Raw genomic sequence first — 144,179 nt, 5'->3', positions numbered from 1 at the left:
GAATACTTTCTTATTTATGAAAAACACGATGCGATAGTCTAAACTTTCTACACTTGCCTCGCAAACGTAGGAGCTATCCGTTGCCTTCCAGTGATACCGCTTTACTTGGGCTTCCCATCTCTTCCTTCGCTCTGGGTCCCGGGGGAAGCGTAAACAACGAAGCCCTTTACGCGTCGATCCGGTGCACTTGGGAACACAACAGCACGTCATGTCGACTCGATGCACTTGACAAGCTGGTCATTCATGCGGCTGAACACTGTCCAGCAAGTAGAAGCGTCAGCGAAGCATCCGCGCACACTGTGTCTCGAACTAAGCACCGGCACCAAGCAATCGCAACCGCTCGCTGTGATTCAAGATGGCGTCGCAGCGAGAAAGCGGTGGCGCGGGGGTGGTCAAAGGATGGCACCACCCTGAATGGCGGCGCTGGCATCGAGGCACCCTATCAGTTCCTTGTAACCAGCGCCCACCGGTGGCGTGACAAGCTCCGTCCGCTATGTGGTACGATTATCGCGTTTGAATCGCTGAACACTGTAGATGTTGAAAAGGACATCCAGACAGTCTTGTTGAAATTCATGTTCATTTGCCAAACATCGCACCAAGTACAAACACGTTCAAAGAGCTATTAAAAAGAAGGTGATCATCATTACATATAATGGACCGATAAATGACACTCGTTTTTGTAAACTAAGAGCTTAGATGAAACATGGTCGGGTTAATTATTGAAGCACAGCAACAAAAGGGGCGAACCAATACCGAACTCTGCTGAACTCCAGAAGTAACATCAGCGATAGTCCATTTAGCTGAACTGAAACGCACATATTGTGACCTATGAGAAAGCAAGATATCGATTCAAAATGGTAGGGTTATTATATTACAGTCGAGCGTCTCTTCAGTGAGTGCCTCTACAACCAAACGAGCTGAATAAGGAAGGAAAAGTTTTGTCCTTGCTCTATGGTGAGCTGTGTGATTCACGACCTTAACAACGAAGTGACCAGTATAACGAATGCTTTCGAAAGCATCAAGCACTTCGTTATAAAGGCGTTCAAGTGTATTCAGTTTATGCAAAAGGTTCGAGTCAGCAATCATATCGCAAACCTTGAAAAACTTTATGAATATGGCGTCAATTTGAAAACCTAAATCGAGGGATTGGCAGGCATCATGTGCAAAATTAGATAATTGAGTGATACTACTTAGTCATCTACAAAAACCTTGTTGACGGGGAGATAACATGTTGTTAGCTTCAAGGAACTCAACCGTATGTTTATAGTTTCGGTGATTTAGAAGCTAGCTGCATTGCGAGGCTAACGAAATTGGTGTGTCGTTAGAAAGGTCGTGTTTACCGCCAGGCTTATATGAAACGGGATCGTTTTTTTTTTTTTTTTTGCTATTTACCAGGTGGAAGGAACAGAAGGATTTCTAAACATACGGCAAGGAACCTGCTAGACCAAATACCGAAGGAGAAAAGGATTGACAATTTTTGAGGACCACAGAACTCTTTAAAACTCAAGTTAAGAAGCAAACTTAAGACGCCTTCCGTATTAAAAATATATCAATAATTGAACAGTTATACTTACTGCTGAAAGGAGAAATGTCGACATTTTTCATTTTTGGCGGGAAAGGCTGAACGAGAGTGATTGTATCAGTTTGTATCAATTATATTGGGATCACCAGTGCATGTATCAATTATCGTAAAAGTATTAGATGAAATTTTGGCAGCGAAATTAGGCCTGAATATTTATTCAGATTTATTGTTAGTAATTCGCAGTCAGCAAACAGAAAAGCTGCTTTGCCGCTTTAAACACACACACACACACACACACACACACACACACACACACACATATATATATATATATATATATATATATATATATATATATATATATATATATATATAGGAAAATCAGAAGCACAACTTCGCGGTTATCTAGGGTTTATTATTTTCCCAACAGTTTCGGTCGGTGGACCGACCTTTTCAAGGTCGGTCCCTTGAAATCCCTTGAAAAAGGTCGGTCCACCGACCGAAACTGTTGGGAAAATAATAAACCCTAGAAAACCACGAAGTTGTGCTTCTGATTTTCCTAAATACGCTTGGCCCATTGAAAAATCCAGTTACTACTATATATATATATATATATATATATATATATATATATATATATATATATATATATATATATATATATATATATATACACGTGAATATCGAAGACGGAGTCTATGACAACGCTTGCCGTTGCTATCAGATGCATGTGCTTCTCAATGACAGCGCACAACAACGTCCACTTTTTTTTTGCGTGTGATTTTTTTTATGTGTCGTCCGTTTGTATCACTTCTTGCCGCATGCGTTATATCTTTCCCGGAAACCTGCTAATCACCGCTCGATCTCCCAACGTCCCGCACGGCGGCCATTCGCTTCTTTTCACGCTCCGTCAACCTTAACGGCCGCCCCAAAGACAAGCAAGGTGTTCTCTGTGCGCCTTCGATCGTCGTCACAAATGCGAGAATAGGAGTTTTGGCGCGCATGTACACGAGCGCATGACCAGGGCTTGTTTTGCGTCATAAAACCTCGCTCACGATTTACACGTACACGGGATTTAACGGCTTCTTCGGCGCTCGCGCACACGGGCTGGGCGATCCTCGCAAAGGTCGTATACATGCAGCGTGGCAAACGCGCATGTCTCTCACCCCGCATTATACGAGCCAACGCCGTAGCACGGACGCCCACAGTTGAGTGGAGCCGTCGATTGCGGCGCCTTTTTTCGCCAATCAGCCCGTCACCGAACTCCGAGGCGCGCCTGGAAACGCGAGCCGGCCATTAAAAGTCTGCATGAAGCAGCGAGCGCCGGCTGGAATCACGTCCGTATTCACACGCGCATGCGCTAATGTCTGCTCAGGCTTCGCGCCGGCCGGAGCTGTTCTGGAAGTATAAAAACACAGGTGTTACTGCTGCCTTGATAAGGACTGTAAACTGGTCGGCGCTCAAGTGTTATAAGCGCGATTGTGCGTCACGCGGAAACTCGAACCACGCTGGGTACAGTGACCTCAGCGTCGCTCGTTTAGGTTCAGCATGTGTTTGCTCCATTTTTATATCTGTTCTTGGCGAGAACATCTTGGCCTCATCTACAGTATTGTATGTCAGTAAAAGAAAGAAAAAGACAAGGTATAGAGATGTAGAGCGGTTCGGCTGTACTGCCCTTATATAGCCTATCATGCTACTCGGGGTTTTTAAATGCAGTCGCTTAAGAAATAATACACACAGAACGAACTGCATTCGCAAGACATCAACAATAACGCAGATCTAATGCGAATTAGAATGGCACGTCTGGGGCAAGTTGAAAATACCTTCGTAAAGCCGGGTACACAGACAGCCCTAGTCAATAGTTCATGCGTCTCACAGCTGGAGCCGTGATGTGTGCAGAAATTTAGTAGAAGGATCACAGTAATCTTTCAGATTGCAAATCAGGTGCCACAATTGATTAGGTTACTTATCGCCTCCACCTGATCGCACGCAGACTACATGTGGCGATCTTCATGGCTGAATAACTTAGAGTAAGCTGCAGTTTGTGCTTTCGGTATTAACGCAAATACGGTGCCTAAAATCACGGTCGCATCTGCCATGTCCACACGGTATGTCAAATTCAAATATGGGCACAAAGAAATTGGTACTCTCGCGCGAAGGGCGCAGCATTGACCCTAATAACGATGTTTAGCGCAGCGCTCGATCTCCCCGGACGGTGTTTTAACTATATGGGGGTATAACAACGTAGCGCGCAATACAACTACTTCTGGAAGGAAGGAATAGTGGCCTCGTAGCTACTAGGAGTTTTATAAAATGACATTTTGAGGAGTCTCACCTGTGGCTTTTCAGGCGTCGCCCCTCGGTGATTTGTGAGATCAGACCGGCGAGAAACCATCGCCCGCAAGAAAAACCGTCGCAAAATAAATTTATGCTATGATTAAAATGAATAAATCTGCGATGATTCCTTGCGGTTCATGGGCTAACTTACCACGACAGAAACTATAAATTGCAGTCTTACTATATTCTACATGGTGTTCTGCATATTTTGTAGAATGTTCCGAAATCTCACGATTTCATTACCTTTGGACCCTGATGGTGTCAGTTGATGACATTATAGAAAACGTGGCTCAAAGTTCATGAGACGAAGTAAGTGGGAAAAGTTAAGCTTTCGACGCGGAGACAGTGGTCTCTTGAGGCAATTGCCAGAAATTTAGGCTGAAAGGAACACTACAGGCATTGTTCTGCGTAAAAATCGAAGAAAATCAATAGTAGCGGCAACACCCTTCGTTTCCCTTTACGACGTTTTCAGTGCCAAACAACTTGGGCTAGCCGCTTGATAACTTTGTTGTACAATGAAAATATGTTGAAATATGTTGAAAAATATTAGCAATGTGCTTTTCGCGGTAAATATAACAGCTAATTTTGCGATGTACGAATTTGACGCCATCAAGGCTCAGTGGTTGTAAAAATGACACTGGTAGCAGTCACTTTTCTTTCAAATGTTTCCCGAAGTGTTTTCTCCAAGCATAGCGCACATTTTTGCTGTTTACTGGCGTAATTACTCGTTCGGGACGGTTCTTTAGCTGAAAATGTGATATAACAACAAAATACATTCGGGAGCATGTAGATTATTCATGAATAAAAATTCATACAGACGGCTTTAAATGCAAGCGATTTCGTTATATACCGGATGGCCCTCCGGTATATAAAGTATTTATTGCAGTAGTACTAAAAGTCATGTTCCAAATGCGAAATGGTGCATTGCTGCATTCATTATTTGGGTTTATTGCACATATTAAATAAATAGTTTGAAAAAAATGCGGATGTACCTTGTCCAACAAATGTGATTGTGAAAGACATTGCTTGTGGCGAAAGTACTGTCGTGCGGCTCCATCACGTTCGAGATATTCCGTTCAGAGCCTTCGTGTATTATACTGGGTGTCCTAGTTAACTTGGACCAAGATTAACAAAAACCGCAAGAGCTCTAGAGACTGCATGGTAGTTGTGTGTACTTACAGGCAGTATTTTTTTCATCACGAAGTATTAATTAATAATTGCTTTTAATTAGTGAACTTCTTCATTATCGCTTCAATCGCAAACATGTCAATTACAATGTTGTATGGCGCCTCAAATATCCTCCGAATCAGGCATTTATTTCGTGCTGAAATGTGCCTGGTTGTTTTTTTCCGAAAAAAAAGTTGGAGTTTCACGCGAAAGGCGAAGCATCGATTGCGATAGCAAATTAGGAAAGAGCTATACGAAGCAAGGATAACAGTTGAATGGGCCGTATAAAATTGTAAACATTCGCTTACTATCTAAATAGACAAGCGCGGTGTCACGCGCGCACAGGTAAGCATGAACTCATCTCGCTCGATTACCGCGGAAACTCAATTTGAAAATGTCGGAGTGAGAAAGCGCGCCAGCAGCAGCGGGCAAATTGACCTTTCGCGCTGTCCCTCGTCTCGCTTCAGCGCGAAGTGAACGTCGAAAGCAAAGCGCATACGAAGCTACCGGCACTCGGCGCATACACGTTGTCCCAAACGCAGATCGCTTTGAAGAAGAGGTCCGCGGACGCGCACTTCGCCCGCATCGCAGATTGCTTTCAAGATACGGCGCCCGAGCGGCCGCAGTGTGAGCATACGCCGACGGGGCAGAACGCACCCTCCCCCTCTTCCTCTTCCTCTTCGTCGCCTCGACCCCCTTCCTCGCGCGCGCGAGAAGGCCGTTTCACATGGCGCGATTTTCACACAGCGACACAGCGAATTCCGTCGCTAAGCGACCGCCGCGACGTCGCAGGCTCTCCGCGACGGGATTCTAACATGTTGGAATTTCCGTCGCTGAGTCGCAGCGATCGGCGCGATGTGGGTGGAGCAACGTGACGTAACAGCTAGCGCCGTCGAAATAGGCACTTTCCTGTTTTACCGCGTGTTGGAAGCTCGGCGGAGCAATGTCGCGCACCAGTTTCAATGATGTTTTAACAAAGCGTACCCACCAGCACCTGTGGCTCAGGAGCTTCATGAGCAATGTTTGTTTTCTCCAGCTCGCACAATTCAATTAAAAGTAGAAGCTCCATGCTATCCAGGTCGGGAGCTGACGCCGCCTTCAACATACGGCACGTACCCTCACGATCGTCGCCGTCGTCAACGTCTTTGCTAAAAACCGTGCCAGGCACTTGCGCACTTAATAGTAGCTACTTCTTTTGGAGAGGCAAATACTCCTCCAGGAGAAGAGTTGTGGCTTCCATCGCACCGCAACAACACAACTAGAGCGTACAAAACAAAACCACCCCACCACGCCGCACGCTTATGCGGTTTGTGCAGCATGTTCACTAGCCGCAACTACGGATTAAGCGATCGCAGTCTCAACGCGTTTAAAGGCTGAAAAATTGTGTAATATTCTATTTTCAAAAAAAATAACATGAAATGGTAATATTTGACTAGTTTCCATGTTATTTTTATTTAACGATGCAGGCATGGATACTTTGTGAGCAGGGAGCAACCTTGGGCATCGCTGCGACGGAAATCGCGCGGTCAAAGACTCATGTGAAAGCTGCCAGCGAAAATCGCTCTGCGACGTGCGCGACAGAACGATTTTTTTTCGCCCCAACCGCGCCATGTGAAACGGCCTAAAGACGACCGCGCGCTTGCGGCCTGCCTTCCTACCGCGCGTGCGCTACATTGAGCCGCGATTGCCGGCTCACCCTCGTACGCTTTCACTCGCACACACAGCGTACGGCGCGCGGCGACGATTTTATCGCCGTTCGACTTTATACGGAACCTCACGGCGACGACGGTGACGCTGACAGCAGAAATGCGCTTGGAGTGTCTATATAATTGCCATCGCAATAAAAAAAAAACACCGCATATCCACGGGGTGAATGATGATGAGTGGGCGAAGCTCCGGAGGGAATCATCGGTAAACCGTGAATCTTCCGTGTAATTCGCCCAGTCTCGCCGCACTAAATCGAACGATTGACTTCCACCAATGACACGCGCCATATGTGACGCCATTCCTATTTTGTAACAGCGCCCTTCATTATAATTGCACCATCTCCCGCTTACGGGAACGCTAGCACAAACGCGTTAGAAACGTGCAGTACTCTCTAGTAAGGGGGAGAGGCCACAGCGTCTTACGCAACCGTTTACACATGCCGGAACGTGCACCGCGTTTGCCGACGCCATCACATGACTGCTGAGAGAGTATAACCCCCGTATTCATAAACGCTCCTCGACTTGAACTTGACTATCCACCGCCTTCAACGCGTTTCGAACGCTCTGCCCAAGGCGGTGGCAAGTCAAGTTCAAGTCGATGAGCGTTTATGAATACGGGGGTAAGGCAGAGAGGCCACAGCGTCTTACACCAGCTTCTTACACGGGCCGTAACGCGCTAGCACAAACGCGTTAGAAACGCGCAGTCTTTCGTTAATGTTGGGTATTTATTTTCGTCGTGGTGAGTGTGTCCATGTGTGCTTCGTGGCGTAGTGGTTAACGCCGCGCGTTCGGAAGCGAGGGGTTCCTGGTTCGATTCCGCGGTACGGACACAACTTTCGGATTTTTTTTTTTCATAAAAGTAGACGTGGCTACCTACTACGACGACTACTACTACTACTACATACTACAGAGGAGGGACAGACCCACACCCTAAGGAGCTTCGCCCCTAAAACAGAGAGAGAGAGACATAACTTTATTAATGAGCCCGCAAAATACGCGCGCTCGCGCGTCGCTACTCAAGCGCGTCAAAGCAACCTTTGAAACATCTTTGCCAAATGTAGAGAGAGACGCAGCATACGGAGCGAGCGGACGTGCAGTGCATCGGCTCCGCCAACTTTGGCTGAAGCCACGAAATTTCGACTGGAACCCTACCAAAACAGCTGCAACTGCTTTCCTGAAATTGAGAGCTACCTGGGGACACCACTCGCACCCAGGTGGAACTATTTTTCGGCTTTTTAGGGCCGATTTTCATTTGCGTCTCGTGGCTGCGGCGCTGGGCCTAACGGCTGTGCCGACGCTCGGGCGCGAGTGAGTCGCCCTACCACGACAAGATGGCTTCCCAAGAGCTACAACGTGGCCCCGCCTCGGACACCATGGCCTGGTCCGAGATTCCTGCAACTTCAGTGCCTGATAGCCCGGATTCTACGCCCATCGAGAACGAGGGACTTTTCAAGTTAGTCGAACGCCGCTCCCGCAAGAGGAACGCCAACTCCAAGAGTCCAGCCGCCACGTCGGCAGACCACTCAACACTGCAAAACGCTAGTGCGTGCGTTTCAGCGCTTCACGGCGGGCTCCCACGTAAGCCCGGACCCGTTTGGAAACCAAAGCCGCTTCCGCGGCTTCACCGCGAAGACATTGTTCTCATCCTGAAGCCCCGGGTGACCGTCGCTCTTAAGGATGTATACCAACATGGCGAGCTAGGAGCAGCGTTCGCGGCCTACTTGGGCACCCAGGCCGCAGCGTCTCTCAGCTTGCTCCCCACATGGGAGCAAAATCTCATCGTCGCAGGCAACCGAGACCCGCACGTCGCGGATAAGCTTCTGCGTGACTTTCAACTTGACTCATCAAAAGGCCAGCTCCTCAGGCACGGCCACCTGAAACTCACCGGCGAGGTGTGCCGCGGCGTCATCACCGTAGCCAACCACGAGACCAGTGAGTCTCTCCAAAGCAAGATCCAGTGGCGTGCTGGAGAGCTTGCCGATATTCGCAAGCTTGGCAATTCCAACGTTGCGGCGCTCACTTTCGTGGGCAAAGTGGTGCCGCGATTTGTGCATTATAACTCAGAGGTGACCCTTGTGCGTGCGTACAAGAGAACCATCCCGGCCTGCGGGCGGTGCGGCACTGTGGGCCACCGGGCGGACACATGCCCCTGCCCAGACAACGACAAATGTGGCCTGTGTGGCCATACGGTGCCGACCGCCGACGGAGTGAAGGCACCTCATGAATGCACTCCGTCCTGTGCAGTCTGTGGGCAAGCCCATGCAACGAACTCCAGCGACTCCGAACAACCCGGCGACCTAAGAAGCCACCAAGTCATCCGACTCCAGAAGTCAATGGCGGAGCGCCGCGTGGTGCTCACGGCGCCAACCCCAAAACACTGTCACCTCCTCCCCTGTCGGTGACGTCAGCGCACGGGAAGAAGACGGCACCCCCACCGCCGCCGCCCTGCGGCAAGGACACCTGCCACTTCCCGGCCCTCAAGACAGATGGCGCTGCCGGCGCCCGGGCATCACGCTTAGAAGACAATATGTTTGTACTAACTCAGTGCATAGAGATTTCAGTAGCTCAGAAAAGACCTTTATGGATAGCATTTCTAGATATTAAAGGTGCTTATGACAACGTAGACAGGGAATTGTTGTGGGATATTCTTCAATACGAAGGCATAGATGACGATTTCGTGGAGCTGCTGAGGGAGATATATCGAGACAACCAAGTACAAGTGGCATGGGAAGGCCGAAAAGGAAATGAAATGGTGGGAATTCACCAAGGATTGAAGCAAGGATGCCCTCTGTCACCATTGTTGTTCACGCTTTACGTCAAGGGCATAGAAAGACGACTGGAAAACAGCGAATTAGGTTTTGATTTATCCTACATGCGTAATGGACAAATGGTGCAACAGAAGATCCCTGGACTGATGTACGCAGACGACGTTGTGCTACTAGCGGACAATAAAAAAGATTTACAGATACTTGCGAATATCTGTGGGAACGCAGCGACAAATCTAGGCCTTAAGTTTAGCACAGAGAAATCAGGGATTATGATCTTTAATGAGCACACGAGTAACTTCGTGGTGTCAATTCAACAGCAAGTAATACCCATAGTGAAGCAATATAAGTACCTCGGCGTACACATAAACGAAGGAAAGAATTACTCAAGCAACCACCAAGATAATCTGAAAATAAAGGGGAAGCGGAATGCAGCATTAATGAAACACAGAGCACTGTGGGGCCACAATAAGTATGAGGTGGTGCGTGGAATCTGGAAAGGAGTAATGGTGCCAGCGCTAACATTCGCAAATGCCATTATATGCTTAAAATCGGATATATTGGCGGGTTTGGAAGTTAACCAAAGATCAGTAGGCCGGTTGGCTTTGGGAGCACACGGTAATACGACAAATGAGGCAGTGCATGGAGACATGGGTTGGGCCTCTTTTGAAGTCAGAGAAGCACAAAGCAAAATTAGTTTTGAAGAAAGGCTCAGGAACATGGATGAAAATAAATGGGCGGCTAAAGTGCACAAGTATCTCTACATGAAAAGCGTGGACACAGAATGGAGGAAGAGGTCAAGGAAGTTGGCAACCAAGTACAGGATAATCGAAACTGTAAATAGACAACCAGGGGTCATCAGAAAGAAAGTGAGAGAAATAGAGACCGTGAATTGGATGCAAAGAATGGAAACGAAAAGGACAATGGAGATTTACAAGAATGAGAAGAAAGAAATTAGAAGGGAAAATCTGTACGATAACACAAAGGGCAGTGCCTTGCTATTTGAGGCTCGAGCCGGTTGCCTAAGGACGAAAACATATCGGAACAAATATTCGAAATTAGATGAGACATGTGTATGCTGCAGTAGAGATCCAGAGACCACTCAGCACATCCTAATGGAATGCGACGGGATCCACCCAGCGAGAACCGTAGGTAACGTGCAACTCCCAGAAGCGCTTGGGTTTAAAGTGGAGGGAAACATAAACAGATCAGCCGTAGAGATCAGCAAGAGACGATTGGAGTACTGGTGGAAAAAAAGTAGGGAAAAGATGGATGCGACCTGATCTCTTAAAATCATAGGCAGCGGTACAAGGTAAATTTTTGAAAAAGAAAAATAATGATAGGTATACAAAAATGCAAGATAAAGAACATGTATAGTATACCTGATTAAATCAAGCAGGCTAGGTGACTATTTGTCGCCGCCCCGTTTCAAAGGGGATGCCAATAAATCATCATCATCATCATCATCATCAACGCCTCAACACGGCAAACAGGTGAGCAGCTGGGCTAGGGTTGTCTCCTCCTCCCCCCGCCCTTCCTCCTCCCCTCCCACCGTCTCCCAGCTCGACGCGGAATACAAAAAACAGATCGACGTGCTCCGGGCACAAAATGTGCTTTTGCTCAACAAAATTCAAAATTTAGAATCAAAATTGGCGCCCGCCGCTCCGAGCCCGCAGAACTCGGACGCTATGGAGAGCGACGCGGAGCTCTCGCCTGCCCTCGTGGCAACCATCTCCGCGGTGGAGGAGCGCCTTACCTCCAAACTGGGATCTATGATCGAGACCGCCATGGACCAGATCTTGATCAAGGTCATGACTGCCGTTCCCGCGATGATCTCAAAACACATCATGGACAACCCCCGCCTCCTCCGCCGGTTGGGGCCCGTTAAGGACGTATCCCGTCCTTCAAAATTCAACTGTCTGATTAATGAGTCGGAGAATGAGGACAACTGCCCCGCTCATTCTGTCATCACCCCCTTGGTGGCGCAGAGAGCTGGCTCTGGGGCAGCCACTGCCTCCTCCTCCCTCTTACAAAATTCTAGCCATGGCGAGACACCTTAATCAAAGGCGTTCCCCCACCTCCAATTCGGCCATTTCAACATCAATAACACAATGGAATTGTAGAGGTTTTAAGAACCATACTAAGCGGGCCAATTTCCGCCTCTACCTTGAAACCTTCGAGTCTTTACCAGCCGTGATTGCCCTCCAGGAGCCAGGACTGGGCACCGCACTTCCAAACTACACGACGTTCCAACAGCATCCCGCGTCTTGTCTTCTCGTACACAAAGCATACACAGCCAACTTAGTGGATCTCGGCCTTCAGCTCGAGTATTCCTATGTAATAGTGACTATCCTACCACTCCGCCGTAGGGACCCTCCACTGCATGTGCTCAACGTGTATTGCTCTCCCAAACTCAAGCGAGTGACTTTTGCGGACCTCTTTTGCCGCGCGCTAAGAGTAACGGGTCGCGATCCCCTCTTGATTGTGGGCGATTTTAACGCTCCCAGTCAGCTGTGGGGGTATCGCAGAGAGGAGTTGCGCGGACGTAAGCTGGCGGAGCTTGCGTCTACGTTGGGCCTCACCCTCCACACAGACCCCGTCCACCCAACCCGGCTAGGAAACTCCGTGACACGAGATACGTGCCCGGACTTGACCTTCACTCGCAACATAAGACACGCAGACTGGCTCAACACCGAGGAAACCCTCGGTAGCGACCACTGCATCCCTAACACTACACTATACACACGCCCCCTCAAGCGTTCCAAAACACAAGCCCGTATCCCAGATTGGACCACATTTAGGCAAAACTTTGACACATTAGATAACACACCAATTTCCGACCAGGGTTACTCAGCATGGTCCCAACACCTGCTGAAACACCTTCGCTCATATGAAACTCAGATCCAGCTGTCAGAGGCAGTCACGGACGTGGATAACCACCTCCTACACCTCTGGGAAGCCCGTCGCAGCCTTGTCCGCCGCTGGCGACGCCAGAAACATAACACAAAGCTTAAAGCTCGAATTTCCGAGCTCACCCAAAGAGCGGCCGAGTACGCGGCCCAACTCGCCGACTCCAACTGGGTGGATAGATGCAACACGGCCGCGCGACAAATGTCCAGCCGCAACACATGGCGCCTCTTTCGAGCCCTCATCGACCCAACTCAAACACGAACCGAAACACAGAAACATTTGCAGAGAGCCGTGCACGCTTTCCCTGGCAACACAACTCAACTGGCACAAAAACTCCGGGACCAGTATTTGTGCACAGCCCAAGACTCCCGTGGGTCTGCGTACTCTTATGCAGGCAGAGAGAACACGGAACTGGATCAACCGTTCCAGCTCCATGATCTGCGGGCGGCCCTTGCTAAAATGAAACGAGGCACTGCCCCGGGAAGGGATAAGGTCACCGTGAAGCTTCTGGCGAACCTGCCCGACACGGCATACCAGTCCCTCCTCGACTACATCAATGCAATTTGGCGCGGGGGCGCCCCCCTGCCAATAGACTGGAAAACGGCTCTGGTAACCTTTATTCCTAAACCAGGCAAACCAATTGACACAGATAACCTCCGCCCCATCTCTCTCACCTCCAGTGTGGGCAAACTGATGGAGACAATGGTGCGGGACCGGCTATCTGCACATCTTAAACACAAAAATGTGTTTGCGGACACCATGTTCGGATTTCGCCCACACAGATCCGCACAGGATGTCCTCCTGCAACTCAATCGGGAAGTCAATGACCCCCTCGAATGCCCCCATAATGACCGAGCAGTACTCGCCTTGGATCTTAAGGGGGCATTTGACAACGTAACACACGAGATCATACTCACTCACCTAAATCAGACCGACTGTGGCCTCAACACATTCCGATACATACGCAAATTTCTCACGGATCGACATTCCTACATCCGCATCCGCACGGTCCTTACCTACTCGGCACGCGGGGAACCCCCCAGGGCGCGGTACTTTCCCCACTACTTTTCAATCTGGCCATGATGCACCTGCCGGCCCAGCTGGGTGGTGTCGCCGGCGTACAGCACGCCCTGTACGCCGATGACATCACCCTGTGGGCCGCGCAGGGCAGCATAGCGGACATTGAAACCAGCCTGCAAACAGCGGCGACGATTGTAGACCACTACGCTCGCCGCTGCGGTCTTCAATGTTCCCCCCAAAAATCAGAATTTGTGCACCTCCGACCCTCGCCGAAGTGCACAACTCAAATTTCTCTGTCTCTTGACAGTGGTCCCATACACGAAGCTGAAGAGATCCGGGTACTCGGACTCTACATCCACAAACACAGACGGCCAGATACTACATTGGCCAAACTCCGTAAGGCGGGGGACCAGGTGGGCCGCATGATCCGCCGGGTTTCCAACAAACGCGGGGGGTTACGAAGTAAGGATGCCTTGCGGCTGGCAAACGCCTTCGTGACCAGTCGAATTCTCTATTCGACTCCTTACCTTCACCTACGGAAACAAGAGGAGGAGGCCCTTGAGGTCATCCTCCGCAAAATTGTTAAGCGTGCCTTGGACCTCCCCGTCACCACGTCCAACAGCCGTCTTATGGCCCTTGGGGTGGTGAACACTTTCCGGGAGCTCCGGGAAGCGCACCTCACAAACCAGTACACACGCCTTTCGCAAACGGAGTCAGGTCGCCGCCTTCTTGCTCGACTCCATATCCAATATACCATTCCAATGGATGATAGGTTTCGCATCCCAGAACTGTGGAGACGCGCCCTCCAGGTGGCGTATTTCTATTTGCGCCCCCGTACAGCGCTCGACTGCTGGCGCCACGATGCGCCGCTCGCGCGCACCATGTTTCTAGCCGCCGCCGTTGGAACGGAGGCGTTGACGGAGAACACGCTTGGTTGGGGGTGACTAGCCTGCTGTTAGGGTATCGGTGGTATTCCTAAATAAACGCATCACTGTTTTGATGATCCAAATGTAATATCACTATCAGGGAGGGAGCAGTCTACCTGACTGGAGCCGTATTTTTTTATTTGGGGTGTTGCTACGCTGCCCTCCGCAACACCCCAACGACCGCCGCTTCGCGTCGGCGCCCAGCACCACGGCTTCCGCCGTGGCGCCGGGGTTCAAACGACCGCGCTGGCAAACAGAGGGGGAAACAAAAGGAAAAGCGTGATATAAAAAAGTCGAGCTAGGGCAGGATTCGAACCCGTGTACATAATTCCGAAGCGAGCGCCGTAACCACTCAGCCATACAGCAACACTTGGAAGGCCTGCAAGCATGCGAACCATACGATTGCGTTCGAGCGCGCTCAGCGAAAGCAACCACCTAGAAACGCGGTACGCGCAAGCGGCGCAGCGCGGCGCCAGCGGTCGAGCGCTGTACGGGGGCTGAAATAGAAATACGCCTCCAAGGAAGGTGCGACCTGTTCCAACTAACATGTCACATGAAGATCATAATGGCCGGCGCCTGGCGCGCGCGGAAGCTCTAGCCCGACATTATGGCAACAAAATAGGTGTCTACTACGTGGACGCCTCCGGTCCTCACCACGGGGGATGGTACACGGCGGCGGTAGTTCACAACAGCAACACAGTTAACGGCCTCACCTTTAGAGCCCGCAATGCAACACACGCTCAAGAAGTCGCCATTGCTCTCGCGGCCTCACATTCCGATTCGAAATACATAATCACCGACTCGCGAGAGGCCTGTCGGAACGTCGAACAAGGCTTGACCCCCTTTCTAGCCTATCATATCTACAGAAATTGCATACGGGATACGGACCCCGCACACCGTCACCTTATATGGTGCCCTGCTCATCAGGGGTTAGCAGGAAACGAGGCAGCAGACGCAGACGCCCGCGCGCTCTCTCACCGGGCTGTTTTCTCCTCCCCGCCCGATCAGGAACCCGATTTTAATCCGGCTTATACCTTTAAAGATATTACAGTATACTATCAAGATAGTCATCGCCTTTACCCCCGCCCATGTAAAGGCCTTAGGAAGGAGGATGAGCGGCTTTTTCTCCGCCTTCTAACCAATACTTTGCTGTGCCCGGCAGTTCTAAAACATTTTGACCCCTCCTTTAGTGGCAGCTGCCCACACTGTGGTGCGGTGTCTTCAGACACCTATCACATGGTGTGGGCCTGCCCCTCCAACCCGGCCATCCCTCCCATCCCCAACCCAACCCGGGAAGACTGGGAGGCGACCCTGCTCGGCTGCCACGACTTACAGGCCCAACAAGCCTTAGTCGGGCGCGCCCGGGCGGCGGCTACCGCCACTGGGGTCCCGAACTAGGGACCTCCACCCAGTATTTGTAAGCATCAGTCCCTTACGGGCTGGTCCAAGTATACTTCCTGTCCCTCCATAGTGAAATAAATGTTTTCACCACCACCTGCCAAATGTAAACAGCAGTTTCACCGAATATTTGCATCCTTTATTTCATCATCACCTTATGAGCCAATGAGGCGTGATAATATTTACAGACCAATTAGTGTAGGCGGTCTTGGCATACTTCACTTTTATGTTAGACAATTAGGGTCTCGTTTCATCTTTTTTCGAGACTGTTCTCATGCATTTCTGTGGGCGTTCTTACAGGGTAATCTCGTCAACGTTTTACCAAATTTAGTAATTTCAGCAAATTTTGCTTCACGTCCATATTTGCAGGCATTCATGCGTGAAGTGTGCCCATCAGTGCGCTTCCTGGCAGTGAGGTTCTCAAATGAGTACTTATTCTCTATCTCAAGGAAAAATCTGTATAAAGATCTAATTGATATGCTTTTCAAACCTCCGTTATACCGATCGCCATACATCAGTTTACATGGAGATGACGTGCTTGCACGAGTCTGTAAGATGGCTATTCCTCCACACTCCAAAACATTATTCTTCAAAGCGCACACTGAAACGTTACCTGTTAAAAGATGGTTAAATAGGAAAGGCATCTTTGTATCTTCGATTAATTGTCGTCTCTGTAATGTACCAGAAACTATATAACACTGCTTTATTGATTGCAAGGACGCCATATTGTTTTGGGACATTCTCCAAAGGACTTTAAAAAAGGATCTTGATATAAATCCTCATACAATGGTATATCTGATACTACCTAAATGTGAAGATGTGCCTTTTGACATGCTCCTGCTTATGGTGTTGGACAGTTTATGAAAAACTCGCATGTTAGACGAGAATGCAGAACCAATTGTATCTTCGAATTGTATTTCATTCGGATGATTTCACAGCTGAAAGACTTTTATGATCAGAGAGACTCCCAACCAGACTGGTATCCATTGTTTATGCAGTGTATCCTTTTGCCTCCCTTTTAGAGAAGTGTTTACTGTAATAATTGTACTGTGAAGTGTTTGTTTTGTGCTCGTAGACGTGGCTATGGCTGTTTTGGCCGCTATGAAAATACCTTACGCATGTACGTTTTATATTCGTAATAAACACAATGAAAAAGAGAGATCGTCGTCTAGTGGTTAGAGCAGTAGGCTGCTGTGCTCGATGGCAGAGGTTCAATTCCACCGTCGGTCACACATTATTTTCTTTTCGTTAAAGCAAGGCGGAACAACAACGTACCTACCGAAAACGGCGAAACATGAGACAAAGAATACTTTGCAATTAACATCCGATAAGAAAGAGGTCAGATAAGGAGTCACAATATCTCCGATGCCATTAACTGCGTGCTTAGAAAAATCATCCAGGCTATTAGACTGGGGAAGATAAGGAGTGAGAACACACGAGGAATATCTCAGCAACCTGTGGATTGCAGATGACATTGTCCATTCAGCACCGCAGGATATGACCTGCAACAAATGGACGATGACTTTAACCGATTAACTGTAAGAGTGGGGTTCAATATTAACATGCAGAAGTTAAGGTAATCTTCAAAGACCTGGCAAGAGAACGATGATTCATAATTGGCAGCAAGACTCTAGAATCTGCGCATCAGTCCGGTTATGTAGCACAATTACCCACAGAAGACACTCATCATGAGGACATCTTGCTAACACGAGAGGCGTTTTAGTCAACGAGCCAGAACACCATTAGAACAAAACATAAAACAGGTCCCTGTATTGCCCAGCACGCCACCTGCGAGGAACATGAAGCCTCGCTAAAAAATTATGGGGTTTTCCGTGCTAAAACCACGATCTGATTGATCTGATTATGAGGCACGCCGTAGTAGGGGACTCCGGAAATTTGGACCACCTGGGGGTTCTTTAACGTGCACCTAAATCTAAGTACACGGGTGCTTTCGCATTTCGCCCCCATTGAAATGCGGCCGCCGTGGCCGGGGTCGATCATGGGGGTGAATCTTCCTATACCTCCCATTGGTTCTCCTATAGCAGACGCTCAGTCGACGCTATTGCCAAGGCGCACTTCAGTTAGGCCCTAGCGGATGGATGAAGGTACTACGGTGGCGAAAAAAAGAAAATGAAAAGCGGTGCGATTTTTTTACCCTCCCCCTTTCGCTACAGCACTTTTTTAAAGACGATAGTCTTTCTTGGGGAACTTAAACGCTGAAAATTTGGTCTGTCTGTCACCCGATTCAGCCACCCGGCCAAAGTTGGACCACTTGCTTACCGCCCACACTACTTAAACTGTTACGGCTCTTCATACTTGTGAACGTTATCGATCACAAAGTAAATATTACGCATATCTGAGGCCCAACATCACTAGGTAAGTATTAGGAGGTGTGTTCCTTTAATAGAAAATACATAGATACGTAACTCTAAAGACCCTAGATTCTTAAGCTGCGCTGAAAATGCCATGCTATGCACGCCGACGAACGACGTTCCCCGACTGCGCGCCGACGAGCGCCCTCTGCCATGGAGGAAGGAAACCCTCTGCACAAGCTCTTGTTTCCCGATGTATTGCCAGATGGCGTCCATGTCTCACGCAGCGCCTCCTCAATTTTATCAATGCCAGCCAGATACGGCCGATTCAACATAAAGGAAGCGCTGTCTGAGGCAGGGCAAAACATAAATGGCCGCTTGATGAAATAATGCGGTAAAATGAAATCTGTTCAAACAAACCTTCATGCCAGGACGGAAATGGTACGAGAACAGCATCACGGGTGGCCGCGGATCAGACCAGCACTCATGTAGTACGGCCGGCAGAAGACTATCGTCTTTCGACGACATTTGCAGCGAAGCACGCAGATACGCGGCAAATTTTTTCTTCCTTTTTTATGATAGCGTTGTTCCACTCGTTTCTCCTTTCCCTCTTGACTTTCCTATCCCTCTCCAATGCCTCGCGCATCGCTCTTTTTTTTATCTTTAGCTGTCCGCGGCCCGCTCTTTTTTTTTTCTTTTTTTTTTTTTTGTCGTGGGCGTTATCAGACGCACCACCGGACCAAAGCGCGCGCTGCGCGCTCCTCTCCTAGGCCGCGATTTTGTAGTGATGCCTTATGACTTATTTTACACTAGCCTTATCATCCACCGCTCACGGCCAGCTGATCCCGTTCATAACGCGAGCGGACCGTCGCTCTGACCACTGACAAAGACAAAGCTCGATAAGCGCGAAAAGGCATTATTACTTTAAAGGCATCGCTACAAAATACCGGCCCTGTCCGGCAGTGCCATTCGTGCATTCGTGCTGCATGCTTGTGCGTTGTGGAATCTTTTTTTTTTTTTTCATGCACGCAGTCGCGTTCATTATTACAACCAAGCAAGCATGTGCCCAAATTGTATTTAAAAAGTAATTCCACTTACAACACAACAGTTCTTTGGACTCACCTTTATTGTGTTCGTTTGCGAAAACCAGAATTGGAGCAGACAGTGCAACACACTATAGAATGGAACAAAACGCGGATGGTGTTTCATGTATGCACATGTAAAAACATTTATTGTAATTGCTCTAATGGCCAATGCACAGAATAGCTTCTCACGGCCTGCTTCTCGCTCGTCATAAGATCCACCTCCGTGAAGTGCGCCGAACATAGTCTGCGGTTGTTGAGCTTGTCTCTGGGCAAAACCATTAGGTCCATTCTTCCAGCGTAGGTTAAATACGCTTCCATGCTTAAGAACAGTGAATATCATAAATTATACCATCGCAGCTGGAACATACAAAACTGAGCTCGTTTCGCGTCGCGGCAGAGTACTAGTTGTGATATGTCAACCTTAATTCTCAGAAACGCATTTTTAAACGATGGCGACCAATTAGCTAGAAATAAGTGCAAAGCGCACACCTACACACGTGTTCCTTGCGATACGCACAGGTGGTACTATATGTATGAGGAGCTTTATGTTCACTGCTTGTTGACATAACGATTTACTGCATCGTTGTGGCGTTTTCAAATCAGCTAGCTGCTGCCTCACCACGGGACAGCCATGTACGACTGCGCACAATTACTATAACAAATAAAAAATGTCACAGTTTCACCTGAAAGGCGAAGCCTTCATCAATTGCGATAGTAAATTTGTAGAGAGCTATACGGAGTAATGATAGTAGCTTTATCAGCTGTATGAACTTGGACATGCAGCAGCACCGGCAACACGCAGAACTGTTGTCGACGCCGTCGGCGTTTTGCCCGCGTTCGCACAAAATGCGTGCGGCGTTGGTGACTGTTGCCGGAGCCTCTGATATAAATAGGCACTTGGTGCCGCAGCTAAACGTCGCGTCGCCTCCCTTCCCCCCCCCCCCCCCCCCCCCCCCCGGTTTTTCGCGCTTCGGAAGAAGGCGCGTTTGCTCTGCATATATGGTGATTGTAAAGGAGGAAAGAGACGCCTACTTCTGCAGCGTTTGTTCTCCGCCGTGGGTTCACTCGCCTTGCAAGCGCGCGTCCCTCGCTCCCTTTCACTCGCACATGCAGCGTTCAGCGGCGCGCGGCGACGATTTCATCTTCATTGACGTCATATGGAACCTCACGGTGACGGCGACGACGATGGCAACTACGACGGCGACGCCGAAGGCAGAAATCTGCTTTGGAGTGTCCATATAATTGCTATCGCAATAAAAGCGGGAAGTAAACTGCCCAGTGCTCACCTGTTGTCTTTAGTGATGCGGTAGAATTTCACGTCGCATGGCTCACTTCGTCTTGATGTGTTCGCACACCATTGAACCACAAACGAACAGCGACAGCTGTGAGACATTGCGGAGAAAAGCCGAAAAACATGCAACGGTAGGGTACCACACGGACCACACTGCTAGCGCGGAAGGCGAAAACCGCAAAACTGACCACATAATGCCAGAAAAAAAATGCTGTCGTTTTGGCCGTTATCAGCACGGCCGACGACGAGAGCGGGCCGCGCCAGCCGCGCCGCCGATAGTTGAAGGCGAGAGCGAAACGACAAAGTTGAGAGAGGGTTGACAAGAAAAACTAAGGAAAAGCGATTGTGGTTTCGCATCCATCTCATGGATGGCGCTGCAATTCTCGTGGACAAAAAACCACCGGAGTTTCCGAGGCCTGATTCGATCCCGCGACCTCGTGCTCAGCAGCCCAACACCATAGCCACTGAGCAACCACGGCGGGTGCCAAGCCTCGCTACGCAAGGCGTGGGCGTAAAGGGAATACACCCAAGGGTCCTATCCTGTGAAATATTTGCTTACAGATATGTGAATGTTCTAATAAAGGCTTTAAAGGCACAAATAAGCAACGAAGCGTTGCGGCATTGCGGTCATTCCAGTAGATTTTTACTGATGACTATGGCGATGCGGTGGTGGCGTGGAGCAGAGGTAGAATACCCGGCTTCAAATCTGAAGGTCGTAAGTTCGAATCCTACGACAGTCCACCACATTTTCAGGCATGGAGTGGTGCCTGTCACCGGCAAGAAAAACAAAATATACTGCCGAGAGCTAGTGGGGCTATACGAGTTCAGGTGCAACCAAACTAGGAAGGCCCACTAAGCTTCATCAAAGTCACTCCCTCCCCAGAACAGGAATTGGCCTCCCTGGTGCAGTATTCGGCCACTACCTCCCTCATGACTCCGACAATTAACCCATGGCCCTCAGTCCCCAGTGGCTGCGGAGCACCTGACCAAGGCGGCGGTCAGACCTGCTACGCGGCAGAGGGTGCTGAGAATCTCTGGGTCCGGACAGGCCGCCAATGGAAACTGAACCTGGCAACGTTCAACACGCGCACCCTCTCGAGTGAGGCTAGCTTAGCAGGACTATTTGAAGAATTGTCAGGCATTGCCTGGGATATTATTGGCCTTAGTGAGGTTAGAAGAACTGGTGAGGCTTACACAGTGCTGACTAACGGCCACGTCCTCTGCTACAGAGGTCTTCCAAATAATCCGGAGTAGGATTTTTAGTCCATAACAACATAGCGGGCAGCATTCATGAATTCTCTAGCATTAATGAGAGGGTAGCAGTCGTCGTAATAAAGCTGAATAGGCGGTACAAAATGAAGGTAGTACAAGCCTACGCCCCAGCCTCTAGTCACGATGATGAAAAAATAGAACAATTTTATGAAGATGCTGAATTAGAAATGTGAAAGGTGCAAACTCAGTATACTGTGATCATGGGCGACTTCAATGCAAAAGTGGGGAAAAAGCAGATTGGTGAGCTAGCAATTGGCAACTACGGCATCGATTCTAGGAATGCAAGAGGAGAGATGTTAGTAGAATTCGCGGAAAGGAATAGGCTCCTTATAATGAATACCTTCTTCAGGAAGCGCAACAACCGGAAGTGGACCTGTAAAAGCCCTAATGGAGCAACGAGGAATGAAATAGATTTCATACTCTATGCCGATCCAAGCATAGTAGTGCAGGATGTAGAAGTGTTAGGTAAGGTAAAGTGCAGTGACCATAGGTTAGTGAGGCCTAGAGTTTCTCTCAATTTAAAGAAAGAAAGAGTGAAATTAGTCAAGAGGAAACACGCCAACCTAGACACAGTAAGGGTAAAAGCAGACCAATTCAGGCTGGTGCTCGCAAACAAATATGCAGCTTTAGAAAAGGAAGATAAAGACAACATAGAGGTAATGAATGAAACCGTAACTAGGTTGATCTCAGAAGCAGCAATTGAAGTAGAAGGTGAGCCACCAAGGCAACCAGTAGGTAAGCTCTCCCAAGAAACAAAGGACCTAATAAAGAAACGACAAACATGAAAATGTCCAACTCAAGAGATCAGATAGAATTCGCTGAACTGTCAAAACTGATCAACAAGAAGAAAGTAAGGGATATTCTAAATTATAACGTGGGAAAGATTGAGGAAGCCGTAAAATATGGACGCAGCATTAAAACAGTAAGAAGAAAGCTTGGCATAGGACAAGGCAAGATGTATGCACTGAAAGATAAGCATGATAATATCATCAGCAATTTCGATGGCATAGTAAAAGCAGCGGAAGAATTCTATACTGGCCTGTACAGTTCCCAGAGCAGCCAAGCTACTTTCATTCGAAGTAGTCATGAACAGGATACAACTAGCGATGAAGTTAGAAGGGCCTTCAAAGACATGACCAGGGGAAAAGCTGCTGGAGAAGATGGAATAACAGTAGATTTAATCAAAGATGGAGGATATGTCATGCTTGAAAAGCTTGCGGCCCTTTATACGCAATGCCTCACAACTTGAAGTGTATCAGAGAGCTGGAAGAACGCCAACATTATACTAATCCATAAGAAGGGAGACGTTAAAGAATTGAAGAATTATAGACCCATTAGCTTGCTTTCAGTATTGTATAAAATATTCACCAAGATAATTTCCAATAGAATCAGGGCAACACTTGACTTCAGCCAACCAAGAGAACAGGTTGGCTGCAGGAAGAGATATTCTACAATGGATCATATCCATGTCATCAATCAGGTAATCGAGAAATCTGCGGAGTGCAATCAACCTCTGTATATGGCCTTCATAGATTATGAAAAGGCATTTGATTCAGTAGAAATACCAGTAGTCATAGAGGCATTGCGTAATCAAGGAGTACAGGAGGCATACGTGAATATCTTAGAAAACATCTACAAGGATTCCACAGCTACCTTGGTTATCCACAAGAAAAAGTTGTCGCAGTTTCACCTGAAAGGCGAAACATCAATTGCGATAGCAACTTTGAAGAGAGCTATATGGAGTAATGATAGCAGCTTTATCAGCTGCATAAACTTCGACATGCAGCAGCACCGGCAACACGCGGAACTGTTGTCGACGCCGTCGGCATTTTGCCCGCGTTCGCTCAAAATGCGTGCGGCGTTGGTGACTGTTGCCGGAGCCTCTGATATAAATAGGCACTTGGAGCCGCAGCTAAACGTCGCCTGCCTTCCCTCCCCCTCCCCCACGGCCTTTCGCGCGTCAGAAGAAGGCGCGTTTGCTCTACATATATGGTGATTGTAGAGGAGGAAAGAGACGCCTACTTCTGCGGCCCTTAAGGGAGCACAGCGCAGAACGCGCGTTTGTTCTCCGCCGTGCGTTCACTCCCCGTGAAAGCGCGCGTCCCTCGCGCCCTTTCAATCGCACATACAGCGTTCGGCGCGCGGCGACGATTTCATCTCCATTGACGTCATACGGAACCTCACGGCGACGGCGACGGCGACGGCGACGCCGACGGCAGAAATCAGCTTTTGAGTGTCCATATAATTGCTATCGCAATAAAAGTAGAAATTTAAGTTACCTATCAAGAAAGGCGTCAGGCAAGGAGACACAATTTCTCCGATGCTATTCACTGCATGCTTAGAAGAAGTATTCAAGCTCTTAGACTGGGAAGGCTTAGGAGTGAGGATCAACGGCGAATATCTCAGCAACCTTCGGTTTGCAGATGATATTGTCCTATTCAGCAACAATGCAGACGAATTACAGCAAATGATTGAGGACCTTAATCGAGAAAGTGTAAGAATTGGGTTGAAGATGAAAAGTTGTCGCAGTTTCACCTGAAAGGCGAAGCATCAATTGCGATAGCAAATTTGTAGAGAGCTATACGGAGTAATTATAGTAGTTTTATCAGCTGTATAAACTTGGACATGCAGCAGCACCGGCAACACGCAGAACTGTTGTCGACGCCGTCGGCGTTTTGCCCGCGTTCGCACAAAATGCGTGCGGCGTTGGTGACTGTTGCCGGAGCCTCTGATATAAGTAGGCACTTGGTGCCGCAGCTAAACGTCGCCTCCCTTCCCTCGTCCTCCCCCCTCGGCCTTTCGCGCGTCGGAAGAAGGTGCGTTTGCTCTACATATATGGTGATTGTAAAGGAGGAAAGAGACGCCTACTTGTGCAGCCCTTAAGGGAGCACGGCGCAGAACGCGCGTTTGTTCTCCGCCGTGCGTTCACTCCCCGTGAAAGCGCGCGTCCCTCGCGCCCTTTCACTCGCACACACAGCGTTCGGCGGCGCGCGGCGACGATTTAATCTCCATTGACGACATACGGAACCTCACGGCGACGGCAACGGCGACGGCGACGCCGACGGCAGAAATCTGCTTTGGAGTGTCCATATAATTGCTATCGCAATAATAAGCAGAAGACAAAGATAATGTTCAATAGCCTGGCAAGGGAACAAGAATTCAGGATCGCCAGTCAGCCTCTAGAGTCTGTAAAGGAGTACGTTTATCTAGGTCAATTACTCACAGGGGACCCTGATCACGAGAAAGAAATTTACAGAAAAATAAAATTGGGTTGAAGTGCATACGGCAGACATTGCCAAATCCTGACTGGGAGCTTACCACTGTCGTTGAAAAGAAAAGTGTACAATAATTGCATTCTACCGGTGCTAACATACGGGGCAGAAACTTGGAGGTTAACAAAGAAGCTCGAGAACAAGTTAAGGACCGCACAAAGAGCAATGGAACGAAAAATCTTAGGAGTAACGTTAAGAGACAGGAAGAGAGCGGTGTGGATCAGAGAACAAACGGGGGTAGACGATATTCTAGTTGACATTAAGCGGAAGAAATGGAGCTGGGCAGGCCATGTAATGCGTAGGATGGATAACCGGTGGACCATTAGGGTTACAGAATGGATACCAAGAGAAGGGAAGCGCAGTCGAGGTCGGCAGAAAACCAGATGGGATGAAGTTAGGAAATTTGCAGGCGCTAGTTGGAATACGCTAGCGCAAGACAGGGGTAATTGGAGAGCGCAGGGAGAGGCCATTGTCCTGCAGTGAACATAAAATACAGGCTGATGATGATGATGATGTGAATGTTGTTACGTGTAACTTGATGCCCAAGGCTATTTACACTTTTACAGTGTAAGCTGTTATGGGCTCATTCCAGTAGCCATTTCGGGTCGCGATGATGCCGCCGCCGCCGCCCCGTAGCCGCTATCGCATGCGAAAAAAAGTACCCGCTCTCCGCCGGGATCGAACCCAGGACCGCTGCCTGGGAGGCGGATACTCTACCACAGAGCCACGTAAGCGCTTGCTATCCGAGAGCGAGAAATGTACTATAAACGCGCCCTGTGCAGGCGCGCAGGCGCAGACGACGAGATGCGATTCAGACGCGGAACGCAAACAACGCGGTCCCAAGCCTCCGCCGGTATGGTGGCTCCATCAAGTTAGGGCGCCGGCAAACGCAACCTTTCAGACACTGTAAATTTTGCTGCCGCCTTAACTAGATGGCGCTAACATACCGACGGATGCTCGGGTTCACGTTGATTGCGCTAGATTGGGTGAGTTGCAATGGGAGCGATTGTGACAGCCGTAGTTGCATTGTCAGCTGCTTGGCTGGGTCGAACGGCGCTAGCCATCGGCGATGGAACGCGTCGGCTTGCACGCGCGACGGCGTCCCAAGCAGGCCGCGTCGGGCGCGTTGCAATGGGAGGCCAATAAATCATCATCATCATCATCATCATCTGCTGACGGCGTCGCGGCCGTGGAGATGCTTGGAGAGATGCGCATTTGACATCGTCCAAGGGGTGAAGATGGGTTGATTGTTGGCCTAAAGTGGCCTGACAGTTGCAAGAGACGGCACGAGAATCAAGACACGTGGTGATAGATTCTTAAGCCGGCTTTACACAGCGAGGGTGTTTCTTTGTAGCATAATACGATAGAGATGCAGCTAACGCATAGGCAGGGTGTTTACGCGACTTTGTGTGGCGCATTGCATGCGCCTTGAGACGTATTCTGGCGAGTGAGTTGCCGCTGTGCCTAAGCGCTTCCCGTGACCACGTTCGTCATTCTTTTCTTGCGCTCGCTTTTCCCTTCAAAAAGAAACGTATTTCATCATCGTGGTCACTGTATGGCTACGTTCTCGGGTCGAGCGCTGTGTTCACAGAAGTCTTCATATACAGAAATCACGGGGGTAATAATACTTTTGCAGTACATCTTCTCCAGCCTGATGTACCGGCCGAATTAATTATTCGGGGCCCTTGCATGCGCGTCGCATTTACATTGTGAAGTTCCCACGATACATCAGTGGTGCTGAAGCGGCTTTTCCTTCTAGCCTCGAACTGCTATATGTTACTTAATTGTAAGTGTTGCTGCTGAAGGCCCTGTGTAACTAGCATATATGCTTTCATATGCATTTCACATTGTTGTACCACATTGAATTGAGGCAAGTGATTTGTTTTTATAATCTCGCCTGAAATTTTGCGTGTAATTTACTGTATTTTTCAAAAACATGCCGTACTGCTGCGTGTCGTGCTGCAAGTCGAGCACCAAGAAAAAGCTTGGTCTAAGTTTTCACGCATTTCCAGTGGAGGAAACTGGAGCAGTGTAGCTTTAATTTGTCCTCACTTAGAGAGCTGCCCTCGATCTTTTTGCTTGCCAGGCAAACGAAAAGCATGCATCAGCGATTTCTTCATGAATTGCAAGCAAATTTATAAAGCCGGCCTACTCTCAAATATTGGCGCAGTCTACGGACACAGCGGCTTACCGAAAAAAAAAAAAAACTAATGAGTAAGCCACTGAGCTGAAAAGTTCTCCGCGTTTGAAGGAGTACTGCGAGTGCACAATAAGCGTTGTGTGTTTGTTATCGTAAATAAATTGTAGGTATTGTGAATGTGTTATGCTGGTAATTTCGCCATGAATACAAAGATGGCATTCAATATTTACTGATGGCTCAGAAAGTTGCTGAAAAATGTCTGTCCGTGGCTGTCGACTCAGGTAAGCAGCTTGATACTTCGTGCAGGAAGACGCGCGATGAGTTCGCTTACTTAACACGCTTATTTAACACAATAAACAGCGGATTCACATGTACAGATGCAAGACTGCCGCGACTTCAGCTCTCCATTTAAAAGCACCGAGTCATATCTCTCGCTTTCCAAGGCGTATTTTGACAGTCAATTGGTCAAGCTGGGGAAAATGCAAGTCATAAACAAAAGTTTGCGGGCTGCGGATTCGCGAAAAAAAAAAAAAAAATCTTGGTTCCCTCGCCAGTCAGCTGGCATTCCTTCTAGCAGATAGCGCTCGAATGCCTTCTTTCGCGTGCAGGCTTTCCATTGGAATGCTGAGCTTGAGCGCGCGGAAATAATTTTCGCGCAAAGCTTTGGCTTACGAGTGTACGCGTTTCGGGCAGCATCATCCTCACAGAGGCTGGAGTGCAAAGAAGAAGAAAAAAAATGCGTCAAGGGACATCGGTGCTTTTGTGTGCCTTTTTGTTCGGCACACTTCTCGCTGTTTCTTATCAAGCGATATTTTCATTATAGCGCGAATTATAGCGCAAATCGTCTCGCGCACAGCCGTAGCACGGGAGTTGAGGGGTGGGAGGCGCGCGCCGCGGTGCGGCGAAAGCAGCGGCCACGCCCCTTTCCGCAATTACACCCTCTCCGTCCGAATGGGACGGCCGGAGCAACCCCGCCGCGCGCGCCGATCCAGGCGGCCGTGATGTGACAGCCGTAGTTGCACTGTCGGCCGCTTGGCTGGGCCGAACGGCGCTAGCCATCGGCGATCGAACGCGTCGGCTTGCACGCGCGACGGCGTCCCAAGCGCGTTCCTGACGCATTCACTCAAATTACTAGGTAGTACTGTCGAAACGCTCGTCTAGCTTACGCTGTGACTGTGCTGCGTGTGCCGCGCAGGCCTGGTATTTTATTTACAGGGAAGATAACGGAGGCCAAAATAGCGACGCTATAGCAAGCGGGAACCCGTCGTCTTTCTTCTCCTTAGTGTAGCCACACTGTCACGGCGGCTCTACCGTATCATAACTCCCGGCAGTAGAAACACCATCCCGGTGCTTAAGCTACACATCCGCGGTGAAAAGGTGTGTGGTATGGCTTAAGTCTCGCCACGTGAACGATGTCACTTGCAGCTGACGATGACGCTGAGAGGTCGGCGGGGATGATTTCATACGTGACATCGGTCACCTGTCGTACCACACGGTATCGGCCAGTGTAGCGCGACAGCAGCTTTTCGGAAAGGCCCACACGGCGGTTGGATGACCACAGAAGTACCAGAGAACCCGGGGAAAAGTGCACGTCGCTGATGGTGGCAATCATAGAGGCGTCTCTGATGCTCCTGTGAGGCCTTGAGACGGGTTCGGGTGAGCTGGCGCATGTGGTCGGCGTGTGCGATCGCGTCGCGGGCGTATTCAGCGGCTGAACGTGCGGGCGAGGGCAGCAAAGTGTCCAAGGGCAACGCGGGTTCTCGGCCGTATACGAGATAGAATGGTGAATAGCCGGCGGGTCGTGACGCGATGAATTATACGCGAACGTCACATGGTAAATGAAGATCCCAGTCGTGGTGGTCGGCCGCAACGTACTTCGATAGCATGTCGGTGGTGGTCCGGTTGAGGCGCTCCGTGAGGCCGTTGGTCTGTGGATGGTTGGAAGGGCTGAACTTGTGCTTTGTCGAGCAGCAACGGAGGATGTCCTCGAAGACTGCCGAGAGAAAGCTACAGTCACGGTCAGTGAGTAATTGGCACGGAGCACCGTGCACTAAAATGATGTCGTAGAGAAGAAAGTCTCCGACGCCAGTAGCACAACTTGTCGGGAGGGCTCTGGTGATTGCATACCGCGTAGCGTAATCAGTAGCGACGGGGACCCATTTATTTCCGGAGTCCAAGAGAGGAAATGGTCCAAGAAGGTCTAGGCCAACACGGAAAAAGGGTTCTGGAGGGATGTCGATTGGCTGGAGACATCCAGCTGGAAGTGTGGAGGGCTTCTTCCGGCGCAGACAGGGCTCACAAGCGGCAACGTAGCGCCGGACGGAGCGGGCGAGACAAGGCGAAAAGAAGCGACATCGTACACGGTCGTATGTGCGCGAGACGCCCAAGTGCCCAGCCAAGGGAGCGTCGTGAAGTTGGCGGAGGACAGTAGAACGCAGGTGTGATGAAATGGCGAGCAGAAGGTCAGGGCCATGGGGATCGAAATTGCGGCGGTATAATGTCCCCTCCTTGAGGAGAAACATCCGGAGAGAGGCGTCACCAGGCGTTGACTCCAGACGGTCGATGAGGACTCGTAACGAAGGATCGCGGCGTTGCTCGTTGCCAATTTGAAGCAACTGGGACACAAAGAAAACGGAAGCGATGAGGTCCGCATCCACCGGTTCGTCGACGGGGTAGCGGGACAAACAATCTGCATCCTTGTGCAAAGGTCCCGTCATAAATACAACGGAAAAGGTATAATCTTACAGGCGTAAAGCCCAGCGAGCGAGTCGTCCCGTGGGGTCTTTGAGCGAGGATAGCCAGCAGAGAGCGTGGTGATCAGTGATGACACAGAATGGGCGTTCATACAAGTATGGACGAAACTTCGCAACAGCCCACGCAAGAGCGAGGCACTCGCGCTCTGTGATCAAATAATTGCGCTCGGCGGGTGATAGAAGTCGACTGGCATAGGCTATAACGCGATCATGTGCGCGCTGGCGTTGTACTAACACTGCTCCTATGCCGTGACCACTGGCATCAGTTGGAACTTCCGTGGAGGCATACGGGTCAAAGTGGGCCAGGATTGGAGGCGTGGTAAGGAGAGTAGTGAGCTGCGAAAATGATGCGGCATGGTCAGGACCCCAAGAAAACGGGACGTCTTTCTTCAAGAGGTCAGTAAGGGGACGTGCAATGCTCGCAAAATCCTTTACAAAGCGCCGGAAATGAGAGCACAGCCCTACGAAACTACGAACGTCCTTAGTAGACTTCGGGACAGGAAAGTTCGTAACGGCACGAATTTTGGCCGACGAGGTGCCCAAGGACGGATATTTGGCGGCGAGCGAAGTGACATTTTGACGAGTTAAACTGGAGACCGGCCCGGCGGGAGACGTCAAGAATCGCTGAAAGACGATCTAGATGCGTGTCGAATGTGGGGGAACAAACGATTACATCGTCCAGATCGCACAAACAGGTGGACCACTTGAACCCCTGAAGCAAAGAGTCCATCATTCATTCGAAGGTGGCGGGCGCGTTACAGAGACCGAAAGGCATCACCTTGAACTGATAAAGACCGTCCGGGGTAACAAATGCAGCCTCCTCTCGGTCCATGTCATCGACGGATATCTGCCAGTAGCCGGACCGTAAGTCGATAGAAGAAAAATAGGTGGCACCGTACAGGCCGTCTAGAGCGTCATCAATGCGTGGCAGAGGGTAAACGTCCTTTTTTGTGATTTTGTTCAGGTGGCGTTAATCTACACAAAAGCGCCACGTTCCATCCTTCTTTTTGACAAGTACGACGAGAGAAGCCCAGGCATTACAGGAAGGCTCGAAAATGTCCTTTTCCAGCATCTTTTTTACTTCCTGTTGGATAACAGTTCGTTCCGACGCAGAGACACGATATGGACGTCGGTGTATAGGGTTCGCATCGCCAGTATTTATGCGATGGGTCACGACGGACGTTTGACCTAAGGGTCGATTTTCAAAGTCAAAGATGTCGCGATAGCCTTCAAGAACGTGGCAGAGGGCTTCAGCTTGACCAGGTGTAAGGTCAGAGGAAACCGCCTTCTCAATGTCGACGTGACTGCTGTGAGATGACGTCACGGTATGGGCTGAGCTATAGCTATCTTCAACTGTGAATGGCTCGACCACATCATCCTACAGAGTGCTCATTATTGCCAATGAGATCCCCTGAGGCAGTACTTGCGCGGTTAGCGCGAAATTGACAAGGGGAAGGCAGGTGCGGCTGCCAGTAATTGTCAGCACAGTGTGCGGCACGGTAACACCATTGGTAAATATAACGGCCGGAATTGGTGCGGCCACGTAAGTGCCGTCAGGTACAGCTGGTGAGGAGAACAAGTCGACGTGTGTCACAGAGTGAGGTGGTACGCGAATAAAATCCATGCAGCTCAAATGTCTTGGAGGCGGGTGCAGAGGGTCGGCAAGAAGAGGCAAGTCAAGGCGAAGCGAGCTGGCCGAACAGACAATGAGGGCAGAATGACTGGCGAGGAAATCCAGACCGAGAACGGGTTCATGAGGTCCATGCTCGATGACGATGAAGAGAACGACGGTGTGTCTCTCAACAATGGTGAGTCGTGCAGAGCACATGCCAACAATAGCGATAGTCCCTCCGTCGGCGACTCGTATAGCTCGGTTCGTGGCAGGCGTCATCACTTTCTTGAGCCAACGGCGAAGAGCAGCACTCATGATGGACACATGAGCCCAGGTGTCAATCAAAACGCACAAAGGAACATTGTCGATGAGAACGTCCAAAAGATTCTTGTTCGTTGGTAAGGTGAAGCGAGGATTTCGTGCCAATGTCGTTATTGCAGCTTCACCTCCAGAAGCTGCACTGTCTAGTTTTCCGGACGGGGGTGCGGCGAGTAGGTCGGAGAAGGAGCACGGCGTGACGAGGCGAACGAGATTGACAGCAGGAGGGAGAAGGCGAGCGGGAGTGAGAAGGCGAGCGGGAGTAATTCGAGGTCATGTCAGAGGTGTCGCAGAGTCAGATGATGGGTCGGGCATAGAAGGAGTGAAGGAAAAGGACGTGCTAGAGGGACAATGGTGGTAATCAGAAGAAAAGCGTGTCGGAGAAGTCCAGCGGCTGCGGCGGTGGCGAGCGATATGGCAATGTGTCGGCAGTTAAAGCAGATCGGCTTGTCATCCACGGTTCGCCATTCGGACTGGTTGCGCTGTCAATAAGAGTAGCGAGAGGAGCGGGGTGAATACGTGCGGTGAGAAAGAAGTCCCGAGGGCACGGAGCAAACGGAGTGCAGGCCGACGTTGGACAACTCTTGGCGGACGACGGCCTGGATCAAGGAGATCGTCGCCAGAGAATGATCAGGGGACAGGAATGAAGGGGCCGCCGGTTGTGCTGCTTCGACCTCACGACGAATGATGCGAGTTAAGTTGTCACACCGCGAAGGCTGGTGGAAGAGGTCGTCACAGGATGATGCAGCAGCTGTGTTGGCAAGTCGCGTGATGTGCTGGGATACCCGGCGGCTTTTAACATGCTCGAGACGGCAGCACTCTTTGAGGATCGTATCGATGCTGGTGACGTTCATAAACACTAGTAAATTGAAGGCATCGTCAGCAATGCCTTTCAGGACGTGACTAACCTTATCGTCCTCCGACATGTTCGGGTCAGCCTTGGCACAAAGGGCTAAGACGTCGAGAATGTACTACACGTAGGAGTCGGTCGACGTCTGAACACATGTGGCAAGAGCCTTCTTGGCATTGAGTTGGCGACCAAACGGATTGCCAAAAAGGTCGCGGAGCTTCTCTTTGAAGAGATCCCAGCTCGAGATCTCTTCGTGAGTCTGGAACCATGCACGCCCGTGGAACTCTGTCGAGGAAGAAAAGAACGTTGGCAAGCATAACAGTCGGATCCCACCTGTGACTGGTGCTGACACGTTCGTTTGAGCGGAGCCCAGTCGTCGACATCAGGACTGCCGACTCCGGTGAAAACACCAGAATACCGAGGGGGGGACGGTGACGTAGGTCGGAGCTGCAGGCGGAGACGCTTGCGTAGATGAAGTGCCGGCAGCAGGAGCCCATGCTTCAGTGACGCCGTTGCGACCACTGCGAAGCTCCATGACGTGTAGGGGGAACATCCGCATCTCCACCAAAAAATGTTACGTGTAACTGATGCCCAAGGCTATTTACACATTAGTTACAGGGAGGCCAAATAACGGAGGCCAAATGGCGACGCTATAGCAAGCGGGATGATGATGATGATGATGTCCTCAGCACATGGCTCGTACCCACTTCGGGGGATTGGCCAAGAATTGAGCATCTGAACTTTTAGATATGCATTCTGAAACTACAGTTAATGTACAATTTAGTAATCAGAACAACAGACAGATTAATTTTTCAGAACTGCATAATTTATAATACTAATGCCATAAATTAAAACTGAAATATCTCTCAGAGAATTGTAAAAGTGGGAATTTAAAATTTTATTCGTTTTGTTGATTGAATGAAACCACAAACGGCATCAAATACGTCCCTGTGGCTAAAGCCCAATACCGAGGCACCGAAAGTGCGTACTGATTCTGATGTTAAATTTAACTCTAATTTAGCAAGCGGTATTTCAAGAAGTCTTTTTCTTTGTAATTTATACAGACGACATATTAAAAAATAGTCTTCTACGGTTTCTATTTCTAGGCAGAAATGGCACAGCGGCGATATCGCCAGACGAGCCCTGTGTAAATATAAATTTAATGGTGAAACACGGAAACGTAATTTTGTAAGGATGACTTCCGATTGTCTTGATGGACACCAATGAATTTTCCACGGAAATTTTAGGTGCTGAAATTCAGTCTATGATGTTATTGTTTCCATGATATCTCTACAAATTGTATATTTCTGATATCTGATCGCTGTTATTTGTGCCACCACTGGAAGGACCGATAGTATCGGTCCATTCAGGGATGCTCTCGCTAATGAATCGGCCATTTCATTTAAATGTAATCCGCAGTGTCCTGGTACCCATAATAATTTTATAAGATTCAGCTGGGGGGGGGGAACTAATGTTAGAAACGTCTTTAGAACCGGTGAATTTGTTGAAGCTGTAAGCGCAGTACAGACAGAAAGAGAATCTGTTAGAATTAACGCGCTGGATTCATTTAAAGGGAGTTTCCGCAAAGCTAGAATCATTGCTAAGAGCTCAGCTTCAAATACGGGAGTGAAATCTGGTAGTCTGGAGGAGAATGACCAGCCAAGCGAAAGCGAGAAAATGCCTACGGCCGCTTTTTCGTCATTCACGGAAGCGTCAGTGGCTATTATGTTAATTGTGTGTACGTGTGCAAGGTAATCTTGCAACATATTATTTAATAACCGGACTGAATGAAACTTAGGGTTCTGTGGGAAAATTTCATCTAATTCAATCTTTAGATTCTGATTTGAATCATATGATGGAATAACGTCTCGAATTTTTACATTCAAACTGTCTAATTGCTTTTGTACAAAAATAACCTGTGGGGTGAGAAAACGTGGCCAATGTGCAAGAAAGAAGGAGTTTGGATCGTTTATAAATACATATTCAGAGCAAGCGGGAACTCGTCGTCTTCTTTCTCCTCAGTGTATAGCCACACTGTGGCGGCGGCTGTTCCGTATCAATATTAAAGCATCTCAGGGGGGAAAACTGCACATAGATAGGATGTAGAGATGCAGAATTGTTTTTACATGGCCTCATAACGGGCCATTTATTACTATGTCTTCCAGTGTAGTGAGGAAACTCTATGTTAAATCAAGTTTATATTCGGTGAAAATAAGGAGCGTGTTATTGGTTATATGTAAGCAAGTTTTTGCATTTTAGGGAGCGTTCTCTTAGGTGTATGAATGATTGAGCCGTGCCCTGCTTTGCCAAGCGTTGCTTTGCATTGCTTAAGCAACTGATATCGTCCCTGCTATGTTTTCGGTGCCAGTGGTCGCAAGCGTTTTGTCACGCGGCATTGGATAATTTGCAAAGTCACTTTTATTCATTGCACTGATGTTTCTAGCGGTATGAAGGTGTGTAGCAGGCCGAACTGTCATACCGCAGTGAAATTAGTGAATCGATTTTGGCGGTGCCACGCGGAAAATTATCCGTGCTCCTCCTATTTCAGCGGTTGCACGATAGACGCCTTTTCCGTCTTTCGATATGTGCGCGCCACTGCAGATGTAGCGCAAGTCAGTGTGCTCACAAGAATTTGTTTGTTTTTAAAGACGATAGTCTTTCTTGGGGAACTTAAACGCTGAAAATTTGGTCTGTCTGTCTGTCTGTCTGTCTGTCTTTCTGTTTGTCTGTCTGTCAACCGATTCAGCCACCCGGCCAAAGTTGGACCACTTGCTTACCGCCCACACTACTTAAACTGGTACGGCTGTTCATACTTGTGAACGTTATCGATCAGAAAGTAAATATTACGCATATCGGAGGCGCAACATCACTAGGTAAGTATTAGGAGGTGTGTTCCTTTAATAGAAAATACATAGATACGTAACTCTAAAGACCCTAGTTTCTTAAGCTGCGCTGAAAATGCCATGCTATGCGCGCCGACGAACGACGTCTGCCACGAAGGGAGGGAACCCTCTGCACAAGCTCGTGTTTCCCCGACTGCGCGCCGACGAACACATGGCATGCCAGCAGTGATAATGCGGTAAAATGAAATCTGTTCAAACAAACCTCCATTGCATTTATCATGCCAGGACGGAAATGGTACGAGAACAGCATCACGGGTGGCCGCGGATCAGACCAGCACTCATGTAGTACGGCCGGCAGAAGACTGTCGTCTTTCGACGACATTTGCAGCGAAGCACGCAGATACGCGGCCATTTTTTGTTGTGTGAATTCACAAAGCATGCAGCTTCAGTTTGCTCGTCCAAGTTCGTACTACGCGAGACTCGTAATGCGGGTAAATTCTGTGCATGACTTTGAATATTAAACATATAAGAGAGCTACACTGGAATTATTATTACGAACACAGTGATACAGAACACTGCATCATGCATGGGCGCAGGTATTTCCTTGTGGTATTCATCCGGATTAGATGAAGATTTCCTACTGAAATGTTGAAGCTGAAGAGGGTTGGACGCGACAGCACTGAATTTCTGATTTCTAAAATCGAGCACTCGCTCCTTTCGGCTGCCGCGAGCAGTGTATTGTGCTCGACCGCTTAGTAAGGAGATCTCAATAAGGCTCACCGAGCGCCTGTATTTACGCTCAACGTCAATTTTCAGTAATCGTAAAAAATAGGCATGTAAACATAAGGAAATATATCAAGTGACGCTCATAACGCCCCCCCCCCCCGCCCCCCCCCCCAAAAAAAGAAAAAAAACGGGGGGGGGGGGGGGGGGGGGCTTGCGCGGTTGCATGGGCGTTTGATTATTTGTTGGTACCCGAGGTTTGCTGAACTCTGGCCTTCATTCATAACACCCCTGGTGTGTTACGATCGACTGCCCGTGGCTCGCTGCCGAACCAAAACGGTGACAGCAAAATATGCAGATCCCACGCACTGTGGGAAGGGATGCAAGTGAATCTTTCTGTGCTGTCTGCGTTCATTGACGGTATTTGGTAGTGATGCTGACGGCATACGACAGTCCTGATGCGATGTCAAATGTTACCTTGCCTGCACCACTTGTGTTTGTCCACTAATTAAACAGAACACCACAGAAACGTGTCATTAATTCACTCATTCCTTTAGAGAGGAGAGGCCACATGACCAATGCTCTCTGACGACGCATTTTCTTTCTCCTGAGTCATGTTAGGTGAACTGCCACGACCACAGAGGGGTAAGGTCAATCATCCGTTTCTCGACTGCGTCCGTACGGGATCCGGCTGTATCTGTTCCCTGCCTCCTCTTCTCTCTACTCCCTCTCTAACATTCTCCCTACGTCCTCCCTGGACTGTCGTTGCTGTTGCGCGTGAACACTTAGGCAAGCGCGGCAGTTTCTGTAATGCTTTTGCGGGGGGTCACGCCTAATTACGGCGTCCAGACGGCATTGTGGCGTCCTCCAGGTCGCGTCAGAGGGCATTGTGGCCCCGTTCCACCAAAACGTCGTTGACGTCGCCCATCTCGTCTCCCGCACCCCTGCCGTCAGCTCTCAACCACCCTCTGACGCGGCGTGTAAGGCAGCAGCAGTAGCAGCAGGGAAAAAGTCGAAGGAAGAGGGAAAGAAACTTCGTTTTTAAATTGGGTTAGGGGCTGCCCACGGCCGCTCGATCAAGACAGACTAGGTGTGGCCTGCAGAGTTGCGCCGCCGTCAATGGGTGAGGGCGTGGAGAAAGAGGTTACGGTTGGTTCCGCCTCCCTCGCCGAGGGCGCCAGCGGTACAAGACAACCAGAGCCATATATACTCTCTACAGAAAGCTAAGATCACTGGAACCTCGAAAGTACTGCAACTGCCGGAGCGCGCGCAGGCAACGCGGTGGTGCCGTTGCCAGATTTTGTCCGAGGCGTCCAGTGCCAAACGGCTGAGTTGTGCTGCTCCGCTTACCGGTGTTCATGTGATCGCTAATCGACGCCTTTCTGGTTCTTTTGAAAAGAAATGGTGAGAGGCGACACCTGCGACTTATGCTAAGAAGTTGTACAGGTAAGTAGAATCGTATATTGACAGCCCCATTGAATGAAGCGAGACAGCTAGGTGATAAAACGGCCGCTCTAAAACTCTCGTGACAACGTACTCTGCACGCTAACTCACCGATAAGTTTTGGGCTCGTTGTGAAAATATGACGCGAGTGCCCTAAACTGTGCTCATTTTTCAGAACTAATAATCATAGCACATATTTAAGCATTTATATGTCGCCGGCCGACGTGAGTCTATCGCTCGTCTTAAACGTTGACAAGTGTTACTCTCAGTTTACTCATAGCTACTGCACGAGCTGTGCAAAGTGTGAATAATTATTACAACGAATCTGTTAGTGCAACTAAAAGCGCTAGAAGACGTTATGTGTCAGTTCCCTTGGTGTCCACGGAGAACTAAATAATCCGCGGAGTTTATATTTGGAGGAACGTGGGCCATGTTAGCGGTGATGTGCAAAAAAACTTCGAAGAATGTACGGTAATCATTGGATATATTAAAATTCATCCACTCTCATGTTTACATCAAAACTGATAATGCAACCAAAAACGCTCAAATACGTTTAATCCCACTTTTCATTGTGTGCTGAAAGAGCTTTTCATGGTGTGCTGAAAGAATTTAGATATATAGGGATTTAAGAGGATGCTTGGGATGATACGCAGGTAAATGTTTTAGTTTGGAGGTGATTGTGGAGCAAATGAATATTGCCAAACGCTGCTTTTAGACCAGTTTAAAGACATTATATGAAACGGTTACGAAAATTCCGCACAACCCTGGGAGGATCAAAAACGGCAGCGATGTCATATTTAGAGAAAATGAGGACAATGACAGAAGCGACACGTCGGCCGAAAGTTATGACAAATTTGTCTGCAAAGGTACATTTGTGTGGATAATATACAGCCCTTGCAGAATCTATTTTAGGCAAGTGCTCGAAAGTTGTATACGATCATTTTACGCTATGTTTACTAGTGTGCCGGAAAATATCTTTACGTTATACCTTGCGCACATTTTGTGGAAATGGGGTGAACATTTGTGTAAGGTTTGGCGAAACTTTAACCTTTGTCATTTTACTAGGAGCATTGCATAAAATGACTGAGCCTTTGGTATTTCCCTATTTCCTTGTGTTATACGAGATCCGTAGCCTTCTCTGTCTTTTTTAAACTAAACATGGCTCCATATGCTTGTATTTGGTAAAAATTAGAAACGGTTATGGGGTAATGTGTCGGCAAAGTTCAAAGTGTATGGATTAATGAGGGCTAGGGAATAAATTAGGTACGCGAGCGATCCGAAGCGTTAACAGTTTTTACGAACGGCACACAATTTAGCCCGCTACTCTGGGAGTACAATAAATGCCCCCGAGATCAAAATTAGCGAAAATAGGGGCAACACTATAGCAAATCTGTATGTGTAGTAAAATACATGTGTATCAGATACAGCCTTTGTGAAGTGTAGGAAAGTGTAATATGCAGGTAAGATTTTAAAGTATGTGGCTTAATTTCAAGCAACTGGAGATTATTTGTGCACTGCTCGAAAGAAAGAGCTTCGCTGGAGCTTGGATTGTGATTCTGTAAGATCACACAACCCTGCTGTCTTGTTTTTGCCTGTTTAGAGTTGTTATATGAAACGGTCACAGAGTGTGCCTGCTGCCCTGGAAGAAGCAGAGGTGGTAGTATTCCTATATTTGCAGACAACCACGGTCATGTTACGGTCATTGTGCATTGTGTGCTGAAATTTCTCAGTGTGTGGGTTAATAATAGGCTTGGTAGATAATATTTAAAACGGCATTCCTGCGCTTTAAAAGCCCCATTTGATGAACTGAAAGCATCAACTGAATGAAAGATTTATGATGACTGAAATGATGAACTCAAATAATGATCTGGAAGCCACTGCGTTTAAATGTTACAGCAGGTACGCTTTTCCAGTACTTTGCGAATGCGCAGTTCCACTTTGGGAGCTTCACTGAAGTATCTGAGCAAATTACCATGTTACTGTGTCAGTAAAGGGTGTTTTTCGACTTTTTAGCGGTCTAGATACTCCTAGATACTTTCTCTAGAACAAACTGCTCCGCGAAAAGGGTCAATTCAATTGACCCTTTTCGCGGAGCAGTTTGTTTTAGAGAAACGAGATGGTGCTCACGGCGGCGCGCCATACCTGTCCTCAGCGACCGCGCACGAATACGAAACCATTACAGCTTCTACCTCGCTTCTGTGCGATCAGCTGTCGGAAAAGCAACTAAGTTTTCGCTAACACACTGTGCTCCAATCGTGCTATATTGAATCATGTGAATTGAAGACGTGTGCAGTAGTTGGCTGCAAAAATTGCGAGTGGCACGTTAAGGAATAGAATGAATCTGTGTGGCCAAGTTTGCGGACCGCTGCTGCAATTGTCCGAACGTGTTACCGGCACCTCGTGATGTATGGCTTTCCTCGAGGATACAGAAATTTGCTCATCCGCCAGCTTTGCATCGCTAACCTTCAAAGAAAGGGCTTCATCCCCAGAACGTCGGCAAGAGTGAGTACCACTCGTTAACAATGACAAAGGGAGTAGCGCCGCTTCCTGTCATAGTAATTTTTCGTGCACGTTATCTATACACATCTGTCCCAAATGGCAGGAAAACTTACGCCCGCTCTATCGCCGACGTATCAAGAATAAGTGAATGGACGCACACTTGAATATATGCGCACTGTATACGCACAATAAATGACGGACTAACCTATGGCACACGAATGGTCGAAGTTGAATGTTTCGTGACGGTCCACAATAGTAAGCGAGTTACTAGCTGTAATATATATTTGCTACAAGATATTACAATGTACAAAACAGCTACGTTTCAAGACTTGTGTGCAGCAAGAACAAATCTATCGGAACTGCGCACACCTGCGAGCGATTAGGCAGAAAATAATAAGATAGTGGCCCCACCGAGGAACTTCACTGAGTCAGAAACTGACAAGCCACTGCTTCAAAATATTTGCCGAATAAAGAACAAAGAGCAAAACACATTAATCCTGACTGAATTCATAATAGGAAAGCTGGGATAGCTTGGAATACATATTTAGCCCCGCTTTTAGAACAAGTACCATATACGCTGCCTGCGCCGTTTGGACATAGCTTAATCAGCTCCGAAAGCGCTTTTGCATGTTCTCTGAAGCTGTGATGAAAGCTTCGTGTCGTCCACCTAGCCACCGTCTACGAAATCTCCCAAAACAGAGGCTTTCTAAGCCGCGCCGGCGTCATACACTTCCATTGTAAACAAGGAGGCAACGGAGGCAGTTAAGGCAAGCAATGGACGCGTCACCACGTGATCAAACATGGCAGCGCCCACGGGATCGCCGCGAAAAGGGTCAATAGACGGGATGGCATCTCGACTGGCACAGCGCAACCGGCGTAGCGTGACTGGCCGCAAACGACGCTCTCCCCCGCGCCGATAACGTCAGACTATAATCGGGCGTGTAGTCTGGCTTAGTTCACGTTGAAGCGAGACGTGCGGGCCACTATGTTTAAAGCGATCTGCGCTGTGGGCAGAGTGCGGCGAGTGCGGATAGCTTCGTGAGCGCTGCGTTCCCGCCGCTTATACTTGGCTTTAAAGCGAGAAACAGCACGAAGGCGAATTCGCTCGCTGCGGCGGGCGCTATCTTGAAAGTGATAGTATTACGGGACGGACGGCCGGACAAACAGATGGTTTTTCTTGTTGGGTAAGCATAAAAATGCTTACGCATTTAAAAAATGGCGCAGTTTCGCTCGAAAGGCGAAGCATCAATTGCGATAGCAAATTAGTAGAGAGCTATACGGAGTAGGGATAGTAGTTTTATCGGCTGCATGAACTTGGACACATTCGCTTACTAACTGAATTAACAAGCGTGGTGTCAGCACGCACAAGCAAACATGAATAGATCACACTCGGTGACCGCGACAGCCACTTTCAAAACGCTGGCAGCAAGCGCAGCCGCCGCAGAGAGCGAAGGTTCGTGCGGTCTATCGCTTCAACGGAAACTGAGCGGCGAATGCACAGCGCATACAAAGGTCAGAGCCGTGTGGAGATCGCTTTCAAGATACGGTGCGCGCGACAACACCGACAGCTCGTGCCGGCGCAAAGTACAAGCGCAGTTGTTGGCAAAGTAGAAGCTGCCCAGCTCTCCCTCCCGCGCTGCCTGCCCACATTCCTCCTTTCGCGTGGGAGATTGAGTGGCCAGTTCCCCTTGCAGCCGGTTGCAAGATACGCATTTGGTGCCGCAGCCCAGCGTCGACCCCCCCTCCCTCCCTCCCATACCCTCACGGCCTTTCACGCGACAGAAGTCGCGTTTGCTCTCCGCTGTGCGTTCGCTCTCCGTGATAGCGCGCGTCCCCCGCGCGCTTTCACTCGCACATACGGCGCGCAGCGACGATTTTATCGCCCTAGAACTTTATACGGAACCTCACGGCGACGACGACGGCGACGGCAGAAATCCGTTTGAAGTGTCCATATAATTGCTATCGCAATAAAAGAACGAGAAAACTGGCCTTCGCGCATCCGCGGCAGCGGCTGCGACATTGCATTGGCCTCTCTACAATGACTGAATGAAGCCTTCTGTGTCACTTTGTGCGGACATTCAATAAACACAAACTCGGGTTTTGACTCTTTATTACTCCCAAAGATTCGCTGTATATGGAATCGAACTCGTTGTATCTGCTGCAATTTTTTTTCATAGACTGGTGGCTTCATCTTTATATACTTATTGCACTTAAACTGTATATATCATACTTACGTAATCGAACAACTTGTACTTCCGCGGATTCTAGTGGAGAACAGTGAGGGCCAGCTTGTCGTATACTCTAAGCGTTAAAAATGTAGCACGTATTCGCTTACTTTCGAAAATAAGATTTGTTCTTCAAATTGTTAGTTATTTTTTTCTGTAGAGGATACGAAAGAAGCTGAACAATATGTGTGTGCGGAAGACAAAGGTTCTCCAAAGCCTGTGACCGCTGTATGCCGTTTGGCGTGGATGCTTATTTTGTGCGACTGCCCGCACTACAGTGCGCCGAGACATTCTGTTACCAACGCGTTCAACCAATTGGACGACCGGCCTCTGTCGGAAGAAAAAATTCTCCACCACAGACTGGACTTAACGTCACAGGATAAGGCCATGCAGGCGCTTATGCGCTTTTTGCGAGCCACCGGCCTATCTGACCGACTGTGATTAGAACGCTCTTCCGGGGCAACGAAACAATCGCACACCTTTGTGAGTGCCCTCGTTTCAACCCGCAGAGAGCAGCTCTCTCAGCCACGATAGATCAACTGGACAAACGCCCAATAACGCAAATCAACATCCTTGGAAACTGGCCTACACGAACAACAGCGTGAGCCGCCCTGAAGGCACTGTTGCGTTATTTAAAAGACACCGGACTCAGTGACGAATTGTGACTCTGCACTGTGTGACGTAGGATGGAACGTTGACACTATGCAACACGAGAACGCCTTCGCAGACTGCGTGACACTGCCCACAGAAACAGTTCTGTTTCGTGTGTGTGTTGTGTGTGTGTGTGTGTGTGTGTGTGTGTGTGTGTGTGTGTGTGTGTGTGTGTGTGTGCGTGTGCGTGCGTGCGTGCGTGCGCTGCGTGTGTGTGTGTGTGTGTGTGTGTGTGTGTGTGTGGTGTGTGTGTGTGTGTGTGTGTGTGTGTGTGTTGTGTGTGTGTGTGTGTGTGTGTGTGTGTGTGTGTGTGTGTGTGCGCGCGCGCGCGCGACAACACCGACAGCCCGTACCGGCGCAAAGTACAAGCGCAGTTGTTGGCAGAGTAGAAGCTGCCCACCTCTCCTTCCCGCGCTGCCTGCCTGCATTCCTCCTTTCGCGGAGGAGATTGAGTGGCCAGTTCCCCTTGCACCCGGTTGCAAGATGCGCGTTTGGTGCCGCAGCACAGCGTCGACCCCCCCCCCCCCTCCCTCCCTCCCTCCCATACCCGCACGGCCTTTCGCGCGACTAAGTGTGTGTGTGTGTGTGATATTCTTTTCTTTCCTTTTTTCCTGTTTTTCTACTAATTATTTTTTCTCTCTCTCTTGTCGAATCCCTTTACCCTGCCCCGGTACAAGGTAGCCAACCGGAGATAATCTCTGGTTAACCTCCCTGTCTTTCCTTTACCTTTTCTCTCTCTCTCTCTCTCTCTCGGCGTGGATGCCAGTAATGGCCAGTTCCTCAATTTAAATTGACACTTTGTTTATGGCCGGAGGTCCGTGGCACTAATTATAGTTCGTTGCTTTTCTCGCAGGTGCAAGATGGCTCGGAAAGAACAGGAGACGCAGTTCTAGCGCGCCAGAAGCCCTCCTATTGGACCGACACGCATCCACTTTCATAAGCGAATGTGGGATACATGCCTTGTATTGTACGACGTATAAGGTACCTGCCTTGTATTGTACGACGTATAAGGTACCAAGTCTCAGTTAATGGTTGGTCACAGGTCCTTTCACATATTGGCATTCTATGAAAATGCTATTGAACGACGAGGTATGAAAACCCAACACCTTTAGCTTGATTATGTGACCATAGCTTAATTCCCATATAAAAGGTGTGTTCAACAGCCATTTGAATCGTTTGCAGTTGTGCTTGGAACACTGAGCTGCGTTGCGTTAATCAGTCAATATATGGCGCGTTAGTGAAAGTTTGGCAAACAATATTCTAGATGCTATTTAGTTGAAATGAGCTCAGTGAACCTACACGGCTGGTGCCATTTGTTTCGTTGTCCACGACGTAGAAATTATAGCGTTACTTGTAGCTCGAAATCTGTCGCCTAACCTAAGAGATACGCTGGCTTCTTGTGTGCAGTAATCAAAGATTATTTTTATAGCAACAGATTCAATCACGTTCAATATCTTAGTTAAGTACGGAAATTTTCTTATCTTATATGGTAAGCATCACAAGCAAAAGATTGTTTTTCATCAGCTAAACGCATACGTTGTTAAGTACTTCAGTTCAAAACTTCCTTCCTTATTAAGAGAAGCTGTTCACATTTCGCCAATGACTTTGAAGACGAGTGTGTTATTCTATTTGCTGCTGACTCCTGGCAGCATTTCTTTCGCGGCACAAAATGCTTCAGCGGATGGAAAAAATGCTCAGCTTTTTGCCACTCTACAGTCGCATATTTCGCGGACCGATGAGGTAGCACTGGCTACGTGGAAAGGTTACTGGAATCCACACAATCTTATCTTGCTCCGCGGCTTGCCTTACGCTGTGACGATGTGGGCACTTCCAACACCAACTTATCACGACTACATTCACGCAAATATTAATGCGGGTACCAAGACAAGCGTTCTTGCCCTACATCTTGGTCAGAACGGGTCGCCATATTTAACCTTGTGTCCCATGCGCCCGGCTGATTTTGCTTTGGTGGACTGCTTCCTGATTGAACATCGTGATGTGAAAAGAACAGCATTGAAAGATAACTTAAGGGTGACGTACACGAGAAATTCGTCTTGCGAGATTAGTAGAGTCTGTAAAGCAAAAGGAGGCGGAATACCATGTGTACTTTCCTCAAGCACGAGCGATTTCTCAGCATCAACTAGAGAATGCCGCCCCTACAGCGTGAAAAATAATTCGAGAGATTTTCTGCAAAGTGAGCTTAGAAATCAAGTGATATATGTCGGCTGCGTACAAGAGCCGACAATAAACACTGATTGTATTTCTGGGAACGCTGGATTTACCTTAAAGGCCCTTCATCTTTACAATGTCTCCTTGAAATGGTTCTTCACCAATGACATCCAAACGGCTATGTTGGAGGTCGCACTGGGTAACCTGGACATCATTGGAAACGAGCAGGCTATCAACTATCGAATTGCTCCCTTCTATGCCATCGATCAAATTACTTTTGAAGACAGTGATATGTTCTACGTCGAAAGGCCGAACTTCGCCTTGGCGTCCTTTGCAAACATCCTTGTCGAGTCAAAGCTTGGCTTGGGTCTACTTCTGGTTGCCCTCTTGTGCACTTCACTTGTGCTAAGCGTTGCTGACCGTGGAGAAAGAAATCACTGCCAGTTCAGTTCCACAATGGACAACATTCTGTTCCTTCTCGGTTCCTTTTACGCAACTTCTTCACCTATTCCTCGCAGAAAAAGTTATCCGTTGACACGCGCCGTCGTGTACAGCGTCTGGTTCATAGCCATTCTTCCGCTCTCAAACTATTTGCGCAGCGAACTCGTTTCTCGGCTCAGTGTGCACTCTCACGGGGAGGTTATGGACACAATGGAAAAAGTTGACGATGCGCTTAGCCGCAAGGCTCTCACTCCGTGCCTTCGCATTGGCAGTATGACGCACCTCACCGTTACACGAAACCTGAGCTACACGAAATTTCACACCAAGCTCAGCATAGCTTTCTACGCGGCGAAAGAGAGAAAGTCTTTAGAGTCCATAGACGCCGCACAATGCCTGTCATGTGCACGTCAAAAGGACCATATCTGTTTCACAGGGGTGTTGTCAACTTGTTCGAAAAAAATGACTCGTGGATTTGTTGAATCAAAAGATAGGGTTAATCCAGTGCTGGCTGGAATGGTTGTTCGGAAGAATTTCGCGCTTAAGGTAGCCTTTCGCAATTTGGTACGCAGAATTCGTGAAACGGGATTTTTCAGCCCAACTCAGTCGTGTTCTGCCGAGTCTCAGATCGATGACAACCCAGCTACCATGCAGCAGTCAGACCAGCTAACTGAGCTCAGTCAGTTTATAGTGCTTTTCGTTCTATTCCTAGCTGCCTCTACCGCCGTTTTCATTCTTGAGCTGGCAATTGGGAACTTGTAATCTTTTCTCGCGGCAACTATTTGTTTGATTAGAAGGTCTTGTTTAGCCACCAAGAAAGCCTAAATTTTGTTTAAAGTCACAAGAGTAGCTACTCAAGCCTACTCTCTCGGTACCACAGAACAAATTGACACCTGCGTGTGTTTTACACTTTCTGTCGTCATGACCGGCTTTTACTGCTTGTTCGTACAGTGGAAAAGTGGTAGAGACATAGTCGCCTTCAAAACAGAAAGGGTAATGTTACGGAAATATAGTCCAACGTAGCGTGAACGCGCGCACACGTTATGTCACGTTGGCGAGAACAACAGCGGCTATAGTTCGACCGATGGTTCGACGTATTGGCGCCGCCCCACCTAACCGGACGCGCGGCCAATGCGCTCCGACGCGCCCGGCGTCTGATGACGCTCGCCCTCGTACCGATGGACTATAAATGCGCCTTAATGCTCACTTGTGGTTTGACCTCTAGCTCTCAAGGTGAAAACTTTTGAGTCGCCGACGGCTGCCCGAGGTAGCGTAATGAAGCTTTCGCTTCAAAAGGTACTGTACGTGTTCGTACTGAAACGGCTCATATGCAAGAAAGTGCGAGTGCATTTATTGAGTTTTAACATCCTAAGGAAGTTCAAAAGGAACCTCTCGACAAATAGAAGAGGTCGATAAAATGGAAGTGATCAGCTGTCAGAGCGCCTCCCGGCTTTCACAATACTATCATCTCAGAGATAAGAAGCCTTCCCCGCCAAGAAGAAAATTGCCTTGATATGGTGCAGGCCCTTAGGGATACACATGACTCTCCGATCTCTGCGGATGACACCGTGCACCGTGTTGCTGCTTAAAGGGGCATGGACAATATTGCACTTCTTTGTTCGAGAACGAAGGGCGCTGATATTGCAACCAAAACAAGAAAAGCGAGGCCGCCCAGGTCGGCCATTGGTTTTTCTCGGAGCCATAACAAGCCAAATTTTTATTGGCAATCATGCCACGCCGCCGATAGGAGTTAGGGAATTGGGAGATGAGGACAGGGCCAGCCACCGAGAAATGCTTCCCCGGATGGTTAAACCATGCAGAGAATTCCCGATTCCGCAGCAAAGTCCAACAGCGCTCGCAGGACACTATCGGCCTCCGCCGAGGGACGGATCCACTCCTCGAAACTGGCCACTCGCCCCCGGTGCTTTCGTCGGAGGGCTGCATACTTTGGGCACTCCCACAGCATGATGGTTGGCGCAGCTGCCGTTGTACACGCTGGGCAACTTGTTTGTATAGGTGGTAGCTCTTCCGTAGTGTTGCCAGGAAGGCGTCTTCTTTCCTTGTGTGCACGCCAACGTGCAAGTACACCCGGTGTCAGTGCAGTACCGGTGCTGACCTTGTGCACGAGTACTTGACACGCGCGCGACAAGCCTGTAGGCAGTAGATCTTCCTTGGCGTATGTTGTTGTAGGCGTTCAATCAAGCACGTTTTTAGGTACATTATCGAAATGTTGTGTGTTTATCAGATAGGGCCCTGGCTACCATCACCAGGTGGTAGTTTGTCAGAAATAAGAAATCAACAAGCATTATTGACATCTCAGCAGTGCGTCGGCAGTTCCCATTGCATCATCACTGCCCTATGTACAATCGTTATGATCTCGGATTTCGTAACTTGTTATCTGAACTGACCTGCTTAAAGTTAACGCAAAATGAAGTGCCCCTCATTGTCACTTTGCAATAGTAGCTGCTATCAATAGCTCATTGTGAACCTAATTGGGGAACTTTGTTCACAGCTGGAAGAATATGTTAACAACGAAAATGAGTGTAGTATTCTTTTAACACGAAAGTGTTTTATGTCGGGGTCCACCAAGACTTCACTGACGTATTTCCGTCACGGAAATACGTCATAGAACATAATACAAAGAAAGAAACCAGAAGAAAAAGTTCCACAAACATGCAAAATTTGGAAATCGAACCCACGACCTCTCGGTCCGCGACGATAGATCGCCGAGCGTTTAACCCATTGCGCCCCAAACGCATTTGCAGAGAGCTACACAGACGCGCCTTATATATCTAACACTCCTCCGTGTACCCGCGCTCTTGCTCGGGGCGGTGCCGCCGCCTACGAGCAGAAAAGAGAAGTACTGCATTATGACACTAACGCGCACCGACAGTGAACGCTTCGGTGGTCTCAGCACTACGACGCCTCGATGCCAGCATTCGAAGGGACGCTGGCATCAAGAAGCACTACCAACGCCACCTAGGTGGCGTTCACCGTACTCAGCACAGCGGAGCGTGGCCTCCGCAATTAGCTCTAAAAATGTTTCTGAAGTTGATCGCGGAGGCTGCAATTACGACGCGCTGTACGCGCTGATTTGACTCGGTGACGATTCACTTACGTGCTTTGTCTTGCGCGTTGTATTAGTGTGTCAGTTACGTGCTTCGTCTTTCGCGTTGTGCTAGCGTGTGCAGCGTAGTGCAGCTTCCATATGCACGACGGTTGCTCATGGTCATCGACGTTGGTAGTCGTGATGGAGGAGACGTGCCACCAGGCGTCAGCGTGGGTGCATCAACGCCTAAGGGCGCTTTAGCCACAAAACACCAATAGACATTATATATCAATGTGCAATAAACATTACACTACTTCTGTGAAGACACGTTTCACTTTCGTGTTCTATACCGATTCCTATATAAGAGGGATCAACCACATTTTTTTTCTGTATAAAAGGCATTTTTTATTTGAACCGTCATTCTTGTCTAGTTTTCTACATGGAAACAGTTTATTTCTTTCTTGTTTCACACTTCAAATAGACGAGGTTCGTTAGACTCTTGCGTAAAGGTTGATCACTTTTTTTCTGATTTTATTTAGCCACACACTTCTAGTTTATTTATTATCCAATTACTCACCACCTCTGTTTCGTTCTCCCTACATTCAATACTGTTAGCTATTGTACAAAAATATGTTAAACTTTCACTTATTAAAACACAGTTTGTACGTTCGGTCGATACCAAAATATTCAATGGCGGGGTTATAAAAAACATTCATGAGAAGGTATTTCCTGCGTTCCTGTCTAAACTTACAAACTGCGCTAATCACTTTACTTATACCTTTTTGGAAGTCATTGGTACTTTCCTCCAAAAAAGATCATCGAAGAAGCTCTGTTGCTTTTCACAATAAAAAGATAAACCTACTTCACAAAATAATTAACTGACAACGCTTTAACATGACTTTAAAATTTAGCCATCACCTCTAACAAAATAGCCTACACTTTTTTTTAAGGTGCTAGCAGTGACACCACTATAAAACTAAAATACATGATAATGGAAAAGAACTAACAAGAAACTAACCCGGCAGCTTTTTGTAGGAATGAACCTCAGATTCGTATTCTCTGCCCCCCTTTTACAGCGAGCAGTTCACAACAAAATTTCATCTCTCAAATCAAGTGGATTTTATCTTGTTTCTGCACACCAGCAAATATGAAACATGCTTAAACAGCCATGTTTTGGCATTTGCTTAATTAACTAAATTTCCGAGCGGGTGTATTTGTTAAGTGACTTCACAGTTATTTGCAGTTTTCGCTATTGAATGTCACAGTGCTAAGTGAATGTCATAGAAATACTGTTACCGTGTTGTGTGATTACACAAGCGATGAAAGATATTTCAATTTGTAGCGCTCCGCTGAACTATCATACTTCTTCTTCCTTTGTCTTTTGCGCCCCTTTCTGAACCGCATACACACCAACTAGCCCAGCAAAGCACCTTCTAAATTTATTAAACTTATTCAAACGTTATTATTGTCATGTGCCTTCCAAGTCACAAATATAGTGAGAGAACAGGAAGAAAATGACAGCCCACTATATATCCTATATCTTTCATATTGTCACTTATGACATATTAAGAGAACACAGGAACAATGAAAACAAAGGACGTCATGGCTGCCTGGCTTTGTACTGTAGCGCGTGTCATTGTGAGCTATTTCAGGAATGCTTTGTCATGCTGAGCCACAGAAAGGAACTGTCTAGCCCGAGATTGAGCCCACAAAAATAGCAAGCTTAGATAAGAAGTGAGCACACCCTCGCTTACTTTGCGCGGAAAAGAAACATAATCTCTTTAATGTGATATAGTGCATGCATGCCCTCTTTGCTTGCGCATGGGTGTGGTATGCATGCGTGGAATTGTGTGCACCTGTCTTTAATAAGGCTTTTGTTCAAGTTCGTGCTTCTGTTTGTCTAGTTGTCCAAGGGCACATACCAATTCAGGCAGATGAGCACCGTGAGGAAACATATGTTTAATTGCATTTAAGAATTCTATCACTACTGTATCAAAGTGGCATATACATTTTGGAAGATTGGCCACCAATAGAAAAACACCCAGTAGCATGCAGACCCAATACTCCACAGGAACAACATTCCACATTTTTATACGGCGCATACCCACGAGAACTGCCCACAAGTTTATACTGCAGATACCGGCGGGAACGGCATTAGACTGCACAACCTTCTGGACCGGCCCACATCTCTAACCAGCACTTTTTTCTTGATTGGCCCGCGAAAGAGGCTAGAAAGAGATATAGCCGATACGAAAAACTCGGTGTAACTCCCGAAGGAACCCATTGTCTTCAATGCTTTCCAAACACAAAATAGTGTCCCCAGAGTGTCAAGTGACTGAAACAACGAAATAAGAATGGTGGCAATACAGGAGTGCCGTGGCCTTTGGTTAAAGCGGACGTGTCTCCAACAGTGCTCTCTAGACAGCAGTGGTGGGATGATAAGATATGTCAGCAGTGCACGGGGACCCGCATACAACGTACCTCCACGGCATCCAGCTGATGTACTGCAACAGCTCACAGTGGTATCTGTCTTGGCTCTCACAGCCAGTCCGACCTGTGCTATGGAATCAGCCTAAAGCTTCGACTCCTCAGCACTCATCTAGCCTTGTCATGTGACACGTAGGCAGTTCACGAGTTAGGCTTAGTCCTATGCTACTATCCCCCCCCCCCCCTCTCCTCAATGGTGGTCAGCTAACGATCAGACCCATCCTGTTCTACGCTTACAGGGCAGCCCCGACACATGCCAAGGCTGAGGACTTTACATGCGCTCAGAACTATGTATACTGCTTGGTAGCTTAGCATTATATTAGTGCTTGGAACGCGTGTGCAGTGTTCGTTTTTCAATGTTGTTTGGCATCATTCTGTGCTTAGTTGTATAAAAATTTGTGTTCGTATGCAACTGTGTCTGACTGTCTCTTCTCGGCCGGAAGCTGTGGCACGTATGGAATAGCGTGCAGAATAGAGCGGAACTCTTCACGTGGCAGACAGTTGTTGATCTTCGCGATGCCTCTCAGCTTTGCTGAACGCACCTGAGCAACTTGGACATGCAAATTCTGTCCAATGCATAAAAAATTGCTGTCTAAGTGCAACAATTTACACGCCTTTATAGGCTCCGAGGCCCTGAAGAGTAAAGTGAACAAATCATTTTGCGTTACATAGACTCAATAAAAAAAGTAGCAGTTACACCCAAATTGCGAAGCATCGATTGCAATAGCAAATTAGTAGACATCCCTACGAAGTAAAGACATTGGTGTTATCACCCGTATAAACTTGCAAACATTCGTTTACTAAATTACCAAGCATGGGGTCACGCGCGCACAGGTAAACATGAGCAGATCTTGCTGGATGATCGCGGAAACTCGCTGTCAAAACACGGGGGTGCGGAAACGAGGCAGCAGTAGCGAGCGAATTGAAAAATTTGTCCTGGTCCGGGACTCGAATCCAGGACCACCGCTTTTCTGGGGCAGCCGCTCTACCATTTCAGCTAACCAGGCGGCTAGCAGATGCTAGGACAAAGTCGAATTTATCAACTCGAAGCAAAGGCAAGTGTTTGATGTAATATGTTCAGCGGAAACCCGCTAGGTGGAGAGAAGTAAGAGTCCCAGACCAGGACGAATTTTTCTTCAACTGCGAGGCTTTTCTTTCGAGGAACCCGTATGGCTTTTCTTTGTAGCAGTTGCTACGATAGGGTGGATGTCTCATTTTCCATTTAATTAAGTCATCTCTGTGTACGTTTTTCAAAGTAAGTATAAGTATGCCAAATATATATGTAGCCTATTGCAATGCACAAGCCTTGTGCCAGGGTTGATGTAGGCTGTAATAAAAAAGACTTGAACATGACCTGTGCACTATGCTCTATGGGTCAACCCCAGAGATTGTCTTCACAGTTAAAGGAAACAGAGCCATAGCGAGTGGGACAAACAGCACAGCTTTAATAAAGCTACTTCATCGTCAGGACAAAAAACAAATAATTTATGAGCTGCTGTTGGAAATATGTGTACATAAAAATTGCACTTTGATAAGGCAACGCTGGTGACAAAGTTGCAACAAGGTGCCAATAGGATAAAGGCAGCAATGAAACGTGATTGAATGATACAACAAACGCACATGCAGACTCTTTTGTACAGCTATTTACAAGTGCAAAAGTTATTCCTGAGTTTGTAAGAAACCACAAGATTCAGTCTTCACATCAAAGTTGCTCTTTGCATTCACGACACCTGGAACACCTCTTTAAACATCTGTCTTTCCTTGCACACACCACAACCAGACAGCGGACATTGTAGCTCACTGCTGCTTCACTGTAGCAGGTGCAGGCACTTGGTCTCTTGCATCAGGGATGACAATGTCGCACTCATGTCATTGATCACCATGTTGCTGGTGCACAGGAGAGGGGAATGTGGATGTGGTCTATTCTCTCTCGCACTCAAGGCCCTGGCAGGGTTGACAGGGTTCTTTTGGGCAGTTGCTTTGTTTGGTGAAACCTTGGGTGATGGCACCGTGTTGCAGTTTTCTGTTGCACTTGGCTGCGTCTGCTGCTGCTGCTGGTGAAGTCCTTCTACCAACTGACACTGCTGTACCTCTGACTTGTCTGTAGTGCTGGTCACTTTGTTGCAACCAGGAGAGAGGACCATACCCGCCTGAGCAGGTGTGTCTGACGGCTGCAGCACGGCACTTGCTTGGACTCCACCCACTGGCTGGGCAGCAGGAACAGCCGGCTGGACAGGTTGAGGCTGCGAAACTGCTGCTGCAGGCTGAACAGGCACTGGTGGGAACTCCTGAACTCCAGGTCCTTCAATGGCATTTGTGGCAGCGAGCTGCTGACACTGCTGCACGTATTCCAAGGTGCGCCGATAAGTGTCCGGAGGCATGGCTGCACGTGAAGACTGGCTAACACTACGGCACTGGATCTCGGGCTGGGACCTTGAGCAGTTGCTGCACCTTGAGCATTTATGGTTGCTGAGGCTCTGGCTAGCTTGGCTGTATTGAGCATGTTTCTCCAAACAGCTGTTTCTAGCAGAGGGCGGGTAGCTGCTGCACTGGTTGCTTTGAGATCTGTGCATGCAAGCTCCCTGGCAGCTGCTGGAGTGAGATGTCCCATACGTGGCCACAGCGGATTGCACTGAGGGCGTCTGGGGAGCTGGTGATGGAGGAAGTGGAGCACTCATGGGTGATGCGGGTGGGTGGCAGACCTGCTGCGGCTGTACAACAAGATTCGGTTGAGGCATGTGGACAGCACTGTTTGGCATGGGCCTGTAGACATTTCCATTTTCTTGATATGGTTGCGCATGGTTCGTTTGGTAACTGCCATGGGTGGGTGGCTGTTGATGATGTGGCACATTCTTACAGCTTGTTGAACCACACTGGCAGTACCAGCTACCGCTGTGATGGTGGCCAGGAGAACGTGGACCTTGATGTGGCACATTGCCATGTTGCTGCTGGCAGTGGTTTGGCTGGTAGGGCGGCGGCGGTGGTGGTGGTGGTGGTGGTTGCATTTGGGCATACACTGGGGCTGGTGCATGGCCATTAACCTGGTGTGAGTGGCAGTCCTGTGGAAGTGGGTGACTTGTCTGCGGCTGATGACAGCAGTTCACTGGCTGGTTTTGAACATGGTTATAACTGCCTGCGCAACTATCGCTGTCCATTTGTCCACTGGCTGCAAATCTCTGCTGGCTGCTGCCACCATGCCCGAATTGGTTTCTATCACAGTAACTAGGAGGAGGCACGTTGTAAGTAGGATGGAAGCTTGGTTGCTGCTGCTGATGATGATAAGGTACTGAGGCTGAATATCCTGGCTGGCGGACGTGACTTGGCTGCTGAGCCTGCCTGTAAGGCTGCTGCTGGGGGCCAAAGCTAGGTGCTTGTTGGTGCACGTGATGCGAATTTTGATGGTTATGATGACCTGGAGAATGTGGACCTTGGTGTGGCACATTACCATGCTGTGCGTGCAGTGCTTGATGCATGCCTGAATGGTGAGCCGGCTGGTGAGGAACTTGGTGTGGTGGTGGAACATGTGGCAAGTGACCCATTGGAACTGCGTGAGGTTGCTGCGTGATGTTTTGGTGCTGCTGCTGCATATGCCAGCTGCCGGCAGGTTGGCAGCCTGGAACAGCTTCCTGACTAGCTTGATAGAATGGTTGGTTGCCCCCCGTGGCAACGGAGGATCCTGCTGACTGTGGACATGTGCCGCTGCCACAGCTCTTAGGCTGGGAGCCCATGGAACATGCGGCGTTTCGTTGCAGATTGGTTGCATGAGAATGACGACTGTTCTTGGCAAAGGAGGAGTTGGAATAACACGAGTGACCATTGCTCAGAGAGCCACTCGCAGTGGTTGCCCCACAGTTCTTGTTGCGGATCTCGTCATACTGGCTCACGCTGGATACAGCTTGGCTCATGGCGGAGCCCGGCCGCTCCCTCTGTGCGAGGTAGTTGATGAGCTCGTCTGGCAGCACCAAGTCATCCAGCTCTTCCACTGCTTTGTCAGTTCCGCAGCTGAGCACTGCTCCCTCGTTGGGGTGTTGCTGGTCACCACTGTACTCCAGGGCTCCAGGAGGTGCACCACTTGTACCACTCGTGGCTCCTTGAGCACAAGCACCGACCTGTGTGTTCTGTGAGCCAGGTGAGCCCAACTGCGACTGCATACTGGAAGAATCTTCATGCTCATGTAGCACTTCCATGCTCTGTGGTGTTGCAGGCGGCAGCATCATGCTGGCAGTCATGGCCGCGTTTTGTGGCTGAACAACTAGGTTTGACGTATTTGCCAAGGTTGGTATGTGGACTCTTCGGAAGTGAGTAGAGAGGCTGGAGATTGGATCGTGCGCCCTTCTCGAAGAGCAACCGCTGGCTATTGGATCGCACGACGAATTGGTTGCCAGACTGCGCGAGGCTTCGCTTCCAGTTGAGGCCTGGGGGCTTGCGTCAGAGCACATGCTGCTGTAGAAGGAGCTCACTGTGCTTGTACTGCTGCCTCTGCGACTTATCAGTAGGGTGGTCTGACGAGGAGTACAACCTGCAAGAAGAACAGACCTCTCTTCACAAAGGTTCCATTGTAACTTGAAGGATAGTTTCATGGTTTTATACCTTAAAAGGTAAAACATTCACCGATAAAGAAAGTGCCAGGACATGACATGCTTTAGGATTCCAGAAAAGTACAGTGGATTCTTTGGAAGAACAAGTGTCCAAGTTTGTTGCATGTATCACTCCAATGTCCTTCAGAAGGTGAACCGAGTGCTATAAGAAGTATAATGATGCTTTGTCATTGTGCATGGTTCAGGAACTACTAGCTCAAGGAGGAGTTGTTGAATGCTGACATTAACTAGTCTGTTATCCTTGCTTCAGCCACTGTCCCTTCTTTTCAATGTTCCCTAAAATCAAAACCATCTCAAGCCTCCATATCAGCACATCAAACAAAGTAAGTTGCTGCTGGCAAATTAAAAAGCTCGTTATAATGAAGCCGCTTTACGCAAATTATCGCTTTATTCGAAATTTCTCCTAGTCCCAACCCAAACGCATGCACTTGAAACCCGATTATTCGAGGCATACTGAATAAGCTGCTCCACTTCGAGCGAAATGTCAAGAGGTGTGTAAGCACGCACAGTCGCGCTTGGCGCCTTTCGCGCCGAGCCAAGCATTCAGCGCTGGGCGAGTGAGTGACCCCCTCTGTCACCGGCTATACCATCGCCTGTGCACCCTCCATGCTGCGCCAGCAACTTATCAGCGGCGAGCGGGTGCGCACTCACAGCGGGGCTCAGAGGCTTTGACGCCAAAGCCTAAAATAAAGGTAGCAACATTACCCCCTCCTTCTGCCCGCACACACTTTCCCTTAGTGCTCGCCCTCTCAGTTTATTAGTATTATTATTTTTTTTATTGTGACGATCGCATTGCGCAGCAGGCCAATCGCCGTGATCACCAGATCTACAATCACCGCGATCGCGGGGCTGCACGCCGCAATCAAGAGCAACTGTCATGGCGCCCGAAGTCGCCCGAACCAGGACCCTATTGGCTCCCTACCGCAGCTTGCGCAAAGGAGGCATTAGAGACCGAGAAATTCGATCCCGATTTGGCACGATTGCGATTCAAAATGCACCGCGTGACACGCACATTATGCGGGTGTCACACGGTGCATATCCAATCGCAATCGAGCTCGATCGGGATAGAATTTATTGACAGCGATTGGCTCCCTTCCGCAACTTGTGCAAATGAACCAATTGAAACGAGAAATATGATCCCAATCGGGCTTGATTGCAATTGAACATGCACATGTGACACACGTATTAGACTTCTGCATAGTTGTGCTAGTTCAACGCTTCTTTTTAAGCTTTTATGCAGTAGTCGTTTTTATCAAATTTTTTCCTGTCCCGTTCACTTTGTTATAATGAGGGTTTACAGTACTTCATTCAAAAGGTATTCCGAAAGTCCGTGCTAGTACAGCTCCAACGATATTGGGTTAAAATACAATATGGTGAGAATGCAACAAAAAGCATCCCTTCTCTCGCTTCCATGTAGATCGTCGCGCTGCTAACCAAAGATGAAAAAGCATCGAACACCCTAGCACTGTAGCCTGTGGCTGCATTATTGCATCTGTCTTTGGCAAGACACCTTTGTCTTTCCAAAGTGTCTATTATGTACCCGGGTTAAGAGCCTGTCAAGTTGCCTTCAGTGTAGCTTTTCTTTCACACCCTCATGTCACTGGAACATGGAATAAAGCCAATTCAATATGTGAGCACAATATGATGCAGACAGCAAAGGGCGAAAACTGCACAAGTGTGACCCTGGTGTCTTCCGATCACCTGGGCCACTATCTAGTACATTCGGTTTTGCCTCACGTGATTGGCCTAGATTGGCCTAGGGCGCGATATCGGTGCGGCATGGACAATCGCATGATACAAAACCGAGCATCGACTTTTCGAACATGTGCAAGATAGCGGCCCTGGTCACCACGAAGGAGTGCTAGGCACACCCAGTTGAATTGCTCTGGAAGACAATGCTAAATGTCAAACAAATAGCTCCAAAACAAAACAAAAAATGACCATAAGTGTGCTACCATTGTAGAATACACTGCCTGTTTTGCAAGAGTGCCACCAAAATGTGGTTAGCTGGTTGTGGATGCAATTACACATAGCCTAAATTATGTATTACCTGGAGCCTGAATCGTGTTTGCCGAGTTGCAAAAGCTGGCCACACTTTTCTGGTTGTCACCTCCATATGGCTGCCGGCTCCCACCATGCCGATGCAGGTGTCCACCTGGGGCAAGGAAAGGAGCATAACTTACTTTAAAAAAAGATAAAGCATGCATACAGTAAGATCGTACAAAGCTTCAGGCAAACAGCAAAGAGATATGAATACACAATGAAGAGAAATAATGGCATTGTATTTGCAAATCTGGGAGGATATTTTGTAACGAGCCTTCTCATCTTACATTCGTCTCACCAGTTGCCATTGGTCTGCACGGTGGCACACTGTTATTATTGCCAAAATTGGCCACTCAGCACAATGAATGATCAGGAATGAACAGAATCTGAGGGAAAAGAATATTTACAAAATATGACGTCTGGACTGGGTTTCACTTTGTCCATTTTCAACATTTCTTAGTATTTAAATTTCTCTGAAGAACAAACAGGACAAGAAGACTTAACTAACCTGTGCCTTTTTAACACACAAGCATTTTTCATGTTCCTGTTTAGATGTGTTCTGTGTATAGCATTACACCAATCATCTTGTATACCACTGCTCCAAGTGGTATGAACAAAATGTATAACGAAGTTCTACTGAAGCTGTCAAATGTCAACACTTGCCTATTTCACTTATGTGTGGTCCAGGTACATATGAGCCGCCTCCTATATTCTTGAACGGAGCGTGCAACTTCCCTCTCAGCCGGTTGTGGGCATTCCTTTCAGCTTCTGTGTGGTTGCCCGATGACGTTACTGCACAGGTGATTGCAGCTGCAAACTCGTCAACCTGAAAGAATACGAGTGTCGATTACAATTTGCACATGCCCTTAATTATGTAGGAGTAAAGAAAAACTGCAACAAGGGTTGACATCCTTTAACACAATGTGCCCCTTCATGCACAAACAGAGCAGAGAGAGGACTAATAATTGAGTGTACTCAAAAGTATGGAATGCTTGTTAAGCATTATCATGACTAACATTTTCTTATTGCCATAACTGAGCATTCTTTTCAGTCTCACAGCTATAAAGACAGGGAAACTTGTAAAGCATTATATTGAGTACAGTTTTACCATTCCATAGTTCAACCTCTAATCCAATCTCTATGCTTTATATGTACTCATATAAGTCAACATACAAAGAGACCCTTGTGGTTCAGATCTGGCAGTATAGAAGAACATCATTTGTTACTACAATAAAATTGTTAGCGCCGATACCTTTTCGGAAGAAGTAACTTGTCATTGTCATGCATATATATTTAGGGACATTCTGAAGTGGACGCACACATGAGTGCACGGTTATTTGCAGATTAGATTTTTAAACGGAGGCATAGGTTGTTGTCATATCTACTATACATATGGCTATGTTTGCCACTGACTTGGAAAGACCTGTAGCAATATGCAGATATTGCAAGGAGGCTCTAGGAAACATTTGACCCTTACCTCAAGGTCTGCAGGGTCCATGACATCCCAAGCATTGTCATTAGTGTCAAGGGCTTCCAGCTGGCCACAGGTGGTGGAAACACTGTTGTCACTAATCGGAGCATCCATTGAGCCTTGATCGAATGACCCAAGGCCATCCGTGGTGCTTTCTTCACAGGGACTGCTGTCATTTTGAGGGGAGCCTTGGTCCTGCAAAAGCAAAGACAAATTGCCACGCAGACGCTACAGTGGGTGACACAGTGTGCTTTTGTTCAAAATACTACACAGAAATGTGATTATTAGCAGAATGTTGGGACGTGGCAACTGCATAAAATTAAGCCTTTTTTTCTTTCTCTTTAGCTGAGGCTTTTTAAATGTTGACATGACTGTCTTACCTAAACTAAATAGGTCGGACATCCATTCAAGCTTCAATAAATGACACCAGGATTTTACAAAGTGCAATGATGTATACCGTTATGGCTTGGGCTTTACACAGCTGCACTGGTGCTTTTTATCGCCTTCAATGTAAGGGGTGCAACATAAACAGGGGTAACATGTACAACTATCTTCTGCTTGAACGTTTGTTAAAGCACAATGCAAGTCTGGCAGTTATATATGCCTGTACTGCAAGGCCGCAATAAAATTCAGTCACCGTTTTTTAAATGCAAACATCAGACTTCTTTTGAAGCAAGCTTTGTTGACTAAATTGTCTGTGAGGCTACACAGCTTGTAGTATTGCCTTGCATAGCCAAAGTACACATCTCTTAAGAAGCACTATTAATAGGGTCAGCTGATCTACAAGGTACCCATTTTTCTCCCGGGGTTATAGGCATTGTTTTTGTCCTGACAAAAAGTACCAGACGAACCCATTTATCATGAATGCCAGATATAATGATCTATCAGTTATAAGCAACCGCATTTCAGTGCTTTGGGAACAATGGCCGCTCAAGTGTTCCTATCGATATTGATGCAGCCTAAGTCAGCGCGTTGCTGCCACGCAATGTTGCAAATGATCGGCGGTTACTGCGCCGTTATCAAGAGATCATGGTTTAGTGACTCTCTTTGTTTACGCGTTGCCAATTGCTGATAGCAATTCACAGTGATGTTCTACCTTTCGAACATCGCATTTTGTTTTCCTGCCCGAAGCGGCATAACATAACTTTACGGCTCTTGGGTGGCTGACGTGCACTCGTAATGCTGAGACCGCAACGTCTGAGACCGTCACAGAATGGCGGCATGCCCAAGTAGTTTCCAAAGTTTACGCTTCTTGCTAGCTAGAACGCTTTGCTCTCTTGTGCAGAATACGGTCATGCCCTGCCGGTAGTAAAATATATGACAAGCTCTCGAATGAAAAATGCCAGCTGTGCTTGTAGTTTTGAGATTGAAACTGGGCGTCATTTTGAATGAGCTACACTACGACGCATTTCGTTCTGCAGATGGACGTTTCTAATGGAAATTTCCATTTTTGTGTGTTTTGTGTGGCCTTTACACTTCCTAAGTCTCATACTCTGAGATGCGAGAAATGTGTGTTATTGCAGTTCACGCAAGTATGAAAATATAATTCAGTACTACTTAAAGGTGAGATGCTTTTAGTGAATAAAATGATGGCCCTGCACAAGTGGTCAGGCCCCTGTAAGACGTGACTGTCAGGGGATTTCAAGGCACAAACAAACAAGAACAGGATCGGTGTCAAGTGCAACTGAGACAGCTGTTTGTTGTAAAGCACGTGTAGCTTTTTGGAACACTGTTATGTGTTCTCAGTGCAATGACAGAGTTACTGATCTAACTTTTGGCGCCTCACAACCATCTATACTTCCCAGGCAACAGAGACAGTCTGCAGGCATGAACCTCATTGCTTTTTATTTTTTGAGCAGAAGTAGCTGCACTCCTGCTTAAAAAAACAATCAGGGTGCCCAGCTGCAAGGAGGAATTGGGCAGTTGCCTCATTAAGGAATTAAATTAGAATGAGGACTCAACTAGCCACACATATAAACTAGTAGCAGCGTGATACCATTTGGATGCACAAAACCATGGCACGCCCAGGATTCGAAGCAGCTGTACTCACCTCCGACTTGACACTGGGACTGGACACACTGGCAAGCTTGCTGGCACCATCATCAGAGCGGGGACTACCCTCACTGCTAGCAGCCGGGTCCATGCCATCTCTGAGAGCCCCGCTGCCATCTCCAGGACCACCTTCAGAGCCCTTGTGCTTCTTGTTGGCATAGAACTCTGCCCCGTGCACCGTCTTCACGTGCTTCCGCAAAGAGCTCGGGTCTGTGTACCGCTTGGTGCAGCCAGGAGCCTTGCACACGTAAGGTTTCTAAAAGAATGATGAGAAATGCTGCTGTTACCTCACCTAAGACCGCAGCACACATCAGAGCCAACACGTGTTGTCCCTTTAGACTCTCGGATTCCGCACTCTTTGCCTATAGCCAATAAATATGTATGCAATATAACGTTCAAAACTGCATTTCAAAACACTTAAATAACCAAGAAAAGGCGTTTAACATCAACTATATCAATGCGTGACTACATGTGTAAGCAGGTGGTTCAACAAACTCTTGGAAGGAGGAATACTAACCCTGTTATTGGTACCCTACACCACAGTTTCACATTTAAAATGGTCGAGTTGAATCCTTGACTGGACTCTTAACAAATAAAATACATTTATACCTGTTGCCCTTTCAGTTGCATATTGTTTATCTGATAGCTAATGTAAATTATTTTCTTCACACATTCAATCCAGGTTTGCTAACAGCAACCTCGTTTTATGACAGCAGGGTTTGGTTTTATGACAGCAGGGCCATAGAATTTGGCACTCTACTCCGCCACGAAAATAGTACCAGCATCTCACATTGAGGTGCGAAATGGGGAAGATCCACAGTACAGAATGATAAACAAAAACACTTCATAGATGTACGTAAATACATTTGTACATCAACTCAATACTCTACAACCAACTCATACATCAAACACAGCGCGTACGGTAGTTTTACCAACCTTTACGTCCCGGGGGTCTGGTTTGCCAATGATCCAAAGTCTACCGAAAACTTGCAAACACTATATCTGAGCTTAGTACCATTATACAATCAGAATCTGAGGCATGTTCCTGTAGCTGCATCAGCTCTACCAATGCCAGCGCTCGGCTGCAGACTTCGGCCCCGTCGTCATACGGCCATTTTGGGGCACTGTTATGCAGGCTGCATTACTCACTGTTCATAGCAATTGTTCGCTGCCGATGCCAGTGTCTAGCTAAGCATTCTCACCAATGCCCTGATCCTATGGACATTTCGCTTCCCCAACACAGGCTGTGTGCATTGGTGGCTGTACTTTCCTCCGATATTGGATTCCGTGACTACACTGCCACATGCCAGTGCTGTCGCACAAAAACTGCTGTGGAACTCCCCTTAACAGCTTTATTGTAAAAAACAAACAATTGAAAGGATGCATACCTCATTGGAATGGGTACGATTCTGGTGCTTGGCCCTGTCCGAGGCATTGCTGAAGGCCTTGGTGCATCCGGGAAACTCGCACATGTATGGCTTTTCACCGGTATGTGACCTCAGGTGTGTCTTGAGGTTCTCCAGGCGAGAGTAGGCTTTCGAGCAACCTTCAAACTGTTTTGTAAAGAAACAAGAAAGCGCTTTACTTAAGAGAGTGCCACCAAAAGTGAAATGCCAGGAGGACTTGCGGATGATTAATTTAGTCCGCTGCCTCCACACTTTCTAGACGGCCTTACAATACCGTTAAAGCTTTTTAGGAGAGAGAATAAGAATGCCTTCAACTTTCACAGTGCCACAGATGCAGATCCTACAGCATTTCGATATTACTGTGCTACATAGCAGGCAAGCACCACCAACACTGAGCACATATGGCAATACATCAGCATCATTGTCCTATATTAAATAGGGGTCATAGAATAACGAAATTTATTAACTGATTATGAAAATTAAAGGAAAATGACTTGCAAATATCCAATCAAACAGAATATTTTCTAATTTGTAAAGAAAGTGAAACATAACGGTTGTGTGGAGTCCATCTCCCAATAAATAAAGAAGGTGAATGCTTATTTACATTATTTGACACATGTATAACACAATTCACAACTGAACTTCCAGTCAACTGGGGAGCTTCGAAATGAGAAACTAAAAGTTGATCATATTTGGCACACCATGACAGTGGTAGTAATGAAACACAGGAATAACATGTCACCAGAAGCTGAAGGAGCGAAGTGTAATGCTATAAACAGCACCACACATTGTTTGAAACGTATGCAAACATTGTGACACTGTACAAATGATAAATTGCTGTAAATTGTAAACTCACAATGCTGCCAACCAGGATATCAATATGTGTCGGTGCACCGCCTGCGCTCTGTTCATTGGCAAAATGCCACACATTGCACATGGTGTGCATCGAGTGTAGAATTCACCAATGTACACCAAAGTTGTGTCGAACTGATGAGTATCTTACACCATGCATCCTTATGAACATTGGCAAGGACATTCTGCGCGCATAAATTATCCACACTTTCACGCTGGCAGGTGCCAGTTTAATGCGGCACAGCCGCTCGATCAAGCGGCTGTCAATGAACGAGGTTTCACTCTAGTAATAACAAAGGTTTTCAAAAGACTGGCATACTTACAGTACACTTGTGAGGTTTTTCTCCTGTGTGGCGACGCATGTGGACAACTAGCATGTACTGTGCCTTGAATGGCTTTTCCTCCCGCGAGCAATCCTTCCAGTGGCACACAAACGACTTCTTGTTGCCGTGAATGTGGTCGTTGTTGATGTGCTGCAAGCAAGGAAGCTTTGTTGAGTACTTTTATAACTTCGGGTGCAAGACCACCATAGTCAAACAGCTGATGAGAGGAAGGTGCTCTCTGCTTCGTTTTTGATGTGCTCCTTCTATTCGTATTCATTTAAATAAAAATATCCTTACAGGACCCATTACGAGGTTTTGCTTGCAAATAAAGGAGGGAGGCTAGCAAAATGAAAAAAAAAATGTAATAGTAGAATAAAAAATATGGCAGCTGCATAACTTGTAAAATGAAAACGAGGTTTGAGAAATAAAGCTAGTCATCTTTGACAAAAAAAAAATAACAAAAAAAAGAAAACGCTCAGTCATAAAAAGGAATATTCTGACAATCACACTGAAAAGAATTGAAAGCACATAATATGAAGCACAACAGATGTAAATCAAGGAGTGCAAATCAGTAAATGCAAGGTGGAAGCAAAGCAAGCACAAGAAAAGCTAGTCATCTTTTCAAGAAAAAAAAAATTACGAACTACAATCCAGATGAAATATTACTGAGCACAAAACAAAATGGATGAAAAGCAAACAAAGATTGTCAGTCAGGTAAGATACGTAATGTTGGCCACACTTGTAACTAAAACAATCACAACTCATCGTTGTTGCCTACTTTCAACTTAGGCATAAGAGCAAGACCTTTTCTCATACCTACAATGTCAACAAATACCAACAATCACTGTAGCATGTGCCAAGAACTGTACCTTTGCATTTGGAAGCAATCAGTGCATCAACATTCACTCTCAACACAGAACTTTAGGAAAGTGGCAAAATTCCACAGATGAGCAATGGTAAAAACAAAAGCTATAAGTTAACTTTCCTCATGCAAGATGTTTTTGAAAAGAAAGGTCACCTGCTCTTATTTGTAATCATGATATATTTGTTATAAGGTTCTCACGGCAAAAGTAAGGCACCAAAGTATGCGCACAATGCCATTGCATCAAGCATTGCGCAATGCACAACATGAACTGTGGGCGGGGGGACGTACTAACCTTGACCAGATCGTCCTGTGTGGGGAACTCGCGCGTACATTCCTTCCAGTGGCAGTTTGTCTCGATGAAGTCGCCCGGTTCATCCTTCATGTCCCCTGAGCCATCCCGGTCATCGTCTACTGACGCACCGTCGATTTCCTTCTTGACTCGTCGCCGGGCCTCCTCTGTGTCCACTGTGCTGCTCACAATGTTGCTGGCTGTCTCCCGGCCGCTGGCAACATCCTGCATTACCGGAAGACAGGATACAACATTATCGCCGATATGCATAATAATGAAACCCCTATACTGTGGAATCTCGTTGATACGATTCTGCATAATATGTTTTTCGAAAGAATAAGTGTTTTTTTTTTCTTTTTCCTGCCAATGTGCCTAAGAGCAATGTATTTTCAGATGATGCGATTTTCGAATGATACGTTGTATTTTCTGGTTTCCGTGAAGATTGTATCAACGAGATTCCACTGTATATAAGGAACACGGATCTAACGAATTACCATATACAATGAAGTAAATCTAGAATGTTGACCACCAATATCAGCATGTAAAGAAAATATGCTCATAATGAATATCCGATATAGCGAAAATATTTCCATGTCAGATGCGACATTGTAATAACGCAATTCAACTGCATATGTAGGGTTACTCTGGAAGCCTTGATAACTTGATAACTTGATTTATTGGCCAGTAGCCTGCTTCCTACATCATGTAATACACGACCCCTATGATTTACTTAATGTTCCACTACCACCACAATGATTGAGTGGTGCTGGTTAAGTACTCCCTGGGATAGTTTACAAAAACATGCAGTACACAAAAGTGAACACACAGTCAGCTGTTACCATAGCTCAACTGGTACAGCATATCATGCTTCATGTGAAGGCCATAGGTTCGGCAATGCCTTCTTTCACTTCATTATTCTTGTTAGAAAAAAATACATCAAGTTTATATAAAACTTATTTTATGTGTTCCTTGGCTTCATTGTTTGTAGGCTTCATACAGTGTGTGTGTAGGGAAAGCTTTTCAGTAAATAACACCTATGTATCCCGCCAAACATTTCCAGCCTGGATATCATGAACACAACGTTTTTCTTCGAGTTGCGGGCAAAAAAAACTTGCTGAACATTGTGATATGTCATGCAAGTAATGTGTGCATATCAAATAATCTGACTGAAGTGGCAGCATTGTGTTATCTGCCACCGGTGATCTTTAAGAAATCTGCATAGCTGAAAAAGAAGACCAGGAGGTATAACGAGCCTTGCTCATTCATTCTACTTTGAATTGAATTGATAAACAATAGATTGCTTTCGTTATAAAAGATGTAGGATAAGATGATGGAAGTGTATAATTGAATGAAGAATTACCATTGACAGAGTAAGAAAAGGGAAGACAGAGAGAAAATGAATTAAGGCAGTTCATGCAATGCACAAAACAGATAACTGGACTAACAGTATCTGTGCCAATGGAAGAGAAATGCAATTCCGGGAAGCAAATAATTATGCTGTATGATGAGATTAGAAAATTTATACGCAATGGAGAAGTCAGACGACGCAAGACAACAGTAAATGGAGATGGTTGGGAGAGGCCTTTGCCTTTAAGTGAAAATAAAAGAAGATTATGATCAAGGCCAAGATGATAGCATGCTACACGAAGGCAATGGGTGGGCTTTTTAGTCAGGCTAGGAGTTTCTCAGTTCGTTGTAGAGATCTATCACAAATCCACTCTATCGGCTCAGAGCATGAAAAGGACATGCGTTCTCACGAGATGTGTTCTCACCTTTGTGTCAACCTTGCCTTGCGGAGCACCCAGGACAACTGGTGCAGGTAGGATGGTCTGAGGTGCGAAGGCACCAGCCCCAGGCAACAACAGTGGCCTCATTAACTGGTTTAGCTGATGAAGTTGCTGCAGGTGGCTTGCCACAGTAGGTGTGCCCATATTCATTGCTGGACTAAGTGTGCCTGGGGGAGAATCAAGGAGAACAAACTAGTAATTAGTATCAGATATTAAGTTCCCAGATGCAAAAGAAGTGTGCATTATTATAAAGTGTCATGCACGAAATATGACTAAGCTCATGTACTGCCTTCGTTGCTTCATAATCCTAATGTCTCAGCGGGAACTGTAAGGAGATTACATAATGTGTATGCAGCAAAATACTTTATACCAGCTTGAGACCCCAGGCCTTGTAAGAACAGTACTTATTTGTGGATCACAAAAGATAGGTGCGCAATTTATGAAGAACTAACAGCATGTGTATGGCAGTAAGTCCAGAGAAGTGGATCAAAAACTTCTCACATAAGGTAATCAAACTGCATCCATACAAAATTTGTTTACAGCTTTTTTTCTTTTTTTTGCATGGGGCACCATTCAACAAATACATTCCCACTTAATGCTATAAATAATGGCCATGGCCATAGGGCAATTCCTGCTGAGAGGTGTTCCATGTGGTTAGTTGTTCAATGCAAGTACCCTAAGCTGCCTAATCTGCCATGATAATCCCGTGGCTACCACATAGTGCAAAAATTAAAAAAACATGCTGATGGTAGACAACACCATGCCAAAAATATATCAATAACACACTCAAAGTAGTTGCCACTTATCTCACAGATATGGCACTTTGAAAGGCCACAGACAAGCATCAGACATGGACACTGCACCACAAATAACTGTTGTGGTGCATATAAAACGGTCCATTTCATTTTTTTTTTATTCCATTGAAGCAATGCTCAACTTGTGTTGTCACATATAGAACTTGGACAACTCACCAATTTGGGCCTTCCCAGTATGAATGCACAAGTAGAGAGAAATAATTACATAAAGGCAGTGTCATTCAAATTACTTTTCAATTCTGGTATTTTAGTTAAAAATGGTGCACACAATGTATTTACCAAGAGACATTTCTGTCAAAAGTGAACAAAGTATGTTCAAGTCATTCCTGGGCTTCAAGTGATAATAAAAAACTACGCAATTACTTTCCCCGCAGCTTGCAGGGAAAAAGGATACACAAGCAATAATTTCAAAATTGTGTAATTACTGAATTTCATCACACGCAAGCAGTATATGGTATGCAAATAATTGATGAGCACTAAAGAAAAAATGCAGCAGAAGGCCTTATGAATCCGCATCATAGACATAAGGTTGTGCAATCAAGATTAATATTTAAAAAATCTCAGGTTTCTTGTGCGACATCTGTGAACATCAATTTTACCTCATTTTTGCTTGTACATTTCACGACCGTTCCTTTAATGCAACAGCATGCTCATCTACTAGTTGAAGATTTTTCTTATGTGAAACACTTTCTTTTAACATATAAAGCCGCCTGCCATTTCTGCAACTATGCTATGTGACTAAGTGGACATTAGCAGCAAATAAATGTTACGACACTGATTTGGCTCATTATCTAAAGGGTGCCGATTGTTATTTACTTTAAGGCACCATGCTGCAATTGCGAAATTAAAGCCAAGCAGCAGTGAAGGCACAACTGCTTAGCCGAAATACGAAGACTAGCACCACTTTCGGGGTGTCCATCCTTAGAATGTCCTACATTAACCTACAAGATACACTGGCATTCCAGAGAACAGTTTCCCAAAAGCGTCACTCTATGTAGCAGTTAGGGACACTGATGGACATTTCAGCAAACGAAGACATTGGGCGACCACGGTAAGTATGCATTGTATTGGAACACAAGAGCTAAAATACTTATTCCAATATCATCATAATGGCCTCATTTTATGTCCACTGCAGAATGACGGCCTGTGCCAGAGATTTACAATTACCCTGGTTCTGCATAGGTGGAACCCATTAGGCCTGGAACCATTAGGCCTTCACCGAATACACTTCCACCCTTGAGTGCGTGTCCCTTCCCTTCACACCTATCACCTATCTGTTCTACGCATTGCCTGCCCAATGCCACATCGTTACTTTAACTTAAACCAGAATATAAATTAAATTGTTTTTGCTCACTAATCCACAGCGCCGCCCTTCCATCTGTTCATTGTGCATATCTTTTCCTGGTACTTACCTTGTTGTGCAGTCCATGACTTGCTTTCAGGTTTCTCAATAATGCTCCAAAGTTTAGGCTCCAAAGGAGTGATACACATGAGAACAGCAGGGGGACTTTCAGTCCAAGAACATCGGTAATCCACCATTTATGTGCTAGAATGCAGTTTGCTGCCATCTATTGTTCCCTATTCGTGATCCCATGAATTTTCGCACTCAAGATCCTTCGTACGTGGCATGCATGTGCAAACAAATATATGATGGATAGCGCTGCAATGCTAATATAGCATATGCATGAGGGTACAGCAGAGGTTCATTCTGGCAGTGTGTTACAAACGCATCCGTTCTTCCATATTCGCGGTGGCACGGTGTCCCCCACTGAGAGCTTTTGCAGCTAACATGGGTTCATGTGCAAAAATGCACATGAACGTGTGACAGTGTATGCAGTGCTAACACGGAATAGCGTACCTGCTGAAAGGTGGCCATATGAGCCACTGGCACTGGAACTCCGGGATCCATTCATAAAGGAAACCAAGGAGTTGGGAGAGAGGCGGATCATGGAACCAATGTCAAAGCCTTCCGAGTAAGGTGAGCTGGAGAGCGCCCGCTTGCGGCCACGTGCTCCAGCTCTGGGACTAGCCAGCCGAGATCCTGCGAGGAGAAGAGATTTGACCAAAAAACGTTACTCAACTAGAAGCGATACCACAAAATCACACTGCTGTGCTTTGTAAGAATCTAAATACTATTTCACAATGCTCATGCATGTAATTCATTGTTGGCTAAGCATAAGCTAAAAAATGTGGTGCAAGAGCCGGTTCTTGCATGCACACACAACATAACACTTGACTGGCAACAAGCTTTCTTGCAGAACTTGCACAGGCTTAGGCAACTCATGGCATGAGTGACAAGCTTTATCTATGTGATAAGGTATAGCTAGAATGGCTACAATATGTCCACCATGCCTTCACAGGACTTTTGTTGTAACCAATGCTTTACGACTATATTACACTTCAATTTGTTTTAAAGTCTAGGTGTAAAACATTTTCAAAAGGTTTTGTTCTGTTTTTTTATATGGAAGGGGTGAGGCTTCACACAACACTGTATTGCAGAGGTGTCTTCTTTATAATGAAAGCTGTCTTTGCAATTTTCCAAGCAGTCATTGTTATGAAACTGGTAATAAAGCCATCAGAGTGGATCTGACCGAATAAACTGCATGCCTTTCATAGGTATTTTGCATAACAATACCTTCGGCTGAGAATGTGATGTCCGGTGTGACAGCTGCACTCGCTGCATGAAAGTCCATAAGACCTCTTTGGCCCAGGGCTGCCATCTGCTGGATGTAATCCATGTGAATTCCTGAAAAGGTCCAATGAAGGATTAACCCTGGGCAAGCACTTGCAATGTCAATGTACTATAGACATGTTCCACACACTACAGAGGAGAATATTACATGAATTTACTGGTTTATTGATCGATTTATGTATTCCTTCTAACGTTTTAGATCATCACACAGGTAATCAGAGACATGGTAGAAAAGCACTAGGAATTGTTTTGACCACCCATGTTTTTTTTTTTGTTTATTCCGTTGTGCGACACATGGTACAATAAGCAGGTACACAAGAATTCTTGCCATTCCACCCACACTGAAATACATTCAGAGAGAGCAGAAATTGTACACTTGACCTCGTGTTCAGTCAATAGAGCGCCCTCTTTGGCATGTAATAATTTGTTAGTAGCAGTTTAGACGTCAACAAGCATTTATTTTGGTTACTGTGCATCGCTAGCACATGCAGGCATGTGCATTCATCCGCATCATAATGTGACCAGTGTAAATAACATTCCAGAAATGAAAAAAGCACTGCACACAATAGGAAAAATAACCAAATTAACAGCCAGGTTAACTAAAAGGCAGTGGGTTGGAAACCGCCTGTCTTATGCACCCGCCGTGAACACGTGCTCGTGATAAACATAAATTAAATTGGAGCACAAGTGTTCTTTTGTGCAACGGCAGTCACACAAAAGTGCACAATTTCATTGCTGCAGTGCCTGCATCAAACAGGGGTGTGCATTCATTCATTTGACGCCCTTTGCTAAGTTTTTTTTTTTTTTTTTGTACAAATAGTATGCCTTGAGGCAACCACCAAATAACAAACACAAACACGCACAAAAAAAAAAAAGAACGTGTCAAGCGTGTGAGCGTGCAACGATCGTGAAAATGATGCCGCCAGGCAAATCTCAGAGCTACAATGGCCTCTTATCGCCATTTTTGCGAGTGCCGACTGCAAACGACCATTTTCGCGGGCCCCAAACTCTCGTGAAATAAGAAAGAAGAAAAACAAAAGGAGGTCTCCAGACAAAACCAGCACCGACCGACCAGCCAGCGATCCCGCGGGCCCATAATCATCGAGCAGCTAGAGCGGGCGGTATGAGCGAGATTTGAGATTGTAGGGGCGTAGCCTCGATCGCGCGAGCCGCACAGCGCGCGGTCCCGCCTCCCGTGATTCGACGAGCTCGTATCGCCGCGACACTCTACGGGCGCGGCAAAGCATTGTGGCTCGAAGAGGAGGGGACGTGACATTCGCGAATGATGGTCGCCTGGCGCATTTCGCATTATTAAAAAAAGAAGAAAGAAAACGAAAGGCTAACCTAGATATACTACCACAGCAGACGTCAAGGAGCCGACCTATAGTCCTGTTTCTCCCACTTTTAAGTAGGGTTCGGCAGCTTCGCCTTTGTCTCCCGAAAATTGGGCATACTTTCTTTCTTTAGTGTTTAACCGAGCACAGATTTCTCGTTTCCTTTCGGTCCCCATATAGCTCACATCTACCAAGTTATCTACTGTAATGAAAAGAGACTAATAAATGAAATTTTGGTATAGATATCGCAATTCTGTCGCATCACCAGGATTACTTGGAGGTACACTAACGCGAAACATTGAATCAATTTATATTGATAAAGTATTCTCCAAGCGGTTATTTCGCGTTAATAGGTTGAAGAGCAAACAAGGTTGTTTCATTTTGGATTTCGCGCCAAAACCCCAGGGCCGTGAGCACGTCAGCGCAGCGTGACGTCACGAAGTGCAAAGTTATTCTGCAGTATTTTGGCCATTTGTGGTTCCAGCAAAAGTTCTTGAAGCTTCCAAATTTCAGTCTAGGGCTCTTTTCGAATACAATGTAGCCAATTTTTTTACCGATAAAAGTTCAACCAGGCCCGAGCAGACGGCGTCAAAATCGATGACGTCACGGCGAGCTAGTGCGGGAATTTTAAGGCGGCGGCGCCACCAGTCCATCGTTTTCTCGTCTGTTCTCGCATACCACGCGTTTTCTCGCAATAAGAGCGGCTTTTCTTTATATTGTGGAAGGATAATTTACCGACACAGCTCAAATAATTTTTCTGTTTAAAGGCAGACACTACTTGCGCCAACTTACAGTCACTTTAGCTGACCAACAAGATTTCACTCATTACCTTAGTAACTGATCACTTCCGAGTACTAATTGTGAAATTGAATCCGAGTAGTAATGAACTCATCTTCTTCAATATCCATCAAGCAGAAATCCTCTGCTTAAGAATAGTTTCGAGAAATGTGTCCCCAACTATGCGGAGAAATGCACTTACGTTCCTATCAGCACTGTGTAAAAGGAACGCTGAGAAGTGTTGAACATCAATGCGTAACATTTCTATTTGAAAGATTTAGCTTACACGCACTAGATGTAGAAAGGAAAAGAAAAAAAAAAACACTGAAATTGATCGCCGAAATCCATGTCGGTTGCGTAGTACAGCCGGCGTCGAAAGTTACGGGGCCTAGGAATCTAAGAAAACACTGGATAAAAAAAGGAAGAAAGAAAGAAATACACCTTTTTGGGCCGTATCTTAACCCCAAACAATATTCGTCATATGTCTTAATTACTTGCGTTTGTTTTGCTCAAAACATTGTGGCGCTCGCTACTTTCCTGTCAAGAGTGCAATGTCCCGCTGATACCGTTCGTGACCTAGAAGTATACCAGGCGCACAACGATAAAAGAGACACGCAGTAACATAGATGACGATTACTGCTTAGGGAAAAGATAAGCCCCAAAATGGTGCAAGCTTTTCTTGGAGCGTATATGCGAACGATATAGAGTACTTTACTTTCAGGTTTATGGGAGCCGCCATCTTCGGCTGTTACGCGAACTCAGTTTTGCGAGAGCTCAGTGATACGCAATCAACATGGTCATGGAGCAGCTAACGTATCCGCGAACGAACATGTCCGTTCATAGCGATATACAGTTTCACCAGCTAGTCACTAAAACTGCTCGGAAATGAAACGTTCTTCTCAGATGCCGCGGTCCGTAAAGTATTTACGCCGGCTGCACGCGGAAACGGCGCCGTTGACCGCGCCCACGCGTGCAACAACATTCGCGCGGGGGCCGTTGGTAAACCGCGTCACTGAACTGCGCGCCGCTTTCTCTCGGTCATCAGCCGTGGGCGGCGCGCGCACAAACGTCCCGCGAGCACTCACACCGGTGCGCTTCTCCACCCAAAATAGACACGCGCTCGCGCACTGCCTGCGAAGCCCGAATGGAACGCTTGTTTTAGAGTCGCTGAGCCCGCGCCGAAGCACGCCCGGTCGAGACGACGAAGACGCGTGCAGCGCGTGCATGCCAGTGCAGCAACAGCAAAGCGGGCGGCGGGTGCTGCCTGGCCTCCGCGATCAGATCCGCCGGCGCGCTGCGGGAGCAGATCGCGGAGGCCACGGTCGCTGGATCGAGCTACGCTCATCAGCCGAAAGGTGCGGTAGGAATGGTGGCGATGCACGCCCACACGGGCTGGCCGCCGGAAGGCATTGGAATGAAGATGCGTCGGCGGTGGCGGTTCTTCAGCGATGAGCGGAATGGAGGAAAGACAATGCGGCGAGCGCTGCGCAACAACGCGAGGCCGCAGAATGGAGGCGAGCTGCTGCGCCGAAACGTGACCGCGGCCACAGCGTGTACCTCGATAGTGCTCGGCAACCGAAAGCAACATCTACTCGCGCCAATGCTTTTGCAAGAGAACGTGTCGGAAAGGAGCCACAACACGTATCAGTCGACTCCCGTTAATACGAAACTTGCGGACCCGTACGGTTCGGTCGAATTATCCAAAAGTTCGAATGAACAGCGGAAGAACGAACTGAATTCAAAGCTTTTCTTGTTGTTGTTGCTTGAAGTAGTTGGTACATGTCTTTCTGCTTCTTTCTATTGAAGCACAAGCTCAACCAGCATGTGGCAAAAAGCGCCAGCAGACTGCTAAGCATGGGGGCGTGACAGCACGAAACAATCAAGAACAGTTGGTTTCACGGGAGGAACGATCGACCGTCGGCGACCAATAAGATATCAATAAAAAAGCGTCCTGCGTAGGGAAGCAGTAGCACCGTCTGTTGAATTTCGTTGTGTTCTCAGGCTCGTAGTAACGCTGGGCGTATTAGGCACCTCTAAGGTTGGATTAACTGAATCGACATGCCTTCGGCGTTCAATCTAAACGAGTTTTCCTTCATAGTAACGTAAGGTTTCGCGTCTGGACTTTTTGGTGCATTCGAATTAAGCGAGAAGTCGAATTAACGGGAGTCGAATGTAGTAGATATGCGACCGTATGTAAGAGGCTGCTCGCCCGCGATGCTCAGTGCGCTAAAGGCATGAGCAAAGCTGGGGCAATTTTCTTTAAGGGGTCTAGAGGACAGGTGCCGCGGTAAGTAATACACATGTACAAGTGTAGCGGTTTGGGCGAGTTGATGGAGAACTTCAGTTCTTCGAGGCTTCCGTGTCGAACCGTAATCCTGAGCCTTAATGGGCCAGCTCCGTTTTGCTGGAAGGAAAGATGTACAGTAGGACTAGATTTTTGTTTTCTTTTTCGCGCGGTAATGCAAAACTAAAATGCATGACTCGGCGTAGTTATCGCACGCCAAACAAAGGCAAATGATCGCAGGGACAGACGTACGGCTACGCATGTCGCCAGCTTTCTCTCCTTTTGTTATCGTTCTTAGTTCGATGTCTACACCGAATCAGTGCAGCCGCCAGTGTGGTGTGCGTATCAGTCTCTCAGGGCAACGACGAGTACTCACCCCGGTGATCGAGGGGGCTGAGCACCCGCATCGCCAGCGGCGGGCTCGCCTGGAAGGGGCTGTACATCTGGTCCATGTAGGGGCTGAGCCGGTACGGTGACTGCAACGCCGCCGCCACGGCCGCCGCGTCGGCGCTCTGGCGACGTTGCTGCTGCTGGTGCTGCTGAACCTGCTGCTGCACCTGCTGCTGCTGTTGCTGCTGCAGGTAGGCCATGTCCTGCAGTCCAGCAGTCTGAAGGGCCGCCCCGGCCAGTCTGCGAACGGGAAAGAAATCGAGCGACGTTTGAGGAGAATGCCATTACAGTAATTTGACATCGTAACTGTCACGAAAACGCACAAGCGTGAACGTACAAGAGATTCGAAAGCGTGCCAGCAACTGCCTTCAGAGAGGTCCATCAGGTTCATTTGCTTGAGGCAGAAAGACAACCGGCAGAGAGGCGACAATTAAAGGGAAGGCAAGGTTGCTTGTTAACTAGGGCCGGTATAATGTAACGTTTCCCTTCGCTTGATTACACAGATGAAAGCAATATAACTATGAGGGAGCATTGCGCCACACGATTGAAGCCGAACGAGTCGGCCCAACACGTTATCGTCACGTCAGAGCGCGCGGTAGGTTTTAGTGCTCCCCGGTGCGTTTACGCTCTGCAGGCGGAGCAACCGAACGATTGCGCATCGCTTAAATACTACCGCAAACCTGACATTCTCGGTCGATACGCCGCGACTCCGAGGCCACGCGTTGGGCCGACTTCTCGGGCGGAAAGCGAAGACAATGGCTTCGCGACAAGTTGGCTTGCCAAGGCAGGCTTCGTGACGTAATGCTACCTCCTAGTTCAGATGCTTCCTCCATGCTCGATCATCCACCGTTGATAACACGCGCGGAGCGCCGCTCGGTCCACTGACGAAGCGCGATAAGCAATGACATCGGAATAAAATCGTTACATTATGCCGGACCAAACAGAACGTCTGCCTGGCCCCCCAACGCTGGGGAAGGGAACCGGGGATATCGAGTTAGCGAGATGGAAAGGGTAAATGCTGTCAGCGTCGAGCACTGAAAGGTGTTCTCATGGAGTGCCTCCACTGCTTCGTAAGCCGATCAGGTCGTTTCATCCGATCATCAAGCCGATCATCTCACAGGTCATTTGCAACGCTGTCGAAGGTACGAGGCGTACATAGGCAATATCCTTGCACAGCGGAATATAGTTCCGAGCGTAACTGTCTGATTACAGGCGGGATTAGAGAGCTTTATCTTTGCTTGGTACATGATACGTTACAGCGATAGGTGGCATGTGAGGATCTTTACGCATCCGCGTCGTATGCCACAAATTACTGTGACGGTGAGCGGACGATGCGGCGCGGATGAACACATCTCGAGGGGCATTCGGTCTTCCTATTGGCTAAGAAGTACCGCAGCTTCCACTGTGCTGCGAACGACTCGTGAAGTATAGAGTATAGGTCAGAGGTGAGAAAGGGATTGTCTCCCAATGCCAAATCGGTGCAATATGTAGCAGAATAGGTCGTCGATGCATTGATTCTTTTCGAAGCTAAGACATCGCATGCAGCACTATCAGCCCTTCCGACAGAGGCCAAGGAGACAGAAGGGGGCCACGGTGGACGGCAGTCGAGGCGGCGGGGACGCAATGAACTGTACGACTCATAACATCGTAGGAACTCAGCACCAGGCGACTTCCTCGAAAACGAGAATTGCGTACTTAGCAATCAGACAGCGCTGAACCGGGTAAGCAACCGCAAAGAAGTGCCGAGTCTACTGACACTACTAGGAAATCTTGCCAACGTGGGACGGATTACGGCAGCTACATAAAGAGAGGAACAAAAGAAGGCGCGTGACGTCGCTACGCGGGGACTTTCGATGTTGACGGAGCCACCTCTGGAAATGCCACAGTCAGCCCCACGCGCAGTTCGGGGGTCAACCGCAACCACGACGGATGCGATAGCGATCCGCTCATTTCAAGGCAGAGCAAACGTCAGAGCTAAGCAGCCGGCCATCGCGCCCCTGCGTGTCTCACGAAGCGCACGATTCGAGGAGGCAGGCGTGCGTGCCCGAGGAACATTCATCAGCGAAGAGAGAGTAAGACACACACGCGCAGACACACACAACTTCAGCGGCACCACGTGAGCCGGTACGCGGAGGGCGACTGCACGCTCCGGACCTGCAGTCAAAGTCAGCCAGAGAACAAAGGACTGCGCGAAACGGAGCAGTGCAGGAAACGGCAAGGAGAGGGCAGCCTTGCAGCCGACGACGCGTTCTTTTACGAACTCGGAAGGGTGACATCTTGTGAGACGGGGGAGGCACACAGCTGGACAAAAGTGAAGAATGCTTTCAGACAGCAGCGTTAAGCAAGCTGAACGTCGAGTATTCACAGAGAAGTGGTTCTATATGAGAAAGTGGAAGGTTGGCATTATGCTCTGCAGTCCATAAAGGGAGCACGGCTCGGCGCCACTATTCACACCTTGTCGCGCACTAAGTGTATCAGAGGCCGAGAGAGTGATGCGGCTGCAAACTAGCTGCAGTGGACCATTTAGTTATTTCGATGTATCTTCGCGTATAGTGCACTTGAAGCCTACCCACCTTTCATTTCCCCTTACCCGTCCCCCAGTACAGGGTAGCAAACCAGAATGTCTTCGGGTTAACCTCGCTGCCTTTACCACCCCGTTTCTTTGTCTCTCTCTCTCTCTCTCTCACCCCAAAAGCAGTTTTTTTTTCTTTCCCAGTTTTTTTTTTTTCAGGTTGCTACATTTTGTTTGTTTCTTTCATTCATACTGTGAAACCCTATCAGTGATGATTACAGGGATGGTTGCAATCATAGTCAATCATACGCAGTCTAAATACGCACTCAGGTATACAGCAACACAACGCTGCAGCATACCAAAGAACACAACTAAAGCACTAGTTCAGTGTCACCAGGCATCGAGAAAACGTTTATCGCAATACTCGCAGAGCTCGGCTTTGTCGCACCAACTCCGCGAAGCACAGTGAAAGCTACGCGCAGAGGCTATCGCCATGCAAAAGCAGGAAACGAAAACCAGAAGTAAAACACACCGCTCGACGAGTTATTGTGCAGCGCGAAATAACGAACGACGACGTAGCCATGATGAACAACCACGATGAACGACCGCAACATTCCCGATACAGCGAGTTATACTTTGCCGCACAACGCAAACGCGGCCATCGCAGAGGAACAACGATCGCTTGCCGGAGAAAGCGAGAAGAAAAAAGAAACGCACCATAGAAGGACGCGCTTTCAACCAACAATTATAACGGCTGGTGGCACCGTAAAAGGCTCGCCTTCATTTGCACACCGACCCGGTCTAAGTCGTAAAGGGCGAAGGCAATCGGTTACTCCCGCTGTCCACTGCGAGACATATATGCAAATTAAATGCATTAAAGGGAAGCAAAGGGCTGCGCGCACGACGATTTAGCAACCATGTTGCTGATGTTGCCCAGCGCCGACCGGAGAGCGCTTCGGTCACGTACGCGACTCGCATTTACGCAGTCGGTGCGGAATTGGACGGTCGCCTTTCATTAACCGTGAGAGAGACGAGAGAAAGGGTAGAGCATGTGTGTAGTGAGTGAGCTCGAAGCTGCTCCGATGCGCGAGCTGCACTGAGTTGGCCCCCGGGTGCGGTGACCGGGAGGCGCAACAGTGGGGAGATTAATATCGGCAAATGTATGCGCATATATGCGCACCAGGACCAGGCTTTGTTTATCGCCGCGCCGCATCGAACTCGTGTTGCGGAGAGGCCGAGATAAATGGCGAGAGGATCATAAATGAGCCCGAGTTAAGTGCCGGAGAGAGAGAGAGAAAGCTGCGTACTCGGCCGCCGCATATACGCTGGACCCGCGCAATCGCGAACAGCGCTGGGCGTTGTCATGTCGAGGCAAGTTTGAAATCTACGGAGTGTCAGCAGCAACAACAACAACAAGGTTTTTGCAAAACTGCGTGCGCCTCACGAAGGGCTACCTAGATGGGTACTACCTAGATAGGTGGCGTTGAGGAGCGAACCCCTTTCAACGCCATTCGTCGTAATGGATGGCTTGCACTGACGTCATCGTAGCCGTCATGCTGGTGCAACGGCACGATGATAAGCTGGCTCCCTGACGTCACGTGAAAGCTATCAATACTGAAAGAAACGTCGAGAAAATGGGTCTGATATCTTGTGCAAGGGAAACTGCGTTTATATCTGATAGCGCTGCACTGGGCTTTTCAAGGTACCTTTCACTACGAAGAAAACCGATATAATGGTAAACTGGTGAGCCGATGATGACTGCTAGGTTCACATCAATCAATCGATCAACGTTTACTTATACCGATGTTTGGGGCACGGACAGAAGGCCCAAGAGAAGCCTTGACTGGGGCCGTACCTTGGAAATATGGCATATATGTAGTGGTAACAAGCTTACAAACCGTACAGAGCGCAAATTTATAAGCCTACAGAGTGAGTTCATCGATGCAGCATGGCTCTTGCAGAGATACAGTATAATTTTTTAAAGCAGAGTTGTAGTGTAATTCGTTATGACGGTCGATATAACCAAAGTTGCAACCGGTACATCAATTATTGTCCACGTCCATGGCTGTTCGGGCGTTAATTACCTCGAACCATGTGACGCCACTCACGTACGACAGCCAAGCTAGAAAAAAAAAAAAAGTTTGCAACTCCAAAGTACGACTTTCGCTACAACGAATGTGTTCTATGGAGGTACGGGCGGCGCGCGGACCCATTATCATTTGGATGCTCCTTTAAAAAAGAACGCGAGTCGCAATTTTTTTTAAATTTCTTTATTCGGCCGGGGGACTTCTCGAAAGGTATTTCTAATAGAAAAATGAAGAAAAGGCCACTGAACAAGCACCCGCTGCCCTGTGTTATGCAGGCACTGCGGTAGTTGCGTAGGAATTTCAGACGCGAGCTAGGCGAACGTCCCTGTGTGTCAATTGAACAGTGATACTCGAATGTTGGCTACATCGATAACCGATATTGCACAAACTACACTGAGATCCTACGCTTCATCACGCTTTACTAATCAGAACTGCACGAATCACGACCTTTGAAATCTTCGCGATGGGAGTGGCGCAGTGAAGGGAATTTCCAACTTGCTCTTTCTCGAGCGTGTCACGTTGGCACGACGCCGACAGGCGAGAACGTAGGCAGACGACAACGACGACCGGAGGCCCGACCGCGCCACGTTCGCGACCCGACGAGCAGTGTCACGACGCCCCGTCGCAATCTGACCCAACGCGCCCGCCCCCCATTAGGATGATGAGGGAAAGGGGAGGAGGCGAGACATTAAAAACAACGCCGACGGCGACAGCGCTCGACCCGACGACCGTCGTCATTCCTAAAGCCCCTTTAGTCGTTCCGAGCCCACGGCGACACAAGTCGAACAACTTCGCCCGCTGCTCCGGAACTCTCGCGGAGATTCCGCGCGCAGCCTCCGACGAGAAAATTGCCATGCGAACGCGCTCACTCGCGCGCGCAGCCCAGCTACATGCAGCCGGCGCCAGTGCAGCCAGGCGTAGCGGAACGCAGCAAAACGGCTGGCGGAGAGATAGAAGAGAGTGAGGGCGAGTGAGAGGAGGAAGCTCCTTCTTGCACCAAAAAACCCAAATAAAAAGCCTACGTTGCTTCATAAGCTTGCTGGAAGGAGGTTTACCCTCCCTCCCAACGTCCCGTGCCAACCAAACACCCTCCCGCCTGCCAACCTTTAACAAATGGGCAACGGGAAAGGGCACGCCGGGGGCAAGTACACGGATGCTGTGTGGAATCAAGAGAGAGACGGGAGAAGGTTATCGGCGAAGGGAGTCGCCGAACTTCTTCCCCCACCTTCGTCAGGTGAAAGAGGTGGCTCTGAGAAAGAAGAACCAGTTGCGAGGAGGTGAAAGGGGGCGAATAAAGAAGCTGGCCGATATATAATGAAATATCTGCGCCGCCGCAATTGCAGGCCGGCCCTTGGGCGAGCATCATCGGCGAAGATTAACCTGTCATTGTAAGCCGCCCTTTGAGAGCGCGCTCACCCTCGGCGCGCTTTCTCGTCCTTGTCGGCCCTGCCGCACATGGCCGGCCCGCGCAATTGGCACCGCGCGCGCGCCCTCCCCGGCGCTGCGTCGGCGCGCCGCCGGACCATCCGCGCATGTACGTACGCGGGTTATGTGGTATTTAAAGCACGCGCCGATCCGCAGGGAGAGATGCGAGCGGCCGATAGGGCGCCAGCCCCCCTTTTCCCTTGTGATGCGTCGCGGAACCGTCGTGCTATCGCCGCCACAAAGGCAACAAAGGTTCACCGGTCATGGGGAGCGCGCGCGTGTCACTGATCGTAACTGCGCTCTCTCCGAGAATTCCTGCACAGTCGGAGTACGACAAACCGGCCACGGACCCCGGGGGCTGCGGTCACCGCAACAGTTGCGCTGAAATGCGGGCACGAATCCATTGCTGCTGCGAAGCGGCTAGTAGAAACGCGAGCCGTGCTTCGGATGAGCGTCATATTACAGATTCAACCCGTCATCTTCATTACAGCGTGCCATCTGGCGCGCAGAGTTTAATCAGAGAGGACACACGGCTTTTATTGTAGTGCGACCAACCTACTTAGCTGCTGGTGCAAAGTGTCGACATGTTCGATGACATGCAGCCTACAGTGGGCCGATCTCGGAGACCGTGTAATGGTGAACTGGTCCAATCCCGGAGACTTAACCAAAGATGGGCTGCACAAACTAACGAAGTCGGTGGGCCTGTCCTTACACCAGTGCACAATAAGTGTCATCTGAATGGTTCTGATGTTGTTTTAACGCGAACCGATCCTGCACGCGGTGCAATTCTGATAAAGGTATCGAATAACAGCCGCTCAGGTGTATCGCCTAGACTATGCATCTTAATCCGGGGGTTTGGCGTCCGTTTGTCGCCCAGCAGATGTAGCGGTGTTTCTCCCACACGGCTTTGGTGTAGCGAGGGAAAGCAAGAGCAAATTTGCAGGATAGGCGACATTGACAAATAACATCTCAGAAAGATGCAGCGGGAGGCATCCACAGTCACGTGGTGGAGCTGATTGATTGATAAACGTGTTCGTCAGGGGTGTTGAACCGTTAAACACGCGTCACTATGTTTCACACTAATCTGTACACACACCTCCGCTCACAATGATTCCTTTATCAGTCGCAAAACGACCATCAGTCTGTAAGTCCATCACTACATGGACGTCGCATGCCGGGAGGCTATGTGAATTTCTGTTTTCATTTAAGCAGAAGGCATAAACAATTACATAAGTTGGAAACAGAATGCAGTCGCACGCATTATGTGCTATTTGCATAGCATTTAAATGAAACATTTCAAGAAAGCGTCGCTTAACGTAGATTCCAACAAGTGCGTTGGACCTGCTATATATATTTCACACAGTTGCCATCTTTGAACAAAAGAATGTCCAACAACAAACACTACAGGTCTCTTTCCATGCTCTCTACAAGTGTTCGTAGAAAAAAAATGTAGTAAAGAACGTATCAATTCGCTACAAAATTATATACGTCAGGACACGAAGGAAGGAAATAGAGCATTACGTCACGAAACCAACCTTCGCGGGCCAACTATCGGCGAAGCAATCCCCTTCGACTTTTCTTTCTCAAAAAGTCAGCCCGACACGTGACCTTGCGCTGGCAGACTGCCCAATGTGTTTGGTTCCCGGAACGTTTTAATCCACGCGCAATTCTTACATGGGCTCGAGCAACTTCGGTCCTTCATTGCAACGTGTGTACATTTATCGCCTTCGGTGGAACGTCTGAGTGTGACTGATGCTCTCGCTCCCGTCTCTTGGTCACGTGTAGGTGCCGGCTTTTCTTAGTTTCAGTTTTGTTACGTAATGCTCCCTCCTAATTCCTTGCTCCATTTTATTGCGATAGCAATTATATGGACACTTCAACCGGATTTCTGCCGTCGTTGTCGCCGTCGTCGTCGCCGTGAGGTTCCCTATAGATAATATCTTCGCCGCGCGCCGTATGCCCAAGCGGAAGCGTGCGGGGACGCGCGCTATCACGGAGAGCGAACGCACTCAATCTCCCACGCGCAAGCAAGGAAGCGGGAAGCAGCGCCGGAGGGAGCGGGGGGGGGGGGGGGGGGCACTTCTACTCTGCCAACAACCGCGCTCGTCGCTCGCTCGCACCGTCGCTTATCTCCGCACGGCTCTGACCTTTATGCGCCGTGCATTCGCCGCTCAGTTTCCGTTGAAGCGATAGACTGCACGTACCTTCGCCCGTTGCTGCGGCGTATGCGCTTGCTGCCAGCGTTTTGACAGTCGTTGTCTGGAGTCATTCAGTGTGATCTATTCGTGTTTGTTTGTGCGCGCTCACACCACGCTTGTTAATTCAGTTAGTAATAGTCGGGGAACATTTTGCAACGCACGCTACACATGCAATGCTGCCCGGGTCGGCAGTGCAGCGCTACAGGTGTGTCCCTTCTAACGCGCTGCCCACGGGAAGCGCTTCTCATCAACACCACCGTTTCACACGCGCCTTCTCGTGGTCATCGAGTCTCTCTTCATGTCGGTCTACTTACGCCGCAGCACACCTGCTTACTTAATCAGCTCATGTTTACTACAATTCATATTGCTACCAAAGCCGCTCACCTTACTTCGTATGACATTGCTGTGTTGCTATCGCATTCATTGCTTCGCCCTTAGGGCGAAACTTTTTTTTTTGCATGAAGTAATAGCATGTTGTGGGGAGGGTACTAGGCGGTGACACGTGTGCTTTCGCGCGCGAATATGCAAATGATCTCGATTTGATATTGGGTGCACATATAATCCCTCAATGAGCGCGAATAAAGCTTAGTTGCAAGCCAGCGCTTTACCCCGCGGCGCCTTATTCGTCCTTCGTGTCACGTCTTTTCGCGCTGCTACAAACATGCAGTTACACCACTTCGCCCAACTTTCCATCCTATTGCAGTCATTTCCTACAACGTTGACACACGATCCACCCGTCTGTCTGCGTCGACGAATAACACGGCGCGCGCAGCGTTCTTTACGCATCTTATGACGGCCGTCGACGACTCAGTGACGATAACCGAGACGAACAGAAGCAGCCGGGTGCGGGAGGGAGAGTGCGTCGGTGGAAAATCGCAAAGTTCGCCGCTTTCAGAAGCCAGCGCTGCGAGGCAGAGAGTGAAGGCATCTTGCACGTGACAAAATGCAAACTTTGCGGGTCAAAGACATCTCCCGCCGGCTGCAGCTCCGCGGCAACGCCCCGCGGACGAGCAAAATAAAACACCAAGAAAACGATGCCAGCCATCTCTCATTAGACGCCATCACGCTACTCCGCCACGCTGTGTCTCACTGGGAAACCGAAGCTGCGATGCTGAGTCGGGTACGAACCTGTGTGCAGTGCGAGCTCTGCAGGAAGATGACCGCAGTATACGCACAAGGGCTGCACGTATACAGCGATCAGAAGGTTAGCGCTGGGTCGCATACAACACCGAAATGGCGCTTTGTACTGTCGTAATCTGACGTAACTCGAGCGTGGCCCCGTAATTACTCTCGTCACGAAAAATGGTCCTCTTGTCGCTGACCTTCCTGCCACGCCAACCCCTTTATCTCACCTGGCATCAAGAAACAAAACCAGCGGAACGAGTTTCCGTCAAATAAAATACAAAGAAGGCTTCATATTACTGATACTGGTTCGGCTGGCGTTGCCATGACTTAGTTACGATGAACCGGGTCCCCTCTCATTGCAATGGCTTGCAGGTGGCACAGTGGAAACAGACGCCATGACAACCGGCGAAATGAGAATCTGCGAGACGCCAATTGCGGGTTGCTTCCATTCAAAAATCGAAATGTTTCGATAGTACGGCCCCTGGGGAATACGCTCGCGCGGACCCCTGGTTACGCAGCAAGCGCGAAGGACTGACGCTCCCGAGCATTCAAGTCCCCGGGGCTTACAGCGCGGTCCGTCCTCATCACCGCTGCGGATCCCTGACAAGAAAGAGAGCGGGGCCACAATTGAGCCCCTGCCAACCGCCACCACCACCCAGAGCCGTCCCAACCAAGTGGATCAAGGGACGGACGCCGCCGACGGACGAGAACAAGATGATGGGTAACCTCCGCCGCAACTCACGCACCAAGCGTCAGCTTCTCCATCCGCCGCGCGAGCGCCTTTGAAGAAGGCCCGGTCGCGCCTTCTCGCAGCCGCAATCGCTCGCTCTCGGCGTGAGCCTCGCAAGACGACGCCGCCTCGTCTTGACTGCCTCCCCCCACCCCATTTTTCCAGCGGGGCAGGCTGCGGAGAGAGAAGATTCCGACCCCCTCCCCTTCGCCCGTTCCTTTCTCGTTCAGGGTCTGTGCGCCGACACCACTTCATAACCTGTCAGCCAGCCGGCGATGAGGCCGGCGGGCTGTTGGCTTCAAGGCGCTCGGCAACAGGCCGCGCCGCCGCGCGCAGGCTCGCGAAGAAACAACGCCCAACGCCGAGACGGACCCCGCGAGAGCAGCTCGTGACTCCGCAACCGGAAGGCTCTGTGAGCCTGGTGAACATCCCCGAACGGCGGCGCCAAATCTCATCCATGTTTGTGAAGGTGTTGTCGCTACGTGCGCGCAGGGTGGTGCTGGTAGGGTGGATCGTTGTTCCTCTGTTTATATTTATTTCAAATAATTTTCAGCATAAAAAATCGTCCAGATATCCGTCGTAAGTTCCCACGTCTGACTGACTGCAGTAGCATGAAGCTGAAGTATTTTCCGCAGGCTGTATTCTGCCACTAGCTGTCGTCATCGGCGCAGCAGTCGTCAAGAAGCGTTCGGATTCAAAATACGCCACTTGGGTATAAAATGCGCAACTTGCGAAGATAACGAAGATGAGGCAGGAGATCAGGTCGAGAACGGTTAGAACCGATTCGTCGGGAGATGGATGAAATCTGAAATTTACATTTAAGGCAGGGTGGTGGCACCTGTCACCACACCGATACTAACGACATCCCTTATGTAAAGCGGAGTGCAGGACTCTAGAGACCACGGCATCAGCAAAAAATAAAATTCTCCTAGCACAGCCGTGCAACCTGGAATTGTATTCATGCATGAAGCTGGCATAACAGGCGCACGTAGGCAGTGCCAAAAAAAAAAAGAAAAAGAAATTTAGCGGCACCTTTGGTCTTTACACTTTTGCAATCGACTGTACTGTTGGATAGGCGCTCTTCTTTCTAGACCAGGGTTCTCAAACACGCATCAAACTCATCACAGTCTGCCCGGTGTGGTGTCACGTGTATACGACCTCTTTGGTGCGCGCGGCCGAGCGCAGAAGCAAATGGCGAATCTTCGGGCAGCACAGCTATGACGTAGCTTACAGCTCGGATGCCACGTGTTTTTTTGACAACCTTATTCTTGACTGACGTTGGATTCGATCGAGTCCGAGGCACAGTCTGTACTTGCACGAAAATGCCGTGCGGGGCTTCCTGTGGTAGATGCGAAACGCGCTTCTCTGGAACACGAAATAGGTGGTGCACGAATCGTATCTGGAGGCCTCAAGCTCGCTCACGCGATACCAATCCATGACGGGCAGAACGAACGCGTTAGAACAAACATCCAGGGCATGGTGGCATGACTTCAAGAGTCATACATGGGCCATGTCATGCGATCATCTATCTGAGAGAGAGAGAGAGTGTCTGTGTGCGTGCTTCGTTAGCGCCTCTTCTTCTTCACAGCCACAATCTCTCCTGCTTCACGCCACTTTTCACCGCTACCGTGTCCGCCGTAAACCGGCCCAGGAAAACGCTTCGCTTCCAAAAAAGAAAAAAAAAAAAAGCGTTTTCCACACCCGTTCACGCGTTAGCTACAAAGTGGCCAAAGCGTGTCAGCATGAACGAAAGCCTTCGATGGGATCTCCCTGTACTAGAATGCAAACTGACGCTGATTTTGAATAAGGATGCTTTCTCGGAAGAACCATCAACCTGTGACAACCATGCGAGGCGAGAGCGAAATAATTTAAAGGAAAACGAACAAAAAAAGATGAAAGAAAGAAAAGAAATAGTGATTGCTCCGCTCGACAGGGGACCGCGACACTTTCCACAAGGATGAGAGGAGGAGGACGACCGGGGGTGGGGGAAGGGGCGCGCGAGTGACAGTGACCGGTTGCCGAAGGAAGCCACCAAGAGTGCTTCGAAGAAGAAAAAAAAGCCCGCAAAAGTAGCCTCACCGGCATTCAAGAGCGGAACACACGCCCGGTCTATGGAGATTCAGGAGCGAACGAACGAGTGTGCATTGGTGAGGGAGAGGGCACGTCTGAAGAGAGAGACTCTGACCGAGTGAGAGAAAAAAAAAAAAAAAAAAAAGATGGGCGCGCGATAGGCTTCCCTCCTTCCAGCGTTCCCGGAATGGGCTTATACTCCGGGGCTAAAGGTGTTCCGGCCGCAGGCAAGCGAGGAAGCCCCCCGCCAGGTCCGCCCGGTGCGGCATCATCTTCCTTCCCTTCGCCGAAGCGGTCGGCTTCCTGCTCGACCATGTGCTGAGGCTTCGCACTCGCGAGTGAAACGCCTAGCGTCTTCCTTTTGTACGTGTGTGTGTGTGTGTGTGTGTGTACGCATAGATTTTTGTTTGTGTGGTTGTTTACACAGCAGACGACGCACACGATAGGAAAAAAAAAAAAAAGGAGAGAGAGAGAAAACAAAACATCCGCGACGAATCTCCCTTCTGAGTGGTGCATCATGTTAGGCCCTTGCGTCCCTGGCGAGCCTTCGGCATTTTAGACGGGTGCGCCCACCTGCGCCGCAGCGTAGAAGTGTCATCGCACAGACCCGAGAATCCCGGTTCAGCAGCCGCGGTGGCTCAGTGGCCGTGCCGCAGCGCTGCTCAGCGCGAGGACGCCGGTTCGACTCCTGGTCGCGGCGGCAGCATTTCGATGGGCGCGAAGCGCAGTAATGCGTCTGTACAGTGCTTCGGGAGCAGGTACAGAGCAAAATGAAAAACCCGCGATACAGCTTTCTGCTGTTCAATACGTGCTACATAAAAGTGTTTTTCCGAGCGTGAAATAAGCCCGCGAATACACGCAAGATTGCCGGGCGACTGGCAGCTCGAGGCACTTTGACCCCTCCCCATATCTCTGTTCTAGCATCCGAGGCCGTCCACGGTGCACATCGCGTTTGCTCCTGTTTACCCTTTTACGCTTCAACTGTGCCGCATTATAAGCGCAGCACAGCCAAAACGCCGAGACAGTATGAAGCGACTACCGCCAGGAGAGAAGAAAAAACAGAACAGTCCGACTCCACCTCGCGATCAAAACACGAAGCAGAGACGAGCCTCGATCGTGCGTGCCCACTGTGAATGCGTTCCATGACATAAAGCTTTGTCGCGCCGGTTACCGATAGCAATGCGTATAGCCGCTATTGCCGATAGCACGTTACAGTGGTTACAGCTCAGCCGATGCCAAAGAACTGGAACGCAGCGGGCGAGCAACGCGACACGCTCCGTCGCTTCACGTCCGAGTCGCTCCGGCCGTGGTGTTCGGGCAAGACGCGAGTTTCAACTGGTCATGCAGCAGGACAAGCGTGGAGCGACCGTCTCACGAGCGCGCCGGTGGAGTGGACAAGCACGTAATGCCGGCGACACAAGGTCCGGCTCGATTGATTCTTACAGCACGATTCTGCCTGTTCTCGCTTGTTGGTTTTCGAAATCTCAGCACCTCAACGGGTTCCGTCGGAACGAAGCGATTGAGAACCGTAGAGACACCTGACAGTGAAGTAACATTTACTTCGTAAAAGGATCAGGCGCGGACGCTTGCGCGCTGTAGACTTGAAACGCGTGGTCCCTTTCTAGGCCTACGCGAGAAAGAACGAGTTATCGTCCGCGCGCCACTAAAAACGTATAGAGAAAGTAAGAAAGCATCCGCCGTGGTGGCTCAGTCAGCTGAAGTGTTGCGCTGCTGAGCACGAGGTCGCGGGATCGAATCCCGGCCGCGGCGGCCGCATTTCGATGGAGGCGAAATGGAAAAACGCCTGTGTACTTGCGTTGTAGTGCACGTTAAAGAACCCCAGGTGGTCAAAATTAATCCGGAACCCTCCACTACGGCGTGCCTCATAATCAGAACTGGTTTTGGCACGTAAAACCCCAGAAAGAAGAAGAAAGCTGCGTGACTGAACGTATACCAAAGCTGCACCAGGACAATTGGGAACGCAGCGATGGAAGACACTGGTTAAATTTCGAACACCTGCAATTCCTTAACGTAACCCCCCACCCCCGAGGTGGTTCCAGTCGAGCCAATAAGTCTTCGGAATAAACGAGTTGGAGTATCCTGATTAGTGCTGCAATTCAGGACGCAACTTTCATACGGTGCATATGCGGTGGTTCGCAGATACCTACGGCAGATACGTCGGGGCTTCGTGGCGAGAGGCGTACACAATGGGACGGGCTACTACCTACCACCAGGGTGCGCGAGTGGTGCCTCTTCGAAGGCGGGACCCCGTCGGCTACGCAAACAGCGCTATCGGTCTCTCCCCGTCGTTGAACCTGTCAGCGCCGCATAAATCAAGCGCCGGAGAGCGGGCAAGGTATGTGTGTAACGTATAATACGCAGCGGCAACAAGGCACTTGCCCCCGGAGGCTACAGCGCGCGTCGAAAATTGTGCCCGGCGAGTGGTTTGGAACGCGTCGTCGTGCAACCTACACACAACACGTGCCGGCGACGGCGGCTCTTGCAAGCAGGGTGTGCGCTATCGCCGGTCCATCGCGGCCCCTGGCTTGTCCGCGCGCCAAACACGACAACGATGATCGTCGGCGATCAGTCGCCGCCTAACCACACGGCGCGCCGACGCGAGATGACGCGTCGATAGGTTCCCGCACGCTCTTATAAACGCGCATCACACGGAGAAAAAACGGCGTAACAGCGCAGTTACTGAGGGCCCTGTCAAAACGGGAGAAAAATTAGAGCAACCCACAAAGAAACAACGAGGGCGTGTATTGCACGAGGGTGACAAGCGCAATTTAAAACAGGCTCACCACGTAGCGGGCGAACCCGGCTTTATCTTTTGAACGACGAGGATCTTATCTCGCAAGCGGGAAGGGCTGAAGCAACGGTAATCAACAACCCTTTATCAAAATATATCATCCAGCCTGTAGACAGCCTCTCCCCCCCCCCCCACCCAAAAAAAGGGGGGGGGGGATTAGAAAAAAAAAACACGAAAAGAAACCAAACAATTAAAGCGGGCCTGCGACGACGAGAACCAATCTTGCTGCCACGATGTACGCGCCGCTTCCATGAAGCACGCCGTGAGGATTTCGGCGACTCGACTCGCCGCGAGATTCCAGCCTCGGTGCGGCTTTCGAGGCAAAGAATAATCCCGAGATCCGTTATCACGAATGGCTCGAGCGCAGAGTAAAAAAGCCTTTTATTCCTCGCTTCCCGCTCGCCACACTTCGGGCACCCTCATACGGTCGTCTCGATTGCAATACACGCAACGTGTTCGCCTAAACGCTTCCCTTGTTCCCAACAGCGCCCTTTCGAGACGCTGCTGCGCAGATAATCGTGCGTTTATGTAGACGGTGCGCGAGCACATAGGTGCTCGCGCGCGAGCACGTACACACGCGCACGCACATCCGCAACAACTCGGCTCGCGTTCACACGAGGCGCCAGCTCGGCGATAAGGCCCAAACTCGCGCGGCGATCGTGCGCTAGACTATACGCGATCCGCGCGGAGCTCGGCGCGCTCCTTAAAAGAAATAAAAAAGTTAATAAATAATAAACGTAAAATGCGCGAGTAGATGCCGCGGCCTGAAGTTACGAAAGCTTTTTTTTCGCGGGCAACGGCGTCGGCCGGCCCGCAACGCGCGGAGCTTCCGCGTACAACGATTTAAGCCGGACGCGCGAGGTCACGCGAAAAGTGTGCGCGCTGGACACGAAGATCGTGCGTCCCGACCCCGATACACAATGCCGCGCGCGAGTGAAGCGGGGGAGGGGGGCCATTCTCCGAAACCGAGTGAAAACGCTCCCATGATCGCGCGCGTAAAACCTGGCGCCCCGAAAAGCACCAGCGGCCCCCGTCAGGGACTAGCCCGCGAACGGCCCCGGCTTGGCTTGGCTTCATTCGCTGCCCGAAAGATTCTCTCTGCATACGGCGACGAGTTCGTGCCCGTATATACACGGAGCACGTCGTGAATTCGCACCGTCTTCGCGAAGCGACGGAGCCCGACGCAATTCGACAGCTATACACTTACGACCTCGCAAAAGAAAAGAAAAAAAAAAGGATTTGACGCGCCGTATGTAGGTCTGGCGGCCGGCCGACCGGGCCGCCGATTTTATAGCCTTCGTTCGGCCTCTCGAAAACGGGCTAAAATACGCCGAAGTGCTGGCGAAGGTTCCTCATAACCGAGGCGCGTCGGTGTGCGTTGAGCATCGCAGTATAACGACGCCGAATCCGGCCGGTCACCGCGCAGTGTGCGCGGCTCACGCAGTATACCGCTCGCATGTGCACATATACCTCGATATACTCGTCAGCGCATGCGCAGTGTCGAGGGACACAGCGCTGTCGCATTTTATTCTCTCGGTTGAACTTGCACCTTCAACTTTACGTATAACCCTCCAGTAAATCTACGGCAATCCGTATAAGGCGCCTGTGACGTCACGTCGCTTCTGCGTACCAGGGCCCGCATTCAGAAAAACCTCTTATACGTTAGAATTGTTCGTAAGAGAAAATTTCAGCCAATGCTGATGCTTGAGAGAGAGAGCCAGAAGAAAGGGGGAAGTTAGAGAGGTTAACGAGAGGGGAAGACCCGGTTTGCTACCCTACGCTAGGGAAAGAGGAGAGGGGGAGGCAAAGTGACAGGAGAGTAGCGATGGAGAAAGAAAGGGCGCACAGATACACAAATCACAGTCGGTCACTGTCACCGCATACAGTCACTGCACACGCATAGTGGCACATGATGCTTGAATATAGTATTAGCGAAGCAGGCCGCCAATGGCATAGAGCAGTTACGAACGAGAAGCTTTGTGAATTCGAAGTAGTACACGTTGAATTGAGCTAACCACGTTATCTGCATACACGAGCGTTTCTTTTTTTCTTTTTTTACATTGCGCTCTCGCCTAAACGAGGCCATAAGCCGAACCTGCGATCTCGTGCTGATCGCCGGAACGCCATAGTCACATGAGCCGCTGCGCCGGTTGATACCGACGTCAATGGGTTAACCATAATTAACCATCATTCATTAGAGGGAAGCTAAAGTTTAGCTGTGTTAGCATAGGCTACGCTTCTGCAACAGCGAAGCGGTCAATCTCACCACTAGAGGAAGATTTGTGAGCCAGGCAAGACACACAAAAAGAAAAGGCGAATGGCGATGCCACTGCGAAGCGGCCCTGCGAGCCAATTTTAAGTGACAAGACGGCGAATTTGGCAGTATCAGAATATATATGATGTTCGCGGCGGTCGGGGCCGTGACTGGTCTATTATAGTTCAGAATGAAGCACCGGACGCAACCCACCTCGCGTCTGCACACATATGTGAAAGCAAAGTTCTAAATGAATGCGAGTTCAAGCTGTTTTAGTGTTGCTTTCTTGTGTTTAAACGCCTGCGAAGATATACAGCGACGCTGGTCTCCCAGGAGTGCAGTCAGGATAAGTTACGGCACGTCGTCAGGCGACATCGTAGGGCATGAAAGCAACACCTCGGTCGTTGTCTGTTCGCTCCGCTTGTGGTGATTAGTGGCTACCGTCTGTCCCGTAGGAAATGGGCATGGTCGGACGAAGGAGCGCCGAACGAAAAAGAAAGAGCGGCCGGCGGGGCCACTCACGTTCTAAATATTCGGCACACGGGCACCAAAGACGAATGTCATTTCCGCGCCGTGCACGAGGACGAACTTTGTCGTCCTTGTTTTATTGTAACATCTGTTACAATAAAACAAGAGACTCGCATTGAGCGCGATCAACTGGTTACCTACCTAAACGTCCAAGCTAAGTGGCAAGGTAGCGGGGAAATCTTATTTTTTCGTCTTCTTTTTGCGCATTCCGTTCTCAGAAAAATTGTTGCAGTCGGGTGCACTGCACCAAAAGACTACGGTAGCCTCGAATGTCACCTCGTGAGGAACAACGGGAGGGAAAAAATCAGCCATACGGGAAACCGCTCAGGAAACCAAGGAAGAAGAACGGCTCCGCTCCAGCGCCTGGTAGCAAGCAGCGGCCATTCACGCGGCAAACCGCAAGAACCCAACTTCAACGTCGTTCTGCGGTATCACGACACCGGCTCGCGCGCGCGCGCGCGCGCACGCACACACACACACACCACACACACACACACACACACAAAAGCCGTCCATTATTACTAACCGCCGCGGCCCGAGGGAGATCGCTCCTCGGCGTTTACTACAAACGCGCCGGGGCTTAACTCTCGTCCCGCTAGTTGTTCGCCCTCCTCCCAACAGGCGTCGCTGGCTACGCTAGGCGCGCGCGTGATCGCCATTACGCCCCAGGATTTATGCGCTTCGTGAGCACTGGGCGCATTCGCCAAACAACAAGTGGCGGCCTGGGACGATGATCGGCGGGTGCGCGTGTGTATGGACGGGCACGGCAGGTTGCCCACTGCCGATCTCGCCAACACCCCCCCCCCCCCCCTCCCACTCCTCTTCTCAAGCAACCCCTTATCCCGTGGTGCCGAGAAGCCCACGCGCAAGATGCGAACGATTGATAACCGGCTCTCGATGTGTGCGTGTGTGTGTGTATTTCAGGGCGGTGTGAATGCCGACCGCAATTACTATTACGCACCGACTCGTCCCACCCTGCACATTCACGGGGAAGAGTTCTGCGGACGTGAGGCATATATAGAGAGAGCGCCAATCTCGGTGAAGAAGAAGAAAGAAGACACTGAGCTTCGCGCTGTCGAGTGCGTCTCGAAGAAGAAAGGCTCCGTGCTGAGAGCGCAAATTTATTGGGCGCATTTACTGCGCACTTCGCAAGCAGAGACATTGGCGGCGAGGCTTTATATAAAGCTACGGGCAACAATCTACCGAGACGTCGGTGCGGCAAATGATTACAGCTATTTCTTCCTCTTTCCTTTCCTCGTTCGCGAGAGCGATAGCAGTGATATCCAAGCTACAGCTGACAGCAGAGAGATTGGAGTGCGAACTTGTTGCGGCAGATCCGGTTACCGCGCGACCTCTATACTATCCTCCGATCCCGCTTTATCCGGCCTACCTGGATCTACTGCGAGCCGCGCAAAATCTGATACGTTTTCAATAGCTTCTCGCGATCTGATACACCTCGGGAATTAAGTTGCGCTCTTGTTTTTTTTACAAGGAGTTCGACCTTGTGTTACATTGTTACGGACTGTGAAGAGCTCGTTTCGTTAGCGTGGCTTGCATGGCCTGCTGTGAATTGAAAACGCAGCGCGATTGCTTTCCTCTTTGTATTTTTTTTTTTTCTGTCGGGAGGAGCTAGTGTGAGTAAGCGTTCCACAATGCTGGAAATGGCATTGACCTATGCGCAACGGAACCACATTATTATGCCGATCAATAAAAGCACCTCGTCCAGCACACCAGCTCCGAGACTGCCAGTACGTACTGCTCCAGTATTTGTCTTCACCACTTCGGTTCGCAGCCAGTATAGATGACTCTCTTCCACTTTAATGTCGTAAGCTACTGGGAGTACTTAACGTTTGCTTATTGGTCATCACTATAATCACAAGAGTCATCGTCACATTTTAGTGTCCACTTTTCCAAGACGAAGGCCTTGCCCCGCAGTCTGCAGTTACTGCTGTCCTGCGTCTCCGCCATCATATACGTGCGACTCGCTTTTATACAGGGCACACGCTGCAAGTCCGTTTCATTACTGACTGAGGAAAGTCATTGATTCGAATTCACGCTCAAAAGCAACTCACTCCACTAGAGAGCACTGGATTAATTTTGAGCACTTGGGTTTCTTTAGTGCGCAACCAAAGTACGGTAGACGAGCCTTTTTTGCATTGCAGCCGCCGCGACAGGGACTCGAACCCTAGACATCGCGCTCGCCGGCGTGAATGCCGTGACAACTGAGCCACCGCGGCGGGTGATTCCTGAGGCCTGAAGCGCGAGGGCTCAAAAAAAAAAAAAAAAAAAAAAAAAAAAAAAAAAAAAAACAAGAACGAGTTTTTACAGGAAATGTCTCACAGTTGTCGCAGCTATCCCATACACGCAGAATAAGCCTTATGTACTATCGACCAAAAAAATGTACTATCGATCAAAAAAGTTTACGGATCACGCGATCTTAGAAAGCGCTAAATATCCGAGCAGCCTTGAAAAGTCGCCAGTAAAAACGCACATCACAATGTTGTTCGCATATACCAGTAGAGGCTGGAAATGGGAATACAAGGCTGCGTTTTGAGGCTGCGGAGATATTCATATTTTTGTCAGATCCCTTGGTCCGTAAAGTTTTTTGGTCGATAATACATAAAATGCGGGGCTCTTCTTCCCATTCTTTTTTTCTTTTGTTCATCCTTGCATTTTTTTTTTTTTACGAAGCCTGCGCAAGGTCACACGTTTTCTTCAGGCGAAGGCGGAAACCAGAACAGCCGCGGTTACAGCGGTCCGGAGCCATTTGACGTGTTCTCGCTCCGTAGAGCTAGGCGATCACGATCTTCGATTTCCACACCCGATCACGGTTTCACGGACTCAAAAAGAGCACGAACGAAATGCGTCCGACACCATAGCAAGCGTTGCGAACGGATCTGCGTGGCTTTGCTTTCTACCAACACCACGTGACAGAAGCCAGCTCAGAGGACTCTCCACCGGGAAGGCCCGATGAGCGCCGCGCCACATATTGCACACTGGAATGTTGTGAGGGCCTGCTTGGGGCCAGGTGTCAGGGAATGACAATGCAAGTTTGACGTGCGCTTTCGAACCAAAACTAACCTTCATTCCGCCATCGACCCTGCTATATAACCACCCAAAAATTCGTTGGTTCATTGATTGACTGATTGATTGATTAATTTCAACGTCCCAATGAAACAGAGGGTCTACGAGAGACACGACGGTGGATGGTGCGGGACTAAAGTTTTGGCCACGCAGTGTTATTTAAACGCGTACTCACACACAGTTCACAGTTCCCTCTTCACAAGAGGCCTGAGGCATTATGAGAAGGTCTCCGTCTTTCTTCGCGCTTAATAAACGTTTGAAAAACTACAACAACAACACTTCGGTATCACGAGCGGTTCTGCGTTCCATTCCGGTGGGAGTGCGGCCTTATATAGCGCGGCCGGGAACCAACCCCGCGACCTCGTGCTCAGCAGCCGCAGCGGAACGCCACCGTAACCGCTAGGCTACCTCGGCTAGTCAATGGAAAGGTCCGCGTAGTAAACGGTGACGTAACAGGATTCGCCGTAATCACGGTTGCCGGGGCGGAAAAAATAAAGAAATAACGAAACAAGGAATTGCGCCGTTTAGGGAGGGGGAGGGGAACGCTAGACCATACCGCCACACACTCGCCGCCCGAGTACACCGCTGCGAGAAGCACACTACGGCAAAGCCGCATTCCTCGCTCCTTCTCCTCCTCGTGTTTCACGTGTTCCCTTCAACGAGAAAAAGAAAGAACAAGACAGGTATACAGAGAAAATAATAAGCGATGCACAGACGCAAGGGAGGCACCTAGCTGCAGCATATTCCGGCTCGACCCCGCGCTCGCGCGCGCTGGACCTCTGCTCGGGGCGCCGCGTCATTAATCTTGCCGAGATGGCGAAGGGGGAGGGGGCGGATGCCGCAGGAGCAGCAGCAGCCGTCACCGCGGTCGGGATGCCGCACCGACGCACAAGCAGCGCACCGACGCACGCGGACCCGTCGTGGCCGGGCGTGACCAACGCTGCGAGCGCTGACAGCAGCGCTTAGCGCCCGGGCCATCCTTCCAAAGGGAGGAAGGGAAGAGGAGAAGGAGGGGATGGAGCCGTCGTTCACTCAAACGCGCCGCATTTCTTGCCGGACACTAAAGTTGGCTGTCGTCGTCATTTACGAGAAACGTATTTTTCCCGCTCGGCCATAAGGCGTCTCGGACGGACGCCGTGGCCTATGCGGTCTATACCTAAGGACGGCGAGTGGACGATTTTGACAGTGCGTTGGCCTGAGAGATTAGTCGCAGTGCAGGCGCACGGTGGTGGCGGCGGTAGCAGCAGTTAGTAGTAGTAGTAGTAGTAGTAGTAGTAGTAGTAGTAGTAGTAGTAGTAGTAGTAGTAGTAGTAGTAGTAGTAGTAGTTTTGTTGTTTTCATTAGGGAACGAAAAAGGCCGCGTCGTAACTGCTTCACCTTTCGATGCACCCTTTACTATTGCAGAATAATCACTCGGGCCCTTGTCGACTTCGTATTCGACGAGGAGCTGGAGAACAAGTACGTCTGAAACACCAGTCTCCCCAATAAAGCGTCATTTCCCTATGTGGACCTATGCCCGTCTCCAGATGCTAGAAACAAGAGGATGACGCACTATACTACCCTAAGATAGTTAGTAAATATATCTTTCTCTCAACTATATACTAACGCCTACTACCACCAAGTGTTAGTATAGGCCCTCTTCCAGCACCCGTCTTCAGTGTCGTGCCGCACCGCTGTACGCACGAATGAATAGCTGCTGCACTAGTTTACAGCTTCTTAACACTACCCAGTGCGTGTCCTGCGTGCTACTTCTGGACTACCGCTGAGCTCGCATGCTACGCACAACCTTCGCGGAGTCATTTAGCAGACACAACAACAAGGGCGCACTTTCCAGTCGAATGGTTCACAGGGCGACTAAACCACGCGAAAAACTTTCGCGCACAACAACGACAGCGTCACGACTGGCGCGGATGCCGGAAACGAGAAAGCGCGCATAATATACACCGCTAACCTGTGCGTGACCACGCGAGTCAGGGGAGTTTAGAAAATGGCCAGCCAGACACAACCACCGCAATATATATATATATACACGAGCGCGCACACCCTGGCCGAACTGTTTTCTTTGCCGCGTTTCGGTTCCGTGCGTCCTTCGTGCTTCTTTCGGCCGACTCGCACAGAGTAATGACAACCTTATAACCACTCCAGTAAAGAAAGAGAGGTCGTGTGTAACGGTAGCGCAGTTATGTAAGCGGGCATCGTAAACAAGCTACCGTTGCACTTCGTCGTCGTCGCATCCGTCAATTCCGTGAGCAGCTCGCATTTTTTTAGCCGCCCTGCTAGTTTGGAAAGGAAGCGCACCGTCGCTCAACCAGTGGGTCGACTGGAAGAGACGCGCATTAGCGGGAAGACAGAGAGACAGCGAGTAGATGGATAACGCGCGCCGTTACCCGGAAAGCAGGCAGAAAGACAAAAAGCACACCACAGCTCTACATAATGACACGCCCCCTCCCCTCCTCACCCGCACAAACAGACAAAGAAACAAACCAAATAGTCAGGTAAACAGACCGAGAGCGCTCGACTTCATCACCCATGGGTGATTGCTGTTGACGGGGCAGGATGGCCGGCGAGGATGCCGCGGCGCCCATCGGCCCCGCTTATAGGGGGACGCAGCTCGCGTGATTGAAAACAAGGGCGCCCCTCACCAAACAACGGCAATTTGGCTCGTCCGGGGTGCACCCCCCCCCCCCCCCCAAACAACCCTTGTTTACCCCGGATGAGATGGGTGCGCATAGCCATCAGCGTTGGTGGGGTCAAACAGCACGTTAGTGTGTAGGTATAGTGACGGTGGACGCCGCAGCCGGCAAGCAGGGATAGGCCACAACCTGGGAGTGGCCGCGGGTATTTTTTTTTTTTTTTTCGGATTGCAAGCGCGCCTGCAGCGCCGCAGTGACACACTGTAGTGTATGGTGGCTATTCCTTCATTCTTACCAGTTACGCGCAGTGATGTGCGCAGATCTAAACCTCAAGGACATGCCCGACCGCGAGAACGAAGACGACTTTGTTCCACTGACAAAACGAAGATGCGTCATCATTCTTCCTATTCTGGCAAATCTCGATTTTTATACGCCACCGCTGCTTTCTGTGTGATCTTGTTACCGCAGCTGAAGCGCCCGAGTTGACGATACCAACTACAACTGCAGCATGATTAAGCGTTACAAAGAACGTTGCAAGAACGTCTGAAGCCACAAGCACCACGATTACGCAAATTCACGTACTAACCATCATTTCCATGTTGGCTGAACGATCCTGGCTCCAGAGTTCCTTCTCGTATTTTTTTTTAACCGTGTGAGTCAGACACATTTAAAGGAAGGACTGACTCAGAGCAAATGATGGCCAAAGTTTCATTTTTTGGGTAACGCGCCAAAACCCGCAGGGCCGGCACGTCAATGTGACGTCACAGATTGCAAAATATATTCTTTCTGATTTCGGCCATTGTGGCTCCCGGAAAAGTTATTCAACTCCTTAAGTTCAATCTTCGTCCTTTTTTAAAGTACAACTTAGTCCATTTTTTACTCATAAGAAATTAACTAGGCTCGAACAGACAGTGTCAAAAATCCGTAACGCCACGGTGCGAGCTGGTGCGGGAATTTCACGACAGCGTCGCCAGATGTCTATCTCGTTCTTGCATCTGTTTCCGGCGTGTCAAGCGTCTTCCCGCGGTAAAAGTGGGGTCTTTTTTTGTATTTTGAAAGGTTAATTTACTTAAACAACTGAAATCAATGTTCTCTTTAGTGCCCATTTAAGCGTCTACCCTTGTGGCCGCACGGTCTCTTATCTCTCCCGCGCGCAAGCAAGGAAGCGGGAAGCCAGCGCCGGAGGAAGCGGGGGGGGGGGGGGGGGGGGGGGGGGCGCACTTTTCTTCTGCCAACAACCGCGCTCGTCGCTCGCCGCACCGTCTCTTATCTCCACACGGCTCTGACCTTTATGAGCCGTGCATTCGCGGCTCAGTTCCTGTTGAAGCGATAGACGGCACGTACCTTCGCCCGCAGCGGCGTATGCTTGCTGCCAGCGTTTTGACAGTCGTTGTCTGCAGTGATTCAGTGTGATCTCTTCATGTTTGTTTGTGCGCGCTCACACCACGCTTGTTCATTCAGTTAGTAATAGTCGGGTCACATTTTCCAACGCACGCTACACATGTAATGCTGCCCGGATCGGCAGTGCAGCGCTACAGGTGTGTCCCTTCGCACGCGCGCTGCCCACGGGAAGCGCTTCTCATCAACACCACCGTTTCACACGCGCCTTCTCGTGGTCATCGAGTCTTTTTCTTCCAATTCCGACAGACAGAAGCCAGTGGAAGCGCTCCAGAGCTGGCCACGCCCAAAATGCTCGAAAGCGAGGCGTTGGCACGGTCGTGAGCGCGGCCCAAAGGCATCATCGTCGTCGAGCGAATGCACGCCACTGCCATACGAAACCAACGAAAGGGCGAAGGCCGCCGCATCTCGCGGACGAAATGCGCGCACAAGGCAGAACCCTTGTCCCGCCAGGGGGGGTTCATCGGCCTGCAGAGAGCGGTGCTATATAGAGGGCGCTTCGCGATGTCTCGCGCTGCGGAGCGGAGGGGAGCGCACAAGCCTGCGAAACTTTGCGAACGAACCACTTAGTAGCGAAAACTTGTCCTCACGCCCCATCTGGCGGCGGCTTCTTAGTGCACGAAGGCGGGATGAAATAATATCGAGGCCACTGGGATAAACATTGCCTTGCGTGCGCGGTTTGAGCGTTTAATCGGCGGTCGCGTTCAGCAAGTTACCGCTGCTTCCATGCTTTCACGCAAGATGCGCCTGTTGTAGCTCAGAATATAATGGTGAACGTTGTCGCTTCGATAGCGAGACAGCGCTCATCGTGACCAGCTTTTACGAACGTCAAACACTGTGGTACATACTGAAGCCTACGCGAGCGCCACCCACCGCTTTTCTAAAACGTAATGTATAAAAACGCCCACCGGAATGGATTAGTGCGATTCGATTCCAAGACCGCCAGCTGTGTACTCGCCGTTGTCGACTAACACTTTTGTATTGTTGCTTTGACTCCCGTAAGCAAGCTCCACCCAATGAATCGATTCTTCACATTCATCGTTCCTGCCAGTGTTTCTACCCGCGCACCATAAACGATGCACGTCAATTTTGACAGCCCTCGCCAACATGAAGGCAGTGTAACGCCGAAGGTCGTGGTGAGAGTAAACATGATATACGGTGATATACGGAGATAGTCAACATAGCTCTGACCATTCCGGCTTACTTGATATAGTTTTGAAACGGCACCGCTCTTACCACGGAATAATCGATGAAAATGTTCGCAGCACGCGAGCGGAGTGTTTCGCGAAAGTTCTTCCGGGCTATTAAGACAGTATTAAGACAGGAAGCCGTTGACATAGTGTCCGAGGAGACTACACTGGGGACGAACGTATGAATCCGTATGGAGTGGTGAACTATTTTTTTATTTTTTCAAAACCTTGCTTTCTTCAATTTGGCGGCAGAACGCTCATTTAGCACGGGAGAAAATGAAGACCAAGCTTCTCTTTCCTTTCTTTCTTTCATTCTTTCTTTCTCTCGATTTTGCGCCCAATCCACAGCGCCAGTAGGTAGGCTACTGGGAAGTTACGTTTTTCAAGTATATTTTCTCGCATTGGAGCCTTTCTTAGTGCCGGAAATGTTCTCTAGAATGAGTCCTTTGTCACTTCAAAATATAACGCGCTTCTTTAAAGATAAACAATTAATTAAAACCGAGAAGACGCTGTCAAAATGTATGACATCACCACGATCTGGCGCGGAAATATTCGGGCGGCGTCATCCCCCGTCGTCTTTCGTTTTTCATGGCCTGGAAAACCTCACTCGTGATAATAATGGTGTACTACTACAGAATACTGGTACCAGTACAGAATACTAGTACCAGTACAGAATACTAGTACCAGTATACTAGTATACCAGTATACTATACCAGTACCAGTATACAGAATACTAGTACCAGTACCAGTACAGAAGACTAGTACCAGTACAGAATGAAGCAATATTCCAATTTAGTGTCCCTTGAAAACGCAGTGAGTACAGCGCCTATGGAAGCCGGTTGTTAAAATCAACTGCGTATAGAAAGCTTGAACTGAGTAGAAAGCCTAGTTTCAGACAGCATATATATAGGACCTTTGCGAACAATTGCACGCTTGAAACGCAAGTTGATGCGCCACGAAAAGCTCTCAAAATACTTGTTTTGTTTTGTTTAAATGCTGAAGATCCAGAAAACGTCGCCACTACTGCACGCAGAGAAAAATCGCAACCCGCCACATCAGGCGCCCGCGTCATCCGGTAAGTGCTCTTTAATTCTGCTAATAGGAAAATTCAACAATTACCAGCCCTGTAACTTTCCCAACGTTTACAATCATGAGCGTCACTAACGGGAAAATATAACTTAACGAACCAAAAGTCGCGCGAGGCAAAGCGTGTGTGGGAGGGGGTGTACAGAAAACGAATCCTTCTTGTTTTTAACAAAATTAGTGAAAGTCAAATTTCGTTGCAATTGGCTTTCCATAAGACAATTCCAGGACACATTGTGACACGATACCGGCTATCAGCAGGCAATCTCGAGCGAAAGAAAAAAATTACGCGTTAGACATCACAGCGGAGAAGCGTCTATAAAGCAGCATATCACACGATCGGCGCATTCGAGGGTACGTTGCTACAGGATCACGAGCAGGAAGGGATCATGAAAGAAAGCAAAACGTCATAACACAATCCTGTGTACCTTTTTCGCTCCTACACGGTAGTCTAAAGTGACGGCAGGACTCCGTCCTTACAACCGAACTCTCTGCGTTACCTGTCAAACGCAAAAATAAAGGAGCTCCCAACGAGGCCTTATCTATAGCGTCCATCCGGACGTTTGAACTGCCGAAGGCACACCGACCACTTTATACGCGTGTGTGTGTATGGTGTGTCTTGCGCGTCACTAACACGAAGAAAATAAGTAACTAACCAACCTAAACTCCCGCGAGGTTCAAAGCGAGGGGTGCCGAAAACGTTAAGCGCCGTGACCGCCACTTGTCCTCAAGTGAAAAACGCCTTGGTAGCCGGGACATTCGTTCTCCAAGAACGGCCGAGCCAGGCACCGTCAATGTCGTGTACGCGCCGTCGCGTGTCGCGGTTCCCCGAGACTCGAGAAAGATTGCGAGTTGTCTATACGTACGGCCCCGCGGACGATGAAAAGGGACTGGCGGTCTGCGCGCGTTGAGAGTATACGAAAATCCGATGCGACTGGGCAGCTGGTATACGCCGGAGCTTAGATCGCGGCCATTTCTCTCTCTCTTTCTTCAGATCAGATCTGGCCTCGCGAAAGACGGACGACCTGCGGGTCCCTAACGAGCGGCCATTTCGCAAAGGGCACCGCAGATAGCGAAAGACTGAAAAGGTGGGACGGGCCCCGGAGGTAAGGGGGGGGTGTCTCAGAGACGTCGATGCTACGGGAGCAAGAGCGCAGGAGAACGCGGCTGTCCGTCGGGGCCCGGCGGTTGCGCAAACGCGGCAGCCGCGCCATGTTAGCAAGTGCTTATGAGCCTCTCGCGGGGGGACCCGAGATAAGATGGAGATCGTGATGCAGTATGATCTATGGCGCTCGAACGCGATTACGACGTCAGCCCCGGTTCTCGCGAGAAAGAGAACAAGGTGGGAAGGAGGGGAAGGCGAGGCAGACATGTCGTCTCGTCGCTCTTCTCGCATGCTTCTCCGGCCGAGCCAGTTTCCAGCCGACCGCGCGGAAAACGCATGACTTCACCCTCTCTCCCCTCCTCCATCGCTTATGCCAACCGAAGGCCCTCTCCACCGATCGCCCGGCGATCCTATGGGCCTCCGAGCACTCGTCCAAGTCCAGAGGCGCCGGCCACAGTAGTGGGATACCTGAGCGCGATCGCCTCGCCGAAGTGGACGAACGATGCATCTCTCTAGGATGACCTCTCTCTCGTCGCCCTCAACCCCCTTCCCAACCAGCGTTGACCGCCTTCGGCTACTCCCGAGAGGACCGCGCGATGAGAGAAGACACGCGCCAGTTACCGCGTCGAAACGATGAACCGCGCCCCTTTGTCAAAGCGCGCCGCGATATCAGCGCAAAGAAATATTAACAGAGTAGCCCCGTCAGGGGGTGCGGCAAGCGGAACCAGTATGGGAAGACGTCGGGAGGGGGACTTGAATCAAACAGGAGAGGGAGAAATGAACCGTTCAGCATTTAAAAAAGAAGCAAATCCACGCACTACGCGCTCATCGGTTCTGAAGCTTGTGGACGATATCGGTGCACCTAAGGTCCCTGCTTGACTTGCGTAGCTTGCTCCTATTATGAAACCCAGGGAAGAAGAATCAACCGCATCACAACATCGGAGAAGTTGATCGGCCCGGTACATTCGTATACAAGAGACAACGCAACCTTATAGTCACGTGGAAGGTGGCGTCCGTTGCAGGGAGATATTTTCAGTTACGCGATTGCCTTTGTTAACCGAATTCAAACACAGTTTAAGCAAAAGACAGCAATGGTGGAAATGCACAGTAAGCTGGGAACGCTAGCAGCAGAACGCCCCCAACCACTCAAACGCCACTGCTAGTGCTTGACAATTTGTGCGAAGGTTGACCCGCACACACAGCCACAACAGACAATAGTGTAGCAGACGATGACAACGATGTATGCATTACAAACTTGTTCTTGAGAAGATGGCGGTGTCCACTTTTAAAAGCCTGCTGCCTGGCGTAGTAGGTTAGTTTAGAGCCGGGTTAACCACTGGTCTGGCGTTTTTGTGTTATTTTTCATTGTAATAGGTACCGTATTAACTGAGTACCAAATTTTTCCCACCTAACACGTCTCTCTTTAGTCACTGACTGCATACAGAGCGTCCGACAACGTGTTACGCAACGTGAAGGCTAAACAGAAGACACAAAGCGAAAACGCGTAACAGGTAGGCAAACAAAGAAAGAAAAAAGACTGCTGTAGCACAAAACGTGCGCTACACGTGCAATTTCTGGCCGCAATATTTCTCGGAGAAAAATAACGCCTTCAAAGCGAGTCAGAGCGACTGCCAATTACGCCGATAATACAAATAAATAGGCGCCTATAGATCATACGTCTCGCAATGTGTAATCTGCGGATATGATCGCAGGGACAGAAAAAACGCCAGAGGTCGCACTGTTCTTTGAATTATCCGCGCTACAGGACGGATGATTTTCAGGGCAAGGGCAAGCTCTCCCGCTGCACCGGGCGTCAGTGACAGGGGAGAAGCGATCGGAGACAGAGATTGGGAAAAACCGGCGACCAGCAGGCTTCGGGATACCAGACAGATGCTGCCCTTTCGCCATTTTGGCGATAACGTCGATCGCGCTGGCAGGCAAGCCGTCATCGGCACGTAGCAGAAATCCCGCAGCAGACGACGTGCACCGAGATATCGGAAGGGGGGTGACACCTTCAAGAGGCCGAGTCGAAGGTGCAGAGCGCAGATGCGTGAGAGGTGGGGAAAGGGCAGCTGTCGCGGCCCGCGATTGGCTGCGCCGATGAGTGCCGAGAATTGCGATTGGTTCGCAGCGCGGCGAGATAGCCGTTAAAAAAAAGCGAGCGAGGGAGACAAAAACTGAAGCGGAAATAGGGTGGCGCCCTGCGGAAGGCTTTTAACGCAGTTACGCGCACCGGAGTACCGAAAACGCCCGTCGATCAGCAGGACCGCATAAATAAGCAGCCAATAAAGAAAGTGATCCACTGTGCAGCCCGCTTTTGCTCATTTTCTCCTCCGTCTGTTCATCTTTTTTCCAGAAAGCTCAATCAGCGACGACACTTTTCTGGCGTCACGTACTGCTGGCGTCATAAAAGCGAGCTCGCGCTTGTTGAATGCGCGGAGAGCCACGTTTTTCTCGCGCAGGATCGGCGGTTATACCCGCTGCACGTAACTATATACGGAGGAACGCGGTCTCGCAGCCACACCGCCAGCGGTATCACTCTTATCAGTGCCGGCAGGCCTGCCTCGCCTGGTTGGCGCAGTCACGTAGCTAATGGTGATTCGTTGTGGGAAACGTCGATACAAATCGAATTATCTGTCCGGTGTTCGGCCGTGCCCCGCTTATACGAAAAAAAGAACACGCAAGTCGCCAGTCTACCGTGCTCGCTCGCTCGGCTTTGGATTAAGTTATTACGGCTGACTGGCGACGACAGCGACGATCGCTGGGACCGAGAAGATCGAGTCGGCCACGTCGTCTTCTCTGCGGAGATTGGAGAGGCCCAGGCAGGGGTTAGATGGCCCTCGAAGATGGCGGAAGCCAGCAGATCAACCAATTAGAAGGCTCGGCTGCACGCGCGGTGACTTTCGTTGCCGCAAGGCAAGAAACACTTCGACGCAACGCCGATGAAGGCTTAGCAACTTTGTCAATAATAATAATAATAACGGGGTGTTCCCAATGCGCTACTTTCTGAAAGCTTAAGGCGTTTGTCCGCCACTGATTGCATGCAGACGCAATACAAAAATTACTAGAGGGAACTGTGACCCAATATCGTCTATGGGAGCTACAGGCTGTGCCGGTTCAGCGAGATAGGAATAATGATTAGTACATGAATTGGCTGTGACTTCGTCCTTCCGACTTCGGACGGCTTTGTGGCTTTCGAAATTGTTAATTTTTAACGAAGTGCTGCGTTATAACTGCAACGATATGCGCAATAAGTCTGCATGCGCGCACAGTCTTGTTGCCTTTTGCGTCGGAGAATGTAGGACTGATTCGTAACTTAAGCCGATAAAAGTTAAAGGGGCCCTGAACCACATCTCGGGCTTGGTGAAATAACATAGTCCGCGGGTAGCAAACGCTGCTGTGAACATCTGAGCCAAGTTCTGCTGTCGTACGCGGTGCGTGGAGCTCGCAAGCGGAGCGCGAAGTCACCTTTCTCTCAAATGCTCTCGTTTCAACAGAAGCCATGAGTCCATGACCCTCACTCATTTCTGTGTGCTTTATGTCGTAACAAAGCACATTTCTATAAGCGGCTCCTATTGGCCGCTGCGGTCGGCTACACCACGGCCGCCGCGAGGTGCCGCCACGAGTCCACTGGCTAAGCGCACTGCGGCGCGCTGAGGACAACCCCGTTTGGCTTACGTTTAGCGCGTCGTAGGCACCAAAATCGGAAGACACCAAAAGGGAAATTCAGCTGCGCGCCACGCTGACCTTTCGAAGGCGGAGCGTTGTGGCCCCGCCCCACTCCGCCGTAGCCTTCGCAGTGCAATGCATTGAAGGTACGGAAGCACAGCGGAGGCCATGCTTGATTGCCAATAACTCCGCTTCTGCTGAACGCATTGAAGTACTTTTTGCGGCAAAGTGATTCTGAAAAAAACCTATTTTTACTTCAAATGCATTTCTTCACTTCGGCAAAGAGTGGTTCAGGGCCCCTTTAAGGGGCAGTAAATAAAGCCACAAGAGCGTTTGAAGCCGCAAGCACCAAGATAGGACAAATCCATGTAGTAACCAATTCCCGCCGTGATTACTGAACGATCGTAGCACCACGTTTATTTTCGTATGGTAATTTTAACAGGAAACTCTATGGCAGTAGCAAAGCTGTTAACCACATTTTGTTACGCTTTATCCAACTACAATGCGTAAGAAAAAAAATTGTTGCGCGAATGTTATCGTCAAAGTAAAATCATAAAAACAAGTGAACGTTAGCGATTAGGGCGCTAGCAGCGCTTTACATCAGCATTCAAGTAGGATATGGTAAAACACTGCAGCATGAGCTTTGTCAATGCCTTCTAGATAGCAGGCCGGTGCACTCAGCTTTATGACGTCATGCTAATTTCATACAAATTTCCATTGTCAATCCTGGCGTCACGAAAGCGGTGGCGTCAAAATCACCGCGGCTTACTCGGGAGCGTCCCCATTAGATTCTATGGCAGTCGGGCAAGGCAGTAGCATGACGTCACGGATCGAAGTGCACAGGCCTTTTCTCTGGTTAAACTCTGCGTCACGCGATGGCACCACCGTCGCGGTTTCGCACGTATACGTATTTAAATGGTAAACGTGAGCGGTCGGTTTAGTGGCGCCACTTGGTGGCGCAGAGTTTAACCAGAGAAGACACAGACATTGGTGCTACCGCGGCTACCGCGACATGCATCGGTTAGCACGCGTTGTCGCCTTGAGTGATGGTGCAACCGTGCAACGGTACCATACTCGCGGACAACTTTCTATGGTTATGAAGGGAAATCCTGCTGCACATGTGTTGCCGCACTAAGTAGTCCGGCTACGTTTGACAGTGCTTATGGTTGTTCGGAACAGACGCTGAATCGATGCAGCTTCCACGTGCGACGGTTTCGCGTTTGTCCAGACGCGGAAGGGAAAGCCCGCAAAATAAGTAACTTTCACACTCAGTGTTGTGTTCTGTCTTATTTAACTGTTGCTAATAAGCTGTTTACGTTTTCTCTTCCAGAGCTAAACTCGCGTAGACGCGGGACTCTTTTCAGAAGCGCTCTCACTTGTGCGCGCTTTGCAAACTCCGTAGCTTTCCCTTCATAGACACAGGAAGTTGTTCGCGAGCATACGAATGTAGCGCGTGCTATTCCCGTGTATGCTCGATATTGTGAAACACTAGAACTAGATGCTTACAAGTACTGTAAGGCGTGATCTACCAGCTCAAAATTCAAACGAGTATATTGATCAGTTTCCTCATAAGGAACCGGTGGTACGATGACGCGTTCACAGATGGCGCCACGGGAGTCGCAAGGTTCGGGAGTCGATGGCGCGTGGAACCGGTGAAAGCGCCCAAAACGACGAGCGTTTCTGGATCCGATGGCAACATAACGCAGCGGAAAATACGAGTACACCGCTGCCACATTCAATGAGAATTCGTTGTATTGCACTTTAGTGTGCTGCGTACCGCCACACACGACCACATTACACCGCGGGCACTGCCACGTTTGACACGATGTCTGACGGTTCGCGTTTCGTAGCAGTGGTGAAGGAATAGTTTTTACTTTTTTGCACAGCGGCTGTTGCTAATAACAATGTGCTTCGAGTCAGTGAATAATTCATATTGACTACGAAAAACGCAACCCCCCCCCCCCACAACTCATTGCCCAATAAATCAAAATTTAAATACTTTTCTATGAAATGCATTTATGCATTCATTGCAAAATGCATAAACGATCGCGTTAGGACCCCTTGAGAAGATTCTTTTTTCATTATATGCAGCGTCCCATAATAGAAGTATGTCACTGACACATCTATAGACAGTCCTTCATATTTCGTGACTGAAGGGGATATCAGCGTTCCTGGAGAACTACGTTTTGGTTAGCAGTGGCAGGGAAGCCAGGTGGACCAGGAGCCAAACACAAATGGCGGCGCAGCGCCTATGCTCAATCTCAAAAGTCGTTCGCAGCACAGTGGAGGCTGCAGGGCTTCTTAGCCAATAGGAAGGCCGTATGCCCCTCGAGATGTGTTCATCCGCGCTGCGTCGCCTGCTGAGCGGCTGCTCAATTCGCAGCATAATCCCGCATGCGCAAAGGTCCTAACGCGTCACGTATCGCTGTAACGTATCGTGTGCCAAGCAAAAAAACAAAACCCTCTAATACTGCCATCAATCAGACAGTTACACCTGGAACTATATTCCACTGCGCAAGGATTTTGCAGGTGCACGCCTCATACCTTCGGCAGCGCTGCAAATGACTTGCGAGATGGAGTAAATCCGCTAGTACGCTGCACAACCCCTTTCAGCGCTACTCGTGTACACGCCTACGCCCCGAAGTCAGAACTACAAATGAATGCAACGATGTTTTACACCGTATCGCGTGCATCTACAGACGTTTGTCTGTAGATTCACCGTGCAAAGTTGATTAGTATGCGCTAAGTGTGCTGGAGAAAACAGTTGCAACACACAGTCACCTGAGTCTTTATTCGCGACGTTAGTATGTGGCCGTGTAGGGAGTTCTGTTTCGTTTTTTTTTAAGCGAACTGCTTTCTCTGCCTGTTTCGTTCGTTTTCGTAGTTGGTCGGCAGTCGGTGGTCGATAGCCGGACCTGGCAAGGAAAACGTTTGTTCGCTAGTTCCGTTCTGGCTATTCGTCTACAAGGACAACTATCGTCGATGGTTTCTGCACAATTTTTCTTTTGTGATTACTGGCAGGTAAATATCTCAAGTGGCTGAACTTTTCCGAGGGCAGTAAATGTGAAATAGTCAAAAATATGTTTCCGTATGCGCAGTATTTTTCTTTTTCTTTTTTTGTCACAGCTCAGGCATCGAGTCCACACTTGCGGACGAAAGAAAAACCCGCTGAAATTTCCAGTTTCAACTTTCTGCTGCTACGTTGAAAATGCAGGAGATTAGTAGCAACTAAATTATCAACGGACGTAATTAATCAGCGCTTAAAAAGGGGTTATGCACGAAGCGGCGACGGTCGGCAAGCGAGCACAACCAATGAACAAGTCGTTTGTAACACGTCGCTCACATTTGCGAGCAGTCGCTCGTGTCTTTCTTGTTTTCGTACAGTCAGTGACGCCGGGACTTGTGCAACTGGCGTGACAATTAACGTCTGAAAAAGACACTGAACGTACTGCTAAAAAAAAAAAAAAAAAAACGCTATCTAAACGGTGTACTTTCCGGTAAACAAATTTCAGGACGATGATCCCTGGCTATCCGTATTTCGGAGATATATATAAATAACTGCGGCTCTGTCAGGCGGTAAAAAAAGCCTATTTATGTAATAACAAAACACCGGAGACTGTAGACGTGAGCAGCAGTGCCAGTTGTGCCATATGGTGACGCTGAGTCATACTAGAGCCCACATAAATTTAACTGCAACGGCGATCTTCCGGTGAAAAAAAAAAAAAAAAAAAAAAAAAAAACGCCGGCAGGAACCATCATAGCACTTCGTGGGTCTTTATCCCATTTCGCTGACAACACTCAGGCAACAGATAAACGTTTCTGACACGTTGCCGTTGAACCAGGCGTGTTACAAGATGGCGCTACGGGCGATGCTGCTGCCGTCTATAATTTTGTGTCGCGGTATTCCGTAAACTATAGGGATTCCCAAACTTCTGGTCTTGGGGCATCCCTCCCCACCCCCATTTATTCTTCTTACCGATGTGTTTATCCATGGCCTCGCGATGGTTGTTCGCGATGAATGAATCTGTATCGCGAACACTACCGAAGCGCGGAAGTGGTGGTTTCAGTTGTTTAAGTTCAAACTATGATGTAAAAATCCACCCAAGTGGGGATGGAGTCGAGTTTATTTTGGCCGCTAGCAGAACCCAGTTTGGGAACCCCCTGCCGTAAACAAGAGAAATAGCGTACGGGGACGTCTAAAACACATCTCCCCCCTTGTAGCGTTATCGTCTAATTTGTCTTCAGCATGTTTATTGTTCCCGAGCGAAAAATAGTCGCGTTCCTTACGCGGCATTCGAAAGGACAAACTTTTGATCGCCCTGACTGATGCGTCAGTACTTCCTTTCTAACGCGGCTACGACGCACAAGTGCCGTCTTGGTCCGCTACGTATTAGGAATATTTAGCTTGTCAGTAGGCGTATTACCGTTTTTGGTATACCGGGTTGCCTACCCGTGAGGTGTGCGGCAGCAACAACAGCGGTTAGCGACATCTTGTTACACAGTGTTTAAAACCACGTGGCACACAAAGCTAATGCTGCAATGACCTATTATATTCTACTTACTCGCTGGTGCAAAGCGTTGCTAGCGACATAATCGTTAACAGGCAATCCTTCGACGAGAACGCTCTCACAACACAAAAAATGTCTTAGACGTAGTTCGACAAAGCTTTACAAGATCGCTACGAGCTTTGCTGCCTAAGGATCCTGTAGCCCGCTAAACCGTAAAAGAGGAAGAAGTTTGCGGGCGAGGACCCACCTACATTTACGCCGGACGTTATGTACGGAGAACTGCGAAACCTAACGACATTGTTCGAGATAATCAGTTTGGCCTCGCATCGGCTATTAGACAATGAGACGACTAATAAGTTGGTTTTCAAGCGCATTCGAAGAAGCTGGAGTTACAGCACAGCAAATAAGTGGTAATGTATTCATATCCCCAGAGGTAATATGTATACATTACATATTACCTCCGATAACAACGGCCAAAGGCCGCGATTATGACGCGTACATTGTTTTGCTTTTTTGACGGTGACCGTTTTCACCGTATTGTCACTTTAAAGATTTGTCGCTCGGCGAAAGACGAATATTTCTTACTTTGTGGGCATATTGTATCCGAAATAGTGTCACGATGTGATCGACTATTTCTTTTCTGTGCCTAAATACTCTAAGTGCTACTGATGAGTTCAAATCATGTTCGTGATAGCAGCGTTGAAGAAAATATGATGCGGATTGCTGACGATGAAGGCACGGAGGTGATTCCATTCAGATGACGTCGTCGGCACGAACGAATGGACATACTATCGCGCTCAGTATGAGCTACAACAATTTGAGTACTGATAATACCGGAAAGTAACGGTGTTTAGATCATACTGAAGCAGAGTACAATAAAGCGTTTTACTTATTTCTCGGTATAGGAAAGAATCATCGGCGAATTGTCTAATCGTTTAAGAAATGCAGGCGGGGAAGCCGTTAATGTTGATGAGAAATAATAAATGACCGATGACAGAGCGTAAGCCAGAGAGAGAGAAAGCAAGAGGTGTAACGCAGAGAGTTTGACCAAGAAGTGTCAGAACAGATGAAGGAGTTATAACGTGCTATAAACCTTGTTTCGCAGGGCTATTCGAAAATATACAGGAACAGCTTTGTGATAATTATCGTTGTGGACCCATTTACGCAATCGCACCAGTGGAACACAGTCGGTCATTAAAGGTATGAGCGCTGTCGTTGAACACGCCGACGAGAGATGTCGCTAGCGTCGCTTTTGCGGTTTATCTGCTCGACTCAATATCTTGCGGCATTTTAGTAATCTGTTTCACGACCACGATAGTATGACTTGGCTATGCTCAAACTGTACATTAAAAGAGCCTGTATAAAATGCCTGCGCCGGTACGACTCTGTCATGTTAAAGCGGTGCATAGAATGTTTGTGCGTAATTAGTCAAGCTTTCAGAGTTCGACGTGAAGCCGCAGCTGCACTTTGCAATCCCGCTTATGTTATAACCGTCAGAAGCAACTGTGCTTGTAGTGTGAATAAATTGTATGTACACGACCGTTCAATTTAGCATTACAGTTAAGCCACTTTTCACAATTAGGTGTAATCTCAGTCACTCAGTGTCTCAAATTGGCAACGACAGTTGTCGCAAGGGCTAACCATTTTCAGAATTATGAAACATTCGTCCGTAGCCGAATTCGGGATCTCTTTCCTTTCACGACAAAAATGGAACTGTCACGTCGTTGTCCATGTAAGGATTATTTCCATTTCCTTTTTGCCCTTCTTGATTGGCTGGCATGACAAGTACTGATCACCAGTATCGGCCACGTACGCCCGATGGAATAATACTTTTTCCATCTCTCACTCCCTTGCAGAGGCAAATAGTTCTACGCCAGAAACCTCCGCATTTCAATAAAGAGTTAGATCTCTTTCTCCAGGTTCTCGCAATCGCAAGTTTACTCCAAAACGTGCAGACAGTAGACAGTTTTAGTTTAGCGTGGTTACCGGAATAGCGGGCGTACCGGAATAGCGGGATCGAAGTGCGCATGCGCAGAACGCTAACCGACCCATACCGTTTACCGTGCGCACGCTATTTCTCAGAGTTAACGTTACCGTGTTAGCGTGGTGTACGTAGTGTACGTAAAACATGGCGGCGGTCCCGGTCGCCCGCTTCGAACTGAATTTGGCGTTGTTTTTGTAGAATTCACTTCGTTCGTAGCAAATGACTGCGTAAACGGCTTTTGCTTAGTCTCATGCCGCTTCGCCGAGAGAGTGTTATGGCTAATCTTGAGGAATTTTCGAGATCGCTTCTCATTTCGAACGCGCCTAAGTCTAACAAGAAATTTTTTTTTCTGAGATGCGAGCGCCATCTGTCGCTAAAGTCGAGAGATAGGCGCGACGACGGCATATGGCCTCTGAGATGAGAGGATTTCGGAGGCTATGCTAGACAGCTTGTACTGCTTGTCTGGTTCGTTGCAGATCGACGGACATGTTAAGTAAAAATACAACGCGCTCCTGGCTTCCATTGCGCTGCCTATCGCACTTTCCGGACGCACACACACATAGAATTAGGTGCCCTGTGTATGCAAAATTCAAAGCGTAATGAAATAGCGTCCCGCACGTAAACTACGCTATCACGCTATACTAAAACTCTCTTTCTGCAAAGTTCGTTTGCGGAACGGTAACGCTATTTCCCGTAACCCCGCTATTACGCTAACGCTAAACTAAAACTGTCTAGTATCGTAGTTCCGTTCAGATATAACGGAGCAGTGCGCGTTATGGTCGAGGTACGTCATATCATCCGTAGCGGCACCACGTGCGAAACTCGGCACTCGATTATCTGGAACAAAGAGGAATTGTCCTGCCTAAACAGTTATCTATCGCGATTCTGGCATGTGTTTCTATGATCTGACGGGTAGGCGCTGCCTTCCCTCGAGCATCCGCAGATAAGTTTTGTGTCGTCCGTTTCGTTTCGCTTATGTTCGTGGTTTCACGTCTGCCTTTCAGTACCATGCACTCTAAAAACAGTTGCACCCTTTGGGGTGCATTTTTGCCACACAACAATAATCGTCATCTGTCTTGCTTGCGTTTCCTATCTTGCAAACTCTGCACTTGCTACTTTCCTGTCGAGAACGCTGTGTCACGCTGATAACGCTCTTGTCGTTCGTGACCGAGAAGTGCCGGGCGCACAGCGTTAAAGAAAGGAAAGCCACGCAAGTCAGATGACGATTATTGTTCTGTGGCAAAAATACGCCCCAAAAGGGTGCAACTGTTCTTAGAGTGTCGGACACGCTCTCCATGTGGCGGCCCATTTCGTTCCGCGACTTTTCAAGAAATCGCGGTGCTGTTTTCGCTGTGCTAGAACTTCTGTCACTGAGCGCTGCGCGCTTGATGGTTCTTGGCCGCAAGAGGAGATGGTTCGCAGGGCAGTCGACTTTCCAAAACTTCTGCAAAGCATCCCTGCTCCAGATGCCTCACGCGTGAAACACGTTCATTTTGTAATTCGTAGTGCTGATTTTTTTTTTTTTTTTTAGTGGCAGTGCGAAGTAGCATTATGTCGCGAAATCCAGTCATCAACTCCTGCAGGACCCACCCGGGGCTCCAGGACGAAATAGTGCTATGCGTAAATAAGTAAGTGGTCCTGATCCCTTTTGACTCAGAGCAGGCGTTTGTCAACGCCACGGGAGATGTAGAAATCAAGAAAGAAAAGAAAGTGAAGCATAAAAAGCGGAGAGGACGCCCGACAGGTGACGCCTCTGTCCCATGACGGCGAATAGATGCAAACCGGGGTGGTTTACGTATTTCTTACACGTGACATACACGTGTAAGCCGAGTGGGGGGCTGTTTTCCTGAGGCTGCACAAGCCGAACCTGGAATGTGGGAGGGGCGAGCGGTCCAGGTGCCACAAAACGGAGGCTGTGTTTCTCCTGCACTACGGACACAGAGGTGTTGGCTCTACAGCGGTTGATGCTTACCGTTAGTGTTAAGCCATGTTGGTGCTCTCGCAGTTATGACATTCGCTTTTATAATGTGCCGGATTTTCGATGGCGATGTCTGTTTAACGGAAACGCACAATGTTTAATAAACAGCTATGTTACAGCAAAACTTACTAAGTTTTTGCGTCTGTGGACAACCGCGACGGAAAGAGTAGTGGCAAGAGGCAGAGCCTGCTTAGTTTGGACGAAGAAAAAATCGAATTGCTTAACACGCGGTTGTTTAGTTTCTGCTGTTGTCAGTAAACAAATGACTCTGGCTCTCCTCTTTAAGGATAGTATACACAGAACAACTTCCTCCTAGACAGTAGTACCAGATATTCTCCTCGCTCAATTTTTCGGTAGTGAATTATTAAGTTGAGCACCAAACTTCTGTTAATTTTCAGCCCAGCATCCTCGCACACAAACTGATCTCCTCACAAGCTACTGGACATACTACTCGATTCTCTTGAGCTCGGACTGTGTCTAGGCCTGTACTTCTCATCCTTAGCTACACAGTACAAGCGACACCCAAATAACGTTTTCAGAAGGCTCACGCCTCAAGGAAGCACGCTTGCTTACATTCGCGGTTACGTTAAGGCTGATAACGAAGAAGCACGGCATGCCGTCCTTGACGTCGTTCATTGCATACCTGACGAGTAACTAATTGGGATCCCATCGGTATGTTTCTCGTCAGTGCCTACTGCAGCAAGAAGCGCGACAGATTCCTTGGCAATTTCTTAATCGCTCAGCCTACGGCTGCATTCGGTTGAGGTCCAGCAAGCAGACAGCTTGATTAGAGACGCGCAAGAAACCGAGAGGTCGTCAGTAGCTTTTAGAATCAAATCGTTCGACTGGTATAACATCGTCGAGATTTCGGACTTGTAGCGCTCGAGTCCGCGCCGCGCTTGTCGCCACTGCAGCAAGTGATCGTTGCCATCGCAACTCCTCCGCGTGTCGCGAATACGTTCGCAGCCTCGGAGGCGAGCGCGCAAGAAGTGGCGGGTTCCAGCGAAAACGCAAGTATTCCACTCACCCAGCTGCCGGGCCATGTGGAAACGCGTGCAGCCGCGGCTCCCAGACATAGCGTCCTTCGTGCGTTCGCTGGTCCACGGGGATGGCGGCGTGCACGGCCGCGAAGGCGCTGGGGAACTGCAGCGGCAGGCCCGCGGCCGCCAGGCGCGGCACGTCAGACATGGGTCGCCAGCTGCTGCTGATGCATCCTCACGCGCACGACACCGCCGTCAAGAAAGGGCTCCCGAGATCAACAAGAAACGAACACGGCGCACACGCTGCTACGAGCACTGTTGTTGAACGCCGGCGCGCGCTCGTCGTCGGAGGAGCAGGGATGCGCCGCCGCCGGTGAAGAAGCCGGGCCCGCTCTCATAACAGCGGCCCCGGCGGGCAGCAGCCGTCCGGCAGGCCCGGTCTGGCGTCGTCCATCGAGCCGTAATCCTTGTCGAGAGCGCGAGGCGAGTATCCTGAAGCTAGCGCACGGAGTGGTGGTGGTACGGCGCCGGCGGGGGCGAGCCCCGCGAGAGAAGCGTTTTCGCGACGATTTCCGCGCACACGGGAGAGATGGGCGCAGAGCAACGCACGTGCACCAAACGACAGGCAGGAGCAAATGAAGACGCCAAGGCGTTTCGGCCCGCGATGACACGCCACGGGAACGAGAGTATGCGCTCGCTCGCTCTCGCCGAGCGCGGGGCGGTTCCTCCTCTCTGCGCCCCTCTAGCGCGATGGCCCGCCTCCTCACCGATGCTTTTCCTGCTCGGCCGGCGTGCTTTGCTTGGAGGCTGCTCGGTTATTGCGGGGGGGAGTTGGGGGGGTTGGAGGCCTCCTCCTCGTGTCTTTCGCCGGAGGGCGAGGAGGAGGCGAACGGGCCACTCCTTTCCCTCGTCGCCTGTATGACTCTATCTTCGACGGCCATGTTGGGGTCCACCGTAGCAGCAACACACTTACCTGCGGCAGGCTGAGCGCTGGTCGAGTCATGGCACTTTGACGCCGCCACTCGCGAGAAATGGGCGCCCTCCCTCGCGGGCGAGCTGCCGGGAAGACAGCAGAGTTGCGATATGCATTCCTCGTGCTCTCGCCAGAAGCGCCGTAGTGTTCCGGTGGTAGGCAGCGTGACTGCTGCAGTGTGGACAGAATGCTTCGCTTTATCGGTGAGGTTCAGTCTTAAGAGTGACGAAGCGTTAATGTCATAATTTTGTGCTTGATGCGTAAGTTGGCTTCCCGAGTCCACACGCCAACCGACCAGCATTGAGCAGTGTTGCAGGACTAGCGTTGTCGCTAGAACGAAGAAAACGGACAGTGACTACACGTGTAGCGGAGTAGTCTTCGCAGCATACTGGAGGGAACTCCTCGCGATTAAAGGGTAGTTAAGCACTGTGTGTGTTGTGAGAAGCACCTCATACCATCATGTTACTCACCGCGGTTGCTTAGTGACAATGGCGTTGCGCTACTAAGCACAAGGTCACGTGTGCGATTCCCGGCCGTATTTCGATGGAGGTGAAGTGCAAAAACGCTCGTGTGCTTAGATTTAGGTGCGCGGTGAGGAACTCCAGATGGTCAAAATTATTCCGGCGCGTGCTTCCTAATCAAATCGTGGTTTGGCACTTAGAACACGCCGAATTTGTTTTAAATTGTACCGTCGTGTTCCACCTGCACTGCAGCAAGGGAACAGCAAGGTAAAATAAATTTTTGTTGGAGCTTTCCTTCTCGTTCATTTGATTCAGTCTGTAGCCCACAAACAAACCTCCCTTGACAAGATTTTCTTTCACCCTCTTCTTTCGCGCCACCAGCGCGTCAGAAAGGTGACGACCGACATTGCAGCAGGCGCCTCACCGACCTTGCCCAGAGGGGCTCCACAGTCGCGCCACGTGCAAGGGCTGCAAGAGCTCCATCGGCGCCGCAGACGCCGAGTGTGACGGTGTCAGCTGCATTTCAGCGCGAGCGACGCCTTTGGCCTCAACGAGCGTACTCTTCGGGGACAGCCGTCCCGACGAGCTAGAGGGCCGCGGAACCGCACCTAGAGGTCTGTGAAGTCGCACGTTGTTGGGGGGCAGCTGCCCTCGATCTTGACTCTCTCGAACAGCTTCAGAAAAAAAAAGGAGGCGATCGGCCGCTCCCGAGGACCGACGAGGCGGCCATCGCGGTGAGTGGCCTGGCGCGGCGGTGTAATTAAGTTTTCACGGGGTTTTCGAGAAGAGCGCGCGCGCGGATCGGGCCCCGTGGGGTGGAGGAGGGCCGAGGCAGGAGGGGCAGCGCTGGCAAGAAGAGTCTCGGCCGTCAGCCGCTACGATGGATGGCCGCTGCGCGCTCGCGCGCGCCCGGGCTCGTGCACTGTTGTGAACACAGCCGCGCCGAGCTCGGCGGCAGCCGCCGGCCTGTTTCACTGCCTTTGCCCCCTCGCCGCCGGTTGATGCGCGAGCGGGCCCGCTGCGCTGCTGTAATTGAACGCCGCGCAATCCGGCGCGCGGGCACGACCGAGGATCCGCGGGCGGCCCTTTCTCCTTCTCGCGAGACCGGCTGCAGCAGGCAGGGGGGCACGGTGCCTGCCCTTGCTTGCCTGCTCGCCTTCGAGATGCGCACTGCGATCAAGTGCGAGCGCGTAGCCATTCGGTGCTTCTGCGGCGAGTACCGGGCGAGCCTCCTGGCGGCAGACGCTTGCGACACGGGTGTGCGGCGTAGCCATCGGACGTCCAGCCTGCGGGGGGACGCACTTGGCGTCCGCGTTCTTGAACGTCCTCCTCATACAGACCAGACCACTGTGGCCGAAACATCGCGATCGACTATACAAATGTGCGAACTGGTTACCTGAACTGACTCCGTAAGGGAACGGCGGACGGTTTCTAAGTAGCCTGCAATGGGTAAAGGTCTTTCTCCATCTTTGGGCTTGAGAAAGAGAGGCACTAAGGAAAGCCAGCGAGGTTTAACTAGAAGTGACTCCCTTTTTTGGCTACGTTACACTGGGAGGGGAGGAAAGGTTAAGAAAAGATAAATTTAAGAGGGGGGGGGGGGGGATGGGAGTTCAGGCACGCTGGAGGCTTGAGAAAAAGAGCCAGAAGGAAAGGCAGCTAGGAGTGACCCCCCCCCCCCCCTTGTCGGCGACCCTACATTGGGAGAGGAGGAGGAAGGAAAGGCGGATAGGTCATCCAGCGTTTGCTACCCTGTGCAGGCGGAAAAGGCGCGACAAGGTAAAGAAAGAAGGTGAAAGGAAAGAGGGAGCACTGGTAGGGACGCACAAACGCGAGAGGTGCCGTTCGCCCCTGCAATAAAAAACTCGGGACAGATCGATGGTGAAACGCGTAGCAGTGCCTGTGTTGCTATGTGAGCCTGCGATGAATGAAGTCAGTGCCCTGTAGTCTCTTTTTCAAGCGAAGCTTGTATTGCCTCACAAATGTCGGCGGCGGTGGTGGTGGTGTCACGGGAGAACCCTATCGAAAACCTGTTGAAAAAACTGTTCATTTGGTATATATTGTCACGTAGTAGTGACGGTAGAGAAAACAGTCGCAAAACAGTGTATGACGAAACTGGTTGTTTATTGGGCGAACCTGTGCCCACAAAAGCAAGCTTCACTCAAAGCACAACGATAGCGGCGAACACAGTCGGCGATCGTCGAAAATCTGATCAGCGGCGAAGCGCGTCGGCTTTTATACCTGAGTCATCGAAGGTTCCAGATTAATCCCTGATGCCCGCGTGTCTTCCAGAAAGTTCTAGACAATTCGCGTCGGTCATACAATCAGATAACATAAGCGTCGGTGAAAACAGGCAATGGAAAGAAGCATCGATAACGCTCTAGAAACTTCCGATACAGGCGCGTCCTGCGCCGAGCGATAACGTTTAACATTTGTTAGCCGGTGGAAAGCGGCCACCGGTTAAAGATAAACATGTATACGTGTCAATATCAAAATTGACATGAAAGGGTACGAATCTATGACTAACATGGCTGATAGATCATGACATCAATAACGTCACATGAGTAAAGATAAATAAGAGGGGGGAGGAGGAGGAGGAGGAAAAAACTTTATTAAATAGGTAAAAGGTTTAACAGCAGGTCTGGGTGGGGCCCTCAGTCCAGGGCTCCACTGGCTCTAGCGGCTCGCTGAGCTTGGTCCAGGAGGGCCAGTTGGCTCTCCCGGTCCTCGCTTGCGAGCAGTGCCTCCCACTGCCGTACGAAGTCTGTCAGCTAATAGGGGCGACGTTCAGGTGCGCTGGAGGCTTGAGAAAAAGAGGCAGAAAGGAAAGGCAGTGAGATTTAACTAAGAGTGACCCCCTGTCGCCTACCCTGCATTGGGAGAGGAGGAAAGGATGCGTAAAGATAAATAAGATGGCGGAGTTCAGGCGCGCTGCAGGCTTGAGAAAAAAAAAAGCAGAAAGGAAAGGCAGCGAGGTTTAACTAGGAGTGAGCCCCCTATCGGCTACCCTACACTGGGAGAGGGAAAAAGGATGAGTAAAGATTGATAAGAGGGGCGGGGGGGAGTTCAGGCGTGCGGGAGGCTTGAGAAAGAGAGTCACAAAGGAAAGGCAGCGAGGTCTAACTAGGAGTGACCCCTCCTGTCGGCTACCCTACACTGGGAGAGGAGGAAAGGAATGAGTAACGATAAATAAAGGGGGGGGGGGGAGTTCAGGCGCGCGTGAGGCTTGAGAAAAAGAAGCAGAAAGGAAAGGCAGCGACGTTTAACTAGAAGCGACCCCCTTTCGGTGACCCTACACTGGGAGAGGAGGAAAGGATGAGAAAAGAGAAATAGGAGGGGAGGGGGGATTTCAGGCACGTTGGAGGAGCAGAGGAACTGGAATGTTCATCATGGCTTCGCAGATGGTCTCCGCGTCCGGCTGACTTCAGGAACCGCGGAAGCACTGGGTGTAACTTTCTGCTTCACTGACGGGACGTTTACTCTTGTGTGAGAAATGGTCTATGGTTTGGCTACGTTTCCATTTGTCGAACTGACGTCAGTACATTGGAAGACGACAAGGCGTCTTCCATTAGGAAGACGCCTTGTAATTAAAACGACTGATAGTCGTCTTAATAACAAGGCGACCAGTAGTAGTAGTAGTAGTAGTAGTAGTAGTAGTAGTAGTAGTAGTAGTAGTAGTAGTAGTAGTAGTAGTAGCAGCAGCAGCAGCAGCAGCAGCAGCAGCAGCAGCAGCAGTAGTAGTAGTAGTAGTAGTAGTAGTAGTAGTAGTAGTAGTAGTAGTAGTAGTATGAAACTTCATTAAAGCATTAAAGGGTAAGTCATCGGGTGGGGGAAAGCTAGTCTTGCAGCAGCCACCGCCCGTCACGCCCGCTTCCAACAGCCGTAGCTGGTCTTGCAAGCTCGAGAGGAACAGTGCTGCTTCCCACTGGTCTAGGGTAGAATCCGCAGTACGAAAGCCCACAAGCATCCGAAATTCCCACGCTGACACAACTTTCCGTAAGTTGTTACACTCTGGAGACGCGTACGAGTTTGCTGTCATCGGGATACGAAGCAAAAGTTCATCTTTGCATGGGTTGCAACAGCACACGATGGTTCCGTCATCTCAGATCCAAGGTATATAGCCATCCACAATACACATCTCCGTCCCTTCTCCCTCGCGGTGTCTGGGCGTTCACAGTCTCTTCCGCATTTTCCGTAGCGACTGCGTTTTCAGCAACGAGAAGACGGCGTATACGAAACTAAAGAGGAAAGAAACCCTGGCGACTGTGACCGGCCTGGCCGGCTACGACTGGACTTCTGAGACACGGATCAGAGTGTGTGTACACGTACGAAAGGCGCTCCCGCGCGAAAAAGAAAAAGCACTCTTGCTCGCATGCATTCTCTTCCCCCTGGGGCTGTCTCGAGCGATGTGCAGATAGAGGGGCATGCCGGACGCATCATCTTACGGCGATGCGGAGGGGACAGGGCCCGGCTTCATCTTGTCCGTCTTTGTGTTCGGCCACCGTAATGATGACGGATTCGGCCCCCCCTCGCCAGCAGCGGGCGATGTTCGTGGTGCCTTCGGAGTTTGGCCGCGTTGCACCGGCGTGAACAGCCTGCGATGTGGTTGACGCCGCCACCCACTCGAAGTCTTTCCGCGGAACGTGCACCACCACCGGCAGCCCCGGTCACGTGTATATAAACCTCCTTACCACATGGTCGCGTGGATCAGGGCAGGAGGGATGGCGGGCTCGACGACGGCATCGCGGACCGATCTCGATGGCTTTCTCAGCGCCATGCAACGAACGCCGTGGAGGTGTCATCCACTGTCCCCGCGCGGCCCCCACAGCATGTTATTTGCCGTTTTATATATATATACAGAGATGGCGATGTGGTCTTTTTTAGTCGGCGCAGGCGTTCCATCAGATAGCTACGGAGGAGAAACTATTTCTCTAAACGACAGAGGGACCAGTTGGAGAACGTTATAGGAACTCATTTTTTGATCGACTTGGCGGATGTGGGTTAGGGGTTGTGCTTGACAAGCAGGGAGTGTTACACTGTAACGATCGGCTATAAGTATTCGCCGAAACGTCAAGGCAGCAGAGGGTCAAGAGAGGAAGGAAGGAAAGGCGGATAGGTCATCCAGCGTTTGCTACCCTGTGCAGGCGGAGGAGGCGCGACAAGCTAAAGAGAGAAGGTGAAAGGAAGCAGGGAGCACTGGTAGGGACACACCAACGCCAGAGGTGCCGTTCGCCCCTGCAATCAAAAACTCGGGACAGATCGATGGTGAAACGCGTAGCAGCCCCTGTGTTGCTCTGTGAGCCTGCGATGAAGTCAATGCCCTGCCCTGTGTAGTCTCTTTTTCAAGCGAAGCTTGTATTGCGTCACAAATGTCGGCGGCGGTGGTGGTGGTGTCACGGTAAAACCCTACCGAAAACCTCTCGAAAACTCGCGTCTCGTTCATTTGGTATATATCAAAATTGGCATGGAAGGGTACGAATGAATGACTAACATGACTGATAGGTCATGACATCAATAACATCACATGCTCGTCAGTTACGTCACGATTAATGATAATAAAATCACGTGTTGCGCATACCCGCATCGGAAACGCGGGTATGAGCCAGGGACAAGAAAGAAAGAAAGAAAGAAAAAAAGAAAGAAGGAAATAAAGAAATCATGTGTGGCGCATACCCGCATATCCAATGCGGGTATGAGCCAGGGACAAGAAAAAAAGAAGGAATGAAAGGAAGAAATAAATAAAAAACTGTCTGCCCTTCCCCTGGGGTGGAGATGGAAGACCAGGTACTATGGTGGGAATTATGTATTTCCAATTGTGACTATTAAGATGTGATTGTGTAATTGGTTATTGAAACTATTAAAGAATGAGAAATATATATGATCCGGTGGTTTTCATTTATTTAATGACCACAGGGACCATGGCCTTATGGTCGCTACGGTACACCGCCATAGGCTGTACGGAAAAGGTTGGCACGTATTTATAAACACGTCACCAACGCCGCGCGCGTTCTGTGCGAACGCGGACAAAACGCCGAGGCCGTCGACAACAGTTGTGCACGTTGTTTGTGTGACCGCACACAACCGCTGTCAAAACGCTGGCTACGTGACGGAACGGCTAAACGCCGTTGTCGACACTGTTAAGGGGAAAGGCGGGGGAGAGGCCAGAGAGAGTCCGCGGCACAGGCGGCAGAGGCCGGCAGGGCTGCACGCATGCGCCGCAGTGGGAGAGCGGGTACGCACAGTCTAGGGTGCTCTCGATGCCCTCCTCGCCCACCACTACTAAGTGGTTCATTTGGAAAGGGAAGGGGTTGGCGCTATCTTCTGCAGCCCTTGAGGGAGCACGGCTCAGCGCCAACCCACCACTCCCCTTCCACTGGGAAGTCGCGTTTTTTTTCTCCGCCGGGCGTTCGCTCCCAGTGAAGGCGCGCGTCCCTCTCCCTCGCACGCTTTCGCTTGCACATACAGCCTACGACCAATGAGAGTTTTTTTAACACGAAAGTGTTTTATGCCGGGGTCCACCAAGACTTCACTGACGTATTTCCGTCACGGAAATACGTCAGCTTACAATGTACACGAACATAATACAAAGAAAGAAACCAGAAGAAAAAGTTCCACAAACATGCAAAATTTGGAAATCGAACCCACGACCTCTGGGTCCGCGACGATAGATCGCCGAGCGTTTAACCCATTGCGCCACAAACGCATTTGCAGTGAGCTACACAGACGCGCCTTATATATCTAACACTCCTCCGTGTACCCGCGCTCTTGCTCGGGGCGGTGCCGCCGCCTACGAGCAGAAAAGAGAAGTACTGCATTATGACACTAACGCGCACCGACAGTGAACGCTTCGGTGGTCTCAGCACTACGACGCCTCGATGCCAGCATTCGAAGGGACGCTGGCATCAAGAAGCACTACCAACGCCACCTAGGTGGCGTTCACCGTACTCAGCACAGCGGAGCGTGGCCTCCGCAATTAGCTCTGAAAATGTTTAAATTAAATTATGGGGTTTTACGTGCCAAAACCAGTTCTGATTATGAGGCACGCCGTAGTGGGGGACTCCGGAAATTTGGACCACCTGGGGTTCTTTAACGTGCACCTAAATCTAAGTACACGGGTGTTTTCGCATTTCGCCCCCATCGAAATGCGGCCGCCGTGGCCGGGATTCGATCCCGCGACCTCGTGCTCAGCAGCCCAACACCATAGCCACTGAGCAACCACGGCGGGTCTGAAAATGTTTCTGAAGTTGATCGCGGAGGCTGCAATTACAACGCGCTGTACGCGCTGATTTGACTCGGTGACGATTCAGTTACGTGCTTTGTCTTGCGCGTTGTATTAGTGTGTCAGTTACGTGCTTCGTCTTTCGCGTTGTGCTAGCGTGTGCAGCGTAGTGCAGCTTCCATATGCACGACGGTTGCTCATGGTCATCGACGTTGGTAGTCGTGATGGAGGAGACGTGCCACCAGGCGTCAGCGTGGGTGCATCAACGCCTAAGGGCGCTTTAGCCACAAAACACCAATAGACATTATATATCAATGTGCAATAAACATTACACTACTTCTGTGAAGACACGTTTCACTTTCGTGTTCTATACCGATTCCTATATAAGAGGGATCAACCACATTTTTTCTATTGCAGGACGCGACCATCGAAGAGTGAGCCCTTAACAGCTTCGCTGTAAAAGAGAAGGAAAGAAAGAAAACCCGGCTGCTCCCAGAGCAGAGCAGGTGCGGGGAAAGCTGCACCGGCGCAGGATCACGTGACACGCGCGACCAATCAGCATCGTTTGGTATGTCGCGTGTAAGGAAAGGGAAGGAAAGGGGGTTGGCGCGTGCTCCTCCGGGCTTCCCTCGCCTCAGATCAGTTTAGGCGGCCGGATGGGAAGGCCCGCGTGGGGCGTTCCGCCGAGGAGCAGGCTGCGTTTGAGCAACGGCGCCGCGAACTCGCTCGGGAAAGGGCTCGTCGTCGACTTGCCGATTCTAGCGTGAGGGCTTTCGAAGGCCAGGCGAAACGTCAGCGAAGAGCCGCGAGTTGCGGGAGCGCGATGTAGAGGCCAAACGTCAGCGAAGAGCTGCCGACCCCGAGTTTCGGGCAAACGGAGCGGAACGCCTGCGGCGGCGTCGCCTTACCGCAAGCTTCGCTTACCCCCATTTTCTCGACAGGAGAAGGGCTCTGAATTTTTCTCTTAGTCTGCATGTTTCTGCGCAACGATTTCTCATGATATCAACCAGCAAGCCCAAACAGCCGCAATTCTAAAATCCAATGCTCTTTGTCCCTGAAAATTCTCTGATGATCCAGTCGGTTTAACACACTCCGAAGAAGGTTGAGCTTGTCATTGTAACGTGGATGAATACACAAGGGGTGCTCGATTGTTCCAGCAAAAATCCTAAATTTGTGAATGCGGGAAGAAGAAAGACATGCTGATCATGTGCCGTCCCCATGTACTAGAAATTACTTTCGCGGGATGCCTCCATATGGAGCCATCGTCAGGGCTCTATTTCTAGTTCGCCCGCTGTTGATTATTAAGTGTAATATTGAGTCTGAGATTATTAAGTGTTTGCTCATCAATGACTCCGAGATAATACGTTCAAGCGATATGATGTTATAAGGCCTAGTTGTCGGCTAAGTTAGCCCAAATCTGACAAACTCTGTTGACTGATGCAGATTCATTTAATGCACCACAGGAAGTCACGAAGGAGTCCTTCATTCCATATCAAAGCCTGATATTGCATTTTGCGTGAATTACGCTGGAGTTAAATTTTATTAACTACTATATGCCCGATAGACCATGGATTTCGAACGAATATTGTAAAACGGCGGAGAATCGACTCACACCTCACTTTTAGAGTTTTGCACGAAAATAGGTGGAAAATGGTGTCATGTGCCGAAATTATGAACCTAAGCTATGAATACGTAAGTCCAGGGAACCTCGCGTTAGTCAGTAGGTTGGTCTGTATCTTGCATGTTAGGACACAGCTAAATGGCGTGTATAGCACGGAGAAAAATTGTGCCAGCGAGTCCACCAGTGTACGGCAAAGTGAGACATTAAATCACAGCATAAAACTTGTACCTAATGTGGTGTCACCGTAAGATCTTTAAAGCAAACATATATCTTAATGGAAGAACGCGTGATATTTAACGGCCTATTTGATTTTCTTAAATGTTTTATATTTATCCTGCCACATTCTCGACTAGTTAGGTATGTGCCCACTGGAACGTAATAAAACAATAAATCATGACATAAAACATTTACATGTGATGTCAGCTCATACGTATCTCTGAAGCACAAATACCATATAAACTCTGTTATAATCATCAGTTCTCGTTTTTTTTTTCGTTTTTTTTTTTACATTTGGGCTATGCCATTCTCCGTCCCATCCTATGCCATTCTGTACTTTGTGCATATGTATCTTGTCACCATTGTTGCCTCGACATCTCACAATCGTGCATCCGCGTGAACTGATGCTTGCATTTCGCCATATCTTGCCAACTGTGTACTGCATAAACATAAACATTGAATGAGATTAAAGTTGTGACCTGTGACGGGCATGAAGCAAAGCATTGCATGAGGTTCCGCTTTGCATAGGATGAAAATAAACACGGTTGTACCCATCGAATTTAGTTGCACAGGATTTATAAAGCTAATGGTTTCACTAAAGTTTCGCTTCATATAGGTTCCAAAATGCGCGGCAAATCCGCAATTATTGTTATTTTGTTTTAAGTTGGTGTTGATCGCATGAAAAGACCAACTTGTTCGAAAATCGCTGACGGCCTGGAATTTCTACATTGCGAACATATACAAAGCTTGTTTCATTGCGGTAAGCAACGCATTGACGAATCTATTGGTGCTGCCATGGCAGCGGCATTTGGCACTAATGACGGGTCAAGGTGGTATTATTTGTTGCAGGGCAATTGCCCTGCAAGAAATAAACATTCCACCACGACTGAGCAAGCATCCGACCAGGCGCAGATCCAGGGGGGATGTCCGGATGTCCTGACCCCCCCCCTCAGATTTCTGCATCGCCCCCTCGCTGACAAGGGGATGGCCCTGTCGCAAAAAAATATGGCCACCAGCATTTTTCAAAATTATTTTTCGCGAGTACCAGTGGTAACAGCCACGTAGAAGTAAAGCTAGCTCGCTCACAAGCTTAGTTGTATTCCGGCCGTAGGGGTGTGGTGTCGCGAGGTTGCCGTAGTTATTTTTTCTCATGCACACCTTGGACCTCCTGGCGCCGGCCGTGCCTTACTCGTACCGTCGGTGGCGTCGAATGAACGAGGGGACGTCCCTTTTGCCAAGCATGCCGATGTCTGCGCGAGCGCCTTCGCGCCTGATCAACTTAGTTCCCCCTCGGGGTGTCATCGGTTGCCTCATTGGCTGTCATCGGTTCCGCGACCAACCTGCTTAATGAAAGAGATCTCTCGCTGAAGTGTTCATATATAAACAATAACAACTAACAGCTAAACTAAGGACTACGCATAGGCGACTTTTTTTTTAACTGTAGCACCAATTGTGATCACGGTTACACGTTGACAATATCCAGTACGAGCACAGTACCGTTCGTATGCTACAAGTTTTTCATTGTAATTTCGCAGTTGTCGTACATTAAGCATAGGAGGCTCAAAGCCGCCGGATCCGTTTATCTGAGTGGCCGTGCTCGCGGAGCGGGGCGAAACCTCGAGCAGCGCCTGCGAAATGGGGGAGCGTGACGTCAGCGGCCAACGCCAGCGCGCGGGCATAGGATGGCGTCGCGTGATTAGAGAAACGGGAGCAGATGCGCGCCTTGTGTAAAAGGATGACGTCGCGTGGGAAACAAAACATGAAGACGCTGGCTCGCCCTCTCGGCTACTACACCACATCGTTCTTCTTGTAGGTGGCGTCGTGAGCCTTCATACGCGGTGATTCGCATATCGTAAACAACCAGCGTAGTGGTTGCCGCGTTGGAGCTCCAAAGCAAACGAAGGTGTCTCAGCCGAACGCCAAGAATCTCCTTAAGGAAAACAAGGTGTCCCAACAGAACTCCGAAGATGGACCCGTGCTTACACGTTTATAACGAAACTGCGACAGATGATCCCAAATTTTATTTTAAGAAACAATACAGGCTAGATATACCGGGTGTTCAAAATTAAGCTTTATGGTTTTCTTAAAATGAGGCACTGGGAGGCACGTGAAAACCACCTGCGCAAATAAGTTATGTGGCCAGGGGGACACAAAGTGAGATGATAATTATCGCTAGTCAGCAGCCGAATTGACTAAAATTGAATAATTAACTTTTTATTGACTGCAGTAAGTGTGTATGTTTGTATTCAAAAGTTAGAGGCAGTCGTGTTTCTACACAGTTTCACTTCGAAGAATCCTTCTTTACTCGCGGACAACTTTCTGTGGCAATGAAGGGAAAGCTACGGAGGCAAAGCGCTCACAAGTGAGGGTGCTTCTGAAAAGAGTCCCGCGTTTTAATCCACGTTGGTTTATGTTGGCGAAGAGTAAACATAAACAGCTTATTAGCAACAGTTAAATAAGACAGAACACACCACTGAGTGTAAAAGTTTACTCATTTTGCGGCTGTTCCCTTCCGCGTCTGGGCAAACGCGAAATCGTCGCACGTGGAAGTTGCGTCGATTCAGCGTCTGTTCCGAGCAACCAAAAGCACTGTCAAACGCTGCCGGACTACTTGGCGCGGTAACACATGTGCAGCATCCACGCGCCCGTAGCTTGCCCTTCACTGCCACAGAAAGTTGTCCGCGAGTATAGCGTGTCTATGCTCCGAGATATCCAACTACAAATTGTAATTGTCGTTTGCATGATTACGCATGCAAGAGAGTGAGGATCGGCGCAAAGCTCCTCCCTGATGTGCCGCGGCTGTTGGGTACGGCGCTTAGTCTGACAACGCGGCGGAGGCATTGGCAAGATAATAACTGTCCCCCTTCCCCTCACGGCTGGCGAAAAAAAAAAATCGAAGAACCCGTAACCGCTGTCGTAACACGCGACCGCGCAGCCTGTAAAAATGGCGGCAGCTGCCATGCCGAGATAATGGCGCGCGCAGAGAAGCCGGAGGGCAGTGAGCGTGCGTAATGGTGACTAGACGACCGGGCATGGTCCTTGCTTGGGCTACGCAAATAAAGTGACTGCTGATTTCTAAGTATTGTAAGTTTTATTGAAATCAAAAGCAACAACGGTACCATCAACAGCAGAAACCTTTTTAGCTATGCTAACGAATATTTCATACTGCCGCTTTAAATTTGGTGTTGTCATGCACAAATTTCATGACAACAATTCACCCATCAAGATGTCAATGCCCTAAAAATGTTCAAAATGCCTCCCTTCCACAGCAATGCAAAGCATAAACCGCTCTCGCGTCAACTCGATAACTCTGCGCAGTACAATTGAAATTTGGAGTGGGATATCTCGGAGCACGAACACGGCTAGAATAATTCTCCCGACTGATGCTGTGTAGACACACGACTGCCTCTAAGTTTTCAATACAAACATAACCACTTACTGCAGTCGTCAAAAATTCTTGTTCAATTTTAGTTAATTGGGCTGCTCACAGCGATAATTATCTCACTTTGTGCCCCCCTGGCCACATAACTTATTTGCACAGGTGGTCTTCGCGTGCCCCCAGTGCCTAATTTTAAGAAAAGCATCAAGCTTAGTTTTGAACACCCTGTATTATCAGGCACAGGCGCCAAGCGCATGGCTGTATTGGGTAATGTCATTTTCCTATAAGCTCGGAGAAACCGATACCTGGCTTCGCTATAGGGCTTCTTCATCTTTCTGGGGTTTTACGTGCCAAAACCAGTTCTGAATATGAGGCACGCCGTAATGGAAGGATCCGAATTAATTTTGACCACCTGGGGTTCTATAACGTGCCCTACAACGCAAGCACACGGGCGTTTTTGCATTTTGCCTCTATCGAAATGCGGCCGCCGCGGCCGCGATTCGATCCCACGATCTCGTGCTCAGCTGCGCAACGCCTGAGCTGACTGAGCCACCACGGCGGGCTACAGGTGTTGTTCTAGCCGTATGAAACGCGGGTTTATCGTGAGCAGAAACGGTGAATTTCGGTAAATGAGAAGCTACTATCATCATCATCATCATCATCATCATCACCGACAAAAGCTGACCCCCCCCTCAGAAAAAACCTGGATCCGCCCCTGCATCCGACAGTGTTCAAGAGAGAGGAACCTCCCAGCCAAACGATAACCACAGTGGAAGAATGTATACCATGTTTTCTAAACCGTGCTTCCAAAATTATCAGGCTTTCTTAAAGATGAAAAAGACTACAGTACGTAAGAAAAAGTGACCCATCTTCTCATCTCCACAGAATGGGCACAGGAGGGGGTGGCATGTAGAAACGCTTTCTATAGTTGCTTTTAGGGGAATCAGCGTTCTGTTTGTGTTTATTGGAGGGTATCGCCATTCTGTCACATCAGAAGCTTGATTACTTCATGGCGCGGACAATACTTGCACGCCCAATTGCAGCGCGATGTAGGCTAATTAACAAAGTTTAACTAAGTACCGTCGTAATTTTTTTAATTAGACCGCATGTACCGCAATTGACCATTTGCAAGAATGTTACTGCGCATTCGCGAGAAAAGATATTTTCCAACGAAATAATCTCGACCACAGACTAGCAGAACGAAATATTGTCCTTATTCAGCAGGTTCACCTTTACCGAACGCTGCACATGCTTTTACTCTGCCAGAATTTGGCCTTGCTAAAGCCCATTGAATGGCAACATAAACGTTCCCAGGTGTAGGGGTCAGTCACCCGCCCTGGTGGCGTAGCGGCTGTGGCGGCCGCATTTCGATGGCGGCGAAGTCCAAAAGCTCCCTTGTACCATCCATTGGGTGGTCATTATAGGACACATTTACCTGGTGGTTAGCGAATATGACGCAAGTGCTAGATCGTCGCCTTCGAAATTTGTCATCACACCGTGGGCGTTTCTTGAATCTCGGAGGCTAGCTTAGTCATGCCGGGGAGGCCCGCGTTCTCGATCACGTGTCACATCTGTTGAGCAGTAATTGCAGCGTGTCTTGCAGTTTCGGTATTAGAAACTCAAAATTTTTTTGCCAGCTCTTCGTGACGCATCCACTCGTGCTTCAAACGTAACATTCTTCACGGAAGTTGACCTGCATCTACATTTCTACACCATCTGAAACCAGGCTGTTTTTACGTGGTCCAAAATTTATTTGGAGCTGGTCTTTAAAGGACGCACTAATTCGTGTGTCAGATAATTCCGGAGATGACGGACACCGTATCGTAGCGATGACACAAACTTATAAGAGGCTCGCCGTATACATACGCGCAACATAGGCGACATCCCAGAGTTTGAGACGCGGCCGCTTCGCGATCGGAGAAACATTCGGCCAGTTCGGCGGCTGGCTGACGGGACGATCGGTGTGCTGGAAAGGGTGTACAGAGCTGCACCCCGTCGCCTCGTTTGTGTACAAAGACGTTACAAAAATACCGGTTTTGTGCGCCAGGTTCATGGGCAATCCGCGGCGGCTCCGCCGGGCAGATCGAGTGCCGCGTATTACCGCGTACAACGCGCACCGTATTCGGGCAGCGCGCTTTGCCCGAGGTGTTATATTTGGTGATGCGCGCTGCATAAGGTGGATGGATGGATAAGGCTAATCGGGTGGCGGCTCAAGCCACCTAGCCGTGACTAGTAATATATTTTGTACTTAGTGGAGGGCGAAATTTCACTTTTGCTTTGATTTTAGCCATCAGTCAGATAACCCCTGTTTGGTTATTTCTACCCGCTTAAAGGCTATTTTGCCTTGACTGTCCCTAAGCCCCAATGCTTTAAAAAAATCAGCCCCATTGCTTTCAACTGCAAGGAGAAGCACTTTGCAGAAAAGTATCAGGTGTTGAGCCGTTTCCTCCTCTTCAACTGTTGTTTCTCAACGTTGTTTTAAACTTCCTGCACGCAGGTTTAGAAAAAAAAAAAGAACAGTGACTATGATAAAACAATTTCTTTCACTCTGTCTATTCCCCCTTTCCCTTACTCCCTGTGTGGGGTAGCAAACCAGGCGTTCGTAGGGTTGGCCTCTTGCCTTTCCTCTCATTGCTTTCTCTCTCTATATATAAAAAAACAATGTTAGAACCTCGCCAAAAAGTCATGCCAGAATAACTCCAGCGATGAGTATCGTTCGCGTCCCGACTCGGCATTTTCTTGGGCAATACATACCTTTCTGTTATTTCATCCTGCGCGATGTTGATCGTTTGTAGTTCTTGTCGACTGTATTTATCATTCAACAATAAATTCCGCGGTTTGTAAACAACCGCGGAACGACCTGATTACGAGGATTATGGTTATTAAGAGACTCCTGATCAACCATGGCCACATGAGTTTCTATTTTTATCAACCACGTGGGTTTCTTTAATGTCCTCCCAATGCACTGGACACGAGCGCTTTCGCATTCCGCCCGCATGGAAATGCGGCCGCCGCGGCCGGTATTGAAGCCGCGTCCTCGATCACAGCAGCGCAAGGCCAGGGCTACTCAGTTACCACCGCGGTTCGGGTTTAGAATTGGGTGGCCTTTGGAGCTGTTAATTAAACTTTTGTAAGCTTAGTTGCAATGTATATTTCCAGCCAGCTTGTATTTCGAGTCAGGGTTTTGTTTTCCTGCACAGTTTATGTATTTGCTGTCGCTTCCACCTACACTATAATGCCGCTAAGGGCGCTTGACAAATGCAAATAAATAAGTAGACAATTAAATATCTTCTGTTGTAGTCCTAAGCCACGTGTCGGCCGCTGGAAGGCTTTGTCAGGGGAAACTGTGGGTTACATAGCAAGAGGTTACATAAGCATGAACAATGCGTATGCAAACTAACTATGATAAAATACAAAGTGATTTCGGAGCTAGGAAACGGCATGGCGAGTTAAAACTGACGCAGATTATGCGCAGTTGAACTTGTTACATCTCTGGTGACGGGATGGTAATGATATGAACACTGTGCTAATTGACGATGGATGTTATGAACGTCCCCTTTCAAACGGGGCGGCGGGCTGCGCCACTAGGCTCTTTTTCTTATTTTGAATAATGTCCTACCTATCTTTCACCTTAAAAAGAAAAAGAAGAACACGCAGAAACTTTCCAACATCAAACTGTGAATTGTCTTAATAGTGAGCACCACCTGGCGTTTTCTAACCACGAACTCTCGTTCATGGATTGCATTTCCCCCTCCAAGTCTGTGGTTGATAATATTTGGTTGGAAAATATTTGTTTTACGTGCATGAACCGCAACAAAGTGCCCAGGCGTTTCAAGAAGGCAGAAAGTGGCCCTGCCTGCAGCGGTCGAACGTTCCGGCCCCACAATAAGCGGCGCCTCTCCTGCCTTCCCTATCAGCCGCACCTGTGAACTTTATTCCGTGTATAATTGGCGGCACTAATATCCCCAGTCGGCCTCGCAGGAAAGAAAAGAAAATTCCAAGAATTTAGGGACACTTCGAGGGAGTGCCCTTCAACGCTGGTGTCATTCACAGGCAGTCAGACGGAAATGTCGACTAATCTTTTGCCTTCTCGACTGACAGCTAATCGACGGAACGGAGGTTCTGTAAACGTTCGGGATGGTTTAGTGATCTTACCTGCGGAATGCACCTGCCAGCGAGTACGTTTGAGGACCTCGCTTCGCTGCGCTGAAGTGTGTAGCCTCAATAACCATGCTTTAGAAATAAAGAAATACATAGAAAATACTCAATGCAGAGTCGGCACTAATTCTAAGACACCCTGAAAGGTATCCCAGTGCGGACTGCCGTGCCTGTGGACTAACGGCAACATTGAACCATGTGTTGTGGGAGTGTGAAGCCATCGGCTCCGCCTTCAGCGAGGATAGGTGGGCTGCGCTTTTGGGCAGCCCCGAACTCAACGACCAAACCCTGGCCGTCCAGAGTGCTCACTATCGATCCGTCAAGCTCGGCTTGGCGGTCCCTACGTGGGACTAGCCGGGTGGCGCGGGGTCTCCCCTGCGTCTTCTCTGGACCTCAATAAAGTTATTTCACTCACTCACTCACCCCCCCCCCTCCCTTTTCTTTTTTTTTTTTTTTCAACAACGGGGCAGTTTAAGCCGGCCGTAGCGCGTTAACAGAAAAAAAAAAAAAAAAAAAAAGTGGGATGTGGGCCGATCCTGGCGGTGTGCAGAAAGGGTTCAAGAGCAATGGCAGATACCCCTTTGAACTAGCATGGTTAGGACTACTTAAGCTTAGTCAGTCGTCCATAGCCAATCGATAGCCAATCAATAGCTAATAGATAATTGAGAAATAATCCATAAATTCCGGGAAGTACTGGGGATGACTTGGTAGTCATCCCTAGCCCAAATACGTGGCCATAGATAGCCAATCGATAGCCAATCAATAGCTAATCGATAATCGATCAATAATCAATAAATTCTGGAAATTGCTGGGGATGACTTGGTAGTGCATAGCCTAGCCCAAAAGCAAGGACTAGCTAGGTGCCCATCAGCTCCGCGGTCTCTTTAGCACTGCGCCCCCAGTGCAAGCTACGCTAATTTTCTTTCTTTCTTTTTTCGTTCTTTATTTGTGTGTTTGTGTGTGTTTTTTATTGTTATAAGCATCCACACGTGCGAACGGCATTGAAAACTGCCATTCTCTCTACCTCTGCTTCACTTAGATGCGATGCTGTCTTGTCTTGACTCATGATGAGTGCAACCAGCTTGCACCACGTGATTTACATGTCATCATGGCGGCGCTATTGCTAGCAACGTCACAGTCGAGTATCCTTGTGTATTTCAGAATGTTTTTGTTTTGTGCCGCTGTCATATGGCACAGTACAGTGTCCTTCCAATAAGACATACTGAAACACCCATAAAGTATTCGCTGCGAGGTGTGTCCAGTTAAAAAAAAAAATGTTTCTGAGTTTTCAATCAGTACGACGACATTTGGTGTTCCAGCACTAAATATTGTGGACTATAGTGTGAGCTTTCTTTTTATGACCCGTCGAAAGCACCCGTCGGATCGTTCTTGGATTTTTTTTTTTCAGTTTACCTCAATTTATACCTTCGTGGGAGTGGACGATGATTTAAACCTTTAAAAAATAGGCGTGCACATTGGTTCCAGAGTTGCTCTGGTACTATCTGGTAAATTCCTAAGTAGGGTAGATATAAGCCTTCAGAAAAACCTTTCATCTATGGTAATTAAGGCGTTTCGCTATGTAGATGACTACCTCGTAGTCATATAATATTTCTTCCAGGGATACAACTGTGACGTCGTTAATATCCTGAAAGTGTTCCGTGTATGCAACCTAGGGCTCTCTTTTACTGTGGAGCTCATGAAAGATTAGTTATTAGATATTAGACTTGTTTTTGACGAGTCGCACGTTTGCTGGCAATATCACTCCAGATCGAAGAAGCCGTTGCTTCCATTTTCTTCGAATAAGTCCAAGGCAGTAAAAGAATATATCGCCTTTTCGTGTTAGATCTGCGCTGTACGAGTCCTGCCTTCAGCAAAGTTTTCGAGAACAGATTCATATAGACTTGCAGACGCCCCCTACCCTGAAAATTTTAAGCCAGGGCATGTCAGAAATTGGTCACGGTGCTAAAAAGTCCAAAGCAAAGCGGTAACCACTCTGAAAAATCTAAGAAACTCGAAAAATATGCCGTGTTTTCTTATATTCATCGGCTGTCGCACGGGCTAAAATTATGTTGTGAGTCATTGCGACGGTCAGGTGATCTTTTCGAGACCTTACAAGCTTTCATGATTCCGTACCAAAGTGCAAATAGCGCCGACAGAGGGCTAAATCAGGGTCAAACAAGGAATGCGGTGTGATGCACGCCACTGAATTTGTGCCGTGTAGTACGGAAGTCGCGTACCATATCTCCTTGACATGTGGCAAGACCTATGCAGGCCAAAGTGATCGTTGTATTAACACGCGCCCTAAATACAGTTATCCCTTAACATCATCTACCCAACCCCATTTGACAGCGCACTGCAGCGCATGCGTCTGTGATCCTAATTTTTCATAACACAGCCATCGTGGCCAGGCATAGTAATCAGACATCACACGAAATCATCGAGGCATTTCACACCGAAAGAAAAGGCGCGACATGTGTCAGCCAGGCATCAGTTTGACGTTGTGATAAAGAGTTTGCGTTCCAAACAACCACTCGTCATGCACCCTGAATAGTTTCCAATCATTGTTAAGCTACCATGTGACCTTGTTGCTTTTGCTATAACGTTTGTACATATTTTGTAAGTGTTTCATTAAAAATCTAGTTGTGAGTAAGCGCTTGCGTCTTGGTCCCAGTACAGTTCGCGCTCCTTTTTTCCATTATGACATGTTACATTACCAACGAATCTAGTTGGCGATCCCTCTGCAATGCTTTAGCGCTAGCCCTGTTTACATTTCTTCACACTCCTCCTCCCCCTTCACAGGCCCCTTAGCCTTAAGGAAGGCAACGTGCCCTGGAGGAATCCCGTGGAAATTCTTTTGGGACCCCCATAGATTTCTAGGCTACCTGCCAGTGAATGATGAGGTGCTGAAATGCTACCTGCACAACACGTGAGTATGCACACATCATTAGTTTTCCGCAAAACATGGCCCCGTACTGCCACCAGTGCCGGCACCACTGCGTACCTGTTTATATGAAAGCGGACCTGCAAGCATATTCTGTTTACACACTAGTGCAGCAGGGTGTTCAAATGTTGAACGTGCACACTGGTTTTACGAAATAAGCAGCCTCGTGGAGCGTTTTAGTGTTCAGTATGTGTGTGTTGTGATGTTACAAAAAGCGGCCCAATGATAGGTCTGCTCCAAAAATCTTCTCTCTAAGCTTAAAGGCCTTCTGGCCTTAATCCCATAGCGAACATACACAGCGACCCACATTTAGCACTTAGGAGTTGCACTGTTGGTTTTGGAGACGACATGTTTTACTACATAGTTCACTACTACACGTAATAGCCTCGGAAACAGCCTACTGTCCTTCTTGATCCGACTTGATATTTACGCCTTGTCCGCATTTAAGTGCCATGAATATTCTTCAGAATTTTCAGGTCACGAACTAATGTGGAGGCAGATTCTGAGGAGTGACAGTCCCCTTGACAGTCCCTGATTACTGCCCTTCTCCTCCTCTGATGGAAGAACCAGAACCAGTGGCATCAGTGCCTGTGATGGAAGCTGTAGAGGTACTACATCATGCTGAGGAGCCACACGTCGAACTACCGTCACGTCAGGTGACGCAATGAATCCGACAAACTGCAACAAGTAAGCGGCAGACAGCCAACTCCACCCTTCTGGCAAAATATGCTGGTCTAACAGCGGCAGTGGCGGTGTCTCATACAAAACAGGAAGGAAATAGAAGAAGGTGCGGAAGAATAGCAGCAGATGCCAAACAGAAATGATCAGCTGCCTGTCAGAAATAGTGAACAAATAAACAACGAAGCTGGTTGCAGATCCCGTCTTGTATTTGAATGCGAAGAATCCTTTGGCTCATACCTAGGCAATCTGCACTTCCTGTCTCTTGTGTCGGATGTCTTCAACTGCAAAACTTTCCCGATGTCCGACTGAGGATCAAGCCACCCCCCCCCCCCCCCCCCTCTCCCCAAACAGCAGCCCAATGCAACAACCACTCCGGCGCAATCTTATGCTTTATTACCATATTGAACAATGTCAGCCCAGCAAAACGGGATTCCAGGGCCCTCTCCATGGATTGGATTTGCAAGCTGCTATTATCAATGCTAATACTCTTGGGAGCCATTCAGGCTGCAGTGTGGGGTTGAATCTCGTACACTGCTAAATTCTGCAGAAAATTGCAAGACAGGTACTTAGACCACCATTAGGTATCCGCCGAGGCCCCTCCTGGCATACGTTCCGACTGAACTTATTTAGACTGGAAGAAATTTTACAAATTTCTTCCAGTGTAACATCAAAAGCAGTTCGCAGAAATAGGTGTGATACATGTAAAAAAAAGTACCAAGTCTGTGAACTAGCGGTCAAAAGTACAGGTGCGACAAACTCAATCCTCCCTGGCGCACACGAATCCAGTCCTTTCCTCGAAGAAGCTGAAACTAAGCAGATGCTATCCCACTTTGATTGTACCACGCCTTCGGGATAGGTCCGGGTCATAATGAAGTAAGTTTTAGAGTTTCTTTGCAGGAGTAGAAACAATCGGTCGTCATACCATGGTCGCCGTTGCGGTCTTGCTCCGTGTCGTCCTACACGTGCTCATTTCCCAACAATCGCTCATCTTACACCACCACGTCGGTCCATCTGGTAAAGCTTTGCAGAACCACAAACTACGCTGGATGGCCAGTTGTCTGCAAGTTGCTTCGCATATAGCATTCATTCTCGTAATGAGTGCGTTATTCGCAATTTATTTTGTAGAAAGTTTATCACACAGCAATAATTAAGTAGTTGTGGTGAACTTAAGACTACCGCCTACTTAGGGGGACCCCTACACACTTATTGGGAAAAGAATACGAGAAAAAAAAACATATTCTGTATTCTGACTCCAGACGCTCGTGGTCATTCTCCTGCAGTCCATGACACGTCGTAACAGTCAATACGTATTGTTACAGACACACTGAAAGTGACGCCCTCGTGACACGCGGCGGTTTTAGCCCTTTAATGACTAGACATACAAAAACCCAGGAAAAGATGTTTATTTTCTACCTAAATCTGCAAAGAACATCAAGAATACGCATAATCAACAAAAATATATATTTTGCGGAAATTTTTTCAGCAGTAGGGGGGAAATCCCAGGCAGGAAACTGGAAGTGGGCTTCACCCCAAGCCACCTAAGGCTTCATCTTTAATTTGTATAGACAGCTCTCTCATCATATGTCAACATAGGCGTACATTTAATTTGCTTTACATCACATGTGTGACACCACCGCAGTTAGATATCTTGCATCGGCCTGTCTCCTGTGGCCTGGCTTTCAAAAGACAGTGCGTCGTTGTTGTTGTTGTTGTTGACCTGAGTGGTTGTGGCGCATACCCACAGTGGAAGATTGGCCAAGCCGCGAGCCAAAGTTCTTCTTCTTCGTCCGTGTTCCTACCAACAAGTGACGCTTGCTGCCGGTCAATCAGTGTTGGCCGAAGACATTTAGCCGGAAACTTCGTACTCAATACTGAAACTCGGCTCGAAAAAATATTTTTTTTCTGGCATGTTGCCAGTAGGCAACACTCGTCAATAAAGGGTTAAGGGTTGATGTGCATTATCCTTGAGGTTTCTTCGTTGCCTGATTTTATTCTTTCTTTCTTCTTCCTGTTAGTACAGGGATTTCTTTATTGGAGGTTCCGCATAGCGCCGTTCGTAAATGTGCACCTGAATACACACTTCATTCACGGCCTCTTCTCATTCGATTTAAAACTCGCAAGTAATTTTTTCGTGCATACGTAAGGACGAGTGCGAATGTTCTTTTGTTCACAAGCTTATCCACGCTTAGCTAGTGAGAAGGAGGGAGTGATTCCAGAGAGGAAGAAAAGCTCTTTTCTGCAGCCCTTTTGCCTATGTCGGGCTGTCTCTCTATCCTATCTAACGGGCGTCGAATAAGTCTACAGGCAAGAGATATGATGGGGGATTGAAAGACGTTCACGGTTAGACTACTATTAATGGCGACTGAAGGATGACCGCTTGTCGATTGCCAGACATTAGCAAAGGCGAACGAAAAGTTGCGCCTTTCATTTCTTCGTTCCTCGCTCGTCTCGTGGTCCTCCGCATTTGGACCATTGTAGCAACACACCTGACCAAGATGCATTGTTATCCTACAAGTTATGACTCGGCAGGACTTAAGGCTATTTATTATACCTCGGAAAATGCAGGACACTGGACCGCTTTCTTTCACCGAAGGCAGATAGAAAGAGAGATAGATAGAATGATAATAGACAGAAAACAAGAAGTAGCGGAACAAGAGGAAGAAGAAGAAGAAGACGCAGGGCGTCTAGCTCACGGGGCAGCTCCTCGCAGAAAAGGTCTCGCATGCATACAGGCCGCGGCGGCGGCCACTTCTTCATTTGGCGGCCGCGCCGGGTTGGATGGCCCGAGTGACAGGCCGTCATGCGCGAGGCGCCTGCGCCCGGACCCCGAACAGGTTCGCCGAAATTCCTCTCCGTCACAACGGCGCGCACGCGTTGGCCCGGACGCGCGATGATGAAATCGTGAGCCGAGGGCCAGCCCCGTCATCCTCGCTGCGCTCTCTCGCGCGAGGCCGCTCGCCTCGCCCGCTGCTTGCAAGCAACGGGGGTCAGTCAGCGCGCGAGTATCTGCGCGGTGTGTGCATACATCTATCTCGGCGCGGCTGTGACGATCTTAGGTCATAGCGCGATACCGAACGCCCCTCAGAGACAACTTAGAACAAGAGGCAAGTGCGGCATTCGAGAGGGACCTAATTCGCAAGTGCCCAACCTCTTCTGTGTGAACATCTTGGTTTTGCGAGTATTTATGCTATGTACTAAGACTTAGTACGTGAATGTGCGTTCAAACGTTTATTAGTCCAGTTTTGTGATTGTTGACAACTTTCCGACGACAACTATCATGTAAGAGAAGAGCAGTAGGCGGCGCCACATATAGGCGCCAACCTCTCCTTAAATACATTTAATTAAAAAAGAGGCATAAAATGAAGAAATCAGTTATGCAGAACCAGTTGGCAACAGAAGCAGCCTAGAGGGGAGAAAGAAGTTATGTGAACGAAATTTGGCCAATCCCCCCGCAGGGGGTATGCACCATCAAAAATGCAAAACCGAACCAAACCAAACAAAACAAAAAAGGGACAAGGGCGGGCATTGAGCGAAGTGTGTTTAGCTGCATAGAAGTGGAGATGGAGAAGCGAGGACAATTCAGTATAAGCTTCAAAGAAAGCTTCGCGTATCGCCGATTGCCACAAACGCGTGACATCCTCCTATATATTTTTTCTGATTTTGAAGATGCCGGACCTGAAGTCACCGGCATTATCGTGGTGGCATGACGCAGTGCAAAATGTACTGACATCGTGCAGCAATAAGGCCAAGTGTAATGATATTGCTCATAAAAGAAAAACCGCAGTACCCATTTAACGATGACTGTCTATACATTAATGCAACTAGCATTTGGAGCATTGTAATGAAGACACCTTTATTTAGAGTCTGTAGCGGTCAATCTGATATTTCGCTATACGCGTCATACGATGTATCCGGAATTGGCCCACTTTGCTATCACACTTGCTCGCCAGGGCCGGCTGGACGATGAGTGTACGAGGACGACGCAGTGCTTTAGGAAGCGCTTCCGTGTGTCACTTCCGTGGATCGATGAGCAACACGGCAACAAGGTGAGAGCAGGCGCCAACGCTTCGACGAGTGGACTTGTCTTCTTCAAGCCGCGTTTTCCCTGGACTTCCGTGGATCGTCACTCTTGGTCGTCGTCGTCCTCTCTTAGCGCTTACTGTACATATACAGTATCTATTACCAGCACTACCAGGAACCCAGACATGTATTCAGGAAGAGGTTCTTACGCTTGAGCGGCATTTAAGAACAGGTGACGACCAATCGTGTCGGCACTGCATTTCAGCCGTGGCCGTCGCACGCAAACGGTTAAGTTGCACTGCCGACCTCAACGCCTTTCTGCCGACTTCTAGTTCGCATTTTCTAATTCAGGGCTCTTTTTATCACCGCAATCTATACTACACTGAACAAATGGCAAACGCGAATAGATCGAAGGGGAAATTCTGATTCCTACGCGACGTCATAGAATATTGCTCCGTGTCAAGAGTATCACGTTAGCGTCGACGACGCCCGCTTCAGTATCAAGTATCAGTATCAAATTAAAAAATATCTTACAAGCGCTTACGAGCCTTCATACTCGCTACCTGTCGTCTTATTACGTGCGAGAGGCATGCGGTAATGTGTCACACCGAAAACGTGCGTCAGCGTGCCTTTAAGACTCTTTACCACCGCAAGCAGTGAAAACTTTAATAGTAATCAATTATGTGGTTTACCGTCCCGAAACTGGACAGTTGGTTATGAGGGACGGCGCAGTGGAGGACGCCGGAATAATGTTAACCTCATGGACCTATTTAATGAGGACCTATATCACTCCAAATGGCTTTCTTGCTTTCCGCCCTCATCGGACTGCGGCTACACTTTCGGGAATCAAACCCACGACATCGTGCTCAGCAGCGCGACGCCATAGCAACGCCAGAGCCACCTTGCATGGCCGGTAGGAAGCAGTGAAGGTACAGGCGTCAAGGGCACGCGTCAAGGTCGCAAAAGCCAATTCCGGTTAGACACGGGCTATTTGTCATAAGACGCAGCGAAGCCACTTTATCGCTTAGCTGGCCGCATGCTGCTATACGAGGGAAAAAGTGACGACTCGCGTTGCTTTGCTTTTCACGGGACCACATACGAACCGGCGTCCGTGTATATATAGATAACAACAACCAGAAGGCGCAGGAGCTCGGAGGCAAGCTGTGGATAAGCTCGTCAAGCGGCAACGAACTCGGCTTGAGGCACTCGGGAAGAGAAGACGAGCGTGTTTAACAACGACCACAAGCAATGAAAGGCGGGCCTTTTTCTTCTTCGCCGACACTTTTGGAGAGTCCGCGGCATCGCGCCGCCTGCGTCTCCGGTGCAACGTGCCTTCCACGCCGCGTTGCCACCACCGTCGCAGCCGTACGGCGAGCAGGTTTCTCCGGTGCCAGCTTATACACACGCACACGCCGCCGACAAAGGTGTGACCGACTCGTAAACGACGAAAACGTCGTTCATCTATACAAGCCCTCTTCTGGCTTTTCCATTCATCCCCCGACTCCCCTGCTGCCAATGAGCCGCCCTATCAGTCCACGTCTTCCTCCGCAATGGCCTCCTTTGACCGCGGGGCGCCGGCGCGACACCTTTCCGGTAGCTCGCCCCCGGAGCCCACGTTTGGGTCGATACCCTCCGAAGACCATGCAAAGGTGAAGCATGTCATCGGTGAGACGACGCGATGGTAGCGTCGAAAAAAAAAAAAAAAAGAAGAGGGGGTATAGGAGAGGACCGCTGCTGCCCGAGGAGCTGTTGACTCGTGCGGACAAAGCGACGGCCTTGAATCGAGATGCCGACCTTGCCTCATGAAGAAGGGACGGCTCTTGTGGAGGTGTCGCTTTCAGATGACGCTAGGGACAGCAGTCGCGCGCGCCGGAATTGATGATCCACTCGAGGGCAATGCAAGCCGAAGCTTTCTCCCTTTCTTTCGATTTTCTTGTCGAGCCGGGTGCGCCTTTCAGTGAGCTAGCTACCCATCTCTTTCCACCTAAGGCTTTCTCTT

The 144,179-nt window shown here is 49.1% G+C and overlaps 1 protein-coding gene across 2 annotated transcripts; it reads right to left on the bottom strand.

The window, feature by feature from the left end:
* Positions 1-52,608: 52,608 nt before the first annotated feature.
* Positions 52,609-117,250, bottom strand: LOC119455491 (zinc finger protein GLI3). Of its 2 annotated transcripts, XM_049668825.1 has the most exons (14): positions 116,562-117,250; positions 75,148-75,401; positions 70,320-70,430; positions 69,543-69,725; positions 66,855-67,036; positions 65,086-65,307; positions 63,929-64,078; positions 62,736-62,900; positions 61,346-61,603; positions 59,302-59,490; positions 58,488-58,650; positions 57,832-57,936; positions 54,611-55,702; positions 52,609-54,103 (listed from the first exon to the last, which is right to left on the bottom strand). In XM_049668825.1, the coding sequence occupies exons 1-14, from the start codon at positions 116,720-116,722 to the stop codon at positions 52,992-52,994; spliced, it is 4,347 nt and encodes a 1,448-aa protein (XP_049524782.1). In that variant the 5' UTR covers positions 116,723-117,250; the 3' UTR covers positions 52,609-52,991. The 2 variants fall into 2 exon arrangements, with proteins under 2 accessions (XP_049524782.1, XP_037572825.1); XM_037716897.2 differs by having other exon boundaries at positions 52,609-55,702; positions 116,562-117,248.
* Between the last annotated feature and the right edge of the window lie 26,929 nt (positions 117,251-144,179).

The sequence above is a fragment of the Dermacentor silvarum genome, chromosome 6 (assembly GCF_013339745.2).
Source record: "Dermacentor silvarum isolate Dsil-2018 chromosome 6, BIME_Dsil_1.4, whole genome shotgun sequence".
Lineage (NCBI taxonomy): Eukaryota > Metazoa > Arthropoda > Arachnida > Ixodida > Ixodidae > Dermacentor > Dermacentor silvarum.
The sequence above is the reverse complement of the archived record's forward strand: the minus strand, read 5'-3'. Positions and strand labels throughout refer to the sequence as shown.

Coding starts and splice junctions, on each gene's coding strand:
- LOC119455491 (XM_037716897.2), bottom strand. CDS start 116,722: ATGTCTGACGTGCCGCGCCTGGCGGCCGCGGGCCTGCCGCTGCAGTTC. Junction 61,604..62,735: donor ATCGTACCCATTCCAATGAG/GTATGCATCCTT, acceptor TCATTCTTTTAG/AAACCTTACGTGTGCAAGGC. Junction 57,937..58,487: donor ACCACACATAAGTGAAATAG/GCAAGTGTTGAC, acceptor TCCTTGCCCCAG/GTGGACACCTGCATCGGCAT.